The sequence below is a fragment of the Lissotriton vulgaris genome, chromosome 9 (genome assembly GCF_964263255.1).
Source record: "Lissotriton vulgaris chromosome 9, aLisVul1.2, whole genome shotgun sequence".
NCBI classification, from domain to species: Eukaryota; Metazoa; Chordata; class Amphibia; order Caudata; family Salamandridae; genus Lissotriton; species Lissotriton vulgaris.
Genome location: NC_141697.1, coordinates 828,687,633 through 828,831,811, shown reverse-complemented (window position 1 = coordinate 828,831,811; position 144,179 = coordinate 828,687,633). Strand labels below are relative to the sequence as shown.

The 144,179-nt window shown below is 43.3% G+C and overlaps 1 protein-coding gene across 1 annotated transcript; it reads right to left on the bottom strand.

Annotated features, from left to right (window-relative positions):
• Nucleotides 1-46,869: 46,869 nt before the first annotated feature.
• LOC147692318 (solute carrier family 22 member 6-like) lies at nt 46,870-126,940 on the bottom strand. The gene is made up of 10 exons (XM_086938567.1): nt 126,452-126,940; nt 122,176-122,279; nt 119,040-119,194; nt 113,646-113,814; nt 111,733-111,856; nt 94,146-94,258; nt 71,524-71,738; nt 69,659-69,767; nt 62,153-62,356; nt 46,870-47,251 (listed from the first exon to the last, which is right to left on the bottom strand). Exons 1-10 carry the CDS (start codon nt 126,851-126,853, stop codon nt 47,170-47,172), a joined length of 1,677 nt encoding a protein of 558 aa, XP_086794693.1. The 5' UTR covers nt 126,854-126,940; the 3' UTR covers nt 46,870-47,169.
• Between the last annotated feature and the right edge of the window lie 17,239 nt (nt 126,941-144,179).

The following is a 144,179-nucleotide window of genomic DNA, read 5'->3' as shown; positions in this document are numbered from 1 at the left end:
TAGAAAGTGGTTTTCACTAGCTAAAAACGAATCCACAGATAGAGTTCTTTATTCAACCTCATGAATGCGTCTCTCACTTTGGTGATATATAGTTGTGCCTAGATGGGTTAGAAGAGAGGTACCTTTGATTAGTCCTGGGACAGACAGTGACATTTGAGCTTAGCAAAACTGTGGCTGCTGTAAAATCTTGTCATACTTCGAAAGCCCCTGGTCCAGATATGTTATCAAGTCTGGGACCTTTACATTAATGTACTATGTAATGCTATATTGTAGGAAATGGTATTCCCTCATCTTGGAAGTCTCCAAAAAATATCCAGATTTTTAACAAAGGGTTATGTAGTGATCCTGCAAACTATAGACCAATTAGTTTGATTGATGTATTACAAATACATTTCTGTAAATAGGTGTTGGCCTATCTACATTCTTGGATGAGAGATAAAAAAATACTATAGAACTGCAGGTAGGCCCTTGTAGCAGTGTTAGTGCGTTAGACCAAGTGATCCATTTTAGCTGTGTATTTTGGAAAACTGCAGTGATCGGCAGTGGCAAGCTATATGCAGCCTTCGTCAACCTGTGTGCTGCATTTGAATTAGTTACTAGGTATTCTTTCTGGTAGGTGCTCCAGAATATTGGCCTTCCGGGGAATTTAGTAGACACTCATATTCGGCTACACTTGTGTAACAGCGCTAGTGTAAGATGGGGAGAATCAAGGACAGGTCACTGACCCCTTTAGGATAGATCATGGTGTCAGGCAAGGTTGTGTTCCCCCTGTTTATAAACGGTGTAGTTGAGTATTTGGCTAGGGATGGGTGTGATTCAGGTGGCGCAATTCACCTCTGCCTTGTCTGGGCGTCAATTATCTTGTATAATACTCATGTGTTGAAATGAGCATCTCACATTGACGATGTGTCTAATTTTTTTCACAGTGGCCCCTGAAGAAGGGATGAATACAATCCCGAAATTCATTGGGCTGGGCTGGGCAATTTAGTTGAAATATGTATTAGAAAAATTTCTTGCTGAGTGCAAATGATTTAACATTATATTTTTTGTATCATAGGTCATATGTTTTCATTCATTAGCTAGCATATGTGATTAGGCACTGAGATTCATTCAGTTTCATGGTCACTGGTTGCAATGTATTTTTGTACAAAAAAAATTGATTGAATTGACTGATTTTTGTTTACAAATTGGCGTAGTGTTGATACTCTATTTCACGCTGTGCATCCAGTACACTGGTGAACATTCACCAGCAGGGTTACAGGTATAACGAAGCTGGAAGCCTCTCACTGGGTAGCATGCATCATTGATTTAATCTTGAAACAGTTTTTCCTTTACATAATAGGAGTGCGCTGATCAATAACTTATACACTAGTTCTTCTGCCAACTCCATCAGCAACACCTGACACATTCATTATGTCATTTGAAAGCATATCTAATCTCACTGACAACAGGGCGGATACCCGCACATATTCATCTACACAAGCTAATGATATATATGATCTCATTTAAGAGACAGCAACTTTTTTTTGTAAAAGTTGTTTTTATTAACAGTTTGATAAGAACCATAAAAGAAAGGCGACAATCCCGCTTAACTTCCCTCGCAGGGGGGTACGGTATCAGGCACATGGATGACGGAGAACACGTGCATCTGGACGGAGAACGCCCTCAAGTTATACAACAATTTGGGGAGTGTGGACCATGCTGTGAACAGGAAGGCAAGGCATCTGGGGGACTACAAGCTGGAGTGGGCGTACCTCCTAAGGTGCCGATAAACCAGCAAGGATGTCCATATTTCACCTCCTCCACCACCCCGCAAACTACGCTGCGGGTGTCACCAAAACCAAACCCACAACACCCCTTCCCACCCCTTACCCCAGTGGTGGTAACCTACACGCACACATACAATCAGTCAGGCATGGCCAATCAAGTCTGGAATAGGTAAAGGGCCCGTAATGAGGGCGGATAAACCGCAAAGGGCAAGCCGCTAGAGAGGAAGCGGACCAAAGGACCCCATCGGAAGGGGACGTTCTTAAAGTCGCCCCGAAAGATGTCTGCCATCCGTTCCATACTTAACAGCTTCCATAATCTTGCATGCCACAGATAGAGCGCTGGGGCCTCCTTTTTCTTCCAAGCTGCTGCTAATGTCAGCTTGGCCGCACCCGTACAAAGCCTAAGAATCTTTTTGTCAGCCCGCGTCTGATGCTCAAGGTCGGGGTCCCGAAGGCCCAGGGGAACATGGTCCAATGAGTCCCTGATAGGATAGCCCAGAATCTCCTTGATGTGGGATAGAATTTCAACCCAGTAGGGACGGATGATCGGGCAGTCCCACCAGATATGGCGGAAATCACCCAACAGCCCGCAGCCTCTCCAGCATCTGTCCGAAGAATCCGGAAAGATTCTCCGTAATTTGGCCGGGTACAAGTACCATTCCATCATGGTCTTAAGATGGGCTTCCCTAAGGTCTAAGGAGTGGTTGTGTTTCGCTATATCATGCCACAGATGGGACCATTCCTCGTCCGAGACGGTGCAATCAAGGAGTTCCTCCCAAAGGCCCATGTATCGCGGTCTAGGAGAAATAGAAGTAGAGAGAAGGAGGCCATACAGAAAGGAGATGGTTCCTCGCATGGTGGAAGTCTTTGCGAGGAAAGCCTCAAAAGGAGTGGGCGGCCTGGTGGCTGCATCTCTAACCGCCGACGACAGCGCCCAGTGGAGTAGCTGGGTATGGTGGAATTGCTCCAGGTGCGAGACCGAGTAGTCCTGCATACAATTGGCAAATGTGAGTGGGGCAAATCCATGGAACAAATGTGTAAGGGCGAGGCAGCCCCTGATCTCCAGGCGTCAAAGGGACCCTCTCGCTCTGCAGGGGGAAAAGCCAGGTTAAAGTGAATCAGCGTGAATGGGGACGGGAACGACGTCCAGCGTTCATCGTGGGAGACCGAGTCCCAAACTCTCAGGGTGGTGCTCGTTGGGGTACTGATGTACGCATTTTTGGGTCTATCCCCTTTGGGTTTCCAAATCAAGTCCCAAATCGTCCTCCCCGCCACCAAACGATCCATATGGAGCCAATGCTTCTCGTAGAGGGGCTGGGACCACTCTACTAGGACCCGCAGCTGTGCCGCCTTATAATATAGGTGCAAGTCCGGGAGGCCCACCCCCCCCCTTCTGTGGGAGCCAGAGGATGACGAAGGAGAATCGAGCCCAACCTCCCTGCCAGATGAAGCGAAGCATTAGGGACTTAAGGCGATGTCAGAAGTTGCCCTCAAGGACGATAGGCAAGGCCTGGAAAAGATACGACAATTTAGGTAAGAGGGACATTTTGATCGCGTGAACCCGTCCCAGCCAAGAGATAAACATAGGCTTCCAACGGGCCAGATCGATCTGATACCACTTGCTATAAACAGATTACCTATAACCCTATAGTCCCCCTGACTATTGAGATCAATGGTAGACTCCTTCACTGGAAACAATCAGGACTTTTAAATGACCAAGAATACCTATACTTGAAAATGTTTAGACCCACTTACCCATGGATTTATACTTTACCTAAAGTACACAAAAACTTGCCTTTTCCACCTGGTAGACCCATAGTATCAGGTATAGGGGGTCCTACAGAGAGAATTGCAGAATATGTAGATCTTTTTCTCGGCCCTCTTGTGCTGAATCTCCCTTCCTATATTCAAGACACCAGACATATTCTAAGCACTTTATCAGACATCCAATGGCAACCCGGTACATTTCTAGTAACAATGGACGTGGTATCATTGTATACCAGCATCAACATTGACCTGGGTCTACAGGCCATGAATAGATTTCTACATAATCGACCGGCATCACTTTTCAAGCACACTGAGATGTTATCAGTGTCGGCTGGCTGTTGTTAAGCCTTGAAAATTAAAAAAGGACCAAAGGATCATCCCTTGTCACACTTTTCTTTTCCACTTTTTTATTAATAATAACTGTTTCTCTGCATGTTTGCATTGCTATGAATTTTATGTACTACCACCTACGTGTACAAAAATATTGTGTGTGTGCATAGGGTACATCTATGTAGTAATTGTGAGGTTTTGCCAGCTTGCTGACACAACCATTGAGTGGTTACATGGTTTTCCGCTCACCCAGTTGCACCACAAATCACTGTCCATTAGTGCTTCCATACAGGCAGTGCGCCCATTGCTAGATTGAGGATTGGTGTCACTACAACGCATGCTTTTACATCGCATGCCTTTACAACGCGGTTTTTACCAGGCAGTCCATTACAACGCATAATGCTTTTAGGCGCTGGATAGTGAATTATTTAATTTACTATTCCAACTCCAGTCCCCGTGGATAGCAGGGAAGGTGTTGGATAGTAAATTAAATATATTCCCTATCCTAGAGTGCCCCCCAGCGCAATGCGTTGTAATGGTTTGCGTTGTAATGGTTGCGATGTAATGGTAGTGCGTTGTAAAAAATGCGTTGTAAGTGATATTCCCCCTAGATTGACCTCTAAAAACCATTCTCTCCTTCTCTTCGTTTTATTCAATCAGGGGCTGCCGCCTAGCACTCTCTAAACACTCTTACTGGAGTTGTTTCAATTCAGACTCTTATCCATCTACGGGATCCATCATGGACCATGGAAAAGCAGCAGAGGAACTTTTTGAAAATTTGACAAAAGGCATGTCAACCCAGACAGCCACCACTAGCACCAACCCTCCACGAAAAGAGGGTCTGAGAGACAAGTTTATTAAGTTAGAGAAACTAAAAAAACAAGAAAATGCTAAATGGTGGGATGGAACCACGTTAAAACAGTACCATAGATTAAAAAGAATACCGAGGGGTTAAAGGGGCCAGATCTTCCCTACCTATGATGAGCTGGACACAGATCTCATGGGCAAATGGGAAGACTCGCTGACACTTAACTCAATGACCCTTATGGATGTTCTGATTGAAAGTGCAGAGCGCAAAGTCACCAAGCTCCAGGAAGATATTTCCGTGGTAGAGCAGGAGATTAAAGACCTTAACCTGCCAGAAGCCACAATGAAGAATTACGACATTCTGGATCATATTCTTCTTAAACAACAGGCTCACATCAAGAACAGGAAAGCTAGACAGATTAAGAGGGATGAACTAGACTATCAACAAGTCAGGATTTTTACTTACGTGAGAAAATACGATTCCCTCATTCCGAACACTAAAACTAGGAATGTAGGCAACCCTCCAGTCACAGGAGCTAGCTCTGTGTCATCTAGTAATACTTCACTAAGCACCACAGGTATCAGTGAAAGTGAACCAGAGAATTCCGCAGGTCCTACAGTCAGTGGTTCCACTTTTTTACGAGAGGTGCAACGCATAAGATGAGGCAACAGGTTCACAGCACAGAGAGATCCACCAGATCCAAAACCCACAGGGATAGGAGACCAAAGCACTGGGGGGTACAGGAGCAAGCTCAGATCAGGGATGAACAGGAATTGAGAACCCCAAACCACCTAGATGTACAAGTTATCAATCTCTCCTCCTATGATCTCACTCCAGACATGATCACACTATTAGGCAAAGGCCTAAGCTTTAATCCCTACGCTGTAGGTGACATTTGTAAACTTAAAGTTGATCTTTTTAAGTTTATCAGGAACCTTAAATTGAAGAAACACTTTGCAGATAAAACCATTACAAATGTTGGTGCTCAGAACATTCCTGCCTTGACTGATACTAATGAATTGTTGTCAATAAAAGATGTGCAAGCAACTCACTTGCTCTTGTCACTCACTGATATAGAAGACTCCCCATATGATATGGATAGATTGTTATCTGAATTAAACATTGATCCAGACTACAGTATTTCCAGTGGCTTACGATGCAAATCTAAATGGATACCTACACTCTCAGGGGGTAATGTTATTGACAATTTTTACAAGCGTGTGTTAGAAGATATTGATAGAATCAATTGCAACAACACACTTAATGCCTTCAGATATCATGATAACCTCACACAAGGAGAGCGGTCGGCCCTCTCAGCTCTTAGCAAGAACAATCTCATTACGATCAGGGAGGCCGACAAAGGCGGCAACGTGGTAATAATGAATCGCAGTGACTACGAGGGAGACATTTTAAGCCAACTATCTGATACCACTTGCTATGAACAGATTACCTATAACCCTATAGGCCCCCTGACTATTGAGATCAATGGTAGACTCCTTCACTGGAAACAATCAGGACTTTTAAATGACCAAGAATACCTATACTTGAACATTTTTAGACCCACTTACCCATGGATTTATACTTTACCTAAAGTACACAAAAACTTGCCTTTTCCACCTGGTAGACCCATAGTATCAGGTATAGGGGTCCAACAGAGAGAATTGCAGAATATGTAGATCTTTATCTCGGCCCTCTTGTGCTGAATCTCCCTTCCTATATTCAAGACACCAGACATATTCTAAGCACTTTATCAGACATCCAATGGCAACCCGGTAGATTTCTAGTAACAATGGACGTGGTATCATTGTAGACCAGCATCAACATTGACCTGGGTCTACAGGCCATGAATAGATTTCTACATAATCGACCAGCATCACTTTTCAAGCACACTGAGATGTTATCAGTGTCGGCTGGCTGTTGTTAAGCCTTGAAAATTAAAAAAGGACCAAAGGATCATCCCTTGTCACACTTTTCTTTTCCACTTTTTTGTTAGTAATAACTGTTTCTCTGCATGTTTGCATTGTTATGAATTTTATGTACTACCACCTACGTGTACAAAAATATTGTGTGTGTGCATAGGGTACGTCTATGTAGTAATTGTGAGGTTTTTCCAGCTTGCTGACACAACCATTGAGTGGTTACATGGTTTTCCGCTCACCCAGTTGCACCACAAATCACTGTCCATTAGTGCTTCCATACAGGCAGTGCGCCCATTGCTAGATTGACCTCTAAAAACCATTCTCTCCTTCTCTTCGTTTTAGTCAATCAGGGGCTGCCGCCTAGCACTCTCTAAACACTCTTACTGGAGTTGCTTCAATTCACACTCTTATCCATCTACGGGATCCATCATGGACCGTGGAAAAGCAGCAGTGGAACTTTTAGAAAATTTGGCAAAAGGCATGTCAACCCAGACAGCCACCACTAGCACCAACCCTCCACGAAAAGAGGGTCTGAGAGACAAGTTTATCAAGTTAGAGAAACTAAAAAAACAAGAAAATGCTTAATGGTGGGATGGCACCACGTTAAAACAGTACCATAGATTAAAAAGAATACCGAGGGGTTTAAGGGGCCAGATCCTCCCTACCTATGATGAGCTGGACACAGATCTCATGAGCAAATGGGAAGACTCGCTGACACTTAACTCAATGACCCTTATGGATGTTCTGATTGAAAGTGCAGAGCGCAAAGTCACCATGCTCCAGGAAGATATTTCCGTGGTAGAGCAGGAGATTAAAGACCTTAACCTGCCAGAAGCCACAATGAAGAATTACGACATTCTGGATGATATTCTTCTTAAACAACAGGCTGACATCAAGAACAGGAAAGCTAGACAGATTAAGAGGGATGAACTAGACTATCAACAAGGCAGGATTTTTACGTACGCGAGAAAATACGATTCCCTCATTCCAAACACTAAAACTAGAAATGTAGGCAACCCTCCAGTCACAGGAGCTAGCTCTGTGTCATCTAGTAATACCTCACTAAGCACTACAGGTATCAGTGAAAGTGAACCAGAGAATTCCGCAGGTCCTACAGTCAGTGGTTCCGCTTTTTTACGAGAGGTGGTGCAACGCATAAGAAGAGGCAACAGGTTCACAGCACAGAGAGATCCACCAGATCAAAAACCCGCAGGGGTAGGACACCAAAGCACTGGAGGGTACAGGAGCAAGCTCAGATCAGGGACGAACAGGAATTGAGAACCCCGAACCACCTAGATGTACAAGTTATAAATCTCTCCTCCTATGACCTCACTCCAGACATGATCACACTATTAGGCAAAGGCCTAACCTTTAATCCCTACGCTGTAGGTGACATTTGTAAACTTAAAGTTGATCTTTTTAAGTTTATCAGGAACCTTAAATTGAAGAAACACTTTGCAGATAAAACCATTACAAATGTTGGTGCTAAGAACATTCCTGCCCTGCCCAGTAGGCCTTTTGCTTGTTCTGTTCTTTTTTATCTGTGATAATTTCTCTTTTAATGTGTTATGTTAGTAGACCGCAGCCCTCCTTTTTAAAAAAGCGCCGGGACACTCTTTTTGAGTAGCCGTGCGCTCTACAAAAGCCATTATAACATAACATAACATAACTGATACTAATGAATTGTTGTCAATAAAAGATGTGCAAGCAACTCACTTGCTCTTGTCACTCACTGATATAGAAGACTCCCCATATGATATGGATAGATTGTTATCTGAATTAAACATTGAACTAGACTACAGTATTTCCAGTGGCTTTCGATGTAAATCTAAATGGATACCTACACTCTCAGGGGTTAATGTTATTGACAATTTTTACAAACGTGTGTTAGAAGATATTGATAGAATAAATTGCAACAACACACTTAATGCCTTCAGATATCATGATAACCTCACACAAGGAGAGCGGTCGGCTATCTCAGCTCTTAGCAAGAACAATCTCATTACGATCAGGGAGGCCGACAAAGGCGGCAACGTGGTAATAATGAATCGCAGTGACTACGAGGGAGACATTTTAAACCAACTATCTGATACCACTTGCTATGAACAGATTACCTATAACCCTATAGGCCCCCTGACTATTGAGATCAATGGTAGACTCCTTCACTGGAAACAATCAGGACTTTTAAATGACAAAGAATACCTATACTTGAAAATTTTTAGACCCACTTACCCATGGATTTATACTTTACCTAAAGTACACAAAAACTTGCTTTTCCACCTGGTAGACCCATAGTATCAGGAATAGGGGGTCCAACAGAGAGAATTGCAGAATATGTAGATCTTTTTCTCGGCCCTCTTGTGCTGAATCTCCCTTCCTATATTCAAGACACCAGACATATTCTAAGCACTTTATCAGACATCCAATGGCAACCTGGTACATTTCTAGTAACAATGGACGTGGTATCATTGTATACCAGCATCAACATTGACCTGGGTCTACAGGGCATGAATAGATTTCTACATAATCGACAGGCATCACTTTTAAAGCACACTGAGATGTTATCAGTGTTGGCTGGCTGTTGTTAAGCCTTGAAATTTAACAAAGGACCAAAGGATCATCCCTTGTCACACTTTTCTTTCCGCTTTTTTGTTAATAATAACTGTTTCTCTGCATGTTTGCATTGTTATGAATTTTATGTACTACCACCTACGTGTACAAAAATATTGTGTGTGTGCATAGGGTACGTCTATGTAGTAATTGTGAGGTTTTGCCAGCTTGCTGACACAACCATTGAGTGGTTACATGGTTTTCCGCTCACCCAGTTGCACCACAAATCACTGTCCATTAGTGCTTCCATACATGCAGTGCGCCCATTGCTAGATTGACCTCTAAAAACCATTCTCTCCTTCTCTTCGTTTTAGTCAATCAGGGGCTGCCGCCTAGCACTCTCTAAACACTCTTACTGGAGTTGTTTCAATTCAGACTCTTATCCATCTACGGGATCCATCATGGACCGTGGAAAAGCAGCAGAGGAAATTTTTGAAAATTTGGCAAAAGGCATGTCAACCCAGACAGCCACCACTAGCACCAACCCTCCATGAAAAGAGGGTCTGAGAGACAAGTTTATCAAGTTAGAGAAACTAAAAAAACAAGAAAATGCTAAATGGTGGGATGGAACCACGTTAAAACAGTAACATAGATTAAAAGAATACAGAGGGGTTTAAGGGGCTAGATCTTCCCTACCTATGATGAGCTGGACACAGATCTCATGGGCAAATGGGAAGACTCGCTGACACTTAACTCAATGACCCTTATGAATGTTCAGATTGAAAGTGCAGAGCACAAAGTCACCAAGCTCCAGGAAGATATTTCCGTCGTAGAGCAGGAGATTAAAGACCTTAACCTGCCAGAAGCCACAATGAAGAATTACGACATTCTGGATGATATTCTTCTTAAACAACAGGCTGACATCAAGAACAGGAAAGCTAGACAGATTAAGAGGGATGAACTAGACTATCAACAAGGCAGGATTTTTACTTACGCGAGAAAATACGATTCCCTCATTCCAAACGACAAGGGGATAACCAGCCTCCTGGTCATGCCAGGCTTGGGGTCTCTTGCCTCAGTGTACAGGAGTCCATCTTCCCAGTGTACCTTGTGGGTACCTGTGGCGTTCCCAGCAGCCTCAGCAGCAGCCTGCTGTCTGAGGGGTTCAAGGGAAGGGCAGTCTAACTGGTCCTTCCCCAGGTCCTCTCGTGTGGGTCCCCCTGAGCCCAGAAACTCAACTTGATCAAGTTCGAGCTCTTTAGGTTCAGTTTCCCGCAATTCCTGGAGGTCAGCCTCCTCTGAGACTTGATCCTCGACCTGGGGCAAGGGGGAAGGCGAGGCCTTAACCCGACTGCTCTTCTTCTTGGGAGGTGTCTGGTCCGTTGTTCCAGGATCCAGCACCTGTTCAGTGGGGCATCGTCTGACCTGTGACCTAGTCACAGCAAGCACATGTGCTGGCAAGCCTAACATTTCCATGTGAGTCCGGTGCTCCACCTCTGTCCATTGCGATGACACCAAATCATTTCCCAACAAACAATCCACTGGGAGGTCTGAACTAACAACAACCTTTTTCTGGCCATTTACCCCTTCCCAGGAGAAAGCAACAATCGCCAAACTATGACTGGTAGTGACGTTGCTGGCATTGGTCACCAGGAAATCTGTACCTGGCATGATCTGTCCAGGGTCCACAAAGTTTCCCTATAGGCTTGAGCCATTCTTCCATTAATTAAAGGCGTCTGTCAGTATTTGCCCAAAGTATTGGGACTGACATCAGGGGACATATCCACATCCCCCGTACAGACAAGGACAGCCTGAGTGAGCGTACCAACTAAGTTGTCACACCCCTCAGAACCCAAGGTTAACCCAACTAGTCCCTTGGGAGGCGCACTACTACTGCTGGCTGTACTAGGGGGCACAGGTGCCTTAGGGGCTGCAGTAGCAGGAGTCTGCCCTCCTTTCTTGGTGCACTCACTAAACCAGTGAGTTTTACTTTTAGAGTATTGGCACCACCTTTTCGATTGGCCTTCTTGATTCTTCTTTTTCTGGGAAGCCTGACCCCCCCCTCTTTGGGTTGTTGGGGACCTGTCGAAGACTTCTGGTCAGTTTGTTCCCCTTTCGAATCTTTACCCTTCTGGTCTGCTTTCTTCTGACCACCCTGGTTCTGGCCCTGGTTTTGCTTAACCCTTGTTCTGACCCATCTGTCTGCCTTCTTTCCCAATTTTTGGGGAGAGGTCAGATCCGAGTCGACAAGGTGCTGGTGCAACAACTGGTTCTGACAATTGTTTAAAATCTGTTCTCGCATGATCAAATTATACAATCCTGTGTAATCAGTAACCCTACTGCCCAGCAACCAGCCCTCCAAAGCCTTAGTGGCACAATCAACGAAATCAGACCAGTCCTGAGACTGAGTTTTCTGGGTATCCCTGAACAGCAACCTGTACTGCTCAGTGGTTAGGCCGAACCCATCATTCAGTGTGTTCTTCAGGACCTGGTAATTGTTAGCATCCTCGACTCTAGTAGTGAGGAGCTTATCTCTACCTTTACCTTCAAAGGAGAGCCACAAGATAGCTGCCCACTGACTCGGGGGGACGCACTGTACAGTGTAGGCCCGCTCCAAAGCAGTAATCCATTTGTGGATGTCGTCCCCTTGCTTAAAGGGGGGCACTATCTTATTCAGGTGCTTAGTGTCTAAACTCCTGGGTTCCCATGGGGGAATGCTGCCACCAGTGGGAATGGTCCCACTCAATTCTTGCTCTCTAGCAAAGGCGAGTCTTTCTTTGGCTAGGGCCAGTTCTTCCCTTTCGATCCGCAGATTGACTTCCCGCTCCTTCGCTTCGTACACTCTTCTCTGAGGGGATGTCATCCCTCTTCGAGCAGAGCCTCGAGAGCCATTGGTTCGAGCGGATCTGTTAGAGCCTCTCGACAGAGACCTAACTCGTCCACTCCCAATGTTAAGCTGGCCTGAGAGGGGCCCCAGGGGTCTCCTAGTACCATTCTCGTGCCGGCTTAAGTTGTCCCCAGTTAGCTGGCTAACCACTACTGGACCTTTGTCTGCCTCGTCCCCAGATGTCTCTGGCTCCTCTTCCTCCTCTTCGCCCTCCGCGGAGAGATGGATAAGGTCAGGGTCACCTCGGGTTCCCTCGAGGGGGGGCATATCCACTTCTGGATGAGAAGGGTCGGTGTTGCCCGCCCTCCTTGCATCATAAGTCTCCAAGAGACCAATCAGAAACGGAATGGTAGGGTTTGCACCCTTTTTTAACTTCCGAGATGTACAGATCTGTCGCATCTCGTGGAAGCTAAGTGCAGCATATCTGGAGGTGACCTGTGGAAGGTCGACTGACACAAGGGGAGACTCAGAGTTTCCTCCTTTGTCTGACATGCTGCTTCTAGTGTGGTGTAAGTGATGCACCTACCTACACTATGGGTTTACCTACTGATCCCTTGCTAAGAGTTGTAGCCAAGGTGTGCTAGGCCTTGAGGAGCTACAACAGCTGGTTCAGTAGAACTCAGAGTATTCTAAGCTAAGTTATATGTACCTGGAGTACTTATGTGATCTTTCACAAGATATTCTTAGGATACGCGTGGTAAAACAACAGCATGCTCAAATCCCACCGCTGCCACCAATGTGAGAAGTTGGCCCGATATGCAGCGTTCGCTATTCTAGCGACCACTATGCATCGGTCCAAACGACCCTTATGGTGATTGGTTGTAAGTCAACCTTAGACCAGCTATCCTAGTAGCGTGGATACGAGCAGTCTTCGGGCTAAACTCTAGAGGGCGTGTTAAGCCAGCTGTTATACCATCACATACCCCTTGAACACCAAGTGAAAGGACACCACACAAGTGTTATGAAAATAAACAGTGTATTTATTAGAATCACAACAGCCCTGTACTCTTTATGAGGACAGGGTACTAAGCACAGAACAAAACTCTTAGGAAAATACTTCAAGTGCACAATTAAAACAAGTGCCCGAGGGCACGGAAAGTTCTAGTGGTCTCGGGCGGACCCGATAAGGCAAGTCGGAAGCGAGGGACTCGGGACCCTTAAGTAAGGAGGCTATGCGGACACCGGAGTGTCGGAGTTACCTAGCCACGAGGGCTGCGGCTGCACAAGTCTTACAGGCGTCGGGGGTCTTCGCTGACGAGCCAGGAGCCGGAAGGAAGGAGTTGCTGGCCGGCGACCAGTGATGAATAGTTCGTAGAGATCCAAGACTGGATCAGAGATCGGTGATACCTGAAAGCAGAGGGGACCAAGTTCGTACTACTAGCCAGTAGTCAGAGGATACCAGGAAGGCACCGGATGGCCGTCACCTCGACTAGGTGAGTGGGCGACGCTAGGCTCTGCAGTCTCACGGACCAGGAGGCGTTGTCGGCGACCAGGATGGAGGTGCGAGCTGTCCCACGAAGGTTGATGCTGTCGGCGTCGCTGGGCCCAGGATTGGGGCAACAAGCCTTGGCAGATTTCAGGGCCACGTGGTGGGCCTAAAATGGCGTCTTGAGTGGACCAGGAGGGTCCGTGGTGCTCCTCTCGTAAAAAGGAGCAGAAGGCTAGTCTGGAGCAACCAGACCACCAGCGTTGGTTGTCGTTCGTCGTCTAAGGGTCACAAGCCAGCGGCTGGTGATCGGACAATGTGCTGAGCAGCGGCAGAAGGGCCCCGCGCAGATCGTGGAGATGCTGGGAGACTGCACTTCGGTGCTGGAGCTGCTCAGGGTCGGGGCTTCTCGGACCCCAGAGCACTCACCAGAGAATTCCTTCGGTGGTCGTGCTGATTTAAGAAAGCGTGCAGGTTTTGATGATGGCCGGTCCCTCGAGGTCTCGTCGCACCCACAGATCGCAGCTGAGCTGACGATGTGAGTAGGGGTCAGAGGTGCCAGGGAAGCTGGGTCTCGTCGAGCTGGGTCGTCGGATTCCTGAGGAAGGACTTGCAGCAAACCGCAGAGTTCTTAGATGGTGCCCGCTGGTGCAGGGTGACTACTCCTTAGCCACAAGGGAGAAATCTTGAGAAGAGTCTCAAAGTCCTTTCGTAGAAAGTATTCTTGATTCAAAGATGATCTGATTTGGAAGGGTCCCCGCTGAGGCCTTTATCCTAAAGAAAGGGGTGGGTACATGACTAGGTCCTGCCCTAGGGGTGGGACCAGGAAGGGGGGGGGTTACACCCCTCTCCTCTGCCGGACTTTCCCCAGGTCAGGGGCTGCGCGCCCCTGGAACTGGTTCTAACCGGCAGATGCGTAGTGAGCACCGGGGTGCCACTCCGCAGTCACCTTCCTGCAAAGCCCTACCTACCCAGAATACACAAACCCTGTCTGGGACGGTGCGAATACCGCCCCTGACAGGAAACCCTTTGTCCAAGCTCTCCTCGCTGGAAGGACTCCCAGCAGCAGGAGGTCAGACTCGTGTCTGTGGTGGCAGCATCCATTTTGTGGAGCTGAGGCTTCAGTTAACTTTAACCGGGGTTCACAGTTACGTACATGTCGTGTCCCTCTAGAAGGGTGGAATGCTAACCTCGTCACCAGCATTGGTGAGGGGGCAGCATCCCGATTCGTATGACACCTTACTCGACATGTCTTGATAACGCTATACCGAAGTTACCGATGTGATACGAGTTATCATGGAACAGCCATTGGGTCTTGGTTCCGCAAGCTGCAACCGGGCTCGGCTCGTGCCAGAGCCCAGTTCACACGATTCCACGCACTCTGCCTTCAGGATTGTTAAGGCCTGCCATAGGAGTGACTGATAGGAACTCGGGTGTCCATTTTGTGTTTAGATATAGGGATACTATACCTACAGCAACGGGCGAGTACGCCACGTTGCCCCAGCTGTCGTGCAGCCAGTTGTGTCAGATTTAGATGGCCAGCCAGGGGTGGCATAATACATGCCTCAGCCCCTGGTAGGCCCTGGGTTCACCGATGCCCTGAGTTACAGGGTCTGACAGGGTGGCCCAGTTCCAATTGGGTAATGCACCTAAGGTACACGCATCAATTTAGTGAGAGAACAGCTAGACTGTGGGTCTGATTGGCAGGCCCACAGCCCGAGAAAGTCGTAAACCAGTGAAACAAAAGCAAAAAGTCCGGGTGATCATAGGATTGCAGACCCTACTCTCCTACACCTCTATCTGGGAATTCAGCAAGGATCTCAAAAAAAAATTTCTAAGAGTGCAGAATGCTGTTGCACGGCTTATAAAAAAATTGAAAATTTGACTCAGTCTCTAATGCTCCGGAGGAGCTTCATTGGCTCTCGATAATAAGTGTGTCTTTCAAGGCACTGTGTATAGTGCACAGAGCACTCCACCTCACAGGCCCAGACTACGTAAAGAAAACATTTTCTTGGTACACAACCTGAAGATGCCTTAGGTCAGCAGCATTCAAAATTTTCAGTGTTTCCTGAATTCAACCTGCCACTTGGGGTGGCAGAACCTGATAAACTCCACCTGCAAGCTCTGGAATCAGCTACCCGGGAACCTCAGAGGCCATTCGAATCTGTTTACTTTCGGAAAACAATTGAACACATGGCTATTTAAATCTCCTATGTAGTCGGGGTATCCTTATTATATACCTCAGGCATATGTCGGGCTTTATAAAACCAAATATCAAATATCAGTATAAATGCACCCAACATGGACCAAGCGGCTTTTGATGCTGCATTACCTGAGCGGCTTGGTAGATGGTCATCCTGTTGTTATTGGGAACACTTTACAATTGGTGGCGTTCATTGTGTGGATTTTAACACCGGTGATGTTGTGATATACTAAAGGATTTTGACAAAAGGAATTCGATCTTTTGTTTGATTGAAAGTTACCAGGTCAAAAATACTAACCTATATGCTGGCATTACCAATAATTGGCATTCTTGCTGTACAGTTATTGTTGTTTATGGTGGATGTGGTCTTTGCATTTTTTAACTTTATATGGGATATTCATATGGTATACTCTAAGCCCTGAGGAATTCTAGCAAGACAAAACATTTGTTGGCTGTGTTGACCCATCAGAGGATTTATGCAAAGACATAGGCCCCTATGTCTATGCGGTTCCCGCACATAATAGATTTGACCCTTTTTCTAACCTGGAGGATATAAATTGACTTGGACCGCTCACCAATAACATTACAGTTTCTCCTCCAATGGTTGAGACGGGCGAGGGTGGTCGGGTATCAGGTTCTAATAACCCAGGATGTTTCTTACCAACTACCCTGAATGGACAAAGCTGTGATAATGCTCTGGTTGCAAATAGGATGGGCGAGGCAGGGGAGTGTAGCTTGAGACCTATTTACTTTAGAAATCTTTATTTCGACCATTCGGTCATAAAAGAAGCATGTGCATACATTCAGATAAATTGTGACACAGTCATAAAAACATCAAAGCATAAATTAAAAATCAGAGCTAGACAATGCAAGTGATTATTTAAAAAGTAGCAAATCTACAATCTACCCAGCAGTTTTTAAGAGACGACTACGCGTGTGCCATACATTCGTAAAAAATTTGGAGACTGCAAAGACAATTGGGCTGGAGGCTTCACTTTTCAAGATCCTATACATAGGTCCGTATTCCCTGCCACCCAGATTCTTAATTACGGGCAGTAACCAATATTTTCTTGCTGCCTTATATGCTGGGCAGAAGAAGATCACATGCAGGTCGTTCTCCTCTTTGTCGGCACAAAGAGGACAGAACTTAGAGGACGGGACTTTAGACCAAGTACTGCAAAAGGAGCGGAATGGAAGTGTGCTGTATCTCCACTGGAGGAATAGCTTTCTAGAAAGTATGGGGAAAACAGGGTCCAAAGATTTCTCGAAGGCATAAAGGTCCTTGGTTTGCAGGAATATAGAGGATAGGGACCCCTCCGTCTGAACAGCTATAGCCCTTACCCTCTTGTGCTCGTGGTACAGCTTCGCCAATTGTGTCCTGGATATTCTTGGTGCTGTGTCTGCTGGTTCAGACCACAATTCCGGGAGCCCCATTTCAATGCAAACTGACTGGATGTTTTGGACCCAGGGGATGCTGAGCACCTTGGGATGTTTTAATAGTTCGACCAATTCCGCCCTGTAGTCGGCGAGATTGACGCTGCTCCAAAGCCTGCGCCAGAAGGCGATGGGTCTTAGGCCTATCTCGTCGGCAAGTGGTCGTAGCCCTAAATCAAGCCTCAGTGGGAGGAGGGGTGTGCTGGGGGGAAGTGCCGTGATTTGCCTTAAAAACCTGTTTTCTGTGTGTGACAAATTCCGACATGAAATGTGCCCCCACAATTCAGCCCCATATAAGATAGCCCCCCTTGCCTGTGCTTTGTATATCTGTATTAGGGCCCCCAGAGGGCGGTAGGTCGAACCGGTCATCATCCTGGATATTCCCCCGGTAGTTTGTACTAGCTTAAGGTTTGCCCTTATTTGATGGCTCTCCCAGGTCATATTTTCATTGAGTGTCACGCCGAGATATTCGAACGTGTCTACTCGTTCCAGTCTTGCTGGTCCCAGTAGAGGGTTTGGGCGCTGCTTAGTTTTTGGGTTCAATACCATATATTTCGTTTTTGAGGCATTGTTTTCCAACCCTCTATCCTTGCAGAAGGTCACAAACGCATCAAGTATCTTTTGGATGCCCATGGATGTTTTGGATACCAACAGTGTATCGTCCGCAAACATTATTGCGGGTACACTATTGCCATTCAATTTGGGGGCATCTATATAGTCGGTGGCATTAAGATGGGCGATTACCCCGTTAACAAAGAGGCAAAACAGGGTCGGCGCCAGCACACATCCCTGTCTCACCCCTCTGCCCACGGGGAATCTATCGGTTAGCTCTCCCGACCTCCCACACCTCACCTGGGCATAATTATTGTGATGCAACCTCTGCAGAGTCAGTAGGATATCTGGTGGAACACCCATCTCTGCAAGGATGACCCATAGTTTACCCCTAGGCACAAGGTCGAAGGCGGCTTTCAAGTCCACGAAAATCGTGAACAAACTACCGCCTTCGAACCTCGCTATCCTCCAGAATATCAAGTTTAGTCTAAAGACTTGATCCACGGTTGATACCCCTTTCCTAAAGCCTGCCTGGAATGGACTGAGGGCGCCCACCTCCTCTATCCATTCTTGAAGCCTGTTCAGTAGGACCCTGCCGAACAGCTTCTGCGCTACATCTATCAGGCTGATTGGTCTGTAGTTGGCTGGGAGCAGGGGGGATCCTTTTTTAAAAATTGGGACCACCTCAGCCCCCAGCCAAGTACTGGGGATTTCCATCCCGCTGAGGACGCCATTAAAGAGGGCCGCGAGGTAGGGCGCCCAGACAGTGGGCTCCTGCTTGTACAGATCTCCCGGCAGCCCGTCCAGCCCGGGCGCTTTCCCCGAAGCCAGACCTGAAATGGCAGCTGTTACCTCACTCAGTGTTATTTGGTCCGTCTGCAAGCCCTGTCTTACTGGTTCAATTGTCACAGGAATTTCTCCAGGCTCGGCGCTATATAGCGACTCGAAGTGTGCCTGCCACACTTCCGGCGCTATATTAGGCTCTACTGCCGAGCGAAGAGACCCAGATCCCCCATTCACCGTTCTCCAAAACAGTCGTTGGTCTTGTACTGCTAAGGCCTTTGAGAGCTCTTCCCACTGTTCTTCCTCCCATTCTATTTTGGCTTGTGTGAGGAGCTTCTTGTAGGTTTGTCTGCATTGCTTAAGGTGATCCCCTCCCCTGCCCTCCTTAATAACTCCAAGGAGTTTTGTTTTAGCCTGTCTACAGGCTTTGTTGTACCAGGGTGTTTTGCCTAGGGTCCTCGCTCTTGGGTTTTGCGTTTTTCGTGTCAGATGGGGAGCCACCGCTTTTATGAGTTCTTTATGGGCGTCAGACAATTTACACCTTATGTCTGTTTGGTTTGCCACACTATCGAGTGCCCCGACAGTTTCCAGGATGGGGGTGATCTCTTCATAGAGCAGGGGGATTTTGTCCTTATTTGTGACCATGTGCTCCCACCTAATTCTTCTCCTATTATTATCTATAAGGAGGGGGGGATGGTTCCCTGGCTCATGGGTCACTAGACCTTGCGGTACTGGGTGGGCGAGGTCTAACTCGAGTGCATTATGGTCACTGTCCCTCCTATCAATAACCCTGAAATCCTGTATTAATGGCCACCTTGATAGTTGGACCAAAATATAGTCTAGGTGTGACTCCCTTCCTTGACGATTATAAGTGATTTTGCCTGGTGTGTCCGAAGTGGTTCGCCCATTACACGCTCTAAGACCATACCTTAGCGTTAGGGCCGTAATTTGTAACGCTAGCGGGGTCCAAGCTTTTGGCGGGGTCACATCTGCCCCTGGTACAGCCCACCTATCCTCATCTTCTGATAGAAATCCTTCCTGAAGGCCGGGAAGTGGCTCAAAGTGGGAGTTAAAATCTCCACCCACCACATAGTAAGAGTCAATCGGCAGTTCAGATAAAAAATTCGACAGTTCGTTAAAAGCCGGTGATTCTTTTGCCTTTCCCATTGGCCTGGAATAAATATTAACCATCAGAAGGCTAACTTTGTTTGGCCATGTCAGTGTGACCGCGAGGATATCGTCGGAGCTGCATGGGAGCCTTGCTGCCACACAGCCCAGATGAACAGCAATCCAGGTTGCAAGACCCCCTGAAGGTCGGCCTTTGCCTTCCCACCTTGCTGGAATAAAAAAAGATGCATACCCTGGGTGCTCGTAGTCCTCTCTGGCCCAGGTTTCCTGGAACATACATATGTCGCCGGTTTCTATATAATTTCCCCATGCGGGGTCTTCCAATTTATTGGTTAGACCCGCAATGTTCCAGGAAATTATCCTCACATTTTCAGTGGTTTGGGGTGTCATGGCAAAGAGGGTGGATGGGGCAGAGCCATGTTCCACATGTGTTGCAAGGCCTGTTCCTGGGGCAGGAAAAGGAGCATGTAGGTCCAGGGATCCAGGTTCCCCCTTGCCCTTGGGGGAGGGAACCACGGCTGTTCGCTCTGCAATAGGTGTTACATCCGTTGCAGGGTTAAAGAATTCAGTTTGGCCGTGTTCTGAAGAGGGTAGAACGTTTGGTGGGCCAGGGATTACAGTCAGACACTTCAACTGGGGGTCCAGGGGGCCGTAGAAGCCCGGTTCCCCTGGCGCAGAGTTATTAGCGGTGAGTCAGTCGACCCCATCTAGCCCGTTGAGACAGTTAAAGCGGTTAAAATCGCAAAAAGGTGTGTCCGGTGGTTGGTAGTGTGGACGTTGAGCAAAGCCTTTGTGGTTGCGTCTATATTCCACCCTTGTCCATGTATCATGTGTGTGGGCCTGGGGCCTATGGATTGGAGGAAAGAAAAAGGATACTGGGAGGGTTTGTATCGTGGAATCAAGGGATCGATTCATTCCTTCACAAATGTGTCGAGCCGTACCTGGATCTTTAAAGGTTACCATGACGCAATCCCCCACTATGGTTTTCCTGGTCTTCCCCAGCCATGGAACCCTCCTAACCATAATAATTTCGTTGTTAAAATGTGATGGCAAGGGACGGTTCCAGTTTAACCATTTAATTACCTTTTTCTTGAGGGATTGATAGTCCTCATATTCTCCTGATCTTAGATGTGGAGCACCTGCCAAGACCACCATTAGTCTGTTGGCCTCGGGTGGAAGATCTGGCCTCCGTATTTTAGGGGTAGGGCAACCTGGCGTAGAAGGGGGGTCGTTGGCCTGATCTTGGTTTGTTCCAGTGGCCTCTGTTTGAGGGATATGTGGAACTACAGCCACTGGATCATTGGGTCTGCTGCCTAAGTTATTGTGCTGAGCTTGAAGTTGGACAGACATAAGAGGTTGCAAGGGGGCAGCCGGTGGCTTACTTTTAGGGGGGGCTTTGCTAGTATCAGCTACAGTTTCTGTGATAGAAGGTTCCCCACCGAAGGGGTGGGTTCCCCCTGATTTTGTCTGTTTACTTACTAGAGAATTTAGAGTGGTAAGAGAAGTCTCTAGTAAGGTGAGCCTAATCTCAACTTTTTTAAGGCTGTCAGTAATGGGCTGCAAGAGGGAGCGGAGTAGAAATTCAATGCTACCCTTTGCAAAAAAAGGATGGTTGGGATTTGGTGTGTCAGCCTCTGGCTCTTTAGAGGTGGAGATTAGGGTAGGTTTTAAAGACTTAGCTGGTGGGGCTGTCTCCGTGTTCTTCTTCAATGTGGCAGTGTTGGTATTGCTCTTACCAAAATCCAAGTGCAATAATTTAGATTTCCCCCTTCCCCCCCCTGATTTCCGGGCCCGTTTGCTAGGTGGAGGCCTATGTATCTCTGCCATGACTTTTAATTTGGGCTTGTTCTTATTGGCCAATGGTACTGGTTGAATTTGAGTTGTCAAATCAACAGGGGTATGGGAAATCTCTGGGGGGGCTGACTCTATGATTTTGTCAGATGGTAACCCTTGGGTCGGAGCATCTTCCCTTAGTAGAGCAGGGAAGTCCTCCATAATTGAGGTGTCTAAGGTAATGGATAGCGCAGCTACTTCTTGGGTAGTGGAGTGGGGAGTGATGTCTAACAGTGGCCTGTTTTTCATAGATTCAATGGAGCGCCTACGCTCCGCCCTGCGTTTCTCGAGTGAACCATCCAAGTCCGTTTCACCTTTGTTGGATTTAAAATAACTGTCCAGTGTCCCGGAACAGGAGGCACCCTCCCTAGCAGGGGTTTCCCGTGGGGGTGGAGTATGCATATCCTGGGTTACGGGGCTGAAGAATCAAGAGGGGGGGCCCGGCCCGGCCTCCTCCGGCCAGTGACGGCCTAAGACGGTCCCGCCCTTGTCCCGGGCTTCTCCCGGCGCCCTCCCGCGCGCTCCCGCGCTGGGGCACGTATAGCTCCTTTTATGATAATGGGGAGAGATTATGGGCGGGGTGGGCGGGGCCAGCAGGGAGAGCAGCCCAGGTGTTGCGAATAGGGCTCGCAGGGACTCCTGGTAAGGCGAGTCCCTGCTTCCAAGCTCGCAGCCCTGCCGGCAGCTCCTCACGCCCAAGACAACAGCTCCTCTCCCAGGGATGGCACAGGCTCCTAGTGCGGCGCTGCGGGACCCGCGCAGCGGGTCCGGCGAGCCTTCACCCACACACGACGGAGGTCGAAGGGGCAGCAGGACAACGCAATCCAGCAGCAGGAATGGCCAGAAACAACAGGCTTAAAGGTCCCGCGAAGGCAAGTTCCTCTCCCGCTTTTCTGTCCGTGGGCGGGTGGGCGGGGCCAGCAGGGAGAGCAGCCCAGGTGTAGCGAATAGGGCTCGCAGGGACTCCTGGTAAGGCGAGTCCCTGCTTCCAAGCTCGCAGCCCTGCCGGCAGCTCCTCACGCCCAAGACAACAGCTCCTCTCCCAGGGATGGCACAGGCTCCTAGTGCGGCGCTGCGGGACCCGCGCAGCGGGTCCGGCGAGCCTTCACCCACACACGACGGAGGTCGAAGGGGCAGCAGGACAACGCAATCCAGCAGCAGGAATGGCCAGAAACAACAGGCTTAAAGGTCCCGCGAAGGCAAGTTCCTCTCCCGCTTTTCTGTCCGTGGGCGGGTGGGCGGGGCCAGCAGGGAGAGCAGCCCAGGTGTTGCGAATAGGGCTCGCAGGGACTCCTGGTAAGGCGAGTCCCTGCTTCCAAGCTCGCAGCCCTGCCGGCAGCTCCTCACGCCCAAGACAACAGCTCCTCTCCCAGGGATGGCACAGACCTATTGGTATCCATCCGTATGTAGGGGTATCTGGTTTAGTGGAGAAAAGTAGCCTCTGCCATTCGCCAGGTAGTAGTTACAATCGTGGCCCCATTGTAGGACTCAAACTAGCCTCCTGGAACATAGCTGGGCTCCTACAAAAAACTGCTTCAGTAGATTGGTCCATCTTTATCTAGGGCCACGATAGACTGACCTTTCAAGAAACCTGGGCTAAGGACCATGTATATTGCCCAGGCTATATAAATTTTTCTAAAGTAGCGGAAGGGGGACAGAGAGGTAGACTGGGGGGGGGGGCTTACAACTTAGGTTAGACAATCTAATCATTAGAGGGTGGAGGAGCTCCACATCGATTGCAGGGACATTCTTATAATTAGGATTCAGCGGACTTGCTGCTTATCAATGTCTACGCATGGGGTGTGCAAGGTAGGAAAGCTTCTCCTAGTGTTGATTTTTTAGATATGTTTTTAACAGAACGTAGAGGTGATAACAATATGATAATAGCTGGTGATTTTAATTGTACTTTCGAACCCCTGGACCTTAACGATATAAGTCTTAATGTAGAGGAGGATGCTCAGTGGTTTATTCCACCTCTGGATCTTCCCCCAATTAAAAAATGGACAGGGGCTGCCCTGCAATTAAAGTTGTTTTGCATGGAACAGGGAGTCAGGGCTGTTAACGGGAGAACAGTCTCGGAAAAGCAGGGCTCGCAAACCTTTAGCATTGGGCTGTGCAGTAGTCGCATTGATTACATCCTGCTTAATAAGGAATTCTGGTCCAATCTAATAGACATGGTGGTCTGTGAACGTACTGAGAGTGACCATAACCCGCTAGTGCTCTCCTTGCATCCCGCATGTATTCCTCTTGGCGTTAGTCCGGCACCACGTATTGATTACGTGGAGACATTATTGACAAATGATGCCAGGAGAGGTAAATGGTCAAACATGATTAAAATAAGAGCACCTAAAGCAAATGAGCAATTTGGTGGTTAATGCACTGGGTACGTTACAGACATGTGCTTCTCAGGAAGAGCTTAACTCTATAGTAGTGCAGGTCCCCGGGGAACAGTTTAACCAGCTTAAAGGCTTTTTTGTTTCTAAAACCAAAAAACCCTGAAATACTCTGGATTTAGGGCGGCCGCCTGGTATGATATCTCCTGTAGAATGGCCTATAGAACCCTAGCTAGGGCAATCAGGTCAAAGAATAGGGATGATATACGAAGGGCAAGGGCAGAATATAAGGCGGTCCAATACCGAGCTAAAAGGGACTGGGATGAACAACACTGGGCCAAACTGCTTAAGGCATGCTCGGGGAGAAATATGACTACCGTCTGGCACTTGGTGCAATGGGGCAGTGGTGCACCTAGTAAGGTGTCTGTGAATCATGTAGCCCCAGACCAGTGGGTAACGCACTTTAAAGCCCAGTTTGCACTCCCTGAGGAGGTACAAGATCTTTTTGATATGCCACCCCCTATTTCCATCTTGCACTTCACCAAGAAAGAGGTGGAAAATGCCTTACAATCAGTCCCAAGAGGCAAGGCGCCTGGGCCTGACTGCATACCCGCGGATCTGTTCCTTTATGACATACCTAACTGGGCATCTTATATTCAGCTCCTTGTGAACACCATAGCAAGTGGAGCACCCATGCCCGGTACCTGGTTAGGAGCAGAAATAATCCCTATTTACAAGAAAAGGGATCGCTCTCAACCAGGCAACTATAGGCCGATAAGCCTTATTGACTGCATACAAAAAGTTTTGGCTAGGCTGGTACTGAGCAGAATCCAGGACTGAATTGAGGAGTATGACATCTTGTCTCCACTCCAGGCGGGTTTCCGCTCTTGCACCAGCACCATTGATCAGGTGTTCAGGTTTATCCTGATTTATTGGCATACTGTAGTGCTAGGGGGAGGCACAATTTATGCAGCCTTTGTCGACCTTAAGTCGACTTTTGACCTTGTACCCCGTACTAAAATGTGGCAAACCTTTTTGGAATTAGGTATGCCATTAGAAATGTTGGCATTTCTGGTTAAGTTACATGATGCTAACTATGCGCAGGTTAGATGGGATGCCCAGGGGAGCACTACCCAAATGTTTCCGGTAGAGAAGGGGGTTCGACAGGGGTGCGTTCCAGCACCAACTCTCTTCTCACTATACATCAATGGGGTGGTTCAGTATTTTCATAATTATCTCACGGATGCACCCACTCTAGCAGGGATGAAGATCCCGCTGCTTATGTTTGCAGACGACACCCTTGTACTCTCCAAGAGATGAAAGGGCCTGCAGTGTGCCCTTGCGAGATTCGAGGAGTTATGTCAGGACCACGTTTTCGTAGTGAACGAAGATAAAACAAAATATATGGTCCTACACAAACATAGGATTATCAGGGGTAGAGTCGGAATGAAGGAAGGTACCCTGGAACAAACACAGAATTTTACTTATCTGGGGGTAACTATTGGCAGCAAACTTAGTTGGAAGCCTCAGATAGATTTGCTCTCTGTCAAGCATGCCCAACTCTCAGGTGCCTTGTTGAAGGAGCAGCGATCATCATGCACTAAACCAATTGCTCCCGCAATAAAAATATATTCATCAAAAATTAGAGCTTCAATTTTGTATGGGGCTGAACTGTGGGGTTATGCCAATTTAGACCCCTTAGGGAAAGCTCAAAATAAATTTTTGAGGTCATTAATTGGCCTCCCACAGTCTACCCTTATTTTTAGATTTGGGTTGCTATTAAATTGAGGATGTGGCACACTTTGGGCAGTTGTATATTGTACTTTGCACACTACTGTATTAACACAGAATGAATTTAAATTGACCTGTATGCTGAATGATGGACATTTGGTTATCTTATGTGGCAGTCTTGCCGGAGTTTATTTCAGCAGTTTTTTTTAGATATTTATTATATAATTATGAATGTTATTTAGGAGGTCAGATTGTGATTTGTATAAGCTACTTTTATGTCCAAATATGTTTATTTTTATTTTTTTATTTTTTTTGGGGTTCAAATCTGCTTTATTGTATGAGACGAAGTGCAATACACAGCTTGTTTTGCCCACAACCCGGAGACCGGCATTAGAGTGGAATGGTCAGTACACAGCCATGTAGCCGGCATCCCGGGGGTCCGGCGGCGCGTCATACATACATGTTAAATTTGTTCCGCAGCTGGTGTTGTAGGACAAGCAAGGATGAGTAGCAGTTGAACAGAGTTTGTTCGAGAGAAGATTCTGTCCGTTTTGTTGAAGGTCAGAACAGTAAACAAAACACCCCAACTAGATAGCAACTAAGAGGCAGTTCACGACTGTGTAGTAGGATAGGTGATAGTGCTCTGGCGTGGCAACCTAGGCAAGCATAGGTGTGTATGATACCTCGTTTACAGGACACCTGCCCTAACACAAAAGAAACCAGCAAGGGCTGGTTGTAGGAAGGTGTATAATGCCCTGGAGTGTAACCCGCTGGAGATGTAAGAGCGTGCAGTGGGTATGGTATAGGGTATGCATGTACAGATAAGGGGGAGCAATAGGCCAGCCAAGGCGGGACAGTCTGAAATGTCAATGACCGCACAGGGGCACAGGGGGGCGCGGACGAGGGAACCCAGATAGCCCAGCAGTAACTTTAGGTTAGGTCTAGAACAGAGCACGGGGCCCTAAGTTATGACAAGTTGACTTTCCGACTGAGCGCTGTCGTCCGGGCGTGTGAGCAGATAGCGCACCAACGGATCCCAGATATCGCTGGGACGACACGAGGGAGGCAGTAGTTCAGCAAAAGTAGTATGCTGATCTTGGCAGTATATCAAATCTGTAAGCCAGTCCTTGAATTTGGGCGCCCTTCCTCTGCCCCATCGGCACGCGACACGCCGCTTGGCCAAGAGTAGGGCAGTGTCGATGAATTTCCTGCAACCTCTAGGCATCTGCATCGTATACCCAAGGAGGGCTATCAAAGGGTCCGCAGAGACCGCCTCCCCCACCATCTCCGCAAGAGCCTCCGTCACTTGCCCCCAGTAGTGAGCCACCTGGGGACATTCCCACGCCAGATGAAGAAAATCGGCATGGTCGGCACGACAGCGCTCACATCGGTCATCATCGGTCAACCCGAATCTACGTTTCCGCACCGGCGTGTAGTACACCCGCTGAAGGAATTTATAGTGGATAATTTTTAATCTGCTACTGGCAGAGATGCGGGAAGTGCGTGCACAGCAATGGTGCCATTGTTCGTCTGACACATCAGTGGCAAGGTCAGCAGACCAGCGCAGTCGAGCATTGGATTCCGGCTCAGGAGCAGCACTGCGGAGCTGACGGTAGAGTCCAGAGACCAAGTGTGTCCCGTCCTGCGATCCTAATAGGAAGTGTAGTGGAGGCAGGACCTCGGGCTCGTCAGGGTATTCGGGTAAGATGTCCCTCATCCCCGCACGCAAACGAATGTAATAAAAGAGCTCGAGGGGAGTACGCTCATGTGTTTTGAAGAACAGGTCTACCGATTTGAAGTGACCCTCATGGAACAAATCACCCCAGCAAGTGACATGGAGTTTATCACAGAGTTGTCGGAAACCCGGTTCCGATAAGAGGGTAAGTTTTGGGTGATAGGCAAGCGGCAACCTGGGTGAGTAGAGCAGTGGGCACGACAAACTTTTAGCTATGCGGCGCCATGCGTCCAAGGTGCAGGAAACTGAGGTATTCGGCGTGGTTATGGACGTCTCAGGACAGTGCATCAGTCCGTTGAGCGGGAGTGGGTGCACTATCCAGTCTTCTACCGCTATATGCGGCATGAAGGGCGTAGGAGCCATCCAGTGGTAGGCAAAGTGCGCCTGTGCACACTGGTAGTATGCCTCAAAATCAGGGACATCAAAACCTCCCCTGTCATAGGGAAGGGTCAGCGTCGACCATTTTAGCCGGGGGCTCTTGCCTCCCCAGAAAAGCCTGCGCAACTCCATCCGGAGCGTCTTGAAGAAGAAGGCGCCAGGGAAATAAGGAATATTGAGGAAAAGATACAGAAAGCGGGGTAATATCACCATTTTTATGAGCGAAGCTCTTCCGGCCATGGACAGTGGCAGCGTGATCCATCTGTCGACGTAGGCAGTCAATTTGGTTATGGCCACTCCATAATTGGATCGCAGTGTCTCGTCCTTATCACGAGAGATGCGGATTCCCAAATAGCGAAGATCTGCACAACACCACTCCAATGGGTAATCGAGAGGGAAGTCACGTACCGCATCTGTTAGGGGGAAGAATTGTGACTTGGCCCAGTTGATGTGGACTCCTGACACCCCGCCAAACAGAATAAATTCTCGAAGTAGGGGATTGAGATGCGTCTCAGGATACTTAACGTACAGCGTAATGTCATCCGCATAAAGGGATACGTCAATTTGTCGCTGCAGGCACTGCACTGCCCCAGTTCGATGCAACTGACGTAAGCGACAGGCGAGAGGCTCAACCGCAATAGCAAATAACAGGGGAGAGAGTGGGCATCCCTGACGGGTGCCTCTTGTGAGTGCGATAGGTTGTGACAGGCGTCCGTTAATTAGCACCCTTGCCGTGGGATCCGTATAGAGGAGGCGGACCCAAGATAGAAACAATTTAGGGAACCCCATGCTGGCAAGAACCGAAAAGAGGTAAGGCTACTCGATCGAGTCGAACGCCTTGGTGGCATCGAGGAATACAGCTTCCACAGGAGTGTCAGGGTGAACCGTGCGGAGCAAGGAGAAGAGGGTACGAAGGTTATGGGACGTAGATCTGTCTGCTACAAAGCCAGACTGATCAGGCAATACAAGTCTGGTCATTAATAGCGATAGCCGGGTGGCCAGTACCTTAGCAAGTATTTTAACATCGCAGTTTAAGAGGGAGAGTGGACGGTAAGAATCGCATGATGTGGGATCTTTATCTGGTTTTAAGAGGGAGGTGATCACTACCTCGCGCATAGAACAGGGAAGTACCCCGTCAGCAAGGGATTCCGTAAACACCTCGCGGAGCACAGGTGTCATTATGTCGATGTAGGCCTTGTAAAACTCGGCAGGTATGCCATCGAGTCCTGGAGCCTTGCCATTCTTAAGGGACATGATGGCCTCGCGAACCTCATCGAGCTCAAAAGGCGCCGCAAGAAATTCCCTGTCCCCATCGCTGAACCAGCATAACGCCACATCATTGAGGTACGGAGTATATGGCGCGTCTGTCTCTGCCGTGGAAGTGTAAAGTGAGGAGTAGTGTGCTGTGAATGTGCGCAGTATCGTATCCGAGTCTCTGACAGTGGAGCCGGAGGCATCAATGAGTTCTAGTACGGTATTATGCACTCGTGAAGGTTGCGTGAGCGCAGCAAGCACCTTCCCGGGCCTATCACCTTCACAGTATTTTGGGCTGTCCAATGTTTACCCCGGTATTTCGCCTCCCTGGCAGTCTCCTCCTCATACCTTGACAGTGTCTCCCTAAAGGTAGCATGCAGTTCTGGGTCAGTTTCTGATATCATGCGGAGTTCCAGAGCCCGCAGTTCCTTTTCCAGTGTGCTAATCGAATGTAAAATATCACGTAGTACCCCGTGGCTCTTAGAGATGCAGTACCCCCTGATAGTGACCTTGAACGCTTCCCATATGTGTTCGACTGACTCAACCGACCCCTTATTTCTAGGAAAGAAATCCGCTATCTCCTTCCCCAGCTCAGTGCGAAACATGTTGTCAAGAAGTATGTCAGGGCGTAGTCTCCACTGCGGTCGCGGAGTGTCCCACCGAGGAGAATGGAACTGTGATCAGAATAGGTTCTTGGCAGATGATTCACCCCCACCAGCTCTGCAGCAATACCCCTGGTGATCAAAAAGTAATCCAAGCGTGCCCATGTCCCAGAGTGATTAGTGAAGTGAGTACCCTCCCTTCCCTGAGGATGCAAGTGTCTCCAGGCATCTAAAAGACCACCCTCCTCCACAACTCCCTCCAATGCCTCTCTGGCCCTAGGCTTATAGGAGCTAACACCATCCGCTCTGTCTAAGGAGGGTATCAGCGCTAGGTTGAAATCCCCACCCCAAACTACGTGCCGTGCCCCAACAGCCACAATCCTACCCCATAGAGTGGTAAAAAGGCAGGTGTATCAACATTTGGTGCATATATGGACACAAACAGGTATAGGTCGCAGCCTATTCTGCCCCACAACAGAGCATAACGGCCCTCTCTGTCAACCACTTCCCCAAATCTTTGAAAAGGCACATTTCGGGCGATGAGAATTACCACACCCCTTGCATAAGTCGAATACTAGGAAAAAGTACGGTTTCCGGCCCACCTGCTCGCAAAAGTGGCGCTGCTCTGTGCGGGCAGATGTGTCTCCTGCAACTTGGCAACCTGTATATGATGTCTATCGAGGTAGGCAATAACATTTCGGCATTTCTTAGCATTATTCAATCCCCGGACATTCCAAGATAAGCACGTCAGTTGCGCATTCGCATTCAAAGCAGCCATGGACAGAGCAACAATGAACATGGTGGTGCCCGAGAGGGCCGCATAGTGTGACCACCTCCGCCCTGCCAGTGCCAGAGCATACACCAGGTTATTATACACATACATAGTCTAGTCAATGAAAGCCTCTCAAAGCCCACCCTCCCCCCACCCACCCCAGCATCCCAATCATGCCAGTGGCCGCTTAGCCCCCCCCCCAGTAGTCCCCCCTCCTCCCTTCCCCCCCAACTGTAGTAGCATGAACAACAAAGACAGTAACAAGACCATGGGGATCACCCAGTAGGGGTAAGACATAGCCACTTCCCAGTCCTTAGCTCCAGAACTGTACCGCCCTCGGTGGAGACTAGGGCCGAGAAAGTGGTCCTTGGTGTACATTACCACAGGGGTGCAGAGTCCATGCAGGTTCATCGTTCATGAATCACCCCAACGTCTGCAGTCCGATCCGCAGGGTGAGTGCCAGCCAGCGTAGAGAAGACACGACTCGTAGTACATATGGACAGCTAGTCGTCGTGTGGCGCTGGAGATAGGTCGGCATCCTCCTGCTCATCTGCAGCACAACGGTCTTCCCTGCGTGCCCTCCGTATCGATTTCAGGAAGTTCTCTACTTTTTGCGGGTCAGTGAAAAATCTTAGCTTACCCTGATGGGTAACTCTAAGCTTCGCAGGGTACAAGAGAGCATAGTCTATCTGGGCCTCCCGTAACTTTTTCTTCACCGGCAGAAACTTGCGCCGTTCATCCTGAACCATCGGCGTGAAGTCTGGGTAGACGGAGAAGGTAACCCCGTTATACTGCAGCGATCTTTAAGTCCGGGCCGCTCTGAGGGCAGTGTCGCGATCGCGGTAGTTCAAGAGCCGAGCAATGATGGGCCTTGGTGGAAGGCCAGGCTTAGGCACAGGCGCCAGGGAGCGATGGGCCCTCTCCACAATAAATTGAGACGAAAAAGCATCCTCCCCGATCGAGCCTCTGAGCAGTTTTTCAACGTACAGTTCCATCCTACCCGTATCTGTGGACTCCGGCACATTGGTGATGCGTATGTTGTTCCGGCGGCTGCGTGCTTCCAAGTCCTCGTTCTTTGCCGCTATAATCCGGAGTAAATTATCCATCCTGGCCAGTTGCGCCGTATGGGTCGAGGCGACATCGGTGTTATCGGATATTCGCTGCTCCGCGGTCGTGATTCGCTCCTCATGTCGGTCGACCTTGTGTACCAGAGCATCCAGCCGGGCCGTGACACCATCCACCTTCTCGACGACAGTGGCGAAACCCTGTCTCATCTCCTGAATCAGGTTGGTAAGGTCCACATCATTAGTAGGAGGTGGGGTAGCTTGCGGAGAAGATGCGCTAGGCCCAGGATTCATCTGCGTCGATTTGGCGCCTTTTTTCACACTGTCAAAGCTCAGCTTAAGTTGGCGATTCTCAGTCCGACCCATGGCGGTGTCCGGGGACGGCTTCCAGGCCGTGAAGCGGAATGGTAGTACAGCCTGCTTCTGTGGGATATATGAGCACAATCCACCCGGAGAGGGCACAGCTGACAGCGGGCAGGAGAGAGCAAACGTGGTGCCACCAAAGGGACTGCAAGGGGGGCGTAGTTTTTAAGCAGTTCCGCGCGCCATCCAAGCGCTATAATGGTGAAGGGGTCAAACAACAAATGCCAGGCAGGTGTGGTATTAGACGCTCCCCGCTCAGTGCCGGCAGGGAAACGGCCTGGGTATGTGTTGCCACAGCAATTAGTAGGATCCAATCTAGTAGGGCAAGGGATGGCGATTCCCCACTAGGTAGTACGCTGCAAAGGGTTGCGTCACTCAGAGGGGCAGTCCAGGGTCTCTCCGCGTGGCATCCACGCACCCACAAAGCAGGCGATAGCTCTCCCCACTCTTCAGGCAGTGCAGGGGCGTCGCATTGGCAAATGCGGTGCGTAATGGTGGCATCAGGTACAGAGGGGCCAGTCCTAATCCCCGGTCAGTGGGCCCGACAGCCCGCGCTGCTCAATCAGGAGCGTCAGTCAGGCGGAGGGCCGTCACGAGAGCTCGGGGGGGGGCGCTCGGCCCTGCAGTCCCCTCCGCCCGTTGGGGAGCAGATCCTTCCTCAGCGCCGATGACGGGATCTCGCAGCAGCAGGGGGGGGGGGGGGCTCTCGCGGCAGAGAGATCGGCAGCCGCTTACCTCCGTTCCGGCCCCCACGCGATGTCCCCACAGGATAACAGCGGCCGTGCTGTGCTGCAGCCCGAAGCCTCGTGGCAATCCCCGGGGTAGCTTGAGCAGCAGCGGCCGGCCACACACTCACGCCAGCTCCAAAGAGATTACCGGGCAAGTTTCAGCAGCCCGTAACTCCGGCCTCGGAGCACGTGGAATCTTCAGAGTTGGGTCGATTGTTGATAGCGATGACCTGTAGCAGATTCTAAAATGTGGTGGCGATACAGCACCCCGTGGCGCAGGATTTATGAAGGATTGTCTACCAAGGAGCGGGAGCTACGCACCTAGGCAGCCATTCCGCAAGTGCGCCCTCTAGCGCCCCCCATGTTTATATGTTATATATTCTCACCTCTATGTACTATTGTATTATGTTTTGTGATTTTAAATCGAAATAAAGTTTTTTGACTGACTGACTGGCAAAGACATAGATTTAATTTCTCTGTGTATCACATACTGTCTGATCCCTTTTCATCTTTATGAACTTCATAATGTATTGTATCTTTTGGACCGATAAAATAATGTATATTGTATGACTGCATTATTATTTGTATGATCATATATTTTCTGATATTCACTTACATGCTATATATTCTGTAATAAATGGTAACAAAAAAAGTGTTTTATCTATATTGATGAGATTTACGTGTATTTGAGTGCTGCTGACAATTACAGAATATTAGGTTGGGCATTGTTTTTGATAATTCCCATATATACACTTTATATACACGTTCTTGCAGCAGAAGTGCTGTCTGTTGTAGCACCGTCCCCTTTTCTATTGACCACATATGTGGAGGGTTTGTGCAGATTGTATATTCCACTGCTGCATATTGTAAAAGTTGTTGTTAGGTGGCAACATTGTTTACACCCCGCTAGTGGACTCAATGGTTATAAAAACAAGTAGGATGCTTAATAGTTGGACGGTACATTAAGAGCTGGTAAATCCATAGTAGGAGCACTATTCTGGGTTCCTAGAGTTTTTATTTTATTCTCTGATGTATGGTGTCTATGTTAGACTGGACAGAGTACTAAACTCCACCAGCATGCAGGGCTCAATCATACCAACTATTAAGGGAGGACTATCTGACCATATCCCTTTTTGGTCAGCATTGAATGGAGGGAACAGTGTGTCTCAGTCCCTAACTGGAGATTGCAGTGCACACTTCTGGAGGACGGGACCTTTAGAGAAACCCTGGCAGAGGGCATAATTAATTATTTCAGGGAACTTTAGGATGCAGTCTCAGATGTCTGTGCAAATGGGAGGAGTAACCACCAGATGACACTGTACTAAGATAGCAGCTGGAGTTTGGAAGGCTCTGGAAGTGGGACTGGACAGAATAAAATGGATCGATCCTGGTGTGGGAGCTGCCGCTGATTGTCAGCCCAGTGTACTGTCAACTACTGTTGCAAAAAAGGGAGAAATACACCCCGATTCTTGAGCGTTTCAGGTACCTCAATTATAAGGAATATGTAGCTAGGGCACATACTGAGGGATAAAAGACAGTACATGTATTAGCACAGCTGACCAGGACTACTCAGAAAGTTTCCAAATTTACACAGGTTAACAAACACAGGGGAGCCTGTTAGTCACTCTGGGGAAAATTATCAATTTGTTTCTGTCACATCACACTAAGGCTGTAGACCCCAATTTAGGCAAAATGACGATCACTCAAGTGCTTCCCAACAACATAGAGACGGAATCAACTAGTATCAGGGGCAGAAGCCATATGCAATGATGGATTGCTAATGAATTTCTACTTGACCTCCTCTTATCTCCTAGTTCATGACTGGCCAAGATTTATTTGGTTGTGCCAGTGAAGAGAACCCTCCCAAGTACAATCGAAGAGGCAACGCTGGATTACCACCCTAACCTCAGGCGGAATGCCACAGACATGTCCTCCTAGGCCAGGAGATTGTACCCCTGATGCAAGTCCATCCTGACCAAAACACATATATTCTTAAGCATAACACTTCTTTGAATAGCTAGTGCCTGTTCAGAGTCTGAAAAGGCAAGATATGTCTAGGAATTTTGATTGCCCGTTAGTCCTGTTGATTGACCTCAAAGAGGCATTTGATACACAGCTGGTATTATTTTTTGGTGCTAGTGGACCAAATTCAGCTTGTAAGCGACATACTCTGCTGGATTTCCCTACTGTTCTCTTGTCCCACAGTCACTGTATTAGCCACCTGTATTTTGGGTACATAACTATACAGGCTCTTTAAATATCATTTTCATTCGCCTATTGTGTCATATCGTACAGAAAATGGGCTGTAAGGCAGGAAGAAGTCTGGTAGGTGGGTATGGATGCATGATGATGGGATTTTGGAATTGCTACGAGATAACTGATCTGCTGGAGTTCAGTGTGACGGGATGACCTCTTCCACATACAGCTGAACTATGTGGAAGAGGTCATTCGTTGTCCATAAGGTGAGATTGAGAGTCCAATGGGGTTTGTGGATCCTAGCTCGAAGTGAGGATATGATTCTGTTCATCCAACTTGGCAGCAACAAGGGACTACACTGAGCTTGACTTGGTGAGGCTCTTCCAAAGGAGTAAAGTCATTCTGCTTTGTATTCCTGTTTCTTATTCTGTTAATGGCGTGGGTGATGGACAGCAGCCATGGGCATATAGACTGGGTGAGAATGTGCGTGGTGAGAGGATGGAATAAGAGACTTTGTTGGATTATGAATGATGAACTAAATGAAGTGAACGTTCAAGAAGGTGAAATTATTCAGATAGTGGATGAGGAGAATGAAAGAAAAGAAGATGATTGATGGTGTGAAGAGAAGTTATGTGAATATGATGTGGAAAGGTCCTCAATGTGCTAAAAGAGAGAGGGTTTTCAGTGTTTTTCAGGCAGCAGGACGAAGACAGAGCCTTTAAAAAAATGAGGGTCTGCCAAGGCTGGCAGGGCATTTGATGCTGGGTAAAAGATCATAGAGGATGCAAAACTTTAATACACATAAGGGAAAAAGATGGGGTAAGACGCATGTGTCAAAAGGGGAAAAGAGAGTGAGAGTCATTGGTATTAAGGTTGTTGTGGTGGTTTCAGGAGAGCAAAGGCGGTTAAAGGGCATCAAATATGTTTGGGATAGAAGGGTCGGACTGACCTCTGGGCTAAAGAAGGTGGTGAGAAAAATAATGAGGATGCAGGAAAGGAGGTTGCTGGTGACAGAGGAAGCCAAAAGGCAGATGGATGGGGTGTATGTGGAGGTTCTTCAAATATTATATTGCCAGGTATAGGCAAAAAAGGATAGAAAGAGGAAGAGATGAAGTTACGGTGCAATTCACTATATGTAATTAAAATATGAGGAATTTAGGGCCACAGTAGCAAAAGATGCTGATGACCAGATCTGCTCTAAACATTTACACTGCTAGTGGGCTGCCAGTACCATAGTGGAACTTTCAGGGGCATCCCATTCAAGGTGGTGTTGATAGAATACTTGCAGGTCAGCTGCCACAGGGAGGTGCCTGCTGGGCAGATAATAAAGTATCCTTCAATAGGGAGCATTGCATATTTAAGGAAAAATGCACCAAGTGAGTGGACAACACCCAGTTACTCAATGTTTCTGTCAGGATAGGGACCTGAGAGTGCAATGAAAAGTTGGTTGCCACAGCATGGCTAGGTTAGCGGTGGGCAAGGATTTTTTGGGTAAAGGAGCATATGCCAGTTAATATTGAAGTACAACAATACTGGTTGAGTTAGCATTCAATATTGATGATGCAGAGTTACTGTTACAGGGGTTTTACGAGGAATCTGGTTTGTTGTATATGGTGCCTATAGTGCAGCAGTTGTGGTAGAATTTAAGATAAGCTAAGGATCATCTGGAGATGGTCTGTATGAAGCTGTATAAGAAAGTGGAGGCGGGGTAATGGAAGGCCTACTTGATGACTGGCCAATGGCCGTTTTGAACATTTCCAAAGTATTGGTGTCCCAAAAAAGGGAAGATTATTTCTGCCTAGTGGAAAATTTTCATAGCTAGATGGCCTGCTTGTGAATCACTTTATTTCGGAGATACTGAGTTCAGTGTAGTATGCATCAGTCGAAGATTCTGTGGAACTAATTAGGAGATGTCTTCTAGGGGAAGTTATGGCAAGTGTGATATCACATCATCCTTCTATTTTCTACAGGTGCACCTGAAGAGTATGAGTTGTAGGGTTTATAGTTTTTTAGAGGATGCATTACCATTGGGATATTGTCTTTTTAGCTCAGTGGTTGAGAGGTTTAGCAGTTGTCTTCAGTGGGTGATTTTGTTTTGCGGCTGGTTCCATGTCAGTGACTCATTGCTATAATGATTTTTTATTTGCTGGGGTGAGTTTAGCTGTTGGTTGATGCTGAAGAACTTTCATGGGTTGATCTATGAGGTAGGGGAGTTGTCACTCCTGATCATATATAGGGTATGTTTACAATAATGACATTAAGGATGGACCAGATTTTGAGGGCAATGAATGCAACAATACCACTTGACAACAATATAGGTAACACAGTGGCTAATTGAGAAACGTTTACTTTGGAGGAAGGAAGCGGCAAGGTTCCTTTATGTGCTGTTATGTCATCCACATTTTGTGTGCAGGGTGGTGAGGTTATAGAGTACCTTTTGTAGAAGGCTGGGATTTGCGTAATTTGAAGGAGGGTGTGGCATAGGTTGATGAAGTCTAGTATGGTGAGATTCAGTCTGAGGTATATTAATTTTGTAAAGAGAATGCATGTCTCCTTTCATTCATCTGGAATGTAAAAGATTACTTTTAAGAGTTGAGGGAGAGGATAGTCATGTTTTAGGGAAGAAGCATTGCTGCTAGGTTGTTGAGGGGCAAGGGGTAAGATTTTCTGGATGATAGGATTTTGGTGTTCAATAAGTGATGGCTGGTCTCACTACTGATCAACTCAAGGCAGGCTTCAGGGGAAGTTTGTTATATTTATATGTTATGTGGTTCATCACTTTATCATTGCTCACATGCTTCACTCAATAGCATGTTGCATCCTTATGATGCCTTAGATGGTACTAAGATGATGTCATGCCTGTGGCATCAGTGAGCAGTTGGTCCAGCTGTGTCTGGCATGAAGATGTTCAGGTCTTCCTTTGAAGAATAAACCTACTTGGAAATATCACCAGATCTACTTGGTTCATTTATCATAACAAATTTGGTGACGTTTTCTACTTGGCCAGGCAGTTGGATGAAGGTATTTTATCAAGGAAGATAGTTATCCCGAACAGAGGGAAAGAAGAACCCAACTTGTTGAAGATCAATTATTTGCTTAAGGAAATGGAAGAGAACAAGCAGTAATTTAAGGGAATATGAAATTCGTGAAAAGTGCAGAAGTTTGCTCTTCTAAGGTAACCTGTTTCCGGGTAAGAGAAATTAATATCTTCTTTGCTACCCTCTGTATCCCGTTTATACAACCTCTGAAGTTAAAGTAAAAGAGACTTATTTTCATTCAGTCACGACATTTTAAAACTGGAGAAAGTCGTTTTAAAGAAATTTGTAAAGGAGAAAGTTGTGTAACTTAGTTTGTATCCTCTAAACAACTTTAATATAATCAGCGCAGGATGTGTAGAACATGCAAGCATCTTGGATTATAGAGAACTGTGAATTTTATCAGCCGATGTAATTTGCATTAATTAAAACTGAGTGTGAAGGAGCAGAAACAACGTGAATGTATTTAAAAGATCTCAAAGACTAGAAGGAAAGTGAGGAAAGTGCAGGCATAAACGTTAAAAATTATTTATTCCGCAATTGATGTTCAAATGTTCATGTAAACTGTAAACTCAATTCATGTGGAAAGGATTAAAAAGGCAGCGCGTGGTTAATTACTGCTCTGCCGGTGGTTTAAAAGTAAACAAGGCACAAGCAGTGAAGCGCTTGTGAGAACTCGAGGTGGAGCAGCCTTCATTCATGTTTAAAGAATTACAAGGGCAGCGCGTGGGTAATTACATGTCTGCCGGCTGTTTAACCCCTTCGGTGATCATTAGGAGCTCAGCTCGTCATGAGGCACAGTGCTCCTGTGCTCATGACGAGCTGAGCTCGTCATGACCACACCCGTTTCTATTATGGTCCAGCACAGGAGATAAATACCTCAAGCAACCAAGGTGTTAAGAGTAAACAAAACACGAGCAGTGAGAAGCGTGGGAGAGCTCGAGGTGGAGAAGATTTTCGATGCTTTGAAGCTCTGAAGGACACAGCGCGAGGCGAATGCCCTTGTGTAGTAACAAACAGACGAAGTGTCATGAGTGGTGTGTGAATCAGTTCGAGCTAGAGCTGCGCTTCGAGGGTTCAATTACAAAGAGAGCGCGAGCGTTGAAATGAAGCTGATGCGCTCGATGTTATGTTATTAACGGAGCGAGGCGGAAGTAATAAAATTAAAGATAAAAGAGCAACAAGGAAAACGCGAAGGAAAGGGAAAAACAAGGAGGAACAATAAAATTACAGGTAACTCAGCACTAAAGGTGAAAGTTGATGAATAACTCAAAGCAGTGCAGAGGAATGCTTTGTTAAAAAAAAAAGTAAGAAGCCTGCAATTGTTTAAACTGATCACACTTGTTAAGACTGTAATTTGGTGAAGTAACAGAACAGATTAAAACTGAACATAACAAAAAAATGAGTAAATAAGCATGATGAATACTCACTCTTGAGGAGGGTAAAGCAAGAACACTTTTGAAGGGTGAAGGCAGGCGAATACTCAATCTCCTTCATCACAAGGAAGTAAATTCAGTTCAGAAGAGAGGATTCTGTTACCTGTGTTCCCATTGGCCAGTTGTGAACATTCCAAACAAGCATTCTAGGATTGTGCTGCCACCTTCTGCTTAGAAGTTGTAGTGCAGGTGTTATAATGGATGTAAGTATAGCAATAGTAATTCCACCAGCTTTCTTGATGTCCCCAGATGAGCCTAATATCGAATGGGAGGATTGAATAGACTGCTTCGAGAACTATTTGGTAGCCCTAGATGGTACGGAATTCCCTGCTGCAAGAAAGAAAGCATTGCTGTGAGGTAATTTGGGGAAAGAAGGGCAGCATATTTTCAAATACCTGCCTGATGGAGAGGATTTGGTTGATGTATATAAAGAAGCTGCCATGAAGCTAGAAAAGAGGTTTGCAAAGCATGTAAATGTGGTTATGCGATGGCATAAGTTTTATACTCAGCCCCAAAGACAAAATGAAAGCATTGACGAGTTTGTTGCAGGACTGAGAGAACTATCGGCTAAGTGTCAATTTGGCGCAATGCAGGAGGAAATGATTTGTGACCAATTAATAGCTCAATGTCACTGCAAAAAAACGCAAGAAAGACTGTGGGCCTCCAGTGATCCAACATTAAAAGATGCTATTGCCATTGCAAAAGTGGTTGAGGAATCAGAAAAATGCATGAAGGAAATGAAAATAAGTTCAAGCAGCAATAAAGAAGTCTCAATTGTGGAAGAAAATGGGGAAAGTGTAGTGCAGTAAAGAACAAGACTCAGAGCAACTATAGTAATAGAAACAAGTTTCAAAAGAATTTCAACAAAACAATAGGAACAAATGGCGAGAAACATCGTCTAAGATGTGGGAGCACATACCACTTGGCGGATTCAAAACAATGTTATGCAGTTGGGAAAGATTGTCTTAAGTGTGGTTAAAAGGGACACTTGGCACGCACGTGCAAACAACAGTATGAGAAAGTGGCATGTGTGAATGATTCAACACCCACTTATAGAGTTGTCGTTGTTGATGGTGATGTGGATGTGATGGAGGTCGGTGGTGTAGAGAGAAGAAGAATACGACCTGAGGCGAATTTTGAGATAAATGAGAAAATTGTTTCATTGGTGGTGGATACAGGTTCACTATACACCATCATACCACAAGAAATCTATGATAGGACATGGGGGAGTGGGTCATTATCTAGGTCTGATGCGAAACATAAATCCTATCAAGGGAATGATATTAACGTGGTAGGGTGCATGGAAGCAAAGATAAGTTTTGAAGGAAGAGAAACTCATGAGAAAGTTTATGTGGCACAAGAAGGACCACCAATTTTAGGGTGGCCACACCAATTTGACTTGGGAACTAAAGTAGACCCCACAGCGGAATGTCCAGTCATGAGTGTGAATGCAGATAATGCTGACAATCTGGATAATGTGTTGGATAGGTTTAGTGGTGTATTTGAACCAAGACTAGGAAAGTTCAGAAATTATCAGCATGTGATCAAATTAAAAGACAATTCGATCCCTGTAAAGCACACAGCCAGAAGAGTTCCCATTGCAGCCAGAGCTAAGGCAAAATAAATAATCCAACAGCTATTGGATGACAAGGTGATTGAGCCTGTAGAAGCGGTAGAGTGGTTAAGTCCGGTTGTGATCACGAACAAACAGGACGGTTCACTCAGATTCTGTGTGGATCTGAGAAGTTTGAACGAAAGCGTAATATCGGACAAATTTCCTTTACCTAAGATAAATGAGTTAATATTAATGCTGGATGGTGCAAAAGTTTTTAGCAAATTAGATATGCGGAGTGCATACCATCAGGTGGAACTCAGTCCGGGTTCTAAAACGCTGACATCATTTATGACAGGGGAGGGCACATTCCAGTTTTGTAGACTACCGTTTGGATTGTGTTCCGCTGCGAGTGTGTTTCAGCGCTTGATGAATTCAATTTTGTCGGGTATTGACAAGGCTGTCGTCTTCCAAGATGATATTTTAGTGTTCAGAAAGGATGATTGTGAACATAATCCTGCTCTTACAAAAGTATTAGAAAGAATTGCAAAGGCTGGATTGACGTTAAAAAGGGAAAAATGCAAGTTCAAAACACATGAGGTGGAGTATTTGGGACATTTAGTCACTAAAGAAGGCATAAGACCGAAAGAAAACCTAGTCAGCGCTATTGCAAATGCAAGGGTGCCACATGATAGAGACTCATTGAGATCCTTCATTGGTTTAGTGGAATATTACTCGAAAATTGTGCTAAACTTTTCACAAAAAAGGGAATGTTTGAGGGAGCTATTAAGAAAAGGGAAAACGTTTTTGGGGGGGAAAATGCAACAACATGCTTTTGATTTAATAAGGAAGGAAATTGTTCATGCAGGTGTGTTGACCCCTTTTCAGAGTGGTTTGGAAAATATACTCACTGTGGATGCCAGTGGGGTAGGTATTGGAGCCGTTTTGGCACAGGTGCGTGGTGGAGTGGAAAGGACTGTGGCGTTTGCCTCACGTTCCTTGTAAGAGTCTGAGCGTAACTATTCAGTTATAGAGAGGGAGGCTTTGGCTGCGGTGTGGGCAACCAGTCATTTTAGAGTATTCTTGTGGGGTAGTCATTTTCGGTTGCGCACTGATTACAAACCATTATTGAAGGTTTTAGGCCCAGGAGGAATAAGTAATTGTTCTGGTAGGTTGGCTAGATTGGCAGTAAAATTACAAGATTGTGATTGTAGAGTAGAGTATGTTCCAGGTTGGCGCAATAAGGTTGCTGACTGCTTGTCAAGACTGCCTGACAAAGAAGCAATTATTTCAGATTTTTCAACATTAGAGGTTGTGGCAAGTGTTGACGATGCTTTAGAGAGTTTGGATGGTGCCATTCACAGGAAAGAATGGATTAAAGAGATGGAAGGTGATGCTACTCTGTTAGCTGTTTGTAGAATGGTGAAGGGTGACATTAGAAGGGAAAGTTCAGTTCCACTTGGTGTGCATCCATTTTTGAAGATTGTGGATCAGATGTCTGTTACCAAGGATGGAGTTATCATGCGTGAGGATACATTTGTACCGCCACAAGGTTTGCGTCCAAAACTGATAAGTCTAGCGCATGAGGGTCATATGGGGCAAACGATGACCATAAGGAGGTTGAGAGAGTTTTATTGGTGGCCGTCTATGTATCAGCAGGTGAAGGATTGGGTGGAAAGGTGTGTGGCCTGTAATGAATCAGAGAAAAGATTAAGGGTAGGAATTGGATCTTCTGCTGAGCAACAGCATGCCTATTCGGCTGATAGAGTTTGGGAAAAGGTTTGCTTGGATTTTATTGGCCCATTTGCATTTTTAAAGGAGAATGAGAGGTTTGCAGTTGTATTGGTTGATGCAAAATCAAAATGGGTGGAGGTTGCTTTTATGAATAATATCACAACAAAAGCCACCATTGCTGTTTTGAGTGAGATTTTTAAAAGGGAAGGTTTACCAGATATTTTACTAACTGACAATGGTACGCAATTAACATCAATGGAAATGAAGGAATTTTTAGAATCAGTTGGTATAAAACATACATGTTGTGCGTTATACAACCCACAAGGAAACAGACTTGTGGAACGCATCAACAGCATGGTTAAAGGTACAATGCAGTTAGCTCATGGAGCGGGCTTATCTGTAATTGAGTCTGTGAGTGAAATGCTTTGGGCGTATCGCACAACTGTCAACAATGATCTGGGCAAGAGTCCTTTTGTGATGATGCGAGGAAGAGAGGCAGGCACAAAACTGCTACCCTCATGTATGCGTAAGCAATCTGTAAAGGGTGATTCACCGTGTGACAAACAGTCTGTGATTGAGAAGTGTTTTTATCAAATTGGAGATTGGGTGAAAGTAAAACCTGGTGGTTGTTGCAATTTGGTAAACAAGTTCAAGGACCGTTTAAAGTGAAAGCTGTTGGAGGTAATTGGGTTAGATTGACCAATGGGCAAGTGTGGAATTTGAGGAGAGTTGCGTTGTACCAAAGGGGAGAAAACAAACATGGAGAAAAAATGGAGGGTAGGTTTGATAATGAACAGTGTTCACCATGGATGCTGATGAAGGATGGGGAATTTTCGAATAAACAAGGTGGTGAGTCTTTGCTTTGTGATGAGGCAATTGCATCTGATAGTGATGCCATGCCTGCAAGGCAGGGAGATGGGTCTGGTGCTTCACGCATTTTGAGGGATGCCAGTGAGAGAAGGTTACCTGCTTATTTGAATGATTATGTTTTTTGATTTTTCTTTTGTTTATTCGTTATGTTTCAAGCTTTAATTAATTCATGTTATTTTTATATTCGTTGTGTTGATAAAGGGGCGAGATGTGTTATATTTATATGTTATCATTAATCACATGTTTCACACATTAGAATGTTGCATCCTTATGATGCCTTAGATGGTTCTAAGATGATGTCATGCCTGTGGCATCAGTGAGCAGTTGGTCCAGCTGTGTCTGGCATGAAGATGTTCAGGTCTTCCTTTGAAGAATAAACCTACTTGGAAATATCACCAGATCTACTTGGTTCATTTATCATAACAAAGTTGAGGTTACGAGCTGGGATTAATCTGAACTTGGATGTTGGTTAAATTGTGGTAGGTACATAGAAATAGCGCATGTATGTGTTTTGGGTTAGTTTTGGCATTGAAAGTTGAAACATAGTAAAGATAATGGTTTGGAATTTTTAGGAGTTTGGACGATTGTTGGTTAGGTATATTATATACATAGCAAGGCTATATTTAGTCTGTAAATTGCTAGCCATGATGTTGGTTTATTGTGATTCACACCAGTCACATCGAAGAGGCCTTTTCCATATACTCCTGTTTCCCTTCTCGGTTTCTACCCTCTCACCCACCATATAGTGACCTCAATTTGGTGTGTCATGTTTGTAAATGGTTTAGAAAATAACACAATTTGGTATGATTAAAACATTTCATTTTAATAAATATCATTTCACAGCATATCATTTTCCTTAAATAGTCTGTCTTTCTGTTTCTATCAATAATAATAAAAGGTGTTGCATCTGACTTAATTTCAGCATTGTCACTTTCAGTATGGACAGACTAATCTCAGGTAGTCAAGATATTTTACAAAAATCAGTGCCTCATAAGGACTGGGCAGACAAAGCAATAATAGTCAAACTGTGATAAGCTTTCAACTATGACCCAGCCTTGTTGACTTTTCAGAAGCACTGGCCTTACATGTGACTAGTACCACCCCAGATTTAGCATACCTGTTCATTCCTGACCGGGCTCTTCACAAAGGTAACATTCACTACTGTTGGCTAGTCACAAAAACTGAGTGTAAAGTTACTCAAAAGTGTAGATTTATATGTCCCTGTCACCCTGAAATCGGTGAGTGGAGCCAAATATACAAGTGTAAATTATTACTTCCAAAGATAAACAGTAATATGTCCAGCACCATACATGGCCATTTTTTTTACTTTAGGTGGGAATTTATTTTTTAAGTTAAACTTCAGAAAAATATTTTTTATTTAATATACTCCAACTGGTGAGTCTCCATATGGTAAAGTATAAGGAAAAGTAAAAAAGAAAAAAAAGTTTATTTAACAGGACAGAAATTGCTAAAGTATTGGTATTTTAAATATTAGTGCAAATTGATGTAATATGTTTATTTAAAATCTACAGCAACATTTTAAATACTACAGCATTATTAATCTACTTTTGAATTGAATTTTTAAATATTAAAATTAAACAAAAATTACTTTTCTGAAGTCTAAATTAAAAATAAACTCCCACCTAAAGTACAAAAATGTTTAAATGTTCTTATGCATTAATAATTATTAGAAGTGATGTACAGTATTCATAATTTTTTTAAATTATATTTGAAACAAAAGTTATGGTTGTATTAATCCATAAATTCAACAAATGTTGTTTATAATTAAATAATAAATATGTTTTATCTTAAGCACCAGTGTTTGGCCATGTATGATGCTGGACTTGCTCCAGCTCTGAACTGGAGTAATTTCTTACTGTTTTGAGGCCAGCTTTGGATGTAGTGAGTCTGAATAAAATTTGAGAACCGCAACAGGCATAGGGCTAGATGTTCGAACAATTGTAATCACGATTACCAAATAGTAATTTTTTTGTGAATCGCTGTTTGGTAATTGCAATTACTCATGTACTAAAGTGAAATCTGGTACTGATTTCCAAATGAGCCATTCCTAGTGGGTCGTAAATAGATGTACCTCATGAATATTAATGAGCCAGGCCGCAAGGGATGGTGTCCAACTGAGGTCAACAGGCGACCAGGTCTGTGATTGCTTATAAATAAAGCAATCTTTTTTTTCATACGCCGCCTGTTTTTCTTATGGGAAAATGGGATTTGTTTGAAAAGCAAAATGAAATATTTCAGTTTTACCTTTTAAGGGCAGGCAGTGGTCCTTTGGAGCACTTCCTGCCCGTAAAAAATATTTTTTCAAACATTCACAAAGGGGACTGCATCCCAAGGGGACTTCTTCCCATTTGCAAATGGGTTACCGCAAACTTTGAATTGGTGGTAAAGTGCAAATGTTTTGGGACTGCATTTCGGCCACAAAACATTAGTACATAGCATTCATATTCCCCATTTGGAAGGGGCTTGTTCAGGCTGTTATTCTGTTTTTGTTTGCAAACTCAAACTATGTTTCAATAACATGTTACCAAATCACAATGTGGTGTTTGTACATTACAAAAATAATTTTTGTAGTCGCAAAAGGCCCAATTCTCTGAATTGGGCTGTTTACAACAGCAAAACAGCTTTGATTATCTAGCCTATGGTCTTTTGTGGGAGGATGAATGTCTCTCCCTAAACCCCTCCTCAAATCTCTACTTACTCCCCCTGAAACCCCCTCCCATTTATTAGTATGCCCCTTTTTCGAGCGACTTCCCCATGTCCCTTCCCACATTCACTACTAAGGGCATGATTATGAGTCTGGCGGTCCAAGGACTGCTAGACACACGTCGGCACGGTGGTCCAGCCACCGCCGCACCGGCAATTCGACCTTCCCATTACAAGTTTGACGGTCTGACCACCATTGCACTGCTGCAACCGCCAGGGATCAGAGATTCCTGGTGGTGGTGTAGCGGTCTTGAGGCCATTATATTCTTGGCGGACTCGCGCTATCCTGCCAAGCATATTACAAGTTTTCTCTCTGCTACCGCTTTCCTGACAGTTCCTACTCCATGAAAACTGTGGCGTAGAGGAAACAGAGGAGACCATACAGGCCCCCTGTTGCCCCAGGGTCATGGGTGCATGCAGTACCTCCTTAGCATGGACTGCACAGATCTAGGCCGTGCAGGTACTGCCTTTGATGTTCCCATTGCAGTGCCAATTTCATAGGCACTGCTATGGGAACACCAAAGTACTGCCCGCTAGTACCTAAAAAAGTCATAGTCTGGCGGTCGGTAAGCACACTGTTTGGGGGTGTGATGGTCCTGCTCCGGCACTGCCACACTCATAATCAGGCCCTAAGTATTAAACTTGCATGTATGAGGATAGAAAAGATGGAAGATGCGAAGGTGGCGATTTAAAGTTGTAGGTTAATGAATAGCATTTGTAGTACTTTTGTAGTATTACGGTTGTACTAGTAAATGCTCTACAAAATGCACTTTGTGAATAGGCCCCGAATACCCCTGTGGGCCAGCCTACCTCTAAATAAGCCACTGCATTATGCCTTCAGGTAGTAAGTAAGGACGGGTCCATACACTGCATTGGCAAAAAGACAGATATATCTGGAGTGCATTGGACCATCACAACCCTGTACCAACCATTGTGATACATAAATAAGTACACAATGCACAACAGACACCTTTGTGTGCATCAGCCTGGTTCGCAATTATTTCTTTAGGAATACATTCTTTGGCTTTCAATATCCCTCCTGAGTTCCTTCACTCAGTGCATCAGTTTTTCCTATGGAAGGAATTTCGGCCATGCATAAATAATTTAAATAATTCTAGACTGGTGTTGCTGCGCATCATGTCCGAGTTTCAACTCAAATGTCCTCAGTGCTTGGAACTTATTTCAGAACTTCGGTGAAACGCAATTCCGAGCTTCAAGCGCAATTCAGTCTTTGTAACCATTGACAATGTTTCTGAAGCTGAAGTGACATTTTTTAGAGTTTTGTCGAGTCTATGACGTGAATGACGATTTCGTCTCGATTTTCCCGAACCGTAACACATTCTTTTCTTTCTGCCCTAAAAAGAGAAAAACACAGTTTGAGTTTCATTCCTAGATAAATTCAGAACAATAAATAGGCCTACATTGAATGTCAGTCAAGGTCTCTGTGCCTAGTGCCAATGCATTGCCTCTGACTGCAAATTAGCTGCACTAGGGCTGATGCACTAGAAAATGTTCAGATTACTTACCAATAATTTTGTAACTTCAATTCAATTCAAGATTCCTTGTCTACCTTCCTGCAAAGGCACAATAGGTTCTTCCTCCACCTCACTATGTTCACTGTTATCACCGGGTCAGCCTCCAGTAAGACAACAGAATATACATACTTAGGGCCTGATTAGGATGTCGATGGGACCGCCACCGACAAGCCGTCGGTGGTGTTCCCACCAACATGCAGCTGAGCAGTCTGACCATCACAATATGATGTGGTTGGTCGGTCTGCATAGGTCGAAGGCACCGATCCATGCTTCCAACAGTATCAAAGAGACCGTTGGTCGAATCTTAGTCCCTACAATAGGGCCAGTGCCTGTTCATGCACTGCTGTAGGGATTATGATGTCACTTTACAACAGCCTTTCCATGGCAGTCCGACCGCCATAGAAAAGCTGTTAGTGAGGGAATTTAGGGGCCCCTAGCAGGGCCCGACCCCCCTGGGCCTTGTATATGAGACACAGGGAGCACCCGGGGTGCCCCCCCAACATCCATGCCCCGTGCGCCCGACACTGTGTGTTGTAAATGCCTTTTGCCTTTGGGGCTTGAGTTGTGGCTCTTTTCCGGGTCGCAGCACAAGCCTCAATGGAACAAGACATGTTTACGACCGCCTACACGGCGGTCGAATCATAATTTGGTGGGCGGGACCACCGGCTACCTGTCAGTTGTTTCCGTTCCAGCAATGATGGCAGTTAGACACTCGTCCGACAGCCATCGTAATCAGCACCTAAGACTGAGAAGAGTGAAGAAATGAGATTACAGGTAAGTGGTACAGGCATTACTCCTGATTTTTTCCTCCACCCATCGTTTACATTTATGATGATGTATTCAAGCGACTCCAGTTTTAATCAAGCAGGATTCAAATATGATCATGTACACAGAATCTGCAATATCTGTGAACCTTTAATGCCAAACCAAATCATACCTATCCAACTCCCCCTGGGACACCCCTGAGTATCTGCTAAAAAAAATGAGAGATCCCTTCTAGACTGACTCTGTTTGCCACCGGGCTTTTCTCTGCTTGTGGAAAAGCTATAACAATAACAGACACACCCACCTACTCAGAAACTAAACAGATGGTTCAGAACCTTCTGTCATTCATAGAAAATCTGCTTGTCAAAACACAATGGTGTGACACACATAAATCTCAACTGCCCTCCATAGGGATACTTCCACTGGTGAAAACGGGTTATGGAAGAAAACTAGACGCACAATCCATTAATCCCCTCATTTTTATGCAACTTTGAAGCCGCCTTAGGACCAAATCCAGAACATATAAAGGATAATTTTAGTTGGAAAACACCACAGCCTCCTGGCAGACATGATGATTACCAGAAAGGTCTTTAGAATTAGGTCCTCAAGGAAACCTGCTCTACGGACCAGGGCCGGACTGGCTGTAGCAGGCATCGGGTGTTTCCCCGGGAAGCTGGAAGGGTGGGGGCTGTTTTTGTAGTGGTAGGGGACAGTTTTGTTACTGGGAGACGGTTTTGCAGCGGTGTTGCAATATTGCCCCCCAGTAACAAAAGCATCAGTGCTTCACGCATGCTCTTGGGGGCTTGTCCAACAAAATTGCCAGGGCTGCTTTGGATTTCCTGTCCCACCCTGCTAAGGACTTGAATCAGCTTGGATTCCCAGTTAGCTGCAAAAGCCAGAGGGAGTTCCCTGACAGGAACCTCAAGGTAAGTGCTGAATGCTCCAAAGAAAATTTTATTTTCAGAATAGTGGCCAGAAAATCCATGCACTCCAAAAGGCCACTGCATGGTGCTGTGAAGGCCCTAATTGTTGCCCAGGTCTCAAAGGCCTTCTAGCAAATACTCTTATGGGCTAGTGAACTGCACCGTCCAACTCTCTGGACAGGGTCTGTTGCATAAACTTTGGCCTATCAAATTCCAGACCCTGACTAATTTCACTGCCAGATCTGGATAACTGAGCACTTTCAAACAAACTGGATATATGCACTTAAAAGATAACTCTTGATGGCACATCAACAGGAACAAACCTATGGTCCTGCAGTACTGAGCACATTTTCTATGTATAACCAATAAGAGAGAATTACATGTTGTTGGGTATTTTTATTTAATTCAAGAAACTAATGAGGTGTCATCTATTTAATTTAAGACACTAGTGAGCTGTCAATCATGAATTGAAAATGAAAATGACTTTTTTATACATATAGTCTAAATTGAGGGAATTACTGAAATTATCTCTGAATTATGTTCGTTTTGCTCTTGCGCTAATAATCGAAAAAACCTGTAAAACAAGTAGACATCTGAGTGATTCAGTAGGTACAATTGTAAATGATGGGCGCTATCAGTTTTTAGAAATTATCATTTTTTTAACAATTCTTTTTATTAAACAAGGCATCAAGAAAAAATCACAGTACAGAGGATTCATAATATAGCCAAAACGGCGTCTGCGAGGGTACAGGAAAACCAAAATACAAACATGTCAGAAACTTTACGGGGATGGGGGTACATCAAATACAGCATCCCTAGGCGGCACACAGATCTCTCCTCTATATCTATTCCATGGTCCCCATATCGAGGCCCACTTTTGACGGCGGCCTCTTGCCATGTAAACAGTCTTCTCTCGAAACATACTCCAATCCAAGTCATTTTCCCAACTCTCAATGGTGGGGGGCTGTTCGGATCCCCACTGCAGGGCAAAATTCCTTTTTGCTATCATAAAACTTAATGTGACCCATTGTGATTGTGCAGAGTTAAGGTCAGTGGGTTCCCATATGTTAAGGCATCTCCTTGCCTCCGGTGGCAAGTAAACCCCTAACACCTTGTGTATAGTGTTGTGAATCCCACACCAGTACGTAGCTACATATCGACACTCCCAGATGATATGACACTTCCGTCTACACCATCCGGTATCAATCAACCCCATCTGCACAATGCGGGGACCAGTAACAAAGACCCTGTGCAATATTTTTAACTGAATAAGCCACAGCCGTGCGGGAATGGCAATCACTTTTGGGGAGGACACAGCCGATTGCCAGTCCTCCTCATCCAGCTCTATTTCGTCTCTCACCCACTTATCCCTCAACTCCGGGAGCTGGTCCGCTCTATGATTAATTAGCTTCTTATAGATCAGGGAGATCCAAATTATCATTTTTGATCTTTGATCTATGAAATGTCCCACATTTTAGCACTGATGATGCTAGTTTTGATACATATATAATTTATTAACATAAACATGGTAACTCTATGAGTAATGTAATATAGTATTAAACTAATTGCAAAAGTATTGAAGAGACATTGAAGAAATCAAATTAAGTTAAAGAACTGGTAACCTACCAGATTAAAAAAACTTTTCACTTTTTCATGTGAGTTATAATTAAGGCTTCTGGATTTATGGTATTTAGTTTTTTTGCCATTTCTGTCGTATGTATCCATATTTTATTTTCTGCTAATTTTATCTGTATTTATCCATATTTATTTTGGGTTTTGTGGAAAAAGCAAGCTGAAATTAGTATGTTTCCACATGTATTTAACCGATAAATAAGCACTCATGCTTTAACATCTGCCAGGTTTCAGTGCTTATCCATATTTACAAATAAATACAGACAAGAAAATTAATGTTTTATGTCTGTATTTATCTGTAAAAATCAGTAAAAACTAAAAAAAGGGAGCCTTGGTTATAAATTTAATTCAAGTTTGTTGAAAAAAGAGCACCCTACAATGCTTTTGTTGGTTCTTCAGGAACAGTATGACCACTAAAGCTAGAGCCTCCCTAAATTATGGCCAATAAATGAGAAATATAAGGAAAAGGCAGCAATTCATAGAGAGTGTCTATTTATGATCAATATTATTGTAAATTAATTTTGTATATTTTTTGAAAATGAAGAATGAAATAAACACTATTGCATTATTAGCTTAATATGTTATATACATATTTAACTAACTAAAATATATTACATTAAAATACAATTATTTTGAAAAAATGTATACCACCTCAAGTAAAATGTTATTCAAAATTACTACAACCCATGCAAATAAATAATTCAACTTAATTTACATTAATATAAATATTTAAAACCAAATACATTTATTTTCACATTATAAAAACGAAATATTCATTTTTTTATTTATATAAAAAATTATAATAACACTAAAATAAATGTATACATATATCTAAAAAGTCCAATAGAATAATTTAGTTTTTAACCCCTTGCCTCCAGTATGCACTGATACTTATCACGGGAAAGTATCCCTGGAACTTAGCTCACCAAAATCCCCAATTTGCAGGCTATGATTGTTTAAAGTGATAACCTTTGCAACCAATAATTTTTTTTATTTTGGGTGATAATTATCACACACAAAGTCTGGCGCCTCCTAAAAAGTGCCTCTGTGTTTATTTTGATGAGTGTTCACAATCCCTAGGAGGGCCTCTAATTGTAGAGAGTCACAATTTGCAACCTACCTCATTAATATTCACGAAATAGGTCAGATTGCGACCCACTAGGATTTGGAGTTTAAGAATCAACCTATTAGTGCATAGATCACTGGTCACAGAAATACTGGTTGGAATTTGTTCAAGATGTCCCCTTCCTTGCTGTGGCTGTTCACCCTGTATGTCATTGCATACCCTGGCAGTGTGGCACACTGTTATTAACACAAAGGCAGCGTCTCCTGTATTTGAGAAAAGCTCAGTAGAGGATATTCTTGGAACTTGAGGAGAGTACTGTCCAGCCTTGACCCTTTGATTACTGATAAAACATAACATGACTATAAACTGTATTGCACAATTTCGCAATTTTTTATCTATCACAAATATACTTTATTTGGTCACTCCTTATATTATCTTTATGAGTTTCAAATAGAAATTATAACTTTAAGAATACCTCAGCTTCTTAGGCAATATCGGCATTCTTTAATTGCATGGTAGATTTTGACCCCTTGACTTTTATCCTTAATACATGATCAAATCCAAGACCAGTGCTGATGTGCAGTCTGGTGCTAAAAATATCATAAAACATGGTATCAAAGGCAACAAAGAGTTCCAATAAAATCAGTACATGCTCTGCTGTCCTCATCCAGCATCAAATGGGCATTATTAAAAATGGTAACTACGTCTGTCACCCTGCTGTGCACAGATCTAAACCATAATTCAATTGGGTCTAGGGTGTTTAGAAAAAATGTTACCCAGGGCATGTAAGGCAGAGTGTCCCCTCAGGGATGCAGCACTGATTGTGGCACTCTTTGTGTAATAAAGAATTAAATGGCTTCTATCTTGCCACTGCATACTCAAAGGGCAGTGGTAACACTGCTAGTTCAACTTTGCAATTCAAACTAATAGCAAAGCCTCAATTTCCCCGGACAGTATATGTATATCTCCCCTATGGAAGGCCTATTGAGCCCTAAGACAAAGAGCTGTATATTATTAAGTAGGACATGTATTTTATATGTATATGTCCTGACAGCAACACTCCCAAATAGTCCTTTGCTGTGGGAGAGTTAGTGGCCCCATTGGCTAACACGGGGTCACCGGCTGACCACTCAGCCTGGCTAACTTCTGAATGGGACTACTTAGATGGGTATTGTAAGGTATTGAATTAATCATGGCATTAAACCCGACTTGATGGCCAAGTCGAATTTAATGTCACTATTAAAGAAATGCAACTTTTAGAAAGTTGCCAATCTGTGACCCAGTTTGTCCAGTGGTCTGACACAGTTACAGGCTACCAGACAGCTTTCTGCTCTCCTGGGGAGTCATGTGAATGACTCCCAGGCTTAGGAATAACAGCAACTTGCTAGAGGGAGAGGTGTTACTTCCTCTTCGCAGGTAGCTGTTGTAAACATGTTCTTCTTTCAACATGGTTATCGATCTCTAGCCCTTCCTTTGTGTCCTTTCCTTTATGTCCTTCCAGAATACATGTAATGTTCTAAATGCTTCTCTTTGAGCCAAGCTGCATTCCAGACTTGTCAGTTGGTGTCTGGTCAGCTGGTGAGGTGTACGCTTTGTCTGTGCTCTGTGAATAAATCCTGTACTTACTGTGAAGAGGCTCCAGCGTTGTTCTTACAACAATTTACATCAATTTGACAACGTTTTCCTGTGCTGACCAGACAAGAAGTTGAGCCTTCAGCAGAGCAGACTTTCCTCTCATCACGTTTTAGACCAGCGACACCTACCCAACGAGAATCCACGGCGAACTGCACGACCGCTGATCCATTCAGACTGCGATCTTGATTGACTCATTCTGCGGAAATTTTGAAGAAATTGCGAGACTTTGAAGTAGTGCTGATGTCATCCGGCTAACCGTGAGTCACTGTGGGCCACTCCATTTTGTGTTAAACATGCCAGGCAGCAGCATCTACTATATGCGTCAAACGCTGCTAAGCAGCAGCTTCTCCATCCTCAGCAAATCAGGCTCCAACATGCAGAAAGTTGCTAGGCAGCAGAGTTACCTGGCCCCAGCACGTCATAGTCACATCGCTTCCCCACTGCTCGATCATGCAACCGTGCAATGTGTTGACGTCACCCCACAACGTCGAGCGGCCATTTTGGATCAGGGAAAAATTATCGTTACGAGCGACGAATGTACCAGTGTTGTGCCTAGCTGTGTACTCATGGTAACGACAATCGACAAGCGTAATCAGAAACGGTGATAAGCTCATCAATTTATTGCTGCAAGTTCACAGAGATACACTCACCATTTCACTCTTCATAACCAGAAACAGTGAAAAGCTCACCAATTTAGTGCTGCAAGTTTGAGCGTTACAGTCACACAGGGATATACTCACCATTTCTTGCCTGCATATTTACTGGGTAGCAGTACTGTCCTGGTAGCTACATTTCTCAATGTGTAATAATATAGGGCACGCACGCCATACTATTTTGCTGCAATTAACATTTCTCCACACTGTTTTGAATGTTCTTCTTTACTTAAGCAGATATTCTTTTCTCAGAAAGTGATTAGCAACATTTCAATAGTTATGGCTCAACAAGTGGCAGTAGCTCTACTGCCACAATTTCTCAGTGAACCAGGTACCAGGTACACATTTGATTACGTGGGAAGATTGGATAGTCATGTTTGACAATTATCTAGATGCCCTTGAGGGGCAAGACTTTTCTGCCAAACATAAAAAAGCACTATTGTTGAGTGCTTTGGGCAAGGGAGGTCCACGCGTATTCAAGTATCTTCCCCAAGCGTTGCAATCCAGTGGGCAGTCCATGCCTGATGAGTGCAAAGAAGCTGTTTCTAGACTCGAATTGAGGTTTACCAAAGAAGAGAATTTGGTTATGAACAGATATAAGTTTTACACTCACAAGCAACGTCCCAAGGAATCCATCGATGATTTTGTTGCAAGGCTACGTATACTATCCGTAAAATGTAATTTTGGTTCAATGACAGATGAGTTGATCGGCGATTAGCTCATCGTTCAATGTAATAATAGGAAGATACAGTAGAGGTTGTGGGCGGCTAAGAATCTTTCTTTACAATTAGCGATAGACTTGGCTAAGGTAGTCGAAGAATCAGAAAGATGTATGAAGGAGTTGCAAAAGTGTAGCTCACAGCAACAAATTTCTGAAGTGTCTGAGAAGGTCATATATGAGTGTGAACCTGGTGATGATGAAGCCATAGCCCTTGTAAAGACTAAAAGAAAACATTTTCAAAGGAAAAATAATTTTGTCAAATCTCCTATTAGATGTGGCAGTAATGCACATATTTCTGATGCAAAATGTTGTTTTGCAAATAACAAAGAGTGTCTTAAGTGTGGTAAGTTGGGTCATTTTTCAAGAATGTGTAGGAACAAAGGTCGGTCCAAGGTAGCGGTTGTAGAAGATGATGCCATTGAAATTAAAAGGTAGAGGGACAAAATCTTGGTGGTTGATGATCCTGACATCATTACTTGTAATGAAAGGAGAGAAAGAAGACCGAAAGCTAAATTTATTATTGATGGTCATGTAGTAACTCTTATGGTGGATACTGGCTCAAGATACACCATAATTCCTGAGTCCATGTTCAAAAAGGAGTGGGGCAATATATCACTTAAAGCTAGTGATATTTCTCACACAGGATACCAGGGTGAAAATATAGAGTTATTAGGATACTTTGATTCTCACATCTCTTTTACGGATAGATCCACCAAAGGGAAAGTATATGTCTCGGTTGATGGGTCACCAATCCGTGGGTGGATCCACCAATACGACTTGCACATTATAGTCAACCCTAGGGCACCTAACCAAGTCAGGGTTGTAGATGATCATACACTCAACAACATTTTACAAGATGCAAGCAGAGTTTTTAGGGATGAGTTGGGAGAATTGAAGGGTTATGTACATAACCCTTCAATTGGAGAAGTGTGGAGAAGTGTGGCTCACTGGTTAGAAGCGGCAGACCCTGAAGCAGAGATCAGGCCCGGGACCAGGGTTCAATTCCCAACGCGGCAAGGTCTTGGGCTCAATGTCCGCGGACTCGATAATTCTCGCCTCGGCACCTACTCTAATCATGGGTCCCACGCTGCAACTCTGGGCAATAGCTTGCTTAATCTTCACAACGGCCCCAACAACACTGGGATGCCTGGCTTCACCTTGGGGGTGCCCAGGAGGGGCATCTCACAGGGAGAGCCAGGAAGGGTTTCACAGTGTTATACAGCGCCGGGACGCCCCGTTGCTGGGGCAGCTGTGTACTTTACAAGTATACTACAAGTATACTACATAAGATCCAGTTAAAGAATGGTGTCATCCCGGTTCAACACAAAGTGAGAAGGGTTTCCCTTGCAATCAGAGAGGAAGTTAAAACTGAAATCAATTAAATGTTACAAGGAGGCGTTATTGAGCCTGTGGAGGCCTCCACAGGGGTGTCTCCGGTCGTCATCACGCAGATGGCAAGATAAGATTTTGTGTGGACTTAAGATCCCTTAATAAAAATGTTGTGGCAGACACCTTTCCTCTCCCCAACATTGGGGAGTTGGTATCCACCTTTTTTTATTTATTTATTTGTGGTTTTTGTAGAGCGCATCACTCATCCCAAGGGATATCACGGCGCTAATACCAGGTGAACACTACTGAAACTGAAGCTGAGGGGCCTATTGAGAAATGGGAAAAAGGTGGGTTTTCAATTTTTTTCGGAACAGGAGATAATTTGTGGTATGTCTAAGGTCATCTGGAAGCTCGTTCCACCTCCTGGCCGCTAGGTAAGAGAATGAACGTCCGCCGGTTCTGACTCTGTAGATACGTTTTGTCCCTGCTAATGCTAATTGGCTTGATCGTAGGTTCCTAGTAGGGACATAGAATTCAATCTTTCCTTGAAGAATGATAGGGCCTGTCTTGTGTAAGGCCCTGTTGGCATGGCAGAGTAGTTGAAGGCCCTCTGACGCATCGGCAGCCAACGGAGTGTCTTCAGACATTCCGATGCCGAGTCTAACCTGCCTTTATCACAGATGAGTTTGGTGGCCGAGTTCTGCAGTACCTGTAGATGAGAGAACAGGTGTTCGTTGCTGTAGTCTAGACGGCTAACCAGTAAGGCCTGTGTAACTGAGCGTCTGCAGTCCAGTGGTATCCAGGGGAACAACCTAGCTAGGAGTTTCAGGATGGCGAAACCCTTGCCACAGCGGGATGGCACATGGTCTTTCATGGACAGTTCGTCGTCCATGATAATCCCCAAATTCCTAGTATGTTGTTTGGGAGTGGGGGCAAGACCCAATGAGGGCGGCCACCACAAGGCATTCCACACTTGTTTGGCACCACCAAACAAAAGGATTTCAGATTTCCCTGCATTTAGTTTTAAACAGTGGGAATGCATCCACTGAACCATTTCTGCGAGGCAACCCTGTAGTTTGGTTTTAATGATCTCAGGCTTTTCATCCAGGGCCACCATCAGCTGCGTGTCATCCGCATACAAGCACATGCCAATGCCCCACTTCCTTCCAATGTTGGCTAGAGATGACATATATACATTGAAAAGGGTGGGGCTCAAGGTGCGAAGTTCTTCATGAAATTAGATTTGAAGAGCGCGTATCATCAGTTCCGCCTTCATGATGATTTCAAACATTTGACCGAGTTCATAACTACGGAGGGTACATTTTAGTTTACGAGGCTTCCTTTTGGGCTGACCTCTGTTGCCAGCATTTTTCAGTGTATGGTGACAGAGATTTTCAAGGGAATTAAAAATGTTGAGTTTTTTCAGGATGATATTCTTGTCTTTGGTGACACCATCTCTGATCACAACCAAATGCTCAGATTTGTGTAGCATAGAATTGATGAAGCGGGTTTGACACTACATAAAGAAAAATGTTCTTTCCTTGTTCAACACATAGAGTATTTGGGTTACAAATTTCAGCCCAAGTAGTTAAGCCAGCTGGCTCATTGTAATGTTCCTTCTGTTCAAGGTGATGTTTCTAACAATGTCTCAGTATCCAGTGAAGCCAGAGGTTCGAGATGTCGTAGACCTCCTGTCTATTTGAATGATTATTTATGTTAATGTTTCACGTTAAGATTCTCCATTTTTGTGTTTTGTTTTTTATTCCAGAGGGCGAAGATGTGTTGTAAACATGTTCTTCTTTCAACATGGTTATTTATCTCTAGCCCTTCCTTTGTGTCCTTTCCTTTATGTCCCTCCAGAATACTTGTAATGTTCTCAATGCTTCTCTTTGAGCCAAGCTGCATTCCAGACTTGTCAGTTGGTGTCTGGTCAGCTGGTGAGGAGTACGCTTTGTCTGTGCTCTGTGAATAAATCCTCTACTTACTGTGAAGAGGCTCCAGCGTTGTTCTTACAACAATTTACTTCAGTAGCCACTAAGGCTGTTAGTACAAAGGGCAAGATTCAGAGGCAAAGCCCCCTTTGGTTATCAACTGGGTGATCATACCTTTGAGGGGATGCCATTTGTTCAGGTAGACAGGCTGGTGGCTGGAACAGAGAGTGGAGGCCAGTTTTCAATCGGTTTTCCTGTTGGTATTTAGCCCAAGGGTAGCCACAGCTCTAGGGTGGGCTACAAAGCTCCTAATATATGGGAAAGAGTTCAGACATCTTGAGAGTGGCAGAATAGTTCACTCTGGGATTGCTAAATACCACACATAGAAGGAAAGTTGTCACCAAGACGAAGGGTTCTTGGTAGACTATTGACCGCATCATCCCCCAAGGGCACTTTCTAGGGATAAATAGGGCACCTCTGTGACCCTGAGCCATGGACCATGCCATAACTGGAGAGAGGACCAAAACAGGGCTGCCCGGCTGACCCCTGTAGTTGGCAAAGCTAGACTGCACCATCATCTGGACTCCACCTGCCACACCCTGGGCTAGTGAAGAGAGGACTGTGCCGGTAGTTCTTGGCTTGGGAAAAGGTTGCTCTCCAGCCCCAGACCAAAGAAGTGACTCCAAGGGTCAGTTGGCTGACCCCGTGGAACCAGCATCAGGTCTATCAAAGCTGAAGTAGCCCACTTCGGCATTTCAGTAACCATTTTGGAAGAATCATCACTGACTGCCGCTGGGCACCCCAAGAGACTGATCCTCGATTATAAAAAGTTGCACCCGAGTCCGCTGGACCTGGGAGTGTCATATAAGACCAGATTGGTCACTCAAGAGGGAGACTAGCCTCGACCAAGGGATATTGTTGGGACTGCAGTGGACGGAGATGGTAGCCCAGTTGCAGCTGGCCTTCTACTGCCTCAATGAGTACTTTGAGGGGTCCGACCCCTGTGGCTTAAGTTGTCCCACCTGACCCATGGACTGTGGAATAACCGCAAAGGTACCCCATCAACAGCACAGTACCCAGAGCATCCTTGAGTATCTTCCATCCCCTGCATCAGCAGCATCAGGAGCACCCCATTGAAGTTTATGGCAGTCCCGCTGCAACGGTTGGAACTGGATTAGAAAAAGTTTTGAGGCCAGGTAGCTATCCAAATTCTCCTTACTGCCCCCCGCCCCGACCTTCTCTCTGTTGGATTTGGTGACCCAAGTCAAGTCACAGTAGTTGAATTCAACTCATACAAACTTTTCAAAAGTTTACAAACTTTACGGTTAGCAATGCTTGTTGTGGTTGAACTAATTCTCTCCTGAACCCTCTAGTGGATTTTGCTCATCTTGAACTTTGAAAATATATAAAAATATAATCTATTTTTCTAAATTGATGCTAAATTTATTTTGTGTAGTGTGGCTTTCTCATTTCGTTGATTGGTACTACTAAATGCTAAACACTAGTTCTTTTGTTTAAGTCGTGCTGCTCGAAGCCACAGCTAGGGTGGAGCTTAAGGTTTTGAGCCTGACTGGACCCAGGACAGTTTTTGCGAGTGTATTACAAAGTAAGTCTACACAGCCATACCATTCAATACACCCAAATCCGCACATTTTATCAGAATTTTTTTTGTATTGTTAATTGTTTTATTGATTCATGTGTCCTTAGCAGAATTAATTTCTTTGTGTTCCAGTTTATATTGTGTCCTCTGTATTCACTCGTAATACTTTGCAGACCCATTTAGCTTGAATGAGCTTTGTGTTATATCAGGGCCTGAAAGGTCCTGTCCATCTGTTAAAGTTCATTATAACCCGTGCTAGCATTTAATGTATTTTTAAACTATGACTTATAACCTGTGTACATTTGTTCTAAATCATGGGGATTAGAAAAGGTCAAAAAGTCGGTTGTCTCAGATTTTATATTTTCACCTGCGATTTTTAACCAGGAGAGACCTATATGTGTGACCTGAGAGGCAGTGCCTGAGCGACCACTGTTTATCTACTGGTTAAATATTAGTGCGACTTGGTCTATTCCTGGGAGAAGCAAATAATTCAAAGGGTTTACTATTAGAGAGTGCATTATAGCCTATGACTTGTAAAGTGGTAGACGAGATATGTTCTACATATTGTGACAGAAAATGCGGTCCCCTAAACTCTATGTGAAGCCTAAATCTAGTTTGTCACCAGGGCAGGGGGGTAGGGAAGGCCACAAATTGGATCAGTCCTGGGGAGGCACAGCCACTAATAATATCAATAATATCAATCCACATACTGAAGTGCCCAAACAGGAGAACAATGGCTGCAGATTGTAACAGAATTAATAATAAGTCTAAAAGGCCCGTGGTTACAGCCTGCGCCAAGGAGTCGCTATAAAATGACATGTATACTATTTAGTAAAGATCGTATCTTAGCTTTCACTGTATTAGCCACCTTCTCTTTCAAATGAGGTAGATTACAGAACTCTGATATCACTTCGGGTAACATCACTGCATGTGACACCATGGCACACTGCCTATATTATTCAGTCCCTACACTATGGCCTCATGATGGTGGCCCATTTAATTATGTGACATAGAGTAACTCCAATTACTGCACTTAACAGAATTCTGAGTTGTGCAGCAAACACCCCAAATCCACTATCTTCTTCATGAAAATGTCGTCAAGTCAAACCTGTGGCATTTTTCTGGCAGAAAATTGCCTAGTAAGTACCGGCCTCAGATGATTTTGGTGCAGCAAGCACTGAAATTCGCATTGCATCTCCCATTTTTTCAGGCAAAACTCGGAATAGGTGATATTTATCACACCTAATAATTATGGAGCACCATGGTGTCACATTTTGTCGGATTCAATATTTATCACGTGACACTGGGCCACACAATGTCTTTTTAGGACTACTATTCTGCTTATTTGAAAGCTTGTTGCTCATTTCATGCTCTGTCTGGGATCCTAGCGGTACAAAAGGGGGTGGTGATGGACGGAGCATCTGAACCAATCAAACACTCACACCCAGTCAACAGATCTGGGTTTAATCCAACACCGTTCTTTAGCCCACTCTGCCACCCTAGTTCAGACATGGCCATATGCAAATCAGTCTGACCCTGTGCCTCATGGGAACAGTCAAGCCCGAACTGCCAAGCCATGCCTTCCCTGGACCGGATTCAAGCTTTCTAGGACTGGTTTCTGGCATTACAGCTGTCTTCAGCCAGGCTTGCTTGAATCCAGTGGCAAAGTGAGCAAGGGACTCACGTCTTAGCATACCCTGCCAACTTATGGCGAACAAAGCGGTACAAAAGGGGGTGGTGATGGACGTCTGGGACCCAATTCTGCTACCAGCAAGAGATGTCCTGCTGACTAATGTGGCGGGGATCACTGTTCTTTTTCAAACTCCTTAACCTCACCGAAACAGCCAATACTATGGTAACTGCACTATGGAATTCGGACCATAGGCCAACAGGGCCAGTGCTGCATTAGGCCAGAATGGTGCCACCACAAGGTTCCCAAGAGAATGCTGTATTGTAACAAATAGCTTTAAAGCCTTTGTTGCACGGGGAAGGAGCACCCACACAGAAAAATGTTACTTGCCGTGGGATGTGGATCAGTTCTGAGGGGTAGAACATCTTTAGGACACAGTTCAAGGTTGAGACTCATTTCAGGATCTTGTGTTGAGGTTCTTTCTATATTGCAGTAGGGTTGGCTCTATTTTGACTCTGACTGTTCCTGAGTCTGACTACTGTACTGTTGAAGGACTTGCTCCAGGTTTCATGCGAGGAGCATTGTGAAAGGTATTATTGTTTTCTGCCCTAAGTAGGCTATGTGGTTGTGGATACATTTGTGAGTCCGCAGGCAGTTTGAAAAGAGATCTTGTTTTTCCAGGGTGGTGCGGGTACCATTGTAGAGTGTGCTGGAGAAGAGGCTGAAATAAGGCCCAGGAAGATACAGGAGAAAATATATCAACAGGAAATAATAGAGACATCGAGGGTACTGCAAGGAAAGAAAGGGAAAAAGAACAAGGGCAAAAGAACTGTTACCTCTTCTCCACCTCTTCAATTGTGTCCAGTAACGGGCAGTTCAGCATCTCAGGCAGGAAGCAGGCTGCAACCCCAGACACGATAGGACACACTCCAAATATCGCCAGTGGCAGGAAAGGAAAGTATTCCCCTGCCATTAGGACAGCAGGGGCCACAATGCCACCAAGACGCGCCATCATGGTGGTGAATCCCATGCCAGTCTGCCTGCAACAATGAAGATGGATAGAGCTATTAGGCAAATAGAATGGCGTGAAGTGAAATCCAACAAGCAATATTTGCTTCGACAGAGAATGCAATTTCCAATGACTGAACTTCTAGGCCAACCAGGCTTAGCTCTCACTGCAGAACATAGTTCACTCTCACTTGGGTAGGATAGCCCATTGAGGTATGTAACCTTGGCAGAGATCAGCCAGTTACACGTAGGCCACATGTGTGAAGTCTGACTCAACTGTCTAATCTTCCAAGGACAATAAATGAGTGCTACTAAGCAGGAAGCAATTCAGTGTACAGGGTATACTGTATAAATGGTCAGTATTATATACTCAGCCATCCTGCCTTCAAGCCTGGTGTTACACCTGGTTGTTTCTAATTACCACTATTTTATAAGTGAAGCACACCTATATTACCAAAAGATATTTAAACAAAACTAGAACCTTTTTAAAGCATATTCTTTAAGCGTGTTACAATGGGATACATGCTGCCCGAACACGCCTACTTAGAACACCCTACTTCAAGTCTATTCAACCTGACCATTGTGCACATTAGCTAAAGCTCTTGTAATTTCCTTTGTACAATATTACACATTCATCAAAAGTTTAAATCAATATTTGCACTACATTTGAAAAACGTCTTCACAAACAATGCTTATTAAGCATGATTCATTGATGCTTTTTATATGCAAATAAACACTTATTCATACTAAACAAACAACAAATAATTTTTCAATATATTCTTGTAATTTGATTCTTGCCCAACGTATTTCGGGCGATGAGCCCTTCTTCGGTGGCTTTAATTGGTCAGACAATCACTCAGTGGACACTTAAAGCTCTTATCAAATCCGCCTCCTTTGGCATAGTTTGACACCCCAAATACTCAATGACGAGCTCCTCTGTAATTGCTAGCGCATATTCAACAGATTCAAGCCTTACAGGAACACCGCAGTAGGTTCCCGCTGTATACTCCACTCAAAACAACAAAAAGAGAGTACCAATACTGATAACAAGACGTGGTTTACAAATATTGTAACGCAGCACATGAAAAATTCATTCAAGACTGGAAGCTCGTTAATAGCTTTTATTATTCTTTTAAGACTTTTTTTCAAAGAAAGGGGGTTTGTTTCGTGTAAAAATCATGAGCAGCTAATACATGCTAGGAACAGGACTTGGAAGATCATTCATCATATCAAACATATCACAAGCATACAACAGTCAGGCATTCAGAGGTGGTAAGGGGTAAATAAACTAGAAGAAACTACAAAAGTGCATATCATACAATATTTACAATAGAATTGAGAGAGCCACAGTCTGCAAAACAGTTTTCAAAATGGTATCACTTGGGAAATTATTTGAACAAAAGGTACACTTCTTTGTCAGAAATAAAAGTAATCACAGTGTTTGATCAGGTTGAAAGATAATGTACACAGAGCAGTGATAAGCAGCGTGGAAATTAGTGGATGTGCTTATCACCCAAGCAGACTACAGTGTGGCTGGGGCCTACGCGTTTCGAATCCCGCTGGTCTCTGGGGATTCTCTTCAGGGCCTGGGTCCTCTCTAGGAAAAAAGGGGGGAGAAATTATAAAACACTAAACAAGGGGAATTAATCAACATTCAATAGATCAACATCAGATTCCTCCTTCAGGTCGCACCTCCTCCTCAACAGACTTACCAAGGGGCAGATATGCTAACGTTTGGTGAAAACTTCAGCGCCTTAGCTGGGGGGATTTTAGTTCTAAAACTAGAACAGTCATAACAGAAAAGAAATTAGTTGACGGACTATATGAAGTGGCTACAGTGTAAGAACTTACAAGGCTAGATCTTACCTACCTTAATGCTCGATATGGAAGCTTTATATTTGAATTATAACCAGAACGAGGAGACTATTAAGCGTTTTACCTGTGGTGTAAGAAACAAACCGGGGGTCAGAATGGATTACCTCTTGGTGGTAGAAAAGATAGTAGGCTGTTATACCAGAAGCTTACCTAAAAGATTTCAACCGAATTTTCAAGGAACGCCGCCATGGGAATATGGAAAATCACAAATGGTCTGTTTAAAAATGGTAAGAGAAGAGATTCAGTATATAAAGGTAACACAAAATAGCGGGGGTGGCTGGGAGTAAATGTCGCCGTCTCTTACCCGAGTAACTGAATGTAAATTGTTTTGGTGCAGTCACACGAGAAGGTATCTTCGTTGCTTTTAATGGGTCTGAAATAAACCAGCGGGAGCCCATAAGATTAGAATAGAAATACGAGCCATCAGTTATTTTACAAGTCAATGGGGAATGGCAGCGCGGCTTACCGCGAATGGTTCACGAAGGGCGTAGTCCGCGGTGAGCGGCTTGCCGTTTACACAAGAAAAATCAATAGACCTGGAATGACAAAAAACTGAGTATTACCGTGGTGATATTTTAAGCGGGTAGATCGGTCGGCAAGAACGTTTCTAGGCATCTTACCGTCATAACGGTGATGCACGCTGCGAGCGTGTAAAAGCTTAAATACTGAAACAAGAAAACAAGGTGGAAATTAGTTTCAAGACGAAAAGACTCGACAGTTAATTCAGCGAGGGGGGGTCGGCTTAGTGTTACTTACAACAACTTCACTGTCCAAGACCTTCAACCGACGGCGTTCGAACGGGCGCTGCACACTGACACATGCGCAATGGCTGGCAAAAACTGGGCTACTGCGCCTATATATATAACGGTCAAAAGAGGGAGCACGCCTACACTGGAACAAAGTAAACTACCTGGAACCAAAACCCAGACTGGATTGGCAGTCCAATTACTAGGTAAAACAGGTCTTCAAGAGTACTGCATTGGATTATAGCTTGAAAATTTCACTTAATTCATTTAATCCAGATACTGCAGTGTCAAATTTGACTATGAGAAGAGCTTCTCGTTTCGATAATGCCAAATTTTGGTCGCCACCTCGAGGATTTTTTTCAACTTTGGAAATCACTGTCCATTTCAGGTCACTTACTACATGTTGCATCCGCGTCCAGTGTAGCACCAAAGGAGCGTTTTCGACCTTCCTTTTCAACCTGGATTTGTGTTGCGTGATCCGCTGCCGGATCTCCTGATTGGTTTTTCCTATGTATAGTAGATGGCTCGGGCATGTGATACCATAAACTACGAATTTGCTCTTACAATTACTGAAGGTGTCATGTTTCCAAGATATACCTTTATGTTGGAAAAGTGAGCCCTCTGAAGTAGATTCGCAACAGAGACACGTCCCACATTTGTGGTGACCAAGGATGGGAGGCATCCCCATCAGTTGACGTAACGTCGCAGGTTTCGGAGTTGGCATAGCCGCTCGAACTATATGGTTGGCGATGTTATTCTCCTTTTTGAAGGCGAATAAAGGCACATTTACAAGGCTTGCATCTAGATCTTTTACTAAATGCAAGTTTTGTTTTATGACCTTTTTCAAATGATTGGCGTTGGGGCAATATGTCGTGACACAAACCTGCCGTTTTAAGTCAGATTTGGTTTTGCGTTCCAGGAGTGTCTCACGTGGGGTCCATTTTGGTTCCAGGTAGTTTACTTTGTTCCAGTGTAGGCGTGCTCCCTCTTTTGACCGTTATATATATAGGCGCAGTAGCCCAGTTTTTGCCAGCCATTGCGCATGTGTCAGTGTGCAGCGCCCGTTCGAACGCCGTCGGTTGAAGGTCTTGGACAGTGAAGTTGTTGTAAGTAACACTAAGCCGACCCCCCCTCGCTGAATTAACTGTCGCGTCTTTTCGTCTTGAAACTAATTTCCACCTTGTTTTCTTGTTTCAGTATTTAAGCTTTTACACGCTCGCAGCGTGCATCACCGTTATGACGGTAAGATGCCTAGAAACGTTCTTGCCGACCGATCTACCCGCTTAAAATATCACCACGGTAATACTCAGTTTTTTGTCATTCCAGGTCTATTGATTTTTCTTGTGTAAAACGGCAAGCCGCTCACAGCGGACTACGCCCTTCGTGAACCATTCGCGGTAAGCCGCGCTGCCATTCCCCATTGACTTGTAAAATAACTGATGGCTCGTATTTCTATTCTAATCTTATGGGCTCCCGCTGGTTTATTTCAGACCCATTAAAAGCAACGAAGATACCTTCTCGTGTGACTGCACCAAAACAATTTACATTCAGTTACTCGGGTAAGAGACGGCGACATTTACTCCCAGTCACCCCGCTATTTTGTGTTACCTTTATATACGGAATCTCTTCTCTTACCATTTTTAAACAGACCATTTGTGATTTTCCATATTCCCACGGCGGCGTTCCTTGAAAATTCGGTTGAAATCTTTTAGGTAAGCTTCTGGTATAACAGCCTACTATCTTTTCTACCACCAAGAGGTAATCCATTCTGACCCCCGGTTTGTTTCTTACACCACAGGTAAAACGCTTAATAGTCTCCTCGTTCTGGTTATAATTCAAATATAAAGCTTCCATATCGAGCATTAAGGTAGGTAATATCTAGCCTTGTAAGTTCTTACACTGTAGCCACTTCATATAGTCCGTCAACTAATTTCTTTTCTGTTATGACTGTTCTAGTTTTAGAACTAAAATCCCCCCAGCTAAGGCGCTGAAGTTTTCACCAAACGTTAGCATATCTGCCCCTTGGTAAGTCTGTTGAGGAGGAGGTGCGACCTGAAGGAGGAATCTGATGTTGATCTATTGAATGTTGATTAATTCCCCTTGTTTAGTGTTTTATAATTTCTCCCCCCTTTTTTCCTAGAGAGGACCCAGGCCCTGAAGAGAATCCCCAGAGACCAGCGGGATTCGAAACGCGTAGGCCCCAGCCACACTGTAGTCTGCTTGGGTGATAAGCACATCCACTAATTTCCACGCTGCTTATCACTGCTCTGTGTACATTATCTTTCAACCTGATCAAACACTGTGATTACTTTTATTTCTGACAAAGAAGTGTACCTTTTGTTCAAATAATTTCCCAAGTGATACCATTTTGAAAACTGTTTTGCAGACTGTGGCTCTCTCAATTCTATTGTAAATATTGTATGATATGCACTTTTGTAGTTTCTTCTAGTTTATTTACCCCTTACCACCTCTGAATGCCTGACTGTTGTATGCTTGTGATATGTTTGATATGATGAATGATCTTCCAAGTCCTGTTCCTAGCATGTATTAGCTGCTCATGATTTTTACACGAAACAAACCCCCTTTCTTTGAAAAAAAGTCTTAAAAGAATAATAAAAGCTATTAACGAGCTTCCAGTCTTGAATGAATTTTTCATGTGCTGCGTTACAATATTTGTAAACCACGTCTTGTTATCAGTATTGGCACTCTCTTTTTGTTGTTTTGGATACTGGCCCAGCCTTGCTGATTAGAGCCAACCCTTAGTTGTTTCCTGGGTATACTCCACTCAGCACCTCAGATGCCGGTGGCAAACGCTATTGTTATTTCCAATGCGTATTCAGTTTGACGTAGCCTAAAATTTGTCAAGGACCCTCGACAAATTTTTGGCTATGTCGAACTCAATACGCGTTGGAAGTAAGAATAGCGTTTGTCACCGTCGTCTGAGGTGCTGAGTGGAGTATACAGAGGGAACCTACTGCGGTGTTCCTGTAAGGCTTGAGTCCGTTGAATATGCGCTAGCAATTAAGGAGGAGCTCGTCATTGAGAATTTGGGGTGTCAGACTACACCAAAGGCGGCAGATTCGATAAGAGCTTCAAGTGTCCACTGAGTGATTGTCTGACCAATTAAAGCCACCGAAGAAGGGCTCATCAACCGAAATGCATTGGGCAAGAATCAAACTACAGGACTATATTGAAAAATTGTTTGTTGTTTGTTTAGTATGAATAAGTGTTTATTTGAATATTAAAAGCATCAATGAATCATGCTTAAAGCATTGTTTGTGAAGAGGTTTTTCAAATGTAGTTCAAATATTGATTTAAACTATTGATAAATGTGTAATATTGTACAAAGGAAATTGCAAGAGCTTTAGCTAATGTGCACAATGGTCAGGTTGAATAGACTTGAAGTAGAGTGTTTCTAATAACCACCATGGGGCTGAGGCATTTTCGGGGTGCAGGTTTGAAATGCAGTGTAGAGATTAGAGGAGCTAAAACTCATGTGTTTTAAGAGTAATTTTGGTTCTATCCTTAGAGGCTTGTAATGAAACGGAATCTTGTATTATCCGGCAATTTAGTCAATGAGTTAAAAAAAACTTTTCTATGCAGGCTTTAATCACTTTTGCTTGATAATGCAGTGGGTCAAATAACCCTGCTGTGTCCTATGTGAAGCTCTTGCATAGTAAACATTCGAAGGGCATTGTTCCGCCAGGTTAGACTGCTGTGCTGTCTGCACTGTTGCATCAATGAAGGTCTTCCTACCTATGACCTTGAGGGGCCACACCAGCTGCCTAGCAACGGCAGGCCTTACTTCCAACGAGTCTGTACTTTTGAAATGAAATTGGGGATCTCAGAAAGATGAACTTTCTTTTTACAATGTTTAGAAACGCATATGAGGAGCAAGCTGGCTGTAACTCAGCATTAGGTCGAATTAAACGGACGTGGTAAATTATGGTACTGTCTTGAAAAGTTTGTTTTAGAAAGTGCTAGTCTGAAAAGGGTAAATCTGGCGGGTTACGAAGCAGTCCGGAGGTCGCAATACGATTGGCGGAGCTGCTACTGCCCTGCCAAGTACATAACAAGTTTCCTAAGTACCACACTTTTCATGGCGGTCGCACAGCCATGAAAAGTGTGGTGGTAAGGAAACAGTAAGGGGGTCCTACAGAGCCCCCTTCTGCCTCACGCCATGTGGATGCACAGGGGGGGGGCACAACATGTGCCCCCCTGGGTGCATACACACTGGATCCTGCACAGCATGGAATGCAGCAGTACATGCCGTGTAGGTACTGTCTTTGATGTTCCCATTGCAGCGCCTATTTCATAGGCATCGCCCTGGGAATGCCAAAGACAGCCCATCAGACAGGAGAAAACTCCTAATCTGGTGGGAGGTTGAAAATGGGTTTGGCGGTGTAGGAGCTGGCGGTCTGCTCCTGCAATTCCAAACTTATAATGAGGTTCTTCATCTGTAAAAGTGCAGTTCAGAAAAGTGGCATTTTATTAAATGATTATTTTAGAGATAAGTGTGTGCTTAATGTGGAATTAAGGGTGTTTACCAACATAAATGCTAATTTATAAATTGAACCTATATTTTTTGAGTATTTATTTGATATATTATTATATATGTTGTGACCTCATCAATGGAGGACATCAAACTGGTGGCCAATGGTGTTACAAAATGCAGAGTCTGTAATTTCCCAGTCTCAAATATCACTGCTTTACCTGACTATGGTGGGGAAGAGTTCTCCGCTGTAAAGGTAGCAGCAGAGTGAGGAGGCAGCCAGACTTCCTTTCCCTAACACGACCAGGGTGATACGCAGAGAAGCCATGTCTAGAAGCAAAAGGAAACTATTACAGTACTTAACTAATAAATAGTTCATAGACCCACCCCATATTCTCCATTGTTAGTAAGTGCACGTGAAATGCACGTAGTTTTACTGATATTTGTTACAGTCCTATCCCAAAAATGACCTCTCCTGAAGAATGCTGGGATAACATCCAGATTCTAGGTAGCACTCAATAGCTAAGGTATTGTGAGACATATGTAGTAGCCATGCTGAGATCTGTGCAGTCACAGATGTATGTAATAAGTATGCTAGTAGACATGCAGTAGCCAGAGGTTTGAGAAATATCCACACCTAAATGTGCGCAATACTCCTGTGGAAGTGTGCTATAGCAATGCCAAGGTATAGTCTATAAACGTGCTAATATACATAGAGTAACCAAGGAGAGAATGTGCACATTAGCTAAGGCAGATCTAAGCAATATCTATGTTTAGATTTACTCAGTACGCATGTAGATATGTGTGCTAAAATGGTAGCAGGAGGTGTACAATAGCTGTGCCAAGATACATGCATTATCAAATTGACATTTGTGCACAGTCTATGGAGATATTTGTGCAATTCTCACGTTGAAGTTTGAACTATGACAATGCCAATGCATATATTAGCCATGTTAATATACATGCAGTATCCATGCTCCAATGTGTACACTGCCCATGGCCATGGCTAGTTATGTTCAAACTGTATGTAGAATTGTAAGTTATGACAATTCAGAGGTGTATAACCATGCTATGATACATACGGTAACCAAGCACAGATTTGTGCAATAGCAATGCTTAGAGTTGTGCAATGCTCATGCAGATGTGTGCACTTCATTCACCGCGTCAGGATGTGTACAATAACCGTGCCAAGATACATTTAGTTGCCATGCTGAGATGTGTGCAATCCTTATGTTGAAGTGTGTGAGCCAACAATGGCAAGATGCAAACAATAACTACACTTAGAAACGTGCAGGAGCCCTGCTGAGATGTGTGCATTATCCATGATTAGATGTGTGCAATACTCATCTTGACATGTAAACTAGACTAATGCCAAGGTATATCCAATAACCATGGTAAGTGATTTGGGCAGTTAGATCTCGGAAACTTGTCTTGATCAGTTACCTGATCCGAATCTGAGTTTAAAATGCACTGCTTTACCCACTTGCTTGTAAATACTACTTTGGGAAGCAAACTCATCGACTCCACCATATAACTCTAAAGCCTTTACTGTTTTGTCTGATGCAATACTCATTTGTCTACAATCCTGAGGCATATTTTGCAACAAGGTACAATAAACTCATTTGCTTCTTCAGACCATGAATAATTTGAGTTTTGTGGTTCGGTTCAGGGTAAAGCCTGAGGCATTATCAAATAACGTTCCTGTTCCAACATGCTGAACTTTTAATGATGTTGTAACACAGCATCCAAGAAAACCAAACCCCATACTATTGGTATTTGTCTGGGTGGTAATACTGTACCCAAAATCTAGACCATTCAGAGGTAAAAATCATAATGTAATACCAAAGAGAAATGACCAATACCACTGGGTTTGGATTTGGTTCTACTGCATATCTCGGAACATGCTGTAACAATGCCTGATTTCCATTATTCTTAGTTGCTGAACTTAAGATATTGTGCTTTGTCTAATTGTGGTGACATTTGTGTAGGGAAGCACTTCAGGATTTGTGCTGTCATTTTGCACAAATTGTAATCCTGATTTGGGTGCAATCTCCGTATCCAAATGGCTTTGAAAAAACCCTCTTACCTAGAGGTATGGCCATGTTCAGCAGCAGCAAAATGCCAGCTAGGATAAGAGAAGCTGCCTGGATAGTCCTGCGTCCAAAAAATGCCAGGGCGATGGAACAGAGGATCTTGGCCAGGACATCTATGGCACCGAAGAGCATCTGCACTAGATGAATGCTAAGTCCAAAGTTTTGCAGGTCCATAGAGAGGCCAAAATATGCAAAGTTGGTGGAAAAGCTAAAAGCAGAACGGAGAGCACAATTAAAATAGGAAAAGGGGACAAAAAAGGAATGCATCTAAAGTGGAAGAAAACGGCACAGTTTGATAAAGTACAGAGAATACAAGCAAAATGATGAAAACGTGCACCCACAGACGCTGACCCAATGCATATATTTTACAATTGGAGGATACTAGTGATATTAACATGTCCCCATAACCCCAAGAAGGCAATATTGGAACATGCGGCACAAGTTACCCTATTTTCATTTTTCTATTGCATGTCTAATTTGATGCAATTAGAATGAAATATAAATATATATGTTTTCAAACTGGACAAGATTTATTGGGTTGTATGTGCAGTTACTCTGCGGTCTTTACAACAAAGGCGTCTTTACCACGAATATTGTAACAACTACATGCCTTAGGGAAAGCGCTGGACTTTGGAGCAGTATAATTTATGATTCCAAGTCCAGTCTGTGCAAGAGGGGGGAAAGCATTGCACCTTAAAGTTCAACGCAGCTTTCCCTAAGGCATGTCGCTGTAATGTTATGTGTGGTAAAGGAATGCGTGGGAAAGACGCACTCGTTGTAAAGACTGTGTCGGAACAGCAACGTGTGGTTCGTGCTGAGCTGTAAATATTGTTTCCCAATCAATTGTACTCCGTAAGTGAAATACTGGACTACAATATTTGGTAATCCGTAGTAAAAAAGGAGCAAAGTATTTTTACAAGTAGTTAAGGATTAAGGAGATAAAACAGGCTTTGTTTTCTTAAAAATAAATACAAGTTCGGGTTATAAATCAGAAGCTTCTGCCAGCAAGACAAGAGCATACAACATATAATGCCCCCCCTTCCAAAAGCCTCACAGTGTTTTTGAGTACAGTTCTACAGCGACAGCATCCCAAAAATGTGGGAAAGGACATTTGGAGTTTTTGGGGAATAGTTTTGGCATATGGGCTGGAAGAGAGGGGGTAAATCCCAGTTTCCTCTTCCTTACCTTGGCAATGTCTTCTCTTTTCCAGCTTGCATATATATCACTATGATTTCTTGCCCAGAATGCTCTGAAAAAGTTAAACTTTGGCTAACATTGTGCATTTTCCTCATTTTACTTAATGGAAAGTTCCAGAATATGTGGAATCTACAAACTTCTTACCATTCAGTACTTCCACATACCTGCTGATACTTTGCTACCCCACTTGTGTTGGGGAAAAATGCATGAATCTAGCCAAAGTTTGAGGTTTACATGGCATTCTGGATAGGAAAACAGTGAAATTAATGCAAGTCACACCACCGAGGACTTCCCTGGGTGTCTACTTTTCAGAAATGTCTGGGTTTGGTAGGTGTCCCTCAGAGGAGGCCGAGCCCAAATTACAAAGCTATCCACATCACTAAAATGGGTCCTTTTTCATGGCTAAAATCTTTCCACAGTGTGTCTTTCATGTGGCAGGGAATAGACTCTCCCACACAAGTGCAGTACCATTTTTATAGGGCGAAGTGGGGGGATACAGAATAGCATTACATTTTTTATTATCAATATCATTTTTCTCCCTTGATGGCTTCCAAATATAGGCAAGTGTGCAAGAAATATTATTTGCAAAATGCAACCAGGATCTCAAGATAGTATTGGTGGCCCCAAATTCAGAGTTGTACAAATAATCACTATTCCAAAACAATATCTTGGGCATATGTACAAAATGCAAACTCCATTTTTTATTTTTTAGATGTTACCATTTGAATGGAAGCAAAGTCAGTGAACACTGAATAATCATTGTAAATGGTAGCTCCGGTGTGACTCTGGGCAATTAACAACCACTACATATCTCTATGACCGTAAGGGTTTGATGGACATAATAATACATTACTTTTGTAAATTGTCCGTCGGGGCCAACAATTTCACAGATTAATTCATTGTCACTTCATTCTCTTTTTTCTACTTATTTAAACTATTTTCCTATTTGAATGATTAGTTTCTTTGGGTAAACTATGAGGGATGCACACAAATGACTCATTGCTGAAATCAGAATGTTGTCAAATTTAAAAAAATGTATGGTTTCCTTGTTTCACCCATTGCATTTCAATATGTTTCTGCTAAGGTAGAAACAACAAAAATAGGAAAATCGCCTCGAACAAAGAAAAATGCAGTGGTAAACAATGATTAAAAATGTGTTTTACAATGCTGTTATTTCCTCAAAGCTCTGAAGATTGTGATTTCAGCACAGCAAATCTTTTGTAGATGATGTTATTAGGAAAAAGATATGCTTTCTTGCACAGCACATTTTACAATAATTTTTCCAATAAAACCCTACGTGTTGATACTTGACTATTTTCTCTGTTTCCCCCAGAAGAATTCACAAATGGGGTACCTATAGAATCCCTAACATGTGGGTAGAATATGGCCTAGATACCTTTGGCAGATAAAAAGTTATAAAGGCGTAAGGGCAATGTACCAGAAACATTAAAATGGGTTACAAATAAGCTATGGCTCAGCTCAGATATGTTTGAGGAGTTCCACACTAATTACACAAAGGGCAAGAAAGAAGCTCTGCAGAGGCTGTTAATATGATGTTATGTCCACAAAATATGAAAATGTTATAATTGGGGCCTGTGAAATATCGATCGCTATGACACTGTATTTTGAGTAATAAGAGCACCAAATATGCTAGGTCCCAACTATAAATACCTCTGGCGTCCGCCAGTAGGTTTGCTATGAACCCCAATGTACCCCAATAGAGGCCTAGATAGCTACACAACCTTTTACCTACATTAGTTCTACCTTGCTCCACATAACAGATCTGGGACTGACCCTTTACCTAGTTATGTGCTGAATAAATGTCGTTCAGTTTTCTCTGAAACTAGCCTAATTTATTATTCATGAGGATTCCTTGTTTCATATCTTAATCCCATGCCCAGGACATACACAACAGAATTACCATCTTCTGTATAATATCTCTATACAAAAGTCACCGCTAACGTCGTCCTTGAGCGACAGGTTCACTATACATAATGGCAAGCCATTACATGTACCATAGGATAACATGTGTATTTGTAAAGCGCACGTTCACCCTTGGGTATCATGGTGCTGATTAACAGATGCTTATTGTTACCCAACTCAATGGTACTCATTTTATCGACCTCAGATGGATGAAAAGCTTAGTGGAATTGAACTTGCAACCATGAGGTCGAACACAGGCCCCTGCTGTGGGCGCATTAGTACACTGAGCCACCAGACCTGGCATTTCTAGGTAGAGCCCCTGAGGGTATTTTTTTGGGTATAAAAGAACCCCATCTTTGCTGGGGAACCAGAGGAGAAGCTTCCACGCTGACATTAGACGCTGAGGTCTCGGCCTGCAGAAGCTCCAGCACGCAGTGGTCGGACATCCCTTGCGGGGTGTTTAACTCGAGGCCTAGACTTCGTTCTCTCCCATCAGGTGATGGGGTTGGCTCTTTCCTAGGGGATTCTTGGCTTTACAACCACTTACATGCTAGGTGCACTTAGATGGGGTTGGCATCGTAGGAGTACACTTTATTGTTGGCATGTATCAATATGCCTGCAAATATTTACTGTTTTAGCACCATTGTAGTATTCTACCTTTTATTTACTCTGTTGGTGCTTGTAATCTTATATATCTGTTTCTGTAATTTGGAATGACTAGCAAAGAGAGGCACACATTAAACAGCATATAATATGCAGACAAATGACGACTATATTTTCTTGGAGACTTGAATGTGTAGAAATCTTCTTAATTCTTGTATCTTGAAACACACAGCCAACGCGTTTAACACACAAAGGGCTTCCTCAGGGCTAAAGGTAGGATACTCTGTTGCATGATCCTGTGTGTAATAAACGGAACTGTACGACTATCTGATTGCTGTTCCTCCGGTGTAGGAAAAATGACACCATAGGATGGAATGAACTGACGTTCCACTTGAATCAACTTGGAGAATAGGAGATATTTGTGGTTTTACTTAACCCTTCGCCGAGCATTTGATTACTCTCCAATGAAGACGGAATGTCAAGAACCTCTTTTTAAATACTGAATACTGGAAGACGGATTATTCGCACACAGGATCGTGCAACAAAGTATCCTACCTTTAGCCCTGAGGAAGCCCTTTGTGGGTGAAACGCGTTGGCTGTGTGTTTCAAGTGCCACCTCATCCATAGCATTCCATATGGGGAAATGCTAAGGATAAGACGGATTTGTAGTGACGAGGGAGACCATTCTGTTAAACAAATGGAATGTAAGAAACGTTTCCTAGTGAGAGGTTACAAAACTGAGATTATAGATACAGCGATCAGTAAGTCTAGGAAGCGAACCAGGGAAGATCTGCTTTAATACAATGTACGACACCAAGATATAGTTAGTAAGGCTTTGTACTCAACCAGTGAACTAACCAGATTGATTTGTTCATATTCTAGGCAAGAGAAACAACTTAGGAGTATTATTAGGATTAATTGGCCTGTTGTGCTGTAAGACCCTGTAATAGGTGGCCTCTTACCTAAAATGCCAGCTAACACATATAGGAAGACTGCATCAATAGGGAATGCGCTGTTTAAGAGTAGCCCAGAGGACCAGGATTCAGGGATCTAGTTAACAGCTAGAAAAGGCTTTTATAAATATTCAAGCTGTAAAGCCTGTCAATATGGTATAAATCAAACTGTGTACCAAAAAGAATTCAATGACAAAATACAGGTGATTAACAAGCACTTAACATGTAAAACAGATCATGCAGTCTACCTGTTGGAATGCAGCTGCAACCTTCAGTATAAAGGTAGCACTATATTAGCTGCACACAAGAGGACCCTACAACACATAAGGGCATCATCAATAATGACTCAAGTTACCCAGTTGCGAGACATCTTAAAGAAAGCCACAATAGAAGTCTCAAACATCTGAAGTATTTTATTATTTATGCTGTGCCAGCATAAAAAACAGAGGTGGGAACCGGGAAGCCAAGCTTAGACACTTAGAGACACAATATATACTTGAGTTAAACACTAAGTACCCAGGGGGCCTGAACACCAATGATGATTTGGACACATACCTCTAAATCTGTGTCAGGCAGTAGGGTGAAGCTGGCATATCTAGACGCTTGTATAGCTCATTTTAAGGATTTTGAGGGGCATTGTTATTTGGGAATATCCAAAAAAGGGTTTAAGATTCTCCAGTTTTAAGTGACATACTTTATAACAATTTTTATGTGGATTAATTTTATCTTTATCAATATGTATGCACTTTATAATATGGGAAGGCCAGGTCACAGCTAGTGATTTTGAATTCCTTTCGACAATTTGTTTGAATTTATATATGAATTATCTGTGATACATTTTAACTATTTGTACTTTAACTAAACTATATACTTCTTGCACTTTAGGATGGGTTGCCAGTAGGTCATGAGGACATTAAGTCAAAATAGATGCTGCTGGTGACAGCTATTATGTAGCACTTAGCACTTTAGTTTTATTAGCACTACAGCCTATCTAGGTTGAAAATGAGTGGTTGAGCACTAAGTCACTTTGAGTATTTGCCATATTGCACATTAACTTGACTGTATAACGAACTGGTCAGACAGATATAGGGAGATATCTTAAAGAGGTATTAGTCCTGTTAACTTGTATGCTGTCTAGCTGGAAATGCATAAAATACTGTATATTATTATGTATTAAATGTTGAGCACTAGCTATTTTATTCAAAGCAACGTTTTTGAAATCTAAACATCGCAGCAGTAAATTTCAAATACAGAAAAGTATATAGTTAGGTGGTTGAAATTAGGTTTGTGGGCACAATATGTTTTGTGTAAACTAATAGGGTAAGAGGAAAACAATTGACATGTTAAAAATGCATTTGAGCTATTAATCAATTCTGTATGGCACAGGGTACCTATCTGCACAAAATGTGACCACAGTATGTGATTTGAATTGTATACATAATGGTTTTTATATACAAAAAAGTATTTTCATCATGCATTGCTGCAGACACATAGTATGTAGTCTATTTTTATTAGTTGGTTTACAAGCACTGTCACTTTATAAAGGGCGATCTATTGAGCCAGCGTTGTCGTGTGATCAAGGCCGGTCACTGACGAAACGTGTTATGGCGGACTGAGTGTATAATAAATATTTGCACAAGAATTTGGGTCCACACTTGTTATTCTCCACGGAGGAGATTGAAGTAAGCGAGGATTTTGTGTGTATATATATATGTAGATAGATAGATAGATAGATAGATAGATAGATAGATAGATAGATAGATAGATAGATAGATAGATAGATAGATAGATAGATAGATAGATAGATATAGCTATAGATTCACTGAGAAAACCAAAGGTTACAGGGATGTTATAGTTAGGCTCAGATTTCACTCATACGAAGCCAGTAAAATTCAGCACATATAATTTCCTGAGCTAACTATAACTTATGCCCGTGCAATGCCCTACTTAGGACCTCACATATTACATCACTCATGACCTGGTCAGTGACATCACTCATGACATCTCAAATTACATCACTGATGACATCATTGATCACATCATCCCGTCAGTGTGTTTTGTAAACATGTCTGAGTCTTTAACATATATGCAAAGCTACAGCATACATTACATTACTATTATTTCTGTACTAGTAATTAGTCATACTATTTCTAACAGATCTCATCTGAGTGGCTGTGTGACCATCTGTATCAGTGTTTGAGTAGATATCTGAGTGGCTGTATGGGTGTGTGAATGTCTGTATGGATGTGTTAGTCGGTATGTGAGTAGCTGTATAGGTGACTGAATGGTTGTATTGGAGAGTTAGTGGGTGTGTGGGTGGCTATATGGGTGAGTTAGTGGCTGTGTGATTAGCATGTACAATAGGCAGCAGTTGTTGGACTGAAGGTCAATGCTACCCGCATAATATAGTTTTTCTCGAAAAGCACTCTGGTGGGCAGGCCTGCTTAAATTGTTCCTTTCGACTAAAAACCTGTACCATTAACCCTTGGGTTAAAGAGAGAAGGAAGGAATGTACCCTGAATTTTGGTATGTCGGGGGCCCCCAAGAACAGAGCTATGATAGATACATCCAGTAACCTTCCAAGACAGGACTCGTATAGTACTTCTACAGTGCAGAATCAGTATATGTATATATATAGTATCCTGGTAAACGTGCGTTCTGTTGGCAAACACAAGTATCAGATTGAGGATCTGACTCAAAGTACAAACCCAGATATCATCTTTCTGACCGAGACCTGGACAGATAAATCATCAAGTCCTGACTGGAACATAGTGCTACCCAACGGCTATGCAGTCATTTCCCAGGATAGGGACGAAGGTAGGGGAGGGGGCATAGCTATAATTTACCGGGAACATCTAAAAGTGCAAATAGATGCCATTCAGGACCTACCAGTGGAAGCATTATATTTCACTGTCAAATCAAATAATCTGTTTTATTTGCAAGGATTCCTGATCTATCGTCCACCAGGATCTAAAGCCAATTTCGCACAATCATTGATGACACTGTTGGAATCCCATACTGATCCCCACCCTTCGGGAATTCTTGGTGATTTTAATTATCATCTGGAACTTACTAATAATTCTGATACAAGCCTATTACTAGACAATATGGCGGCTTTTGGTTTTACAATAAACAAAAGGAGAGAGTAAAGGGATTTTATCCACAAGAGTGGACGGAAAAGTACTCCTGATCCCCTAGGCTAGGTATCTATATAACAGAAAGGAGGAGTACCATCATAAAAAAGGCTCAAAGGGCGATTTTTGGTGGGATGATTTTCTAAGGAGGAAAAAGAAGAAAGTCCTTCTTTGATTTTAATAAACCCCTCACTCACCGACCTGGTCGGTGACATGCTTCATCATCGGGGCCACCTTGACAGCCGAGTGCCCTCAAGGTGTGCTGCGACACCTGGAATACAGTGGAGCGGGTATATGAGTGATGAATGCAAGAAAAAAAGTAAGTATTAGAGTCGGGCAGCTACCCAGTAAGCTGGAAAAAAGCGATGATCAGGCCCACGGAGCTAGATCCTAGTCCTATTCACAATCATATTTCACTTATTGTGTTTTCCAGATTAATTGTGTGTGGTCCTGAAGAGAATCCTTTACACTTATTAAGGATTCGAAACGCGTCGACCGAGGCGGTAGTTGTGTGTGGTGCCAAGTTGATGGCCTTAGATCAAATTTTGTATTAATAAGAGTGATAGAAAAATATTGTGAAACAGTGTTTGGTCTTAGTTACTGGTTTGATGTTTGGAGCTCATTTATTGTATGATATCACTCCTATGATTGTGAATAGGACTAGGAACTAGCTCCGTTATAAAATACAGCAACTCAATTCTTTGAATATTTTGATAAAACTGTACCACCAATTACCACCGCGCCCCAGAAATGTTTGATGTACATCCACTGTCTTGTGTACACGTGTCTTGTGTCCATTTGTGTCTTTAGTGTTTACACATACCACTCCCACATATATTTCCCCTGCCCCCAAAAAGTTTCACTCCTCCATGTCCTAATTATGTTACACACGATGGCGAGTTAATCTGGAGGAGACGGACGCCTGATCCCAGAATTAATCTCGAGGTGCAACAACCCGAACTGACTGAGCGCTGAAGAGTGTTGGATTTTCCCACTGAGTTTGCGAAAGGAACTCCACCTATAGCTGGACACGTTATTGCCACTTGCTACTTACTACAACTTCTAAACTCTATCGAGATTCTGCGACAGATTAATTGTGTGTGGTCCTGAAGAGAATCCTTTACACTTATTAAGGATTCGAAACGCGTCGACCGAGGCGGTAGTTGTGTGTGGTGCCAAGTTGATGGCCTTAGATCAAATTTTGTATTAATAAGAGTGATAGAAAAATATTGTGAAACAGTGTTTAATCTTAGTTATTGTTTTGATGTTTGGAGCTCATTTATTGTATGATATCACTCCTATGATTGTGAATAGGACTAGGATCTAGCTCCGTTATAAAATACAGCAACTCAATTCTTTGAATATTTTGATAAAACTGTACCACCAATTACCACCGCGCCCCAGAAATGTTTGATGTACATCCACTGTCTTGTGTACACGTGTCTTGTGTCCATTTGTGTCTTTAGTGTTTACACATACCACTCCCACATATATTTCCCCTGCCCCCCAAAAAGTTTCACTCCTCCATGTCCTAATTATGTTGATTGTTTGATGTTGTAAATATATATATATACATTTATATGTAAAAAAATCTCTTCTTTGAAATATAAAAAACAAACTAAATTGAAAACAAAAAGCTAAAATAAAAGAGTTCTAATTTTTCTACTAGAAACTTTGACTGAAAGAGTGGTCTTTTTGGAATTAGCGACTAGGAGCTTCTTCTTACATTGATTGAAAATTAGTGCACAGTATTGGCATTTGTCTTGTTCATTACTAAGTGGCGCAGCCTTACTGTGCTCACCGCCAGACCCGTTAAGTTTCGTGGCTGGGAATAAATAAAACATTGATCAGTAGGCTGCAATCCCTACAAAATGCTGATGCCAGGCTTCTCCTGAATATACCAAAAGGTCAATCAACTTCCGCCGGAATGAGAGCTCTTCATTGGCTTCCCGTACAGCAACGAGTGAAATTTAAGGTGCTGTGTCTGGTCCACAAAGCTGTCTACGGGGGATGCACTAAATACATTCAACAATTGTTTAGGCCTTACCTCCCAGCCCGTTCTCTAAGATCAAATAAGCTAGCCCTCCTTCAGATCAGCAGAATTAGAAGAGCAAGATGGGGGGGACAGACCTTCTCGCACTGTGCTGCAAAGCTATGGAATGAATTGCCTATACCCACTAGGTTTCAATCGAATAGACGGCTTTTTAGGAAGGAATTGAAGACTTGACTGTTTGGCCCAATATAATCAGATAACGGAATCTGCACCATTCCCACCTACACCAACGCCAAGACGCCACGGCAATCAAACGCTATATAAGCTCATATCCTATCCTATCCTATCCTATAAGTTTGTGAGTGGCTATAGGGTTGAGTGAGCAGTGGTTTGAGTGTGTGTATAGGTGAGTGGGTGTAGGTGCCAGTAAGAGAGAGTGAATGTTTGTGTGAGTGGCTGTAAGGGTGAGTGAGTGGGTGTGTGAGTGGTTGTATAGATGTGTGAATGTACATGTAAGTGGTTCTGTGGGTGTGTGAATGGTTATATGGGAGAGTGAGTGGCTGTCAGTGGCTGTATGGGTAAGTGAGTGGGTGTGTGAGTAGCAGTACTGGTGAGTGAGTGTTTGTGTGAGTAACTTTATGGATGAGTGTGTGGGTGTGTGAGTACCTGTATGGGTAAGTGAGTGGCTGTTTGAGTTTCTGTATGAGTGATTGAGTGGGCGTGTGAGTGGCTGTAAATGTGTATGAGTGGTTGTGTGTCTGTATATCTGTATGAGTGAATATGTGAGTGGCTATAATGGTGAGTGAGTGGGAACCTGAGTGACTGTAGGGGTGAGTTAGTGGGTGAGAGTGGCAGCATGAGTGAGTGGATGTGTGATTGGCTCTATGAATGAGTAAATGGCTGTGTGAGCACTGATATGGGGCTGTGAATGGGTATGTGATGGGTTGTATGGGAGTGGGAGTGGATTTATGAGAGGCTCTACGGGGTATGAGTGGTTCTGTGGATTATGTCATCAGTGATGTCATTTGAGATGTCATCAGTGATATCGCTGACCATGTCATGAGTGATGTAATATGTGACATCATAAGCAGTGCATTGCAGGGTCATAAGTTATAGTTAGCTCAGGTAACTATGACTTCTGGATTTCATTGGTTTTGTATGATTGAAATCTGAGCCTCACTATAAAGTCTGTTACCTCTTTTTTTAATCAGTGAATTTTTTTTTATTCTATTCCCAAACTAAAACATCCCTGTAATCTTTGTTTTTTTCCTTGAATTTCTAAGTTTTTTAAATTCTATTTCATAACTATATTGACTCTGTAACCTTTGTTTTTGTGTGAAATTCTAAGGTTTTAAAAATAAATTATTTGCTAACTGTAACCTATGGCCTGTGAGAATTTGTGTGTGAGTGGCTATATAGGTCAATTAGCGTGTGTGTGTGTGGCTGTATTACTTTGTGAGTGGGTGTGTGAGTAGTTGTATGGGTTGTTGGTAAGTGGTTTTGCAGGTGTGTGTATGGTGTATGGATTGATCAGTGAATGCTAGTCGCTGTATGGATATGTGAGTGTATATGAGAGTGGCAGAATGGGTATGTGAGTGGGTGTGGAAGTGTCAGTGTTGGAGTGTCAGTAACTGTGTGAATGACTGTACCAGAACGGAACCTCACCTGCCCCTTTATACTACAAGAGAACACCATTTTCAACAAAATGTCTACCTAATTGGATTACTTTCCTCTGGTTAATTACTAATAACTACTGCATTGATTAAATGTTCAGTGCATATTCTACATTTCATTTGCGTAATGGATCACGAGCAAAGGTCTCCAGTGACATTGTGTGCATTTCGGCAATGTAATAGTTTCTTGTGTATTTTTATCCATAAATCTGTGATAGTATGAATTCTCCTATAGAGAAGACAACAAGACTACAAAGAGGTAAATCTCCACCAAACAAGGATACTTTCTCTTACCTATATGAAGTAAGCGCTTCTTTGGTGAAGGTGTCCTCATATACCATGGCAACATGAACACGCATCACCAGCACCATGTTAATGTTCACCTGCCGTCTTCTGAGGCTGCCAATCTCCTCTCACATCGACCTCCCCCATGCCCCCCACATGAGTGCCTCACTCAGGTCACTTGCAGACTTGCACTATTGTGAGGATAGAGGGGACATGAGGAAATTCTCCAGCTCTCAACAGGGTATGGGACACGGGGTGCACCATTTCTAATCTCATCTCTCCCAGAACAACCTCTTGAGGAAAGGAACAGGGCCAATAAATGTAGGTGACCCTGCGATGAACTGGAAGATGTGCAAATGAAACGGGGTATGATCCAGTAAGGCCTACCAAATGGGGATGGCTCAATATTACAATATTCAGTTTTAGTGAGCCAAAAGAAAAAAATTGTTTTTCCCCACCTTGTTGTTTTTGTGAAACACACGGGATGCGCATGGATTTAAAACCTATAGGTCAGATCAGAAGAGTACCTAGAAGTAACTGTGGTGCAAAACAAATATCAGAGAAATTGGAATATCTGCTGCTTTAGGTTTCATTTTCCATTAATGGCTCTTCAATTTGTAGCCTCCTCCTCTGATTGACAGTGGATAGCAGATATGCTTTAATCACTGGAATGATGGCCCTGCCCCCTTGTGCTCTGTTCTGCAGTTGCGCCTCCTGGCACGTATCCTGGTGGGAAATGGAGTCCCCAAGTTCAGGTGAGGTATCTTGCCCATAAGGCAAGAAAGCAATGTAGGATGCACAAGTTCAAGTTATTAAAGCAAGATGTTGACATTCAAGCTAAAGCCAAGAAAGCAAAGTGTAGACACTGGAACTTAAAGCCAAGAAAGTAAAGTTGGTACAACTGACGAAAGCCAAAAAAGCAAGCTGTGGATGACGTAAAGCCATGAAATTAGGACAGGAAATGAAGTTAAAGCCAAGAGAAATTAAATTAAAGCCAAGAGAAATGTATTTTTATGCTACATCCCTTGGCAATATGTTTAAGGGATATTCCAGGAGCCCAAGAGGGTATTAACGGTATATGGTTTATTTGCCAAGAACACATTTGCTGTGAAGATACAAAATGTGTGCAATTGCCCGACACTGAGATCTTTTTTTCTGGAACACTGACCCAGAGACACACTGAAGGTTAAATTCTTGTTCAGTAGATCTAAAATTCACCTCAAATTCCAGCAAAATCCAAATTGATTTTCTGGATTTAACTATCTTTCCACATGATGGTGGGCTTTCCACGAAACTGTTCACGAAGGGAACTGCTCTCAACACACTTTTGGAATATACAAGCAACCATCCTAGAGGACTCCGGGATGGCTTGCCCTTTGGGCAATTCCTGCGGATTCGCAGGAATTGTCGGTTTAAAGATGACTATTTTCGTGAGGCAGAAATTCTATCAAAAAAACTCCAGCTACGAGGTTATCCACGTAAACTGATCAAAAGATCAATGAAAAGGACGTGGTTTAACCACCGTGAATTTCTTTTCACACCTAAACCTAAAAAACAAATGAAACGCATTCCATGTGTCACAACTTTTGGTACTCGTAGCAACCAAATTTCGTCCATCATTAAGAGACATTGGCCACTGGTGGTATCTACCGGAATTACCAACGAACTGCCTTTATTCTCTTACAAAAGAGGAAAAAACCTTCGGGACCATTTAGTTCGGGCAGCCTTACCTCGTGCAGAAGCTGTGACCCTCACATCTTTATGTGGCATGGATAAGGTTATAGGTCATTACAAATGTGGAGGATGTCTCATGTGTGACACAAGCATGAACACCAAACAGTTCATACATGGGAACATCTCCTATGATCTTCGTGATTTTTCAAATTGCAACACAAGCAATGTTGTGTATGCGATTTGTGCCCATGTGAGCTCATTAACATTGGGCAAGCTACCCAAAAAATAAAGACCAGACTGTCACAACACAAAAGCAGGATACGGTGTACTACTGAAAACGCACCTCTGGTTGCGCATTATACTGAAAAGGGTCATGCTCCATCAGAGATGCGTTGGCAAATAATAGAGGTTATTCATGTCCCTGTGAGAGGGGGTAGCATCTCTAACATTTTAAACAGAAGTGAGTGCCGATGGATACTCCGTTGTGACAGTGTGAATAATGGATTAAACTCAATTGAGGAATGTCATTCCATGGTGATTAATGTATAAAATCTGTACCACATCCACTGTATACATTATGTTTGCTTTTGCAATTATCTTCTATCTACATTTCTATGAAACAGACTTGAATTCTGATATAATCGTTTTTTCTGAAATGTGATTTTTGCAAAAATGTATGAAATATTATTTCTGTTGAAATGTGCTTTTTTTTAAAAAAACACATCTATATTCGTATATGTACCTACACACCATGTTTTGCTTTTGCAATCACCGTCTATCTACATCTCTATGAAACAGGCTTGAATTCTGATATAATCATTTTTCTGAATATGATTTTTGCAAAAATATATGAAATACTATATCTGCTGATATGTGCTTTTCTTAAAAACAACACCTATATTAATATATGTACCTAGACCTCTTGTGATGAAAACGGCTGTTTTGTATTCACTATTTACACATTCTGACATATATTTCTCATTTTAAGTTATCTATGTCGGCACTAAATATAGTTATGGCGATTTTTTGCCCAGTTTAAGATGGCGCTGCCTCTGGCAGGTCGCTTGTCCTTCCGCTAATCGCATTACGGGATTGTTATTTTGGCCGACCGTGCTCGCCGTAACACCGGCTTCATGCACGTGGAAACGAGTTGGCGTTGTGAACTGAACATGCGGTAAGTTCTGCCTCTTATCTTCGAACACGGTACGCTAACATTAAATGATTTCTATGACCGAGCACCTCTGATCACGTAAAACATAATGGAGTGCCAACGCTCCTTTTTTTCTGCGCCTTAAATATCCTAAACGCTTACTATGACCGAGTGCTTCTGGTCACGTAAAACATAACGGATTGCCATTACCTTTTATCTGCGCCTCAAATATCCTAAACGCTTGGATTATGCATACAAACTTAATATATTTAGTGCATGTTGCGATATATTTGGTGCATGTTACGATGTGATACCAGTCTGGCATATACAGTACATTCATCCCTAGGGATGTAGGGGTACTTTAGACATCGGGTGCAGCACATCAATAAAATAACATGACTGCAATCGTGAACCTTTATGAACTTGTTTGGCAGTCTGACATTATTTTTACATTTTCATTTATGTTTAATTTTTCTAACAGCCCACAAACGATGTGTTGGTGAATACATTTCCATATCACCACTGCGGTCATTAGGTGGCCAGCCCAAGGTCCTTGATGATTCCCACAACACGCTATCAAGTAGCAAGGCCTCACCGTGCAGTGATTAATTTTTAGTGCGGTAGGTGCAATTAAGTTTAGGTTACACATAGTTGCTTCAGGTTTATCAGTGCAGCTTATGTGACCTGTTTTTTGTGGCAATTTCCAGATATTGAATATCGAGACCAATATTTTCACTGGGACACAAGGAAATAGAGCAACCTAACCCACCACGAGCAGCAGAATACACCGTTCGAGCGCAAGAGCGCTGCAGGTCACCGCCACCAACTGCGCCGCCGCTCCGGGACTACGTATCCCGGCAGCCTTTGCGGCGGCGCGTTGCCATGACGCGGCTAGAGCGCCAGGAGGGGCCATAAAGACGCTGAGCCCTCGGTGGAGCGGGGGAGACCAATATTTTCACTGGGACACGAGGAAATAGAGCGACCTGTACCCACTACGAGCAGCAGAATACATCGTTCGAGCGCAGGAGCGCTGCAGGTCACCGCCACCAACCACGCCGCCGCTCCGGGACTACCTATCCCGGCAGCCTTTGCGGCGGCGCGTTGCCCTGACGTGACTAGAGCGCCAGGAGGGGCAATAAAGACGCTGAGCCCTCGGTGGAGCGGGGGAGACCAATATTTTCACTGGGACACGAGGAAATAGAGCGACATGTACCCACCACGAGCAGCAGAATACACCATTCGAGCGCAGGAGCGCTGCAGGTCACCGCCACCAACCGCGCCGCCGCTCCGGGACTACGTATCCCGGCAGCCTTTGCGGCAGCACGTTGCCCTGACGCGACTAGAGCGCCAGGAGGGGCCATAAAGACGCTGAGCCCCCAGCGTCGCGGGACGCGAGCGGGACGCCCGGACGAAGCCCGGGCAAAGGGCGGGCCCTCTATTGCCCTCCAAGGCCAGAGGAGGCCGGGCTGGGCCACCCCCCTAACTGCTGCAAACCAGCGAAGAAGGTATTTACTACATCTAGACACTACTGGAATCCCTGACTCTATCCAATTTCCTGTGTGTGTGCGGTTCCCTACTAGTTTTATTTGTCCAAGTTACTAATACCTTAGGCACCATGTACCCCTCCCCCGTGCGATATGAGAAAGACTGCCAAACCAAGCAGGATGCCTACTTTAAGGTCGAGCACTAAGCAGAAGGCGGTTGCCCCTCAACCGGTTCCTACACTCACTGCAATCGATAAAATGTTACAACAGACTATAGGGGTGGTGTCAACTGCAATAGCTAACACAGAAAGAAGGTTGTTGCTACCACCTACAATATTTTTACATGATTCGCACGATGTAGCCACAGACCCCCTGGTTACCACTATAGACCCCACTGTTGATTTAGATTTTAGTGTTGGTGTGACTTCCTCCTTTGCTGATCTTCCGTGTGCTCAAGCTCCAACTGAGCCACTAAGGGTCACTGAACTCCCCCAGAGTATTTTGAGTAACTCTCGGGGCGGAGGAAAGTCAACTCCAAGTAATCTTGAGTTAAAAAAGAATAGTGACCCTCTAGTACATAAGAAGAAGAAAAAGGGCCATAGTACCACGCAAAATCATAATCTTGTTGCCCCAATCCCTAATCTTACACCAGGAATACCTTGCTGGGTAGCAAACATGGTAGCTGATCTTAAAGCAGACCTCGAAGATACTATTATTGCCCACATTAAACCACTCATGTCAAAAATTGACAGGCTGACGTCCCTAATAAACAACAAAGGGATGGGCCCCATTAGGCAATCTGCAAAGGATAGTACACCATCTAAGGGGGGGTCAAAAGGGGGTACTTTTAACAATACTTCGAATGCTAAGGTCACTATAGCTAAACAACCCTTAGTCCCACCAAAGGATACAATCCAAAGCAATACCTTGCCCGGGAAGAAAGTTCCCGCATCCTTGAAGCCTAGTGCACCTACTACCAACACACAGGTTTCACCAAAGCAAGGGCATGGACTGGGTGGGGTTCCATCTTTGGCAGATAAAACTGAACAACACCGTGTAGAGGGAACAAATAAAGATATTGCCCAGTCAAAAAGTCAAGTAGAGAAGACGAGAATGACACGCTTCAGGACTATTAATCTCCCCCCTGAAGCCCTACCCTTTGTGGTCGTGTTAACAGGTGTACCACCGTTGAAGGAGGGAAAAAGGGAAACACAAATCGAATTGAAGAACAAATGCGTACAATGGTTGCAGTTAAATAGACCCTTACCTCCCAACATTTCTGGAGAAATACTAGCGGTTAGACGAGGGGAATGGATAGGAAGAAACATTAAAACAATAGCAGGGGATATTATAACTATCAATTTTAGAGACATGGCTGCGGTTGATTACATATGCAGCACTCCAACATGTGCCTCTAACACACAGATCCATCCCCTACTTCTTTCATACTTTTATCCGTTAATGCACCCAAGGCAAATCCCAAGAAATAGAATTCCTACGAACAGGGCATTTCAACAAGTCCCCCAGCCAAGATTCCTGCAAAGACAATCATCCTGGCAAGGTACCCCTAACTTTGACCCATTTCTATCACAATACTCACATTGGAACAGGTTTTGCGCACTAGATGAGGTGGATTGACTTGATATTGAGGAAATCAATACCTCACCATTAGACTTGTGTCCTAATGAGGAAGGGAATATTCTAGTGGAAATCATGAACTCTAGTCCCAGCCCCATCCCTGCACGAATGGCTAGTCACGCTGTGTTAACACCAATATCAGCGACTATGCCTTTAAATAAAGTTTTGGATCTTGAAAAGAGCAGTGCTCACGACTTAAAGGGCGCTTTAACAATCCTTCGCTGGAAATTAGCGGGTATCCATCACAAACTGTCCTCACCCGAATGGAACTCTTTAGTGGAGGCGCACAAGATCTGCCTGTTCCAGGAGACCTGGAGTTTAGAACCACTCCATAGAGTTGGCTATGTAACATATTTTGTGCCTGCAGAGAGACATATAAATGGGAAGGGACGCCCTTCAGGTGGCTTGCTTACTTGGATTAGCATCTCTCTTAATTGTCGTATAAAAATCAAGCAGATTAATAGCCCAGACATTCTAGGACTCTCTTTAAATGGTCCTCGCAGGGGGCTCACATTGGACCTGTATAACATTTATGTGAGAGGTACCAAACATGGGTCTATGTCCCCCATTGTAACCACCCTTGAAGTGGAATTAAGGGAAAAAACTGAGGGTGCCAAAATTATAGTTGCGGGGGATTTTAACTGTACTTACAAGCCACTCTCCTCTGATGATATCTTGGACCTGAGTGAGGACGACACTAGAAGGGGCATTCCGCTCCTAAATATTCCCCCGATTAAAAGATGGTCGCATAGTGCGATCCAACTAAATGCTCTGACAGTGGAGTTTGGCCTAAGAGCTGTGAACGGCCGAACACCATCTGACCACACGGGCGCCGCCACATATAATAGAGCCAATCATACTTCCAGGATTGATTACATTTTGATAGATGTCATGCTATGGGGATTAGTCAAGGACATGGTAGTCCTGTCTACTGTGGAAAGCGATCACAATCCGCTTTCTCTCTCCTTATCAAATCCCTGGCCTAACAAATCAATTGAGAAACCTCCCAACCATGCCCACAAAATTTCTGTATCCACTTGTGGGAAACGTCTAAAATGGAACCAAATTTCCACTGATGAGGCCAAACTCAAAAATATAAGAGAACTACTTGTGTCCTCACAATCGGAACTAGATACCACTAACGCAGTCTTGTCAATAGATGGGGTGACAGCAATCTTTGAAGACACTCTTAGGTCCATAGGTGAAATATTCTTGAAAAAGGGGTGTGTGAAAAGAAACATGGCATCCCGGCTGCCTATGGGTAAGCATGATTGGTATACTCCTGCATGCCGACGTGCTAAATCCCTCCTAATTGAAAGTGTTAAAGGCAAAATACAATCCCAGATACAAGAAGCTAGGAAAAGGTACAGACGTATACTGGCAATAGCTAAAAAGGAGTGGGATGAGGACTTCTGGTGCACTTTGAAAGAGGCTAGTGCAAGGAAAGATTCAAGGTGTTTCTGGGATACCATTAGAACAAGAAACAGACCAGATAGTGACCTCATAACTTGCAACATCACTAGCCAAGAGTGGGTTAACCACTTCTCCAAGCTATACACTCGCCAATCTGATCAGAATATTCAAGATACATCCGAGAAAGATCAGGTACGGGAAGTGGTTCCAATTATGATACAAAAGGACTGGGAAGCAGACCCAATAGATCTAGACTTCTCTGTAAAAGAGGTTGAATATGCCATTAGTACTATCATGCCCCAAAAGGCACCGGGCCTGATGGCATCCCTGGGGATTTGTTGCGCTCTGACATCACGACATGGGAGAAATTTATCCACAGCCTACTGATTGCCATCTGTAGGGGCGCCCCAGTCCCTACATCCTGGAAAGGGGCGGAGGTCGTCCCAATTTTTAAAAAAGGCGCCAGGGATGATCCGTCCAATTACAGGCCTATTAGTTTATATATAGATATAAGCCAAAAGGTAGTCGGTAAGGTATTATTGACCAGAATACTGGATTGGATCAATGGAAATAATGTCCTCTCCGACATCCAGGCAGGGTTTAGAACAGGCACTGGCACAATAGAACAAGCCTTCAGACTGATGTTAGTGTACTGGAAGGTGGTGGTCATAGGCAAAGGCAGTCTTTATCTCGCATTTATCGATTTAAAGACTGCCTTTGACCTTGTACCTAGGGAGACCCTCTGGAGAGTCCTTGGTGACATGGGGATACCAAATTATATTTTATCACTACTTGTAAGGCTCCATGATAACAGCTTTGCCCAGATTAGATGGGGCTCAGGGGGAGAAAAAACTACCAGCATTCCAGTAGAGAGAGGAGTTCGCCAGGGATGTGTTCTGGCTCCCACTCTTTTCTCTTTGTACATCAATGGAGTGGTTGAGCACCTGCTTAAAGACCCGTCAGATGAACCAACCCTGGCGGGGGCGCGTATCCCCACTCGTCTCTTTGCTGATGATACGCTCCTCCTGTCTAAATCCCCAATGAGTCTCCAAAAACTCCTCAACAACTTCCAGACCTTTTGTGTGGAGCGGGGCCTGGTAATCAATACAGATAAAACAAAATACCTTGTAATGAATCCCCCCAAAAAACCTGTACGACCTCCTAAGCTGAATGGCGTACCTCTGGGGAGGGTAGACGTATTTGATTACTTAGGAATCCGCCTGTCACACAACATGCAGTGGGCCCCTCACTTAGACAAAATGTTGTTAGCCCACAAGAGGGTAACTGGGGCCCTTCTGAAGGAACAACGCTCTTGTGCCATAAGACCCATAGCTCCTGTCATTGACATATACGTAGCAAAGGGAGTTAGCTCTGCTCTGTATGGGGCAGAATTATGGGGTTCATGCAAAATCAACGAACTGGCAAGTTCTGAAAGGAAGTTCTGCAGGGCAATCATGTCACTCCCACAAGGCACTCCCACAACTCCACTAATGCTTGACCTAGGTTGTCGACCTATTGAAGACCTTGCAAGGTTCAGACCTCTACTTCTATGGGCTCGGTTGTGGCGAGTCCCGGAGCTCGCGACCTATGCGAAAGGGCTTTCTGAAATAATGTCTCTGCCAGGATGGCATAAAATGAAATGGCTAAAAGACATGAAATCCCTTTTGTGCGACCTGGGCATAAGCGAAGCCTGGACTAACAAATCATCTCCGCCAAAGGCAGTACTTAAGAACTTGTATTGGAGTTGGATTCTGAATAAAAGGAGCACTGATCACACATTGGGCAGACTGACAGAGGACTTTTTGAGCTTTAAGGATTTACCAATTCGGGAACTCTATTTAGACATTATTGAGAAATCATTTGATAGGTCCTTATACTTTAAATTTAGAACTGGAACATTACCCCTGCACTCCTTTACATGTCGGTGGAAACAGCCAACCCTGACCACAGATCTCTGCCCTGCATGCCCACATAAACAGGAGTCAGTGGCACACTTTATGTTTGAGTGTCAAGAATATTCCAAACCAAGAAGAAAATGGCTTAAGAATTTGTGTCGTATGTTGGGAACTAGGTACCATGTTGAGGCACTCCGTATTTTAATGTCAGACTCACGTCCACTCTATGTTTGTACTCTATCAAAATTTCTATTGTGGGCCTGGCGCATTAGGAGCAAAAGGCTAAAAGAAAAAGTTTAATCTTCTTTTTAACCTAAACTTTTATGAAATGCTTCTTTTAATGGAAAAGTACGGTTTTTAAATTCTAATGTCATCAATTTGTTGTACTGTTTTCTAATGAACTTGTGTATATCTTTTATTATGAAGCTTTTATGATAATTTATATCGAAATAAAGCATTTTTGACTTGGCTTTTGACTTGAATATCGATGCTGGAGGACCTGAATGTTCTATCGGTCTATGCCTCATATTTTAAAATTGAAGGTAAACATGCCTTCACTTAGTGGTGGGGATTAAGGGTATCTATCCCTTTTTTGAACTTTCTTCACCGGAATTTCTTTTCCTGTACTCAGCCGCCCTTTTCTTCATGAGAAGCCTACCTTGACTTTATTGTAATATTCACTATTAATATTATTGCTAAAATTATATCTTTTATTGCACAGATCTCTTGTTCAAGAATACTTTTTGAGTCCTGAAGATGACCTCCAAATAACGTATCGGTCGAAACGCCGTCGACGCTTTTCTGTGGCTTAAGTTATTATAAGGACACAGTATTTATGTTTATGGTGTTACTTTTTCTGTTCTGTGATATGTATTGTTGTTGCCACTTGTCTAGTTTATATGTATTACTTTTTTGTATACCAGCGTTTTTTCTTGCATGAGATTATTTGTATGTCTAAACTAAACTTTTCCAATTGTTAAAATAAATAAATGTATAATTTTGATACTACTGGGCTTCTCTAACTATCATTATGGATATTCTTCCAATTTTTTAACAATTTTTCTTCCCCTGAGCCTTTTGTTTGATATAATTTGACATTCAAGCTAAAGCCAAGAAAGCAAAGTGTAGACACTGGAACTTAAAGCCAAGAAAGTAAAGTTTGTACAACTGACGAATGCCAAAAAAGCAAGCTGTGGATGAAGTAAAGCCATGAAATTAGGACAGGAAATGAAGTTAAAGCCAAGAGAAATGAAGTTAAAGCCAAGAGAAATTTATTTTTATGCTACATCCCTTGGCAATATGTTTAAGGGATATTCCAGGAGCCCAAGAGGGTATTAACGGTATATGGTTTATTTGCCAATAACACGTTTGCTGTGAAGATACAAAATGGTGAGCAATTGCCCGACACTGAGGTCTTTTTTCTGGAACACTGACCCAGAGACACACTGAAGCTTATATGCAGGCAGAAGGACTCAGTTTTATGCATTCTACAAACCAACCAGAAACCGAATTTATAAGCAGGGCACTATAAAAATTAGGTTGTTCTGTTAGAAATAAGGATTAATCTACTTGTTCTGTTTCTCCGTGTAATGGCACTCACCTCACAAACATTAGGCAGAAAGAAATCCTGCACATGGCTGGTGTGCGAAACAGGGACATAATCGAAGATGTGCACGCTTTCGAAGGGCTGTCCAGCATCTCAGATTTCAGCATCTGAAAGATATAAAATCAAACATGCTATTATACATGCTTCATGAGCCTGCTAGAACGGGACATTGTCATATCGTGTTTTATTCTCATCGGCCCACACACACATCATGGAAGTGTTTTAAAAGGGGAAGGATCCTACTTTTTTTCTATCACGCAGATGCTTAGCTGTACCAGTGTCAAAGTCATCGAGCAAAGGCGTTATAGCAGGAGGGCTATTGCAGATGCACGTTAGGAAGCACATCTAGTCTCCAAGGCTGCATCCCCCTCCCTAATTTGATTTATCTGACTGCTGCAGGAATGGATTTGAGCTGACTCATTACCAGAATGTCATGCATGATGATTGACTGTAGTACTCAACCTATGTCTGAAGAATGTAGGATGATTCATATGTGGCTGACACATACAGCAGCCAATAGCAGGGAGTTTTAACCCTTTTCCCCTGCAACTCTAGAGTTAGAATGTGCATGTAATGTTATAATGATCGCTTTCATGCTGTATCTTTAAGGAGTTAATAGACTGCTCAGCAGGAAAACAAAGTTCTCACTATGGCTCTGTCTGTGCAAGCAATGCTGGACCAATTTTAAAACGTATGAGTGCTGCCCATAAATGTCACTTCTCAAACGGTTTCAAAAAGCCAACTGCTACTTAAAGAGGCGGAATATCAAAGAGATCAAGCACATTTAACGGCAGAGTAAGGGGAAGTAAAGATGCAGTTACATTTTTCTAAATATATGGAAAGCTAAAAATGGTGTGGTGGGGTAATGTCATTTATGTATTATATACAACAATCAAAATACTCGTTTCATGCTACTAACTCATCAGAAACAAAAAGTGGACTGGAAACTCAGTCTTGATGAACTTATGTTGATGATCGGTTTTAAAGATAACGTGGGGAATTGTGGTGACTCAGTATGAATGGACATTGTGCTATGACTTCTGCCCCCAAGTGGAGAGGTATTATCCCAACCACCTCTGGTTGGTGACCCCTGTAAATATATGAAAAAGGCAAAAGGTCTTAGTTTAAGTAAGTGATACTCCAAGTACGGCCCAGGGGTCACTTGAAGCCCTCTTGACCTTTATGGCCGCCCCACTGGTGAACAGCAGCACGAGCTGCTGTTTAGTTGCTGAAAACAAAAATTCAGAAACAAATGTTAAATAAACAGGCAAGCATTTATTAATCTGCAAATAAATTCTTGGGACTGGCAAAGATCACTCTCTCTCTTTCTCCCTCTCTTCATTTAATTGTAAGATGTCATGGGGAGGTTCTTCTTATCTAAGCGACTCATCCCACAGCAACATTATTGAGCTTGTGCCGGTTAACCACATCACGGATCCTGAGTGCACAATAACCCCTTACTTCGACAGAACCGGCAGGGTGGACGCTAGGGCGAAAAATAAACATATTGTGTTGACTAGCAAGCCCAAGCTTGGGATTAAATCTCAATAGGATGTGAAAAATGGGAATCCAGCCCTAGACTTCGAATCACATATAGACTATTGTAATCATCAAGGATTTTTCCTTAAACTGGAAGTGAAAATATTGACAGTCTTCGATGCTCTTAGTATTCAAATTGCCAACGTGGAGGAAATTGGGAGACACTGCAGGGTTTATTCATATGCATATGGAGAATTCTTTGAGTAAATCATCTCCACTGTCCTGTATTACTCATAGTGTCTCTAAAACCTCCTCTCAGGGCCAGCCCAGTAGGCACCATGCATCCCGTCCATTAGAGACCAAAATGGGGCCAGGAAGCATTAGCTACAACGCAGATGATGCAGCTTGACACCATACTAACCCATATTATCCGATTATTCTCCCAGGTTGCCCAACCTAACGACGGTATTAGCAGACATTCTCCTCAGATTAACTCAGGGAACGTAGATTCGGGATGCCCAGTGATAGAACCCTTCATTTTGCTGAGGCAACCCCAGGGAACAAGCCATGTGATGTAGTTATTTAGTTGCCTCCAGCATCCACTCCCTATGTTTTAGCAAAGACTAATGTTACCCCGCTTAAGTATAAGAAAATGTGAAAGTTTCAGCAGTTTCCGAAGAAAAGTTTCACAATAATTGACCAGCAAGGTTAATTTTGATCAACCCTTATTCAAAGAGATTATAATGGCTCGGAGAGTAGGTTGGATAGGGAACTCTTGCAAAATAAGCACAGGCGACCACATAGCTGTTAACTTTTTCAACACTGTGAGGGTAGGCTATATTCTTCATAAACTTTGGAATTGCACTGTTCTGGTAGAATTTCAGTACTCCCATTAGGCTTTTTCTTTCAGTCTCCCAAGATCAGGACCCTGTGATGGGGTGGGGGGAGGATGTAAACTCTGGTCACAGAGGTGGCATTGTTAGTTCATTCTGGCTGAGGTCCATGGCAAAACATCTGAAAAAGGTGTGGATTAAGATGCTCTGCACCTATGATAGAATTTGATTTCAAGAGACCTGGGATGCACGGGGAGTTTACATTTGGATAGGTACGTTACGTTTGCTGTTACTGTAATTCCTTCTACTCATGGTAGAGTTAGAGGTGAAGCTTTGTTCATAAAATTAAGCCTGAATTGTAAAGCGGAGATGGGTCCCTCGAACTCGCCAAATATCCTAGATGTTTATTTGATTTTTCCAAGGTTGCATAGGATTGATGATTTTTTTTGTTTGCCGAATTTTATGATGATTATGTTGTTGGCGGATTTTAATTTGTTCCCCTGCATCTGCTGTAATTTTAATGGGGATAACTTATTGTTACTCACCTATCAGGCCTATCTTAAACATATACATCAGGAGGATATGCTAAACAATTTGATCACTTATTATAATTGTGTTAATCTGCTTAATAATTGGGAGCCTAGTCTTGAAAAGAGGAAGCCCACGCTCAAAGGGAGGAGTGCTAGCTCCATAATTGACTACATTATTTACTCTGCATGCTTATTTTTTTCCTTGTAAATTTCAAGGTTGAGTGATATATATATACATAGTGGTCATAATCCTTTGGTTGCCACTTTTCAGTGGGTCCAGTCGTTCGTGAATTTTGGGCGCCTATTCAAGAAACCTGTTACAACAATGGATCAAGGTCATACAGTAAGATGGGGCAGAATTACCCCGCCGGTTTTATCTCTAATCTGGTTGCTACCTGTCATTCTGATTTTTTAAATTTACTTAATGTGGAATCCCTTGATGCTAGTATTTCAGAAGTATTCTCTAGCATCTACAAAACTGTTAAACTGCCCTCACCAGGACAGGGTGGTGTCTTCTCCACCTCATTGCAAATTGTTTGACAAGAGGTGTTCCAGGGCACATAATGTTTTGTTGGAGATACTGCACAAAAAAAACCTGTAATCAAGAAGAGGTAAGGAAGGCTAGGGCTGTATATAGCTCGGCCAGTAATAAATGAAAAAGGTACTTAAAAAAAGGAGGTTCGGGAGAACTTATTAGTGGCTAGCACAACTCGGGACAGTGCAGCCTTCTGGACGGTATTGAACCACCTTTTGTTTAGTTCTAAGCAGCTGTCTGATCGGGCCCTAACCATCATGGCCCACGCTTGGACTGACCATTTTGGGGCTATTTATGCAATTGAGGGTACAGAATCCACCACACGCCCTATCCAGGAGGATCTGAGGTTTACTTCTCGGTGGGAGAAGGTGAAAAAAACTATTTTAATCCTTCCCTCCGGTAAATGGCTAGTTGACCTGTGGGCACCCCTGTTGCCTCAGCACCTAAATACTACTGTGAGCCACTTTCACTGCATCACTCTCTTATTTTGCCGGTTTTTAAAAAGAAAAGCAGAGCAAACACAGCATGCTACCGACCTATTTCATTGGTGGATTATGAGGTAAACATCATAGTTTGGGTACTATTGGATCATCTTACTGTTTAGACAAGTGAACAAATTGTTCTGTCTGATATACAATACGGATTCAGACCAGGGCAGGTTACCGTTGATCAAAACCTTAATCTATATTTGCTTATTACTAAGTAAATGGACAGTATATGTGGTCAACATATGCACACCCAACTGTGATCAAACAGTGTTATTAATTTGTAGCTTAGATGTACAGGGAGGGATCACTTCGACCTCAGGTCTAGGACTGGATTTTGACAGGTTCTGATCCCTTAAAAGGCCCCTGAACTATTTGAGGTGCACAAGGCTGAGATATATTTACTCCAATCTACACTCAAGATGTTGTTAATTTTGGGCTTACATGTGCTGTTACTGCATTACCAGTGATACTCCAGCAGGACCTACAATTGTTTTGTTTTACAGCTTCTGTAATTTCTACCCATGTCCTATCAGAATCTTTCATTTTTTTGTGTTATCAACCATCTCATTCTCCTCCTTTTAAGACGGATTATGATTGTGTTACGCTCCTAGGAATGGAAAATAATTTGGTGTCTTTGCAGTTTATTTATCAATCTATTAAGAGTGAAACCCTTATTGAGAATCTTCTCCAGCATCTTGGGTTCAATGCGGGCCTTCTCTGAGAGAGTTGAGTAAGCCCTTAATTTTTTTTCCATATCCTTATATGCTCTTCATCCCCAATCTGCCATTGGGATATAGCCTCAGATTTACCCATAATGGTGAAAGAAAGAATACCATGTTCATTCCACTTATTATCAATTACTGCCACAGTCTTTATAAGGAAAAAAGCAGGGTAAGAGCTTATGATGTAATCAATTATCGTGGAAGCATTGCATGTTCTATGGGTCAGACGAGCCGGAACATCAGTCTCTATTCTACAATTCACAATGATGGCATCTAACTCCCTACATGATTCCAGCAGTAGTGACCTTCTCTTACTTACTCTCGATCCCAATAGGCAGGAGACCCTTGGAATATTCATTGCTTCTTCTCTTTCATCATCAGTAAAGATTAACTCAGGGAACGTAGATTTGTGATGCCCAGTGATAGAACCCTTCATTTTGCTGAGGCAACCCCAGGGAACAAGCCATGTGATGTCGTTATTTAGTTGCCTCCAGCATCCACTCCCTATGTTTTAGCAAAGACTAATGTTACCCCGCTTAAGTATAAGAAAATGTGAAAGTTTCAGCAGTTTCCGAAGAAAAGTTTCACAATAATTGACCAGCAAGGTTAATTTTGATCAACCCTTATTCAAAGAGATTATAATGGCTCGGAGAGTAGGTTGGATAGGGAACTCTTGCAAAATAAGCACAGGCGACCACATAGCTGTTAACTTTTTCAACACTGTGAGGGTAGGCTATATTCTTCATAAACTTTGGAATTGCACTGTTCTGGTAGAATTTCAGTACTCCCATTAGGCTTTTTCTTTCAGTCTCCCAAGATCAGGACCCTGTGATGGGGTGGGGGGAGGATGTAAACTCTGGTCACAGAGGTGGCATTGTTAGTTCATTCTGGCTGAGGTCCATGGCAAAACATCTGAAAAAGGTGTGGATTAAGATGCTCTGCACCTATGATAGAATTTGATTTCAAGAGACCTGGGATGCACGGGGAGTTTACATTTGGATAGGTACGTTACGTTTGCTGTTACTGTAATTCCTTCTACTCATGGTAGAGTTAGAGGTGAAGCTTTGTTCATAAAATTAAGCCTGAATTGTAAAGCGGAGATGGGTCCCTCGAACTCGCCAAATATCCTAGATGTTTATTTGATTTTTCCAAGGTTGCATAGGATTGATGATTTTTTTTGTTTGCCGAATTTTATGATGATTATGTTGTTGGCGGATTTTAATTTGTTCCCCTGCATCTGCTGTAATTTTAATGGGGATAACTTATTGTTACTCACCTATCAGGCCTATCTTAAACATATACATCAGGAGGATATGCTAAACAATTTGATCACTTATTATAATTGTGTTAATCTGCTTAATAATTGGGAGCCTAGTCTTGAAAAGAGGAAGCCCACGCTCAAAGGGAGGAGTGCTAGCTCCATAATTGACTACATTATTTACTCTGCATGCTTATTTTTTTCCTTGTAAATTTCAAGGTTGAGTGATATATATATACATAGTGGTCATAATCCTTTGGTTGCCACTTTTCAGTGGGTCCAGTCGTTCGTGAATTTTGGGCGCCTATTCAAGAAACCTGTTACAACAATGGATCAAGGTCATACAGTAAGATGGGGCAGAATTACCCCGCCGGTTTTATCTCTAATCTGGTTGCTACCTGTCATTCTGATTTTTTAAATTTACTTAATGTGGAATCCCTTGATGCTAGTATTTCAGAAGTATTCTCTAGCATCTACAAAACTGTTAAACTGCCCTCACCAGGACAGGGTGGTGTCTTCTCCACCTCATTGCAAATTGTTTGACAAGAGGTGTTCCAGGGCACATAATGTTTTGTTGGAGATACTGCACAAAAAAAACCTGTAATCAAGAAGAGGTAAGGAAGGCTAGGGCTGTATATAGCTCGGCCAGTAATAAATGAAAAAGGTACTTAAAAAAAGGAGGTTCGGGAGAACTTATTAGTGGCTAGCACAACTCGGGACAGTGCAGCCTTCTGGACGGTATTGAACCACCTTTTGTTTAGTTCTAAGCAGCTGTCTGATCGGGCCCTAACCATCATGGCCCACGCTTGGACTGACCATTTTGGGGCTATTTATGCAATTGAGGGTACAGAATCCACCACACGCCCTATCCAGGAGGATCTGAGGTTTACTTCTCGGTGGGAGAAGGTGAAAAAAACTATTTTAATCCTTCCCTCCGGTAAATGGCTAGTTGACCTGTGGGCACCCCTGTTGCCTCAGCACCTAAATACTACTGTGAGCCACTTTCACTGCATCACTCTCTTATTTTGCCGGTTTTTAAAAAGAAAAGCAGAGCAAACACAGCATGCTACCGACCTATTTCATTGGTGGATTATGAGGTAAACATCATAGTTTGGGTACTATTGGATCATCTTACTGTTTAGACAAGTGAACAAATTGTTCTGTCTGATATACAATACGGATTCAGACCAGGGCAGGTTACCGTTGATCAAAACCTTAATCTATATTTGCTTATTACTAAGTAAATGGACAGTATATGTGGTCAACATATGCACACCCAACTGTGATCAAACAGTGTTATTAATTTGTAGCTTAGATGTACAGGGAGGGATCACTTCGACCTCAGGTCTAGGACTGGATTTTGACAGGTTCTGATCCCTTAAAAGGCCCCAGAACTATTTGAGGTGCACAAGGCTGAGATATATTTACTCCAATCTACACTCAAGATGTTGTTAATTTTGGGCTTACATGTGCTGTTACTGCATTACCAGTGATACTCCAGCAGGACCTACAATTGTTTTGTTTTACAGCTTCTGTAATTTCTACCCATGTCCTATCAGAATCTTTCATTTTTTTGTGTTATCAACCATCTCATTCTCCTCCTTTTAAGACGGATTATGATTGTGTTATGTGTGGCATCCTGGCTCTGTGTGTCTGTGCCTCATGACATAGCTGCGCTGATGTCATGAGGCACTGGATTCTCATATGGAATGTTATCCTTTGATCACTAGCAGTTGCTATCTTACATTGATGCTGGCTGCATGTCCACCTGTGGATGGGATCTTACTTCTGAATAAAACCTGAACTTTCATCTACAAGTTTGTGGCTTCATATCTTACATTTGGCGACGAGGATGGGATTCATTAGAAGAAGAAAAGATCTCAACACCTACCTCTAATATTTTTTTTTTTAAAAATAAGGAGAAACGTTTTCACAAACTTTACTTGGAAATTGGGACTTTGCTTCTACAAACTTTAACTGGAAAACCTACTCTCCTGAGGTACTCCGTGGGATCCAACTTTATTCAATACTACTTTGGCAAATTATACTGTTTTAACTCCGTTTTTCAGCGATTTGCAAGAACTTTACCACAGATATATTAAGGTACTGTTTTCTACTCCGCATTTCAACAATTTCTCCACCTTCTTTGACACACTCGCTTGAAGCCGTTTTTTTTTTTTGTGTGTTCCACTACTGTGATACACACACACTGAACTGACTGCATTATCACTAGAAGCTGTTCTTGTGTGTCCACCTACTGTGACACACACACAATTAACTCATATATTTTCTTTTGTGTTCCTGTTTTACTTCTCTTGTTCATTTTTTTTTGCTTTCTTTCAACATGCAAAATGTAACTGCCCCCCCTTTCTTCTTGTCCTCACCTGGAGATCCACCTATTAGATGGAAAAAATGGCGCAAAGTATTTGAAAGGTATGCAAGGGTGTGTGGTTCTAGTTTAAGTGCTGAAAGAAAGACAGCATTACTTTTACATTGTCTGGGGGCAGAAGGACAAGAGGTATTCGATCATTTGCCTGACATTGATGACGGTACTTTAAATGAATATGAAATTTGTATTGCAAAACTAGATGAGCATTATCTTCCTAGAGTCAATACGATTTTAGAAAGATATCATTTTGGTCGAAGAACACAAATGGAAGAAGAAACGATTGAGAACTATATTACAGCTTTAAGGAAACTTGCTTCCTCATGTAAGTTTGGGGCAAGTCTTGATGAGCATATTAGAGATCAGTTCATGCTTGGGTGTTATATTGAAAAGGTGAGAGAAGAATTGTGGCAAAAGGATGAACCTTCTTTAGAGGAAGTTCTTACTATTGCTAAGAGGATAGAACATTCTATTAAATGTGTAGAAGTCATCAAAAAGAATGGTGACAACAAAACCACGAAAGAAATTGTGAATGTTGTGAAATCTACTGCTAGAACAGGTGAAAATCAGCAAAAAGATTCTAAAAATGAAAATGTTTCGAACAAAATTCCTTATAAAAAAAAGGAGAACAGTTTGGATTTCTCCCAAGTAAGATGTTACAGATGTGGTAAAATGGGGCATTTTGCCACAGATAGACAATGTCCAGGTTGGAAAGCTTATTGTGGTAAGTGCAAAAGGAAAGGACACTTCACCTCATGTTGTAAAGGGGGAAACTATAGAGGTAGAGTGAATGAAATATTTTATGATTTTGAAAATGAAGATAATCTAGATGAACACCTAGATTGTGGGCAAATTTATATTCAAACTGTAAGTGCTGAGGAAGCAAAGAATTCCCCTTGTGATGAAATTTTGGTGGAAGGTTACCCCACCAAAGTCTTGTTCGATTCTGGGGCAAAAATTACTATTGTAGCAAAAGATTTTTTTTTGAGTAAGTTGGGACATAAACTTGAGCTCTTACGCCCCGATATAAGACCATTTGGTTATGCTGGTCAACCCATTAAACTACTTGGGGTTTTTGAAGGTATGATTAATTATAAGAATAGATTAGCCAAGGCAAAAATTTATGTTTCCCAAAAAGGAGATAGCATAATAAGCTGGTTTGCTCTCAAAGATTTGGGTGTTATGCTTGATCCGAACTCGACACCTCCTATTCTTCTAAAACAGCCCTTTCCCTGCACACCTCAAATTGTTTCATTAGTTTCTCATGATTTCACTAGTGAACTGAAAGCCAAATTTCCTAAAGTTTTTTCGGAAAATTTAGGATGTCTTAATGACTATTGTCATCGCATCATCTTGAAGAAGGATGCTGTACCTGTCTGCTGCAAAGTGCGAAATGTACCTGTAGCAGTCAGAGAACAAGTTAAAGATGAACTTGATAAGCTGGTCAAGGGAGGCATTATAGAAACAGTAGAGGGAACGGAGTGGGTTGCCCCGATTGTCGCAGCCAAGAAATCGGACAACTCTCTCCGTCTCTGTGTTGATTTAAGAGAACTCAACAAGTGTGTGGTTACTGATCATTATCCTCTACCCAAGATTGCGGACATGCTTATGCTACTTAAAGGTGCTAAAATTTTCAGCACCATTGATCTAAGGTCCGCGTACCATCAGATTAGGTTGGAAGAAGATTCGAAAGACTTAACCTCTTTTGTGACACCTTATGGCACTTTTAGGTTCGTTAGACTACCATTTGGTTTAGTGTCAGCCGCATCGGTTTTTCAGAGGGCATTAGAGAAGGTCTTAAAAGGTTTACATGGTGTTAGAGTCTATCAGGACGACATTCTTGTGTTTGGCATGGATAATCCTCAACATGATTTTAGGCTATTTGCTGTTCTAGGAAGGTTGTGTGATGCAGGTTTGACTGTCAAGATTGAGAAGTGTAAATTTAGAAAAACTTCCATTGATTATCTAGGTCACACTATTACAGAAGGAGGAATTTTGCCTAAGGAAAATCTGATCTCTACAATTTCTAAGATGTCTCCCCCACAGAACAAGGAAGAGTTGATGAGTTTTTTGGGACTTGCTGAATATTATAGCAAGTTTGTGAAAGACTTTGCCTCTTTGTGTGCCAATATGAGGTATTTGTTGAAGAAGGGTGTAGATTTCATTTGGGGAGAGAAATGTCAGCGTGAGTTTGAGGTCATCAAAGAGAGGCTAGCTTCTGCTCCGAAATTGAGCAGTTTTGATCCTTCTGAGAAATCTATTTTGATTACTGATGCAAGCCTGAAAGGTTTAGGTGCGGTGCTTGTACAGAAATTTGAGGGCTTTGAGAGGGTCATTCTTTTCTTGTCAAGGAGTTTAAAGGGAGCTGAAACTCGATACTCAGTGATTGAGCGTGAAGCTCTTGCTGTTTACTGGTCAGTCAAGAAGCTTAAAAACCTATTGTGGGGAACCAATTTTGAGGTCAGGACAGATCACAAGCCGCTTTGTGAAATTTTAAAGAAAAAAGGTATAGATGCGGTGTCTGGTAGAATTACAAAATGGGTTGTTGGTCTACAGGATTATGATTTTAGTGTAAAGTACCTACCTGGAGTAGAAAACAAAGTGGCTGATGCTTTGTCCCGCCTTGTTCCCAGTTCTGAGGTTGAGGATGAGGAAGATTGTGATGTTGATGATGAGATGGTTTGTGTTGTAGAAGAGGCTGTCATCGATAAAGAGAGGTGGTTGAAGATGCTTCAGGAAGATTCGACTCTGGTAGAGGTACTTAAACTCCTAATGACAGGATGGAAGATTAAACCCAAATGTAATGAAGGTCTTGAGAAATTTTGGCATGTCAAGGATCAGCTTTCTGAACAAGATGGATTACTTTTTAGAGGAACTAGATTGGTTCCACCCCTAGCTCTTCGGGATGAGCTTATGTCTTTAGCACATATCGGTCATTTAGGAATCTCTAAGACTAAGGAGATTTTAAGGAGCTCATATTGGTGGCCAAATATGGATTTGGAAGTAGAGCGCAAAGTTAGGGATTGCATTGACTGTGCTCTTAGTGAGAAGGTAGCAAAACCTAAAGTCCAACCCATGGTGATTAGGGACAGACCGGATGCGCCCTGGAAAGAAGTGGGTTTGGATATTTTGGGGCCTATTACATCAGCTGGTTGTGAGTGGTATGTTCTTGTTCTTGTTGATTTCTTTTCTAGATGGCCAGAAATTGCCATAACTCGTGGTATCGAGACTAGGCATGTGGTGGATTTTTTAACTAAACTTTTTGCTAGAGAGGGCATCCCTAACGCCATCCTCACAGATAATGGTCCCCAATTAGTCTCTAAAGAGATGGAAAATTTTCTGTTAGAGCAAGGAGTTAAACACAAAAGGTCTTCCCTTTACCACCCAGAAACCAACGGTATGGTTGAGAGATTTAACCGTGTCCTTAAAGAGACTATTAGAATGGCTAAGTCTGCTGGCACAGATTGGAGAACAGATGTCTTTAAGAAGGTTAAGGTTTACAGGTTATCTCCCCATGCCGTTACTGGAAAGACTCCTTTTGAACTTTTTAGATCACGCACTCCTAATACCCTTGTGGTACCGGCATGGGTCAATGACTTGCAACCACCTCCTCGTGATGACTCTGATGAGTGGATGTTGCGTGAACTTTCTAGAATTGAGTCTAGAAAAAGGATGTTTGATGAGAGACATTCTGTTAAGGTCACACCTGTTAAAGTGGGAGATTGGGTACTTATTAAGAATCCCTGCAAAAACAATAAGGCTCTTTCTGCTACCTTTAAGAAGCCTATTCGTGTCATCAAAGTTTTCAAGAACGCCATCAAAACTGCTGATCATCGTGTTTGGAATTTGAACAGGGTAGTGGTGGTTAGCAATGATCTTGTGGAGGCTTCTTGCAATCGTCATTCTCAAACTCCTGGAGTTGAGTCTTCTCCACTTCTTCGCAAGTCTGCAAGGGTTCCTCATTCTCCTAAGTATTTGAAAGACTATGTCACTGTGTGATCTATGCTTTAGCATTGTTTAGTTTTCTCTTGATTTATGTTTCAGTTTTGTTTACTTTTCCCTTATGATTTTCTTCTTATTGTTAGAAGGGAGATGTGTGGCATCCTGGCTCTGTGTGTCTGTGCCTCATGACATAGCTGCGCTGATGTCATGAGGCACTGGATTCTCATATGGAATGTTATCCTTTGATCACTAGCAGTTGCTATCTTACATTGATGCTGGCTGCATGTCCACCTGTGGATGGGATCTTACTTCTGAATAAAACCTGAACTTTCATCTACAAGTTTGTGGCTTCATATCTTACATTACGCTCCTAGGAATGGAAAATAATTTGGTGTCTTTGCAGTTTATTTATCAATCTATTAAGAGTGAAACCCTTATTGAGAATCTTCTCCAGCATCTTGGGTTCAATGCGGGCCTTCTCTGAGAGAGTTGAGTAAGCCCTTAATTTTTTTTCCATATCCTTATATGCTCTTCATCCCCAATCTGCCATTGGGATATAGCCTCAGATTTACCCATAATGGTGAAAGAAAGAATACCATGTTCATTCCACTTATTATCAATTACTGCCACAGTCTTTATAAGGAAAAAAGCAGGGTAAGAGCTTATGATGTAATCAATTATCGTGGAAGCATTGCATGTTCTATGAGTCAGACGAGCCGGAACATCAGTCTCTATTCTACAATTCACAATGATGGCATCTAACTCCCTACATGATTCCAGCAGTAGTGACCTTCTCTTACTTACTCTCGATCCCAATAGGCAGGAGACCCTTGGAATATTCATTGCTTCTTCTCTTTCATCATCAGTAAAGTCTTATCGCATGATTTGAGATAGCTGCATTAAGGTCAACAACCCAAATTATATTGCTAGTCTTGTCCTTCTCTGCAATTCCTTTGCCAAAATCAAAAACAACTTTTAAGAGTGTGTCATTCTCTTTATCAAGCAGTATATATACATATTCACCAAAATAAACTGGGGCATGGAATAATCTCTCCCTATATTGTTACAAAACAATATGCAATGAAGACAATTCAAAAGGTGATAGAACACTTCATAAGTCCATGAATAAATTGTGCTAAAAAATGAGGCTATGCCACCTCTAGCATGCCTTTTTCTAGATTTCTTGCGGCGCAGCTAATAACAAAGTAAGCTTCCACCTAAACTAAATTTTTGCAGAACCCCGGGTATCTTGTATACATATTATCTGTGTGTTTAGTGGGCCAAGATTTAAAACCTTCTCAACACTTTTGGAGCAGCCCTCAAAGTTCCAAGACAAGATATCAGTATGATTGTCAAATATATTAACTACATGGGGCTGCCCTATAATCCTTATCATCATTTAGGGCCCCTGGCAACCACTGCCACTGAAGCAAAATCATGCTGCTAAGAAATTAATTCCTGCTTTACAAGTGAAACCCTTCTACTCCCTGCTTTGCAGGAAATTACAGTGAGCTTTGCAGTGCTCGCCAGCTCCTCAGGCGAGATAATGTCCTTCTCTAAGAGGGAATACCTGTTCGCATCACTATAGTTATTTAGCGTAGATCTACAAGATTTTGGAAGGTGCGGAACTATATCAACCCCTTTCAAAATAAGAAAATTCACAATTTTCAATTACTAGTTTGACAATTACAAGTGGCTAAATGGTAACCATTGCTTTTTCTCACTGCACACATTTAGTAATTGAGCTAGTTTTATGTCACTGCTTCAATCATCTATAACTAGTTTATTTGAGCCAAAAGATACAACAGGAAAAATCTATTTGGGGCAAAATCATCATCATCAGATAGCACAATAAAATCAAGAGTCTTCACAGTCGCAGTCACCTCTTTACCCTTTTGATAGCCAGGTGACCTTTTCTGGTTAATCATGCAAGAGTCCCTATTTCTGAGGCCACTTAGTGAGGCATAAGATAGGGCATTTCTTGTCCTCCAATTTGATGCCTTCAGCCTGGTTCCTGGGTCGCATGACTAGGTGTAGTTGGCCTTTGTGTATTCCCCCCAGACAGTCACACAATCGGGGGAGGGGTGTTGGCAAGACAAGCCTTCCTGACAAGAAGGGGGGGTGGAGTTGTGCACTGACCCACTTGCCCTGTACAGACCCTGCCTCAGCTCACAAAGACATTCACACTAGCCTTTGTGACTCCAGGCATCATGGGACCAGGGCAGGGAGGCAGGAAATTCCATACACTTCTGGGGGGGGGAGGGGAGGTGGAGACTCAGGAAGTTACTTCCACTTCAAGTCTGGCACCAGCAATACAGTTAGGACCCTCAGACCCACTCTTCAGTTTACTTCTGGACCTGGGGAGGACTCTAAGAGCACTGCACCAAGAGGACTGCCTTGCAGCCTGAAGCCTTTCCTATGCCCTCGGAGGTCTGCCCTGCTGCTTGAAACCCGCTTTTCTCCTCAAACCCAGGACTACCAGAGTGACTCCAATGACTATTTGGATTGCCTCCTGATCTGAGCCTCAGGGAGAGAAAAGGCAGTAACCATCGTGAACCCACACATGGACCCAGCCTGAGTGAGTCTTGGGCCCTCGGAAGTGGTGCTAAAGGTGCCCACATAGCCCAAATCCAGAACTTAGGACTTAAAAATGTTCAGCCAAAAAGTGCTCTAACTGAGAGGAAACCGGGACCTACCTGCTCACTGATCTGCCCAAGGTGCATCTCCTGTTGGCCTGACTTAGCAGTAGCTCCTGCTACATTGTTCTGAGCAGCAGCAAATCATGTTCAGCGACTTTCAGCAGAAAGAGTATCCGACCTTGTGAAGCACTTGTTGGCTACAGTCTGCAGCTTTGTCCCGTTGGAGATTTTCAACTTCCAAAAAAGGGACTAAGTCCGATCATCAAATCTTTACAATTTTGTCCTGCAGATCCCCGGCAGTGGCGTCTCCTACTTGGACACCACTGGTTGCCTTGCTCTGCTGACCTTAACAATCTCAGACATTTTTCCTCAAAAATTCTTCTAAGTCAGAAGGTAAGTAGAGACCGGGACCAAACCACTTTTTGTATCAGAACCACCCTCCATTGTGGTCAGCCATAACTTTCGACTTTGCCCTGGTTTTTCTTGACTACATGTCCGTGGTTGGCACACTGATCTTTTATGTACTATTTTTCACTAAAACGTTTAAAAATGTTTCCTCTGGTTCTACTGATTGAATTTTTGTTGTTTTGGTGTCAAATCATTTATTACATTTTACTCTGTTTTTTAATTGGTGTGAGTTTTTTCAGTATTGTGTTCTCACATTACTGTTTGTGTGCTGCATAAATATTTTACACATTGCCTGTGAGCTAAACCTGACTGCTTTTGACCCAAGGTACCACAGGATTAAATACAGTATAATTTATTGACCTTTTGTGGTTTACTATGACAATAATTGTGGCTGTTGCTTGAGTAGGCTCCCCTCCCCTCAACCAACAACCCAATTTCTCACAAGTGCATTCCTTTAAACAGTGGGTAGTCTTGTGTAAGGCCTTGGATGAGGTGGAGGCAAAGGTTTGGGAGGTTGTTTTGCAAGCTCAGAAGGAGATGAGTCCTGGAAGCATGCATAATATTCTGCGACGATAAGTCAAAGTTCCCTGACAAGGGCTATTAGGACCTGGAGCTTCATCAGCTCTATATTCTTCAAATGGCTCAAAGGACCCCATGAACAAGATTTGCCTTCTACTCCATCAAAGACTAAGCAGTCTGCTAATACAACTTGCATATCCATCTCTTCTCCAAGCAAGTTTCTTTATCTGAGCATTCCCCTACTTACTGGTCCTCCTTCTCTCCAGTCATCAAAAAACGAATGATCCAAGCCTTCTACTGATGCATCACTAGCTTTCAAAACCCAGGCAGCCTCAGGGCAGTCCCACACCAACAGATCCTTTTCCACCAGCCAGTCCCAAACAACCTGAAACTTTCTATTGCCATTTCCAGTGTTAAATGGTAATCCCTGACCGTATCTCAATAAAAAAGTGTCAGAAAAATTACCTACTTTCCAAATACAGGGAAGCTTTCAAAAGGGCCATCTCTTGGCAAGCATAACTCTCAAGACAGTCCAACATTATTCAATACCTATTCTAAACTGTATTCTGACTGGCCAAAGGCATAAAATAGGCAATAACCTTATTCATGGATAATCTCTTGCTGTTGGCCTACAGTGGTAAATATCCTACAAAGGCTATAAGGCCCATGTCCACACATTTGTAAAGGCACTCTGCCCTCCATCACCAGATATATCAGTTTCATGTTATTAACAATAATCTTCACCTTCCTCATGGACAACTTCAAGCATTACTAGCACAAGAGAGTCCCCTCCTGTGGCAACCTCATCACCACTTGCAACTCGGAAGCATTAAAATTGGATGCTCTGCTTAGTTGATCCTCACCAGGCAACTCTGGAACTTGCTCTTCCGCTAACATACACAATAATGAAAACAGCAAACACTTGAAATGGAAACGCAAGTCCTCTGCTAACCCACCCAGCCATCCTGTCTCCTAATGCAATATGTGTTGAGTGCTAAAAGTATATTTCTTTATGGAAGAATATGAGAGGAAGATTAATAAAACCCTCAGTGTAAGAGCATTCCAAACATGAGAGTTTGCAGAGATAAAATCAGGCTATAGCTATAGAATCTTGGCATCTCTAAAAATGGATTTACAAGCTATGGACATTCCTGAACCAACCTGAATTCTTGACTTTTGAGGACTGATTCTTAGTGTGAAACAAGACAAGTGGGTTGAAAGTAATACAGTATATTTTGAGAGACATGCAAAGGTGAGAGATTAAGCAGAGTACTAGAGACAGAAAGAGTAATGCAATCAAAATGGAAAGAAACAACTGTCAAGCCAGCTTTAGAGCGAGGAACAGTCTTTAGTAGGAGCAGTGATAAAGGAGGACCCCCTCAAAAGCAGCATGTTACCGCCATCTGTTCTGGAGCTTCCTGAAGATTAAACCACAAAGGAAGTCAGAGGTAGCAAGCAAAAGTCTGATTCTTCCACAAAGATGCCAAAAAAGAGCAGAAAGACACCAGTTTATAAATGTGAGCTTGAAAATTAAGCATAGCTGTGTTTAATAAAACCCAGATATTCCACTGTGGACACTTTCAGTGAAGACAGAAAGGAAAGCCAAGAATCAACCAGATATGAGACCCAAGGAAATGAAATGAAGAGCAAATGAATCTTGGAGATTCCATATCTTAGGAAAAGATTAGGTTCTATCAGATAGTTCTAAGACAGTTCCCCAGAAAGTAAATTTCACTTAATAATGACACTCAAAGATAGAATTGCGTGTCATTGGCATATTGGTAAATGAAACAACTCCATCTTCCCCCAACCTCTACCAAAAATGGAGGGATATCAACTCACGTCCAATGAGATCTGATCACCTTCCTCCTTCTTCCCGTTAATTCGGGCAACGCGTTGCAGGTTCTTCAGGGCGGTCTCGGTTTTATTGTTCACTATCAGCCAACGAGCTGATTCTGGCAACCACCTGCCAAAGGAATGGTGAAAGAACAGTTACAGAAAAATGTCAGGACTTTCCTATTGTGTGTTTATTATTGTGTTTAACCTGATTCTACATATTCTAATTTTGGGTCATTAAGGGGACTTATGCATAGACAAATAAAACAACTTGATCAGGATCGCCCCACTTATGAAGCAGGGAAGGCAGGGTGCTCAGTCCTACAGGATGTACTTCGGCCACTGAACCGCAAAAGATGTGCTTAGAAAAAAATTGAATACAGTAGCCTGCTGGATGATGCATCCTGCTGCTATGAAAAAGCAGATGCTATAGTTTTAAAACGGTGCGGATCAAGTCATCAGGAAGCAACATGTTTAGATATAACCTTAATGTAAATCAAGGAAGTTATCCCAGTGATATCTTTTTCTTAACTAACAAAATCTTCAAATTAATGGTACGTGAATGTGCTCTGTTGAAAAATGTTCTCATTGGTAATATCATCCATAAAGTTTCACCCTTATAAGGTAGTCATCATAATATTAGTAAGGGAGAGTGAACCTATATACAGCCCATGTCACAGAACCTACAGTCTCAGACAGAAACCAACAGGCAAGGACAGCATAAAATACAAAAATATGAACTATTGAAATAACCATGTGGGACATTTATGAGTGGACCTGAGCCTGTACGGCCATGAGAGCTGGAATGAGGAAGTGCCTTGTCAGAAGACTGCCTACCATCTCATTGCTGTTAAGAGCACAGCAGCCATCTTGAATTAGATCAGGAAAAATATTAAAAACAACACTGCTTCAGAGTCCTGCGTGAAGAAAGGTATCATCAGTACAGATTCAAGTGAACATTGGGGGCTAACAGTGGCCTTCATGACTGATTATAGGCATCGGAAGTAGATCTCGTTAAGTGTACAGAGTCCTCTGAGGATGCTCTCAATTAGGGAGCATCAGCAGTCTAAGAGCTGCCCTAGGTATGGACGCAGCGAGTTCTGGGTGTTTCCCACAGGTGGGCCTGAGCTGATGAATCTGTTCTTCCTGAGTATGGACAGCTAAACACGTTCTCTCTCAGGGGATGTGTGACAGCCAAGGCTGTCCTGCCTGAGGGAGCAGCATGGGCAGCAAAGGATGCACTCGAAAAGAGGCACAGGGCAGATGAAGATGCTCTCTCTGGCCGCAAATGCCCAGCTGATGAGTTGATATCAGGTGAGCACAGGTAGCTAAACATGCTTCCCTATGGCCATCTGGGCAGCTAGGGATTTTCTCAATATGCGTGACATCAATCTGTTTTCCCTAGGTGCATGCGCAGCCGATCACTGTCAGTTTAGGATGCTCTCTGGATGGACATGAGCAGCTGGAACTTTGCTCCTTGAGGGATTAAAGGCAGGCGAAGGTCTTCTCTACATGTATGCATGAGCAGCAGCAGATGCTTCTGATTAACCCGTGCTGTACACCGATCCACAGCGTGGAAGAGAGACATCTGAAAGATTCTTTAAGCAAGAAGATTTGATTTGAGATATTCTCCTTGGGGGAGCATGGGCCACCAGCACTGGAGGTACTCATTAGGGGTATTATCTGCAGGCGGGCACTAGAAAACAAGGTGATGTCCCTCAGTAAGGGAACGGAACAGCCTACGTTGCCTGCCATCTTGACTTTAACTAAGTATCATAAAATCATGGTAGTGGACACTGTTAAATGATGATGAAAGGAAGACTGGGGATGCAAGAAAAGCAGCAACAAGGGTGTCAATAGGCAACAAATGGTACAGGTGTCACAGACAGATTCCTATAAACTAAAGGCACTTAGCTCACCATGAATATAGGAAGAAGATGAAAAAGGGAAGAGAGATTGCAAGCTGCAGCCAGCGCCAGTCTCTGAGCCAGTATGCCATGCCTGCCAGGACCACCTGACCCCCAGTGCTGCAGTAACCCTGAACTGACACCACGATGGCCCGGAAATTCGTTGGAACCCATTCCAGACCTTGAAGAAAAACAACATGCAGTCAGACAATACCATGAGAACAAATCAAATATGCAGAATGAATCCCAATATGGATCACACAGACTGAGAGATAGTAAGGGTTGGCATGACGAAAAGGTCTTGTAATTCAGTACTCTCTACTCATTTATCTCTACCTCAGTTCGTTTTCTATCATTAGGTGAGGATGGAAAATGCTTTATGATTCGCCCAGAGAGAAATGGTTCAGCAAAAACTCCTATCAATTTATGGCGATTAGAGATTCAACAAATCCTGCTGTGTTCGGGGGTACTGTCTGTGAAGTAGTTCGAGTCCTAAATCTGCTGTCGCAACTCTGGTAAAGCAGCATTATGTGCCCTTGAAAAGGAAAATGTATTGAATGAATAAACCCTAAAATCATTTGTATATGTTAAGGCTAAACCAGGCGGCTCCGCCGAATAAATAACTGGTGTGAGGGACCACCACATTGCTCAAATCTCGTCTCATATCACAGTTTGTTCTTTCTTCCTGTGGGTGTTAGGACTGATCTGCAACATATCCACACTTATTGCCCTCTTGGAGGCAAGGTAATACAGTGTGACTTAATATAGTACCGACTCTCCCGAAGCTCGGTTGGCATAGCACAGGCTGCTGATATCATCTGCAAAGATGCAAACTACACTGTTCTTTTTCTTCTAACTAATTGTATCTTCCTATCCTACGGCCCAGGATAATTCATTGATCTCTCATTCATACCCTTACTCCTAGTGCCTTAGCTGTCTTTAGGAATATCTGCCACCAATCTCAGACTTCTGCAAACTATTCATGGAATTAGTTCAGGACCTTTTATAGATCTTTCCAAAATCTCTCACGTTGATACAGTCACAGGTGGACTGGTTTACGTTTTAGTACATGCAACTTCTGGTTGCTAGTCAGTATCATTCTCCAAGACTTGCTAGATGTACAATGATCTCTGCAGCAGGTGGCTTAAGCCCCTTAGGGCTAGATGTAAAAACAACAGTAATATTGATTACCAAATAGCGATTTTTGTGAATCACTATTTTATAATTGCTATTACTAATGGACCCAGGGATGATCCAGCCCCTATTCCCAAAACAGCGCAAATAGACCTACCGCATGAATACTAATGATTTAGGTCGAAATTTATGACTCACTAGGATTTGCTGCTATCACAGGGATGGTGGCCTGCTAGGGTCAACAGACTACCCTGTCTGTGATTTCTTTTTAAATAAATACATTTTCTAAAAATGCATCCCTTTTTCCTTAAAGGAAAATGTTATGCATTTAAAATGAAAAGAAAATGTTTCAAAATATGTTTTTTTTCAGAGCAGGCAGTGGTCCAGGGAACCACTGCAATTCTCTTAAAAATATTGTTTCAAACATTCTCAAAGGGGAACATCTCTGTCACTCTCTTAACTGTTTTGCTGCCAATACTGGAATAATCTTCATTTATGGTATCAAAGTCAAGCAACATTAAAGCATGCTGTACATGGTTCCACCAAGGCAATTTAAATGATCCATTTGAAGTAATTACCTCCCTCTTCAAAGGCAAACAAATATCGCCATGGTCGTAATCAAAGGCCAATATAAAACTGAGGCAAGAGTAATAATATCAGCAATAGGTATGAAACCCAGTCCCAATTAGAGAGCATTCAGGGGAGTGACAGGGTCCAATAATAGCAAAGTTCCTAAAAATCTACTCTCTACTTGATCGAGAATGGAAGCATCTAAGTAGCCCCACACTTCGTCTGTATATAGTCGCAGCTACTGCATTAGCACATGCAAGAGGGAGTTCAAGAATTGACTCACAATCTTTTCTTTGCATCTAATAACAGCAGATGTGGCTTGTCCCAAGATGGCTCTCTCTCTATGCTGGTTTCAGACCGGCTTATCATGCAAATGTGCATACACACAAATAAAATTGCTCACCCGCTCTATTTGCTCACTGCTGATGAAGAAAGAGCTCCTTATAGGGGGAAACAGCACTTACCACATGGTCAAAACCACGCAATTCCATTACAAAGGATCCATTACCATGCAACGTCTTTACAAAACAAGACTTTACCACGACTATACCTTTACCACGCATGCCTTTACAATGTAAGGCAAGTGTATTTAAAGTAAGTGTATATGTATATATATATATATATATATATATATATATATATATATATATACATATATATGTATGTGGGGAAATATACGTATATAAAATATATGTTGGAATTCAGCGAGGTATTGGGTGATATGGGTGTTTTTAGGGTTCAGGGGAGGGTAGGAGTATTGTGTGGTAAGGGTGTTTTTAGGGTTAAGGCATAAAGGGTGGTAAGGATGTTTTTAAGATTTAGGGTTGGGTATGGGGGAAAAGGTGGTTTTAGGGTTTAGTGATGGGTAGCACTTTAGGGTGGTAAGGGTGTTTTAGGGAGTAGGGGGTGGATGGGGGTATATGATGGAAAAGGTGGTTTTATGGTTTAGGGTATGGTAAGGTTATTTGGTGGTAAGGGTGTTTTAAGGTTTAGGGTGGGTAGAGGTATTTGGTGGTATGTGTGTTTTTAGGGTTTGGGTGATACAGGTGGTTTTAGGGTTTAGTAGTGGGTAGGGGTATGGGTGGTAAGTGTGTTTTTAGGGTTTAGGAATGGGTAGTTTTAGAGGGTGGTAAGGTTGGGTTTAGGATGAAGGGGTGGGTAAGGGTGGTGGTGGTGGTGTTTTTAGGGTTTAGGGTTGGGATGGTAAAGGTTCTTAAAAGAATATAGAGTTTGGGGGTTGCCCCTCAATTTAAAGAAGTAAGGTATATATCTGAAATGAACAAAAACGAAAATTAAAATTAACATCAAAGAGTAAGAGATCTGGTTTTGCACTGTAATGTCTTTTCCCCACTTTTTCCTGCATGTATATGTTGTATTCTCCATCAGCCCTTTTTGGCACTTCTCTCTGCATGAACAGGTTGCACTTTCTATAATGGGCGCTTTACTCATACCATATTTATATTTATAATCTAGCCTTTAACATTTCTAGAAAGTGGTTTGATAACAAATGGTACTGCACCAAGATTGTGAATTGGTAGTGAGGTTTAAAGGGGTATTTTTAGGGATCAGGGCTAGGTTTGGGTTTTGGGGTACAGGGGTACTTTTAGGGTTCAGGGGTAGGTTTGGGTTTTGAGGTACAGGGGTATTTATAGGGTTCAGGGCTAGGTTTGGGTTTTGGGGTACAGGGGTATTTTTGGGGTTTAAGGATAGGTTTGGGTTTTGGGGTACAGGTTATATTTATAGGGTTAAGATGGGTTAGTGTTTAAGGGTGTTGGGGCATTTTAAGGAGTAAGTGTGGGTTATGATTATGGGGTGCAGGGGTATTTAAAGGGAGCAGGGTAGAATGTACAGAACCTGGGAAGAAAAAACAATGAAATATTGGGCACAACGCTCGTTTTTTTTTCCGTAATCCCGCGCCCCACACACGCCTACACCACCAGCACACGCCCACAGCACACGATATGAGACATGGCATGAACAGCGGAACCTACCACACGCCCCCAGCGTTTATCACGCCCCAGCACACGCCCACAGCACAACGCAGACACGCCCACAAGGGACTACTTTGCTGGTACGGTTCGTTTACCTTTTAAATGTATATGGTGGGCGTCTGCATAGCCTATGTCCTTCTGCTGCAACTGCCCTTTCCAACGCTGTATTGGGTGTTGTGATTGGTGCTGTAGTTCCTGAGATTACCCGCCTCAAAGGTTTGGGCTCTCTCTTTATTATATTAGTATAGATATATACAGAAAAAGGTGGCCCCCAAAATGCAAAATCCCGATGCATTTTTCAAAGCCTTCTTTAGACAAGGCTACAGCAAAAACTGCTGAACATAATGAACCTAGTTTTTGTGATTTGGTGTCAATCCGTTCAGCAATTTTTTAGTTATTAAGGTTAAAAAGCTGCTATCGCGGTAGTCCCTCGTACCCAATTAAAATAAATTGTAGGTTTTGATAATCCCAGGAAGCTTTTTTTTTTCCTTAAGTCAATTTACCCCTGCAGGAGCAAGCGATCTGATTAGCTGCATTGTTAAGACATTCATGGTAAAGGTATATGCATGGTTAAAGACCGTATTGTAAAGGAAATGCATGGAAAAGGTAATGCATGGTAAAGGCATGCATTGTAAATGCATGTGTGGTTCAGTAATATACCACCTTATAGTTTTTTGTATCTCAACCTTAATTTTCGATAAGTTAGCATTTAGCTGCTTTTCTGTGCAATAACAGTTAGAGATGCTCCTCCATAACAAAAGTCTATTTAGCAAAGATTGCTTTCCCCAGGGACTTTGGTGATATTGTATTTTTATAGGTCAACCATACAATCATACAGTCAGCACTAGCTGGTTACACACCCTCTTGCTGCTATGATTTTAAAGTTTGACGACGTTTGAATCTACAACAAGTGTTTTTAATCTTATATTGTAATGATTTTAAGTAATCACACAATAAAATTCATGCATTCATTTAACTGGTTTTCTGTGCAGTAGTCTGTAGTCTATAACAACCTTTAGGGGTTTATGCAAAGAGAGCTTCAATGTAAGCAAAATTGCATAATCTGCAAACAGTAATACAAGGATCCTTCTGCTGCAGAATTTTAGATTGTCCACATGCATGCTCTCCAGATATGGGCCCACGTCATGCAAGAATAACGAAAAACGCAGACGAGTTAATACATATGGCTGGCGCACACCTGAGAGGATTAGAAATCTATCAGTAATCTCTCTATTCAGACCATTGCACACTTGTGCTGATTAGAGTGTAGACTTTGCAGTGTTTTCAGTAGTGGGTAGCTTATCCCTTGTTGGTTCAATGTAAGCCATCATTGATCTCTATTATCCAAATCAAAAGCTGATTTAAGGTCAATAAATGTTACAAACAAGGAGACTCTTCCTTGCTTTACATATTACGGGCAAATGAAATACAGGTGCATTACCTGTTCAATTGTTCCGAAACCCTTCCTAAGTCAATTTGATTATCTGCTGGGATATTTTTTCATCCACCCTTTCTTGTATACAGTTAAAAAGAACCCATCCATAAATCTTACCTGCTCCATCTAGAATTGAGATAGGACTATAATTGGATGAGTTTGTTAGCAATTCCTTTTTATCGATCAGACCAGTCTGGCCCATCCTGTTTTTGACTCTCCTCCAAAATTTGCAAGTTTCTACAGTAAATATTTTCCATTTTCCGTACTAATACTCACTTAGGCAAATGTAATTCAAGAGAAGTCCAGAGAGCCCAACGCCACTAAGGAAGCGGAAGATGCAGTAGGATATGAAGTCTGGGGCAAAAGCAGCTCCTGTGCCCATGATTGCGATCATCAGCAAAGACCATAGTAGGACAAATCGGCGCCCAAACCTAAATTGTAAAAACATGGGTGATCATCTGCTGGGTGCATGGTTGTCACATGCAAAAGATAGTTATTAGGTACATCCCTTAATCACAAATAGCCTTACATGTACAACGTTTTAGCTTCCATCTCTAAATTGGTATTCTGATGTTGGTGCAACTACAGACGTCAGCAACCCCAAGGAGCGAAACCAGGCAGTGTGGTGAGCCAGGAAAATGAGGGACAAAATAGAGTGAGGCTTAACCAGTAGAACAAAGGTGCGTTATCACTGCATACCTTTTGAAACCTCACCTAGAGTTTTGGTCCAGTTCTGTAAATCTTATCAGAAGTAATGTATACAGTGATGGGTACAACCTTAGAGGTTTATGTCAAGTCCTAAACAGCTCACTTGAAACATATGCCAAATATAGACACCACTTCTGGAGTACTGTGCTCAGATATGGAGTTTGTCTTTTGACTAATGTTTTGAGAGGCGGGGGTGAAAGTAAATCTTGAGTCTTGTTTCTTATTCTGGAGTTCCTTCTGCGGCACCATGTCTGTTGTGTCTAGTTCAGTGTACTATTTTGATTTTATAACTGGAGCACCATGTCAAGTTCTGTGGGCAACATCTCCATAAAGATGCAGACGTGGAACAGTCCAAGTGAGCCAAAAGAGCACCATCGGCAGTGTCAATCACAAAAAACGTACAACAAAGTATGCAACTACTTAAATCTTTGCAGGGTAGAAAAGTGTGAAGACGGTATAAAGGAGAGTAGTATATATTGACTACATTGAGTCTTTTATATTGACTTGCATTGATATCACATCCATTATATTCACTACCACCATATCTTCAAGATAATTGGATGTGATTTTTAGAATAGTAAATCTATACTTCCTTTCAGATGCTTACATTGTGGATATTGTAGTAGGTGATATTGCAATTATGGCATCTTTGCAAGCTGATTTCAAAGGCACCATATTATGATACGCGATCATGAATGAGGTATGTAAATCATAGGGTTGCAGGTCGCAATCTCGAGGTCAATAAAATCACCTGCACATATAGCAACTTCCGCACATTAACAACAAACATATTGTGACAGTAAGCATATGCAACAAAGTATAGATTTACTATTCTTATTCATGCACTTACGTAACATGACCATATGTTGTTATTCAATATTGTGCGCTTGATATATGGGCAGGTCAATTTTAAGGCATCAATTTTGTGATAGAACAGCAAATAAAGTAGAGGTGTGATCTTAAAGGTTTGGTTTTAGACCAATGAGTCAATATCAACATGAGTGATTACGGTCATGTGAGTGAGTACGCAGGAGTGCATCTTATTTCAGGGGTAGGACCTGTCACCCCCTGATTACATGTATTCTCATGTTAACAGTAGGGCCCTGAGAGACCAGCTGGTGTGCTACTAGTGTCTATGTCAGATTCCACACACAGGACATGCAGTATGATAGTGTGAACCTATGAAACTGTGAAGTGTTTGATCACCTCAACCTTCCTCAAACACCAAGAAGCACTAGAAATAAAGGGAGAAATTTGAATGCATTGAGGAGATGTATCGGTTCTGCAAGAGGAGATGTTGAAAAACATTTCACATTTTTAAACAATGCTTCTTGTAATTTCTGTACTGAACAAAAGTTGTTTTTAATGCTTTGTTTTTAATAAGGGACATGGATGGAGGTTCGCAGACAGACATGCTCTCCGTATCGTTTCTGAGCTGATAGAGAGGAGAGGAAAAGAAATACCAATGGTGTCCTGGTCAGCAGCTCTTCTGTGTTTTGGCGGTGAGGACAGATGCAGTGCTTAGAACCCATCATACATGCATTTCCTCAGACTATCAAGCTGTCCTTCTTTAGCAAGACTATTCAAACTGGCAGAATATTATTTGGCAAATGTGTTTATATGTGACTTCTTTTTTGCTCTTAATCCACTCTACCAGATGCTGGGAGGTGACTAAATCATGTGATGTTGTGCAAATCGATATATCTCCCAGGACCTCGGATTGTGTAACTATTGTAACGTAAAATATTTGATGTAAAATACAAAGGAACTATATATGATGCTGTCCAGTCAACCGTTCATCAAACTCAACAGGACAGGACCACTCACTCACATTAATGTGCTATGTAGGGCACCTCCCATTTAAGATCCCCCTTTAGACTCTAAAATGATCTGAGTGAAGTTCCTGCTGTTTCTTCAAGTTAGATTCAAGTAATATCAAAAAAGTACCATCAAACACAAATATCCCGGAGGACACACACTGGGCATCGGATGCATGACTGGCACACTATCCTACTAGCACTGGGCACGGGGGCACGCAGGTTAACACAGATGACTGATACAGGTTCAACATCCTGAGCTACCGCATTCGAATTGGTACCTTCAACCAGACGGTGCCACGGTTTCTATGCTTTGTGTTCAACTCGCCAATTTATTTATTGACAACTCTTCTCACGCTCAGGGATTGGACAGCATTAGAAGAACTTCAAGAATATTGTTTTCTCTTCAAAATGTCTTCCTTCCCTTCCCTCCACTGCCTCGCTAAGACTCCCCAAAACCCCTGTCCTTCCGAAAACTTTGAAGTACTCTGCTCACTCACAACACCCTCTGTTATATTCTCATTTTATTGTGTATCTCTTTAAGTAGTATGGTTATATGCCACTGCATGCGACATGTTTTCATTCAATGGTGTTCTATATTCCACATGTTAGTGGAACTGTAATGTTGTTGGATGGGAGAGTCAGTTACAGCTGGACTCTGATACATGAAGATGGATTGCCGTGCTGCTAATAAATATACCTCATATTGTTACTGATGTTTCCTGATTATTCAACACCCTCCCTACTCGTTGCACCTGTTTTTTAGTTGGGTGCACCACTGCGTTTATTAAGAAATATGAAACTTACATCCACTCCCCACAATGTGCTAAAGTAGGCCTCTGCCTACCCTGCTGCTGAGGTCATGAGGCTATATGTGCAGTACCCACCTGTCAGAGAGTCCGCCAAACACGACTGCTCCCACCAGTACTCCTGCCATGAATAGAGACTGGGCAATCTCCTTGAGGGGCCGGAGGTCGCACACCAGTTCCCACTGTGAAAGGAAATGAAATAAAACACACGCAAAACTTAGTGGCTTCGAGCAACGACACCTTCAGCTTACGTAGATCTAGCCTCTATAAATAAATACAACTTAATGGAGGGTTAGCATGTCACTAAGCACTCACAATAGTGTAAAATAGGTAACTGAGGGACAGAGAGATAAAGTTGTTTACCCAGGTGGGCAGAATTTTGGACAAGTGAGGAAGCAGGGTTACACCGCAGACCGGTGGCCCATGATCACACTGGGATGTTGCAAAGCCCATAGGTCTAGCCTTTATGTGCAAACACAGACATGCACATGTGAGCATTTGTGCATGTCTGTCTTTGCAGGTTTGAGCAAATTATAGCTAGCTTTATCAATGCCTGGGGTTATCAGATTGGGTGGGTCGAGGTTGAGTAGGCCTTGCATTCCAGCAATCCACCAAGTACAAATTCTTCCACACAAGTTAGGTCACATAGGCTGATTTTGTATGCTAAGAAATTGTCTGCAGAATCACAGTTCCCCAGGCGATGGCCACAATGTTAAACCTGAAAATTGAAAAAAATCCCACTTAAAGTACAAAATGTATATTTATTAAGTAGTAAAAAAAAAAGATAAATTAAATTAATTTAAATTAATTTCAGATATAAAATAGCAACTGAAACTGAACTCCCCTCAACACACTTTTCGTCTTGCATTGAGCCTTGCTCATAAATACCTGTTGTCATCTAAGTTCCAGGCCCAATTCTATAAGACTGGATTTTTTCTTTACATCACCCCGAACAAAATAGCGAAATGGGGAACTGGAAAGGGAACAATGTGTCCCAGATGCTCCAAGTATTCTGCAGACCAGGTACACATGTTTGCAACATGTCCAAATTTAAAACCTTTATTGAAGGCAGTACAACAATTTCTAGGAGTAGTACTGGCATTAGATATTCAACTCACCCCAACAACCATAATGATTGGCCTATTCGAAACTATCAGTAGCAAGGCAGGGGGCGCTTTAATATTTGTTGTTATGACCATCTTTAGGATCTGCCTGGCCTCACATTGGAAAGACCTGAACCCTCCTTCGTTCGCACAATGGCAGGCCATGCTGTTGGCCACATGTAATTTAGATAGGGCCATCTATGTTAAAAAAGGTAGACGTGCACAAAAGAAAGGGGTGGAGATCTGGGAACCGTTAATGAAATGGTTAGATGGTGTAAATGTACAGACTGTATAGGACTGTTTTTTTCCCTAGATTGTTTAAATATAGAAAAGCCCTATTGATTTTTCTTTTATCTCTTTTTCTGCGGAAAACAGAAGTTTTTTTTTCTTCCATCTTTTCTTTTTTCTCTCATTCTTCATTTATCTTTTTTTTCTCTCTTTTCTCTTTTTCTCTTCTTTTGAAATATGTATAATAGTATTGTATATACCAGTGAACAGTAACAGATACCCTACTTTTTATGTTTATAACCGGGTTGTATAGATTGGTGTTGGGGTGGGGGGTGGGGTTGGGGCTGTAATGAATTACTCTGAACAGATGGAATGTTTTTGCTGTATAAAAAAATAAATAAATGTAATTTCATTTTTTTTTAAAGTAAAGTTACATAAATGCTTATATTTTAAAAAGATTATTCGTGCATCTAAGAATAAACAAATTAAGTGATATTTAGATGTGTTTTTGATCAATAAATTCAATGCATTTATAAATTTGAAAGCTAAAATGTTAATTTAATTTAACGTTATGCCCTATGGCTTTTATTTTAAGTATGTATGCATGTGTGTATATATGTATGTGTGTGTGTGTGTGTGTGTGTATGTATTTGGTAGTTCTGTAGTGAAAACATTGTCAAAAGGCAGGGGAGTGCTGTACATTGTTAAAGGCATGCTTAAAGTCAACAAATAATAGTAGAGGATGCTGAGCTGAGCTGCGGACAGTTAATGTATTGATATGTAGTGTTCTCTGAAAGAGGTGAGTCTTGTCTTCAACTCTTTTCTAAATTGGAGTAGGGTTAGGGCAGTCCAGATGGGTACAGGGATGCTGTTCCAGATGCTAGTTACTTAGTTGGAAAAATGCATCTTGTCTTCTTTTTTCTACTTTACATTTCTTAGTCTGCAGTTGGTTAGTCTTCTGGCTTTGGGTGTGCTGGAAATTACCAGAGATGGTGAGCTGGTCTGCAAGATAAGTGGGGGTGCTGCTTGTGATTGCTTTGAAAATGATGTCACTAGTTTTGAAGATGGTGTGGGCTGGAAATGGGAGTGAATGGATGTCCACGAGGTTGGAGGTAAAGTGATCATATTTCTTCAGGCCCTGAATGGGACGTGTGTGGCAAGCAGGATGACCACTAAGAGGTGAGGCGCCAGTGTTAAATATGGGAGGCCATAGAGTAGGGCATTACCACCATACAATGTTAGAGTAAAAGACCTTAAACAGCATCAAAATCAATCTCAGGAAGAAACGGTTTGACTTTTCTTAGAAAAGAGAGATAGTACCAAGCTGCCAGGCATCTGCTAATAGATTTTGTAAACAAAATTACATTTGCAAGTTCAGCAAACTATAAATGGCCCATTCTTGATAAAACTTGGAATTTTTTAATTATTAGTATGACTAACAATTTCAAGCTTCTTTTTACGATCACCTAACTGATATAACATATGCTATACTAGTATACTGTAAAGTGGAATTATCAAATTCCCATCTCTCTGGCCAATAAATAAATTCAAATATAGATTACACTTTTTTGTGCGGAATCTAAACACATTTTTCCAGTGATGTCTTCTGTGCAGACTGATTCACGAAAAAGATGACCATCTTTGTATTTCATCACTATGTGGGCTAGAATTTGCTTATCGTCTAATGACACAATTTACCTACTTATAACTTGGATGGCGCGCAGTACTATTTACACATTCTGCGTGGATATTTATCAGAGATACTTCCATCCAAATGTTTACCACGTGCACTTTTACTTGAATTGTTGTATTAAAATAGCTAGAATGTGTATTCGTCGATGTTACTTATCACAACATTAACACCAGCAAGGGATTCTAGTCTCTCACAGATTGTTTTGTTGCACGTCTAAACTTTTTACTGTATCTGCCCTACTACAGTGCACCCAGCATTTTTTAGTAAAAGTAATGTTCCTATTACTGACTCTTCAGGTACCCCTCTCCTAACCTTGCCTCAGTCTGTGGCAGCTGTTCATTTTAGCCTGGTAATTGTCAACTAATAAATTTACAAGTCATGTCACAATATTCGCTCCCAGACTTTCTTCTTAGTTTAAAATGTTAGTTAGCATGCAAGCACTTTCCTGATATCCAGGTGGCCCTGCTCAATTAAGTAGACTTATGGTTTTCGCAAAGAATTCATGGATATCAGTGAAACTCAAATCACACTAATTAAAATATAAATTAACCAATTTCTTCCCTCTTTGTCTGGAGTGGGAACAAAGCTTTTTTCCAGTTAGTTACTCACACAGGCTGGCCTAGCAAAAGATTCATCAGTTTGGCAGAGAGGATACTCCATCACAGCCATAGAGTACAGTCTCCGCCACACTCTAAATCGGGATGTATATCCTGTATGCCAAATTGCCCTCCATGTCTATCCTTCATAGACTTTCTATGATTGGAATGTATTTTTATAGATGAAAACAACATTTTTGCTAAAGTAACCTCAAGTGACAAACTGCAAATATATTAAGAGGAGTCGTTCAAATCTGGAGATCTGATGATCGGAAGGAGCACTAAATTACCATACCTACTAAAGATTCAAAAGTGTACTTTTCTCTGTTTTGAATACCGGAGCTGGAAGATCACAATTTCCAACCTTGTCAGTGTGTCAACATTCATTTTATAATTCATTGTATACTTGTTTATTGATACTGTGAATATGCCCTTTAGTGTGAGATTCTTAGCTCCCTCTGCACTTCTCATGTTGCCTCGCATCAAAGGGCTTAGCTACTTTTGGTGCAATAGGTGCAGTGGCATTGAAGCCAAGAGTGCTGAGATGCCCATCGAACCCTGACAATGCTGTATTTTACTACACAACATCAGTCATAATTACCACTTTCCTGTCCTGCCCCCCCCCCCCCCCCCCCCCATGGCATCCTTTCGACACTACGGCTGGCATCATAAAATCAAATATTGGAAGAAGTATCTTTGTGTTACCTGCATAAAGGTTTGCAACCAAGCCATACCTCAGTAACAATTGTGGAAGCAAAGATGCTATCATCAAACACCCATCCATCGTTGCAGGGCTCTGTTGCCACATCCAGTGATGCTGCTGGCAAAGAAGCATTGGTCCCCAGGAGCCGCCACTGTGTTGCCTGGAAGCGCTGACACCTCTCATACTTCAAATCCGCACCCAGAGGGATGGAGAGCTTGAGGAGGTCAGTGGCCTCCAGGGGCTCAGTCAAGTTCAATGCAGTGCTGTTGACCTGCACATCAATCTGGCATCGGTGCTCTGGCACAGCTGCACTGAAGTTCTGGACTAGGTTGTGGCTGGCAATCATTAGAACTGGGATGGAGAGGAACACGACAGAGAGGACCTGGAAAAGGCCCATGCTTCCTACTTTTTCCAGAAGGTCACTAAAAGCCATGATGCCTGGCAACACAAGCTTGAAAGAAATATTTTAGGAAGGCTTTACTGAAGTTAGCAGCAATGAGGATATGGGCACTGCTTTCTAGCTTGTAGTGGACAGCAGTCTCTATATATAACCAGAGAGCTTGGTCCAGGTGTTAAAAATTCACTTCTGGCTTGAAGAGTTGAGCGATAAACTGCTGAGGTAACCCTGAGTAGCATGATTAATTGTATCCGCCTCTAAACACATCCTGCTAACTCTGTGATAGGAAACGTGTTTAATGGGGCAGAAACAGCGGAAGTGCCAAGGTGAAAGTTCAGCTGCTTTGCTTGTTAGACATCTCATTTTGTGGCTACTGATGAACAGTGTTTAAGAGACAAGCCCTCTCCAACATGAAAGAGGTTCACACTTGTTTTGCTGTGTCATGATTCACTTGAAGGGGAAACAGGATATTTATCTGATTTTCGAGTATGCAAACAAATAAAGACGCAGAGTCTGATTTAGAGCTTTGTGGATTGGTCAATTAATCAGAATCACAATGGGTCATGTCTGCCTTATTCCAAGTGCATTATATCTTAGGGCCCTAGTAATAAGGCAGATGTGTAATCAGAGAATCAGAGAATATGGTGTACAAACATTGCATATTAGAAATCCCCAAACACAAGAATACAGTGGTTAAAATCATCCAGTCAAAATAAAAATGTACTGTAGTTCGATCTGTAGAAAGCCGTTATTATATGGTTTTTACAATACCTGTATATAGCAAAGGTATACATTTTTTTAATGGAATGCATATTTATAGAACATATATTTATTCAATGTGTATATATATATGAATCTTTTAAGATGTACAGTACATTGGAATATAGATTGCGACAGTTTACACAATATAGCTAATTTGCACATGTGTAAATGAGGAAGGGATAGGAGCCTATCCGGAGAGGGTAGGAGTGTGGTGGTATTCAAACCAAGGACATCAAGCATGATATTGCACTATATGCACATTATCTTGCACTATATTGCATCAATTTGCACATTGTACGTAAGTTGCATTTGGTTATATAGATCAATTACAACGCAATAGCGAGCCTATGACAGCGAGTTTCAGGTATTTAAACCAGAATTCTTATGATCCCAAGTCTAAACATGCATTGTAGCAACTGCACAGTAAATTTATGCACTGTCACTTTAATATTGCATCACAGAAAAGAAAAAAAAGTGAAAAAAGTTGGCATAAAAAGAGTTCGGTGACAGACTCACGTGTCATGTGATCAAGGTACTGCAGTACCGAAACGCGTTATGGCCGACTGGAAAACAGCTAAATAAATAGGATACTGCACTAAATTTTGGGTCCGTGCTCCATGTTCTTTCTTTGAAAAGACTGCAAGCTGACAGCTCGTGGAGGTGGAGTTGTTTGGATATATAATATAATATGAAACAGCACATCTCCTCTCGAATGAAAAGAAGCAGAAACCTCGGCGGGGGTGAAAGGCAGCTCCGTTTATTAACAATGGAAAGGCGAATGCATTTCGGCCGGTGTGGCCTTCGTCAGCGCCTGCAGTAGATGTATGAAAAGCCCCATGTTTCTGCAGTTTAAATAAGTCCAACCGCACTAAGATATATATATATGAAAGTCGACACCTTGAGGGATTAGAAGGACGACAGCGGACCCAAAAGTTGAAGGTGCAAATATTTTATTCGTGCATATAACCCCGCACCTCAGCCATGACGCGTTACGGGCCCCCTTGGCCCTTGATCACATGACCATTATATATATATTGTCGCTCTAAGGTTGTCCACCTTTGAGTAGCACACGAGCAGCAGCTTGATTTATGTGTAGGTGAGGATTGGGATCCGCTTGTAGATGCCGTTCCGTAATGGATCTGCCCGACGCGTTTCGAAGCTCCATATGCTTCACTTCAGGGGCTTTAACGGAAGCGATGTGCGCAACTGCTAACCCACTTCTCCATTTTCCATATGACACACCCACCAATGGGAGGCTCAAATGAGACTGTGTATTATGGGAAGTGTGGTGCGGAAAGCACACAATCAAGTACTGTATGGACCCCGCAAGTGGGCCCGTCCTCGATCCCGTGTATGACTGCTGTTTCAATTCCGTGACCCGCAAGGATGACGGGGTGGTGCATACTCCGCGGCTGGACGGCCACGTATTAATTGTCGCTCCAAGGTTGTCCACCTTTGAGTAGCACACGAGCAGCAGCTTGATTTATGTGTAGGTGAGGACGGGGATCCACTTGTAGGTGCCGCTCCGTAATGGATCTGCCCGACGCGTTTTGAAGCTCCATATGCTTCTCTTCAGGGGCTTTAACGGAAGCGATGTGCGCAACCGCTAACCCATTTCTCCATTCTCCATATGACACACCCACCAACGGGAGGCTCAAATGAGACTGTGTATTATGGGAAGTGTGGTGCGGAAAGCACACAATCAAGTCCTGTATGGACCCTGCAAGTTGGCCAGTCCTCGATCCCGTGTACGGCTGCTGTTTCACTTCCGTGACCCCCAAGGATGACGGGATGGTGCATACTCTGCGGCTGGACGGCCGCGTATAAATTGTCGCTCCAAGGTTGCCCACCTTTGAGTAGCACACGAGCAGCAGCTTGATTTATGTGTTGGTGAGGACGGGGATCCGCTTTTAAATGCCGCTGCAAGGAGGTCTAGGTTTGCCTAGTCCGATTATACCAAATAAAACAAGGGAAATTAATCCACATGCATTGGGATGTACAAAAGTTGAAACAAAATCAACTCAACTAGCCCAATTAGGTAAAAGCCCCATACTTAATAGGAAAATAGGTCAAGATATAGGTCAAATGTCAAGCAAAAGTGAGGCCGTTAGTGAAGAGGAGCCAACAAATAAAGGGCTGATAAAAATTGCGATTCAGAAAAGGGGGTGGTGATGAACAGAGTGTCTGAATTAAGCAGACCACTCTTACCCAGTCCAAAGATCAGGGCTTGATCCATCACCGTTATTTATCTCACTGCCCCATCCCAGCTCAGAACCTGGCTATATGCAAATCAGTCTGTCCCTGGCCCAGTGCATCATGGGAACAGGGCAGACTAAACTACCAAGCCAATTCTTTACCAGAAAGGAGACAAGCTACCGGGGACCGGTTGCTGGCATTTCAGCCGTCTTCGGCCCGGCTTGCTTGAATCCTGATGGAGCAGTGAGAAAGGGACTCATGTCTGAGTATACCCTGCCACACCTATAGTGGCCAAAAACGATTCAGAAAAGGGGGTGGGGAAGAACAGAGTGTCTGAATTAAGCAGACCACTCTTACCCAGTCCAAAGATCAGGGCTTGATCCATCACCGGATCTAGCCCTGATCTCTTGACTGGGTGAGAGCTTTCTGCTTAATTCAGAGACTCTGTCCCTCACCACCCCTTGTTGTAAATATTTTTGTCCACCCTAAGCGTGGAAGGGTATTCTCAGATGTGAGACCCTTGCTCATTGCACCATCAGGATTCAAGCAAACCGGGCCGAAGACGGCTGTAATGCCAGAAACCGGTCCCCGGGAGCTTGTTTCCTTCCCAGTGTAAGAATTGGCTTTTGTAGTTTGGTTTGCCCTGTTCCCATCATGCACTGGGACAGGAACAGACTAATTTGCATACAGCCAGGTTCTGAAACTGGGATGGTGCAGTGAGCTAAAAAACGGTGTTGGATCTAGCCCTGATCTCTTGACTGGGTGAGAGCTTTCTGCTTAATTCAGATACTCTGTCCCTCACCACCCCTTGTTGTAAATATTTTTGTCCACCCTAAGCGTGGAAGGGTATTCTCAGATGTGAGACCCTTGCTCATTGCACCATCAGGATTCAAGCAAACCGGGCCGAAGACAGCTGTAATGCCAGAAACCGGTCCCCGGGAGCTTGTTTCCTTCCCAGTGTAAGAATTGGCTTTTGTAGTTTGGTTTGCCCTGTTCCCATCATGCACTGGGACAGGAACAGACTAATTTGCATACAGCCAGGTTCTGAAACTGGGATGGTGCAGTGAGCTAAAAAACGGTGTTGGATCTAGCCCTGATCTCTTGACTGGGTGAGAGCTTTCTGCTTAATTCAGAGACTCTGTCCCTCACCACCCCTTGTTGTAAATGATAAAAATTGCAGCACAGGTGCATTTTCCCATGGATTCATTAGATCAAAACAATGAAGTGAAACGTGGAAACCTTTTCAGTAAAAATTGAGTACCAGGCAAGATTAGAGCACAAGAGAAAGTCCAAACGGACGAATGGACTGGTTCCTTTTCTATATTTAATGAAGCAGACCTCATTCAAGCTCTGGAAATTATCACCCAAAACAAAGAGGACGCTTTCACCCAAAATAAAGTGGAGGCGCACTCTCAAGACCAAGAGGATTTTCCCATCTTTATTTCATCCTTAGAGCGGCACGACAAGGAGGTAGGGGGGTAGCCTCCACTCCAATCAAATGTTCGACCAGTGTGGAGCAGCAGGAGGACAATAATATTACCTAAAATGGTCGGGTTTTGGAAATACAAAAAGTCCTGTCTCCTCCGATCACAATTTCATCAGTTAGTGGGTTTAAAATATTCTCAGGGACATCGGTACAATCCACACATTTAGCTACATGGAATAAAACCCTGTTAAGAACACTTCAGCAAGCGACTGATGTTGTAAATTTTAAATCAGATAAACTAGATGTTCAGATGGATATAATGAACCTAATTGCGGTTCATATTGCAGATATTAACTCAAAATTGGATACCATAACAGTACATACAATAAAGTATTACAATAGTCGAGATCCATGTAGTAGCCGTTTGTCAATCGCAAACCCAAACTGTGGATGTGGTCAAATAATAGATAATTTAGCATCCCTTCCCGAAATCCTAACAGAAATTATATGTGCCGTAAAACCAGTTCAAAATATGGAACAATTGGCCATGAAAGAATCAAAAGACGTGAAAAAAGACATAATAGGACTGGAAAGAACCTTAAGTAATTTCCAACATGAAGGCTCTATAAAATATAATGGATCTATGGATAAAAACGGAACAGGAAAACAGCAAGCTATCCATCAATCTACATCAACACTCAGCTCAAAACTTAGGGTCCCAACTAAAAGACAACGAAAACGGGCACGGAAGGCTAGGAACAACGTGTACAAACAAGTTAGCCAGGAAGCAAGACGGATATATCCTTCATTTTTGCAATGGCTAAGCATTAAACAAAGTCAACAAAGAAAAAAGACTGTTTAAGAGCAAAATAGTAGCCCTGGGATATATCGGCAAGTCTCTAGTGATAGTTTATTAAATCTACACAAAGTGCTTCATCCTCAAGCGACCAGGAAAATATTAAAGCACAACAAAGTGAAGGTTCAAAAAAACTAAAAATGATAAAAAGCACCCAGCAAATTTACTGGAGATAGTTGATATTCCGGATATATCTTATCATCATCTTAAATCTGGTCGCAAAAGAGAAATAATTTAAATTAAAAAAACAAGAGATCTAAACTAATAAAACAGGATAAAAAGACCGTAGTAAGGAAATCTGATTATGAACAAGAAACTAACAAAACACATAAAAATGAAGGATACAAAAAATATGAAAAAGAGCTTATTGGTAATTCAAAAACGAAAATTAACACAACTGCTGTAATAAATAATCAAGAGGATAAAAATAGTATTAATATGGAATTACAAAGTATGCATCCAATTATCGAAGTAAATCAAATTGATCACCAAAGGGTAATACCCAATACAAAAACACAAGAAGACCAAAAAATAACTCAGGACAATAGGCCAACAACAAATGCGGTAAAAATGCTGGGAAATCGAATGGACATTAACGAAACAGAGACTAGAAGTCAAATAAAAATTTATTTCAGAAAAACAGGACGAGTTTGCAATTTACCAATTGTAACTCCTACGACACAAGTACCCACCAGGATATTATCAAGCCAAAAGGTAGTAAACTCAGAAGTAGAAATAATCAGAAAGGGTAAATCGAATCAATACAACCCAGAAAGGTCAATATCTAATAACAGAGTACAAAGCAGAATTATAGGTTGTGATCCGCCACAAAAACAAATTTGTATAAATTCGAAAGAACTAGAACAAAGATACCCAGGAGAAATAACTCACAAACTGATTTTTGATCCCAAATACGAAACAAAGGGCAGATCGGACACGCTCAATAGGGGAAACATATGGAGACTGTGTAATGAGATACCAGAACTATGCAATATTGAATCTGTAAATCTTCTGGCAGTAGAATTTCTACAAATTGAAAAGAGGCCAGACATAGAGGTCACTCTAACAACCTGGTCTTCAATTGAAACAACAGCCCTGATATATTCACAAAAATAAGTTTTTGAATCTTGGGGAATATCGATATCATATCCAAAACAATTAAGATATACATTTCCATTACAATCAGATATTGTGGCCCCACATTCATCAGGATATGAGTTAAGAACCACAGTGTGTTTAAGGGGGGCAAGGAGCACAACCTCCAAAAACACAGCTTTGGCAGGCAAAAAGCAAGAAGGGTTAGATCAAAGTACAATACAGTTAAAGCAACAGGCAGAAGAATTTCAAGATTGGTCATGGGTTCCTCATTTCCTGTGTCAACAACGATCCTGATGTAGTTGACGGCTCTCAAAAGAAACAGCACACAGAGGTATCGGCAAGACATACTAAGGAAACTCAAAAAACACTTTGTTCATGGAACATCCATGGCTTTAGGGAGATGAGCCATGACCCAGAGACCATAGTTTTCTTACAAGTTTTTGATATTATATTACTGCAAGAAACGTGGAATTTGACTTCAAGATCAATAGTTGGCTATGAAGATTGCCACGTCTGTGAGGAAAAAATATGCAAGTACGGGCACCAAAGGGGGGTTTGTCTTTATAAGTTACAGAAAATCTTGATTGGCACATGGAAGAAATTGACATGGGTGAAAATTGGCTACCAGTAGTAAAATTGGAGAGCAAACGGTCTGTAATCGCAAAACCATGGATTTTATTGATTTTAAACGTATATATTCACCCAACCAAAAAAGAAAAGAAGGATAAACTGTCATGCCTGATCAATTTGATAAAGGTCTTGCAAGCAAGTTATCAATGCAGTGGATTGATTGTGTCAGGCGATTTTAATACAAATATTATAGAGGCTTACTTGAAAAAAGAAGCATGTCAAAAGCTGCAAGAGGCTGGAAAAGAAAAGTACGAATTGGAAAACCTTGGTTTACACTTTCTGAATGGAAAAATGAAGGGAGACCAGCCCGCCGGCATTTCCTTATCAAGTGGGAAAACACAATCCACAATAGAATATACAATGGTAAGCAACGACCTACTGCATTTAGTAGAATCATTTCAGGCTGCACAGGGAGGAAACTATGACTTCGCTGGGCAGTCAGGTAACCTGGACCTATGCTCATAGGGATATAGTCGCACTTAAGCCCTCCTTCCTACCCTGCCACCATAGTCTTATCCCGAAAGCTCTTCTTCGCTCACCCACATGTTGCTGCTACTCCAGCTACATTGAGCCCTCTCTCTCTCATCGCCCTAAAAGACGCACCATGGCCAAAACACCTCCTACGCCTACTGCCTACACAGAAAGAGGTTTTCTCATCAATGCTAGGTCTTTGATCAAAAACAATATCGCGTTCCATGATTTTGTCACTGCCAGGAACCCCTCATGGGTTTTTATTTACCGAAACCTGGGCATCTGAATCCTCTGGTCCGGACCTCCTATATGCCATCCCTGAGGGTTATGCGTTAAACAAACTAGATAGAGTAGGTCGCAGGGGTGGAGGGTTGGCGATTCTTCACAAAGTCTCTGCTGTCTGTCGCATTACAACCCTCTCCTCTCCTTCAGTTCTTTTTCAGGCTATTCACTTTTCTATATCCTATTTTCCCTCTGCATCTTTTTCCGGTCTCCTCATCTATAGACCCCCTGGCCCAAGATCTAGTTTTAGCCACAAAGTCCTTAAAATTTTAGAACCCTATTTTGGCAAATCCCACCTTACTATTTTAGGGGCCTTAAATTTTCATTTAGAGGATCTCAGCTCGAAGGATACCCTCTCTTTGGTGGACCTCATGACCGCCTGCGGCCTACACCAGCTGGTAAACAGCTCCACCCATCTGGCCGGCCACATCTTAGATGGGGTGTTCTCCAATGACCCCAGACTCTCTACGGGCCCTCCCATCCCCCTGGTATGGGCTGACCATCTGGCGGTACCCTTGGAACTTGAACTTCCCCCCTCCCCTTCCCTGTGCCATGGGTTCATGAACAAGGAACTCAAACGAAATTACAGGGGTATCACGAATGACTCTCTCACCCCCCTTGTAGCTCAGACCTCCACTTTAGCTGCAAAGGATGCCAGCGATGCTGCGCTGGAGTTTGCAGACTCTATCTCCAGAGCAGCAGATCTTCTGGCCCCTGCCTCCTACCACTACTCAGCGAGGCGAAAACCATCAGCCTCCTGGTTTACCGAGCCTCTTAGGCTCTTAAGACAGAGCTGTAGGAGACAGGAGAGGCTATGGCTGACAACCTGGAACCCCAAAGATCGAGAGAAACACAAGCTTTTGCTGGTAGACTACAGGACAAGGGTCATCAAAGAAAAACAGGCTTATTTTTCTAAGCTCACAACGTCCCTTACCTCCTCTAGGGATCTATTTAAAATCGTGGACTCTCTGTGCTCCCTACAAACTCCTGATCCCATCACAGGATCCCAAGAGCTGTGCGACAGGATCGCGCAGTTCTTTCGTATTAAAATTGTGGACATTTACTCTACTCTTGAAATTCAGAGAGCCCAAATGAGCCCTTTTCCTCTCCCGACTCTACCTTCCTTAGAATGTTGGGGAAAAGTACCCACAAAGATCCTGTCCGATTTTCCACCCCTTACCCTTGAGCAACTAGATTCTCTCCTAAACAGAACCAAATCAGGCTCGCCACTGGATCCCTGCCCTTTGAAGATCCTGAAAGAATATAGGGAAACTCTCTTGCCCCTTATTTTGGAGATAATGAACTGTGCCATGATTCAGGGCATTTTCCCTGCTGTTTGGAAGAAGGCCATAGTCAAGCCGCTGCTTAAAAAGCCGACTCTGGATCCTGAAATCCTCAAAAACTTTCGACCTATTTCCCTGCTGCCTGCCCCAGCTAAAATGCTTGAATGCCATCTTAATCAGCACTTGACTTCCTTTCTTGAGGTCTCTGGGTTTTTGGACCAATCTCAGTACGGCTTCAGAAAGTTTCACAGTACCGAGTCGGCTCGTACGGTAGTGGTTGGCAATATTAGATCTAAGGTTGACCGTGGCCAGACTATTTTGCTGGTCCTACTCGACTTGACTGCAGCTTTTGACACCCTATCTCCTTTGACTTTAACAACGCCTTCAGTCCGATCAGAACGCGGCTGCTAAATTTGTTCTGGGCGTCCCTAACACCTCCTCTGCTACTCTCGCCAGGAAGAGTCTACATTGGCTTCCGATCCATCTTAGGATCACCTTTAAAATTCTATGCCTGGTCTTCAGTGCTCTATCAGGTGGAGGTTCAGAAGCCATTTGGCTCCCTTCTTGTCCTCTACACCCCTAGCAGAAGCCTTCGTTCCGCCTCTAAAAATCTTCTATCTGTCCCTCGAACAAATAGTCAGATGGGGTGGAAGGGCCTTTTCTTCTATGGCCCCCAAATTGTGGAATGACCTCCCTTCCGAGCTAAAAGCACAACCTTCTAGTGCCCTTTTTAAGAAGGCATTAAAAATGCGGCTCTTCATCAAGGCTTATCAGTAGCATGCTCTCTGACTCTGGACAATGTTTGGTTAGGCGCCTTGACGCCCGTTGGGCAAAGTTTGCGCGTTATAAATTAGGTTTCATTCATTCATTCATATTCAATCCCGTTCCGAAAGCGATCATGTGAGGAATGGGCCGAACGTATGGACCAAAGTGCGACTTGGGTCCCTTACCCGTATGGGGATGAAAACCTCATTATGGGACACATGCGGCTAACAGTAGATTCTTCCCTCCTCCCACAGACTACCAGAAGCGACCCGGACATAGTCCACCAATACGAGGGCGGAACCAACCCGACATCCACCAATCAGGTGGAATCAACCTCACCACCAACCAATCAGAAGGAGGAATCAGAGGTCAGGATATACAGAAAAGCGATGGAGCCGGAACAACAGGTGTGTCAGCGGAGCACGGAGAGGACGCCAAAGACACCTGGAGCAATGCCGACCCAGTGGAGACTGAAGCAGAGGAACCTACAAGGGCAAGCGACGCCAAAGGAGCAGAAGAGCTCAAAGAAGATGAACAGGAGACGTGGACCGAAAACTGGTGAGTCCCGGAAGTCGCGAGAGCCGCCACAACTCAGGAGAGTTGTGGCCACCACTGGTACGTGTCAGGGAACGGAACCTAGGGAAAGGGGTGGGAGAGTGAGGTGTTACGGGCGGTGGGTGGTAACCTGCGAGTGGGGAGGACAGAAACTGCTTCCCTGTATGTTGTCCTGCAAATCGTTATTATGCCCTGCTAAACACCCTCTAGCATTAAAACTCACGAACACCTCCACACCAACCCTTTTAGTCGAAATCACCGATGCATGTTGCGAAAAGCACAGGGTTCTGGTGATGGTAATTCTTTCTCCCCCCCCCCCTCCCCCAGAACAATACCCTAAAATGTCTGCTCTCTCTTTGTTTTGAGCCACTCCGGGACCCTGAGTCAACTGAGACCCGTAATAGGTCTCACAAAAGGGAAGTTGAAGAACCACCCAAGGTGCCACCCGGACATAGAGGAGCCATGTACACCACCCCAGAATCAATCCTCTTGTTACCTGTTAAACTCTCAAGACCCCAAAGCTTTACTTCTGTTTGGACACTAAGGACTTTTTTTGATTTGACCCACAATAATTACCTTTGAACCCAAAATAAATACCTCACTATTCAACCTATATGGCCTCCCCACTTCTGCTTCCGACTTTCCCTCCGACATTTGGTGTCAGAAGTGGGATCAGAGGAAATGGAGGCCGTAGTAAAAAAAATGGCAGAGGGGCAAGATCGCCTAGAAAAAATTATGACACGATATCTGGAAACCACAGAATCCGACAGGGAAGCCCTACATAGGACACTTACTGGGCAAGGACAAACTCAGGAGGCTGTCATAGGAAAATTAGCAGAGACCTAAGGAAAGCCTTGAAGATACACCGCTCCGCCTTCAGTCGTAGTACAGAAATGTGTACAAGGCGAGGATCCTGATTTCTTTCTGGCTAATTTTGAGAGGATGGCCCGGGCTGCTCAATGGCCCGAGGATAGGTTGCGTCAATATCTGGGACCTCTTCTTTGTGGGGATTTACAAGCAGCCTATCAAGCCGCGAATCCCCTCGGAACCACCCCATACACTAAGATCAAACGCTGTATTCTTGAGAGAATGGGAATAGACAAACAGACTCACCGAATACGCCTTAGGCAGATTAAAGAAGGCCCCCAACAAAACCCCAGGGCCCTCTGCTACCGTATAAGAGATGCCGCTGATCGATGATTAAAACCCTTGTCTACTTCCAAAGACACCATCCTTGAGAAAATCTACCTAGAATAGTTTCTACGTCATTACATCCACCCATCCAAAATTGGGTCAGACAACACACTGATTTTACCCTTGAGAAGGCGGTAGAGGTAGCAGCGGCGTATTTTAGAGCTCAACAATTAAAAAAGGGGAAAGAGGAAAGTTCATGGAAACACCCAAGTCACAATCTTGCCCGACCACCATGACCTTCCCTATATCCTAAGAAAACAGAGACCGTAACCATGATTCCTACTCCTCCTCCAATCGTTCCAAGACCTACCGCTCCCGTAGGACCACAGTGTTACCAATGTGGAGCCTTTGGACATATAGCCAGGATATGTCCAAAGAAGGAAGAGCCAATGGAGGTCGGTTATACAAGGGTCTTGTATGGTGGTCAGGACACTGCACCTAAATCATTCCACAGACATATCTCGATAAATGGAGAACCCAGAGAAGCCTTAATAGACACAGGGAGCAAACAAACCCTTGTGGGACCCCAAATTATCCCGGGTTGACCAACCTCTCCGACACGAACAGTGAATATACAATGCATACATGGGGACAGTAAAACATATCCTATGACAGACGTCTCTATACAACATCAACCAACCCAGAGTCCCATAAGAATGAGAGTTGGTCTCCTTCCACAATTGCCTGAACCTATGATACTCTGAACTGACTATCCCCATTTTGACAACTTGTTGGCAAAACCAGAAGCCGAAGAAAAAGAGTGGAGAGAAGAAGCCCCTTTTTTCTCAGAACCCCATCCTGACTGGGAACCAGGAAAAGTTGACAACAGAGAAGAAGGGAGAAAAGAAAAGGGAAATATGTCTTACTAACAACCCCTGAACCTTCTCTGTGGGAACACAATAGACATTTTCATGCAGCTCAAAGAGAGGACAGTACCATGCAAGAAGCAGGGAAGCAAGCCAAGGAACAAGAAGACCCCCTCCAAGTAGGTCCCCAATTCTTCACAGAAAAAGGGTTGTTATACCGCAAAGGGGGGGAGGACACTCCCCTCTCAGCTTCTAGTTCCCGTACCCTTCAGAGAAAAAGTCATATTCCTGGCCCATAGCCACTTATTAGGGGGACACTTCGGTGGAGAGAAAACAGAGAAAGCTGTACTAGAGAGGTTTTATTGGCCGGGGATTTATCACCAAGTTAGGAAACATTGTAAGGAGTGCGCAGTGTGTCAAAAAACCAGTCACTCCCTTCCACCCCGTGTACCATTACGACCACTGCCCATCATTGACGTGCCTTTTTCAAGGGTAGGAATGGACATCATAGGTCCCTTTTTACCCTCCCGTAGCGGATGTTGGTACGTACTCGTCCTGGTAGATTATGCCACGAGATTTCCTGAAGCAGTAGCTTTGCCACAACCTAATACCACCCTGATTGCTAAAGCCATGATTAGTGTCTTTGCAAGGGTTGGCTTTCAGAAAGAAATCTTGACGGATCAGGGCACTCTCTTACCCTCAAGACTCATGAGACAAGTATGTCAACAATTACATATCAAACAAATCCGCACAGCAGCCTACCATCCACAGACTGCAGGGTTGGTAGAACTATATAATTCCACTCTAAAAATCACACTAAGGAAACTCCTACATCTCAAATCACGCACATGGAAGGATATGCTTCCTCTAGCCCTTTTGGCTATTAGGTGTAGCCAACAAAAGAGTCTGGGTTATTCCCCATTTGAGTTACTGTATGGTAGGCCTCCCCGTACCCTCATGGATATGGCCCGAGAAGCGTGGGAAGAAGAGAGTGATACCTCTAAACCCCTGTTAGATTATGTTGCTAATCTAAAGTCCCACTTGAATCAGGTACAAGAGATTGTAAGAGTGAACCTAGAACAAGCCCAGATAGCCCAAAAAAGACAGTATGACAAGTCTGCTAAAGACAGGACATTAGAGGTAGGGGATCAAGTCCTGTTGTTACGCCCTTCCTCGAAACACAAATTACTCAGTCAATGGCAGGGCCCTTTTAAGGTGGTGGAAAAGGTGACTTCAGTTACCTACAAGCGAGCAATGGACCCCCCAAACACTGTTACTCAGATTTTCCATATAAATCTGTTAAAAAAATGGGAGGGACCAGCTCCTGCATTGCTCACACAAACACCCAAGCCCCTAACCGAAGAAAGCATTAATCCTGAACTGTCTGAGCCATTAAAAGAAGAACGAAGAGAAACCCTAAGATATCACAGTTTGATGCTTATCCCCTCCCTAGAGTCGATAAAATCTTCGAGAAACTCGGAAGGGCCAATATATGTCACTACCCTAGATCTATGTAAGGGATACTGGCAAGTCCCATTACGGCAACAAGACTGGGAAAAAAACGCCTTCAGTACTCCAAGCGGTTTGTACCAATTTAAGGTTTTGCCTTTTGGCTTACATGGCGCCCCTTGCAACATTTCAGTGTCTAATGAATAAAGTCCTACAGCCTTCACCAACAGTATGCGGCGGCCTACTTAGATGACATCATCATATACAGTGATTCTTGGGAAGACCACCATAACCATCTAACCCAAGTTATTCAGTCATTCCGAGATGCGGGGTTGACCATCAATCCAGCAAAAAGCCATTTGGCCTCGAAATCAGTGAAGTACCTAGGGTTCCTTCTGGGTGGAGGCTGTGTGAGACCACAGGAAGAAAAAGATGCAGCAATATCCCAATTTCCCTTTCCTAAAACCAAGAGGGATCTAAGGGCCTTTCTAGGCCTCCTTGGTTATTATAGGCGGTTTATCCCTTGATTTTCGGATATAGCTAGTTCGCTTACCAACCTATTAAGGAAAACCAGTCAGGCCGAAAGAGGTTTAAGAAACCCCTCCCCGTTAGAAATGGAAGCATTTCATAAACTAAAACAGTCCATCACTTCCAGACATGTTCTTACCAATCCCAACTATAAAAAGTCATCTATACTCCAAACAGACGCCTCAGATCAGGGCATAGGCGCTGTGTTATCACAAAAAGAAGAAGCAGGGCAGGAACACCCCATTTTTTTTATTAGCCGGAAGCTCTTCCCAAGGGAAACACGATAGGCAGTCATTGAGAAAGAAGCTCTAGCATTAAATGGGCTGTAGAAGCCCTAGGTTATTATCTAGATGGTAGAGAGTTTCTGCTATACACCGATCATGCTCTCCTGGAATGACTTTCCCGGAATAAAGGACAAAACCAAAGAATACTAAGATGGTTTCTCGCCCTTCAGCCTTTCCGTTATACTGTGTACCATTGGAAAGGGAAAGACCATGCAAATGCGGATTTTGTGTCTAGATATCCCATGATCCTTTTCTTGGGAAGGGAAATGTGAGGAAGGGGCCGAACATACGGACCAGAGTGCGACTTGGGCCCCTTACTAGTATGGGGATGAAGACCTCATTACGGGACACATGCGGCTAATGGTAGACTCTTCCCTCCTCCCACAGACTACAAGAAGCGACCCGGACGTAGTCCCCCAATACGAGTGCGGAACCAACCTCGACATCAACCAATCAGGCGGAATCAACCTCAACGCCAACCAATCAGAAGGAGGAATCAGAGGTCTGGATATACAGAAAAGCAAAGGAGCCGGAACCACAGGTGTGTCTGCGGAGCAGGAGCACGAAAAATACGCCAAAGACACCTGGAGCAACGCCGACCGGTGGAGACTGAAGCGGAGGAACCTACAAGGGCAAGCGACGCCAAAGGAGCGGAAGAGTTCAAAGAAGACGAACAGGAGATGTGGACCGAAGACTGGTGGGTCCCGGAAGACACGAGAGCCGCCACAACCCAGGAGAGTTGTGGCCACCATTGGTACGTGTCAGGGAACGGAACCTAGGGAAAGGGGTGGGAGAGTGAGGTGGGTGGTGAGCGGTAAACAGCGAGTGGGGAGGACAGAAACTGCTGCCCTGTATGTTATCCTGCAAACTGTTATTATGCCCTGCTAAACACCGTCTAGCATTAAAACACACGAACACCTCCACACCAACCCTTTTAGTCGAAATCACAGATGCATGTTGAGAAATGCACGGGGTTCTGGTGACGGTAATTCTTTCTCCCCCCCCCCAGAACAATACCCTAAAATGTCTCCTCTCTCTTTGTTTTGAGCCACTCCGGGACCCCGAGTCAACGGAGACCCGTAATAGGTCTCACAAAAGGGAAGTTGAAGAACCACCCAAGGTGCCACCCGGACATAGAGGAGCCCTGTACACCACTCCGGAATCAACCCTCTTGTTACCTGTTAAACTCTCAAGACCCCAAAGCTTTACTTCTGTTTGGATACTAAGGACTTTTTTTGATTTGACCCACAATAATTACCTTTAAACCCAAAATAAATACCTCACTATTCAACCTATACGGCCTCCTCGTTTCTGCTTCTGACCTTCCCTCCGATAGATCATTTTCCACAAGTATTGGCCTTGCATGTGAACCTGTGTCAGAAAAAAATCACTACAACTTTAACAGAAATGCCTGTTATACATAATTTAAGGAAGCTAAAAAGGCGTGGTAAAAACAGGGAATTAGTTATAGACTTGGTTTTAAATATATTGACGACAGCCGCTCGTAGAGCATCCAAACTTTGGAAGAGGCATGGGAAACATTAGGGAAACTGTTAGTTAACAAATTTTCGGTACTCCAAGAACACCCAGGACCGCAAAGAACAATGCACGAACCATGGTATAACTTTCAACTCTGTGATCAAAAAAAGGGAGATAGCAAGGGAGGTGAGAAAAAGAACTGTCGCTGTAAGAACGGGAAAAATTGTAAACAATCATGACATCAAAGAAATACAAGGAGAAGTGCAGGGATGCAAAAAAGGTGCATATGGAAAAACTCTGAGAGCAACTACTCTGGGCAAGTAAATTGCCAAACAGCTGCGGATTTTGGGGGATTTTAAATAAATTAATTAAGGGAGCAAGAAGGTATCAAATGGAAGGAATAAACGAGGCAAATTGGGTACAACATATTGAAAATCTGTACAATCATATAATGTTTGATAAGCAATTTAAGCTGGAAAACGGCATGGAAATCTTGCAGAAGGAAAAGCAAAGAGCACTAACTAAACCTCTATTTTTCTTGAAAAACATGCAAACTAAAGAAGATCTTAAGGAATTATGCCCCAACGGCTCAAACTTCTTAACCAATAGCACACAACTAAAAGAAGTAATAAGAAAACGGAAAAAGGAGGGTGCAGCTGGGCCAAAGGGCCTTTCGAATGCACTTTTCAAGCAAGATCCAGATTTTTGGGCCAATTACCTCACACCGTTATTTAATAATTTGTTCTTTCAAAATAAGACTCTACAATCGTCGAAAGGGAATATATTTCACCCCATCTATAAGAACCAAAGTAATAAAGAGCCTGGGAATTATAGGCTTGTTGCCCTGATGGATTGGAGGCAAAACTCTATGCATCTTGCATTTTGCAAGAGCTACAAGCATAGACAGAGTTAAAAGGTATAATCCCTAAAAATCAAACTGGTTTCAGAAAAGGAATGGGCACAAATACGAATCTAGCCACGTTAGCAATTCTCATGGGAAAAGCCATACAAAAGAACACAAGACTTTTTGCGTGTTTTATAGATCTTAAATCTGCTTTTGACAGAGTCCCAAAAGAACAACTCTGGATGAAATTAAAAGAACAGGGACTTCCCCAACAACTAATCAATGCCATAGTAGCCCTCCACAACGAAATCTGGGCTAGGGTGAAGTTGGGAGATGGTAGTATTGTATCCTCTAAAATAAATATTAACAATGGCCTGAAACAGGGTTGCGTTTTGACCCCAAACCTCTTTAATTTGTACCTAGCAGACATGCAAGATTATTTGTCTAACGTAAA

Excerpts from the sequence above, each read along its gene's own strand:
- LOC147692318 (XM_086938567.1), bottom strand. The coding sequence starts at position 126,853 with ATGGCTTTTAGTGACCTTCTGGAAAAAGTAGGAAGCATGGGCCTTTTC. Across the intron at positions 62,357-69,658 it reads CTCTTCCCCACCATAGTCAG|GCAGACTGGCATGGGATTCA; the intron begins GTAAAGCAGTGA and ends TCATTGTTGCAG. Across the intron at positions 47,252-62,152 it reads ATTGAAGAGGTGGAGAAGAG|GGCAGAAAGAAAAGAATGTG; the intron begins GTAACAGTTCTT and ends TTCTCTTTTTAG.